This window comes from Kogia breviceps, chromosome 1, assembly GCF_026419965.1.
Source record: "Kogia breviceps isolate mKogBre1 chromosome 1, mKogBre1 haplotype 1, whole genome shotgun sequence".
Taxonomy (NCBI): Eukaryota; Metazoa; Chordata; class Mammalia; order Artiodactyla; family Physeteridae; genus Kogia; species Kogia breviceps.
In genome coordinates, this window is record NC_081310.1 from 114,741,380 (window position 1) to 114,882,987 (window position 141,608).

Below are 141,608 nucleotides of genomic sequence, written 5' to 3' on the forward strand. Positions count from 1 at the left end.
TAAATGAAGCACTTCTTACGTTTTCTTACTGGTTGTTGTAGATCTGAAGGCTATAGATATCTTACATGTTAATTTTGCAAACAATCACTTACTGAATTACATTAAGTTTTTTAGTTCTGAGTTATTTTTTAAATGAAGTTTTCAGCTTTTAAGGAAAGAAAGCACCTTATATTTTAAAACTTCCAGGGTAAATGGCTATTTAATCATGCAATGAGTTAATAGGTGTAAGATGCTTAGAGTAGCATTGGGCACATCTTAAGAGCTAATAGCAACAGTGGGAATATGCCTTGAGTTTACACAGGGTTTTATCTCATTTAATCCTTACAACGACCCCATGAGGTTAGAGAACACATTATTTCTATTTTCCAGATAAAGAATCTGAAGGTCAGAGATATTCAGTGATTTGTCAAAGGTCACCTGGCAAGGCAGTGTTGGATTGGAACCTGAGTTTATCTAACTGTATACATAACACTGTCTCAGAGAAAGAGAACAAGGCAAGTCCTTTTGTCATGTGAAGGGTCCTTTAGAATCGCTCATCCCACAGGTGGGTTTTGATTTGTGTTTTGGATGTTTACGAAGGGGTGTGTTTAGTCGGGGCACCCACCGTGCTTGATAAGGGCCCTATGGAGTCAGATGCCCCGGGGCCAGCATTCTAGGCCACCGAGTCCCAATAAGCAGAAGGTCCGGCTTCCTTTGGAGTTGGGCAGTGGGGCCTGGTCTGCCTTTGCATGGCTCCTCTTGTTCCTGTGAAGAGCTGTCCATTCCTCTTCTCCAGCACTGCACATGACCACCTCGCGATGCTGATGCGGGGGGCGGGGTGGGGGTGGGGCGGACGTGAGGAACCAAGTGGTTCACAGGCTCACCTGAGTCACACGTGGGGAAAATGAGGTGGAGGTGCAGGAAAAAATCTGGAGGTCCCCTCGGTCCTCCTGGGCCTCTGACCTCTCCCTGCCTCTCTCTCTCCTCATATTTCCCCAACCCTGCTCACCTCTGGGGTTCTCTCAGGCCCAGAAGTGAGGCTTCCACTTTACAGCCTGGGGAGTTAAGGTCAAGAACGAAGAGACTCTCAGAGCTGCTGTGAGGTGGGACCTGGGAATAGAAATTGCAGTCTCCTTTCAGGGAGCAGTGATGCTTCTGAAGGGCTCTGGGGTTGCCACCTCCCATTTAAGTCTAGATAGGAAGTCATCCCTATAATGTCACTATCATGCTGTAAAACTTTCAGTGTCTCCCTATTACCTCTGAAGTAAGTAGAGGCTTTTTTATCCTGGCATGTCATGCCTCCACATTAGCAAATCCAACTTGCCTTCTGGCTTTATATCTCACTTGTCCCCTAAGCCCACAGCTTCTAAATGGCCTGGCTGGATCCAGACCTAGGTCTGTGAGGCTGGGGACATGGTAAATTCCTTCACAAGCTGAGGAGGAATGGTTGCTCTCTATTTCTTTAGAGTTGTCCTCTAGCTCCAGAGAGGAAGCTAGATAGACTGGTTATATCCATCCTTTCATCTGAAAATGATAATTCTACTAGCCCAGCTCAAACTTAACATTAGCTGCTTTAGCAGCATTTCACATGGCTGCTTCATATTCATAGCTTAAAATAAAATAAAACTCCAGTTATTTTTCATATAAACTCTGATGGAACTGAGAGGGATGGATTTTAAGAAGAAACATGAAACAGAAATGCAAAAGGGAATAAAATCATCTGTGCTGTTTCTACAAAGATTCTTACATGAATCATATATATATTGCCCATGCCCAAGCAGAGACAGAGAGGGTTGGGGGAGAAGAGATAGAGTCCTGTTCCCTTTTCCAAACAACATAATACTCAGAGCAAAATCTGAACTCAACACAAACCCCTAGGTGCTAACAAAGTCCCTTTTTCACTGCTTCAGGAAACATTTGCTTCCTCTTACGGACATAAGATGAATTTCATAGTTGTCTTCTCCCATCTGGGGCTGCTTTGGGGCTTTCGTTAGGCTCTGGCCTAGGCAGAGGAAAGTTGTTTAGCTCCTAATACCTTCCAGGTTGTCCTTGACTGGCTGTATAAAACCTGCCTCTGAATTCAGCCACGAGCTACTGAGTTTAGTACAGTGCCCAACATGGACTAGCTCTCCCCACATATGATGTCGTTGGATTTGAAGACCAGATCACTGCCTGTAGACAGGAGCAGGTGTGCTCAGAGCTATATGAAGGGCTGCCGTCCTCCAAGGTTGGCACCAGGTGAGGCAGGAGAGGAGAGACAGCTGCCTGCATGTCCTGACTTTGCCCAGGGAAATCCCTTCCCCATTCAGGTTCTCGCTGCTCCCTCAACACATGACTCGTTTGGACAGGTGACCTCCTGGATGGCCTGGTTTGCAAGGCAGAGCTCCAGGCACTACTGCATCTGCATGGGGGCCCAGGACAAAGAGATCTGGCCTGAAGCCCCCCTTCCAAGCCCCTGGCTCAGCTCCTCACTGTGTATCTTCACACCATCATCACCATCATCATCATCATCATCAACACAGCAGCAGGTACATGTACTGAGTCCTCCTATGGTCCAGGCTGCTCTTAGAAATGTGTTACTAGGAAAAAAATCTCATTTAACACTCAATATCCTATGAAGGGGTACTATTATTCTCCCCATTTCACAGATGAGGAGGCTCGACCCTGAGAGTCCCCAAGCTAGTCATAATGGGGCGAACTATGAATGCTGGCACCTCGACTGCAGGGACCAAGTTTTTAGGCTCAAATGTCTTTCTTCTGTGATAGACGTTGTCCTCTAACCTCTTGACTCCTCCTCTCTGTCTTCTCTCTTGACTCTTCTTGCTTCTCCTGCCCCTTAGAAGTGAGCACTGCCCTGCATCCCCAAAATTCTATCTACTTGACCGTCTTCTATGTACTTCCTCTACCATCTTTTCCTCCGCTTAACGACCCCTTTTATGCTTAAGACTCCCCAGTCTGGGGCTTCCCTGGTGGCGCAGTGGTTGAGAGTCCGCCTGCCGATGCAGGAGACACGGGTTCGTGCCCCGGTCCGGAAAGATCCCACATGCCGCGGAGCAACTAAGCACATGAGCCATGGCTGCTGGGCCTGCGCGTCCGGAGCCTGCACTCCGCAACGGGAGAGGCCACAACAGTGAGAGGCCCGCGTACCTCAAAAAAAAAAGACTCCCCAGTCTGCATCTCTACCCTCTTTCCTGGACTTTATGCCCATATTTCTAACCACACTTTATTTTTTCAGCAAATTTTTATGGAGTGTCTGCTCTGTGTTGAAGACGGTCTCTGCCCCGTGAAGCTTACACCCCAGCCAAGGAGGCTGTCACTCAACCCCCAGTCACACCATTAAGTCCTCAGTTACAATCATGATGAGGGCCACAAAGGAGAAGCCATGTCTACCTGGGAAGTGGACTGAATTCTTCTCCAGGTCAGGGGAGGCATGAAGAAGTAGGATTTGAGGTGAACTCTGTGGGGGAGTGGATGGGGAACGGGGGAAGAGGAGTGGGACGTAGCAGCTTGGGGCAGAGAGGACACAGGGACTGAAGGCTGAGTCAGGAAGGAGTGGGTGAGCAGGAGAGCTGAGAAGGTCGTGTAGGTAGCAGGCTGCAGGGAAGGCTGAGGGGAGACGGGTGTGAAATGAGGCTGGAGATGACGAGGGGCCTTGAAGGACATGTTGAAGATGTGGGCAAGAGTCTGCAAGCTGGAGAAGGGTGTGAGCATATCTGTGCTTCTAAAAGATCACGCTCACTGCTACGTGGAGAAAAGGTGACGGGACTGAAGTCTGAGTCAGGAGGCGATTGTGACAGTTCGCGCGGGTGGTGATTATTGCCTGGACTAGGGTTGTGGCAGCAGAATTAAACAGAACTGGCCAGATTCTAGAGCTACTTAGGAGATAAAATCTCCAGGATTTAGTGATAGATTTTGTGAGGGAGTAAGAGAGCGTTAGGGTTAGAAAGAGCACGGTGGGTGTTCGAGGACTGTGAAGAGGGTTGGAGTGACCTCCATCAGAGTAGGGAAGTAAGTCGACCAGGGAGTCATATGAAGGTCATCAGGCAGCAGAAGCAGCCCACCTGAGGGTGGAAACCATGAAGTCAGAGGGAGACCCATGTACCCCCATAGTGTGTTTTTCTCTAGAGAACTTGGTCTAGAGAAATCAGGTATTTAGTTCACTCAAGGTTGAGTTTTTACTGGGTAGATGTGATACAAAGGCAGAGAGGCAAGGACACCTACTTATGTCTTGATATCCCCGGATGCTTCATTCTCAATATTCCTCAAATCCATTATCTCATTACTTTCTTCTCCAATGCTCCCCAAATCTGCTCCTCTTTGTAGATTCCTTACCTTGGTTAACAACAATAAAATTACCCAATAATATCAGTAATAACAGTAATTTATTAAGCAGGTGATCTCAGATGTGATACCAGATGTTTTAAAAGAATCATCTCCTCTGATCACCGTAATAACTTTATGGAGTATGTGTTACCCATTTTACAGATGTGGAAACTGAGGCTCAGAGAGGTTACATATCTTCCTCAAGGTTTCTAGTACATGGCAGTCAGGATGAAAAGTTAGGTCTATATGAGTCCAAAGTCCTTTCCCTTTCTCCTCACTGCACCACCTTCAAGTTCCCCGCCTTATAACCACCTATCTTGGATTCTTTCCTTTTTCTGCCTCCTACACAGGGTCAGTCATCATGTTCCATTTGGTTTACATCTGTCAAGCCTCCTGTATCACTTGCTACTGCCTGCCATGCCCCTCCACCCAGCTCTGCATCGCTGGCTGGATCCACCAGAGTAGAAGCTCCACAAGGGCAGGGATCATTATCCATCTTGTTTTCTGCCATATCCTGAGGGCCTAAAACAGTGTAGGCAAACACTAGGCTGACACTAAGTAGTGGTTGAGTCAAGAGATAAATGTCTAACAGAAGATGATTCTCCGTGGGTGACTCAAGTTTCCACAGGTCTCATGGGTAGAGGCATTGATGGCTTTTTGTCCCAGACTTTTTTTTTTTTTTGCAGTACACGGGCCTCTCATTCTTGTGGCCTCTCCTGCCGCGGAGCACAGGTTCCGGACGCGCAGGCTCAGCAGCCATGGCTCACGGGCCCAGCCTCTCCGCGGCATGTGGGATCTTCCCGGAACGGGGCACGAACCCATGTCCCCTGCATCGGCAGGCGGACTCTCAACCACTGCGCCACCAGGGAAGCCCCAGACTATCTTTTTGAGGAGGTTTGCATGGCAAACAGCCTTGAAAGACAGAGATAGTGTCTCCCCCATTGGAGGCCAGGTATATTTGCCGTCCAGTATAATAAAGATAATGTCTCCCTCAGGAGCAAAGGTTGGCAGGTTTGCTTACGTTATAAAAAGACTGGGGTTTCCTAAGCTTGGAGCTCCTCAGCATGTGCGGTACCACCTGGGCCCAGCCGCACATCCCTCGCATGGGACTTGGGGGTTAGAGAAATTGATTTGAATGCTAAGCTCATGCTACCTGATGTGCTATGAGTACGAAAGTCCTTTGTCTCTGGACCAGGAGTTAGATGCAAGGGTAAAATCTCGGAGCCCTCAGAATTCATGACAATGGTCCTACTGCCTTTCAGTGGAGCAACTGATACAGCCTCCATCTCCCATCCCTCCCAGACACCTGCCTCTAATGCGGAGGTCTCCTGAGTGTCCTCTAGAGCCGAGAAAATTCATCCAGACTCCCCACACAGCCCTCCCAGGCCCTGAGGGATGGCTCCTACCTCCCTAACTGCACCTCCGCTCAGCCCACCCCTGCTCCAGCTCAGGCAGTCATCCCAACTGCACGCCTCCTCCACTCTCTTCCACCTTTGCCCTTATCATGCTGTTCCCTCCACAGGGTCATCCTTCACCCTTCCCATTGAAATCCTTTCCACCCTTTGCGGCCAGGATCCTGTCTCACCTCCTCCATAATGCCTGCCCAGAGCTCAGTCACTCTCCGAGCTTCACTCACTTTACTCATCTTGTAGGGTCCTCCCATCCTTCTGTCTTGAATTGTGGCCTCCCGGGTAAACCCCACTCTGCCTCTCCCCGAGGTTCCATGCCTTCATCTCCCAGAGCGGTGATCTTCGCAACTCCTGCAGCCCCTGGCATACAGTAGGAGCTCAATAGATGAGCGACGTATTGAGGAGTTGAACAGCACAGGGAAGGGTCTTGCAGAATGGTAGGAGGGAAGGACAGTGGAGTGGAAAAGTGTGGAGAAGAGAGTGAACAAAGGCATGGAGGTGGAAGTGGCTAGGGCAGGGGAATAACCACTTTGGCGGGGGTTGAGTTCATCCCAGGAGGCCGAAAGAGATGCGCCTGTAAAGATGAAGGAAGTGAGGCCCAGGGCTCAGGAGGGCTTCGGCCATGGGGCCCCCATTCCTCTTTGAGGGCAGAACCTGGTAATGCTCCAGAATCTGGGTCCCTTGGCCAGGGGCTTCCAGAGGCTGCTCCCGGGGCAGCCCCCTGCCCCCCCCCCCCCCCGTCGTCCATCAGAGCCTCGCTCACGGCCCCAGAGCCTCGTATTGACGCGGGCCCGTGCGTGAGTCAAGCCTGCGTCACGGCGCCCCGCCGCCAGGGTGGCCTTTCGCAAAGCGAGGGAACAGTGAGCGCTGCGCTCCGCCCCGCTCCGTTCCGCTCCGCAGAGCCGGCGCGGCCAGGGCGCAGGGAGGGTGGCCCTCGGCCCCGGTGCCTGTATCCTCACGCGCTACCTCCGCCGCGGGACCTGGGTTCCCGGACCGCTCCCCCGAGGCCCGAGCGCTCCGCGAGTGGGAGACGGGCAGGGACAAGCGGCGAGGAGAGGGAGAGAGGAGCTAGCAGAGTCTCGTGCGCCGGCGCGCGGCCCCGGGTCCCCTCCCAGCCCTGGCCGGGGCCCGTCGCCGCCACACTCGGACTGCCCGTGGGAGGGGCTGTGTGCCCGCGACCCGTCGGGGACCGCAGCTGCTCGGTCGGAGTGCAGCGGCCGAGACCGCGCGACGGCCACGCGGGACAGGTGAGTCACCGGCCGCGCCCCGTCTGGCTTTATGGAACCAGCCACCGCAACTTCAGCTATTCAGGCCCCGCCCCAGCCAGGGAGGCCTAAGGACCGAGGTGCGAGGCGACGCTGCCGGGGTATCGACCCAGCCTTGCGAGGGCCCCGGGCTCCTCCCGCCGCTCCAGCCGCCGTTGCCTGGCGACGGAGCCCCGGGGCCCGCGCTTCTCGGGCGCTCCGGGGGTGCCCTGCGCTCACGGTTGGACACCGGACTCCAGCTTCCGGGGCTAAGAGGGCCCAAGAACTCCGGAGGTAATCGGGCAGAGCTGCAGAGGCAAGCGCCCGCGGAGGACCGGGGAGGAGGCCCGGCCAGAATCGCCGCCTGGAGCTGCGCGCCCAGGGCGCAGTTCCCTCGGGGAGGCTCCTGCGCGGCAGGAGACCCCAGCCCCAGCCGCTCGGCTTCAGGCCCGTGACCTTGACGGTAACATTGGCAAGAGAAGCAGAGCGCTCACGCGCGAGATGAATATTTAATTCCCAGTCTTGGGGTTAGTCCTCGCTGAATTCGGAGCTAGCGGGGAGCCCATCCTCCCTCGAGGAAAGCGCATCTGGGAACCGAATGGCGGAGATGGGGGGCGTGCGTGGGGTGCAGGTCTGGAGGGGGCACCGCCTCGGGAGATAGGCCTCTGCCACGTTTATACCTGTGCGCACCGTGCTCTCTAGCGATGCTAGTGTGTCTGGCGCACAGTGCTCTGGGGAGGGCCGCTCCCCCAGGGGCGCGGTCTCCTGCGGTATCCTTTTAAAGCTCCAACAGCCCTGTCAGGGCTGCAAGTGTTAAGAAATCCCGAGGCCACTCACCTTACAGGACCCAGTCGCTATGACGCGGAGTAAAAAAAAATAATTGTTCCCACCCCTCTTTCGTTCTTTGAGAAAAAATTTAACGGACCCTTTAGATTAGGAAATTTCTAACCAGAGCTACCTTTGGGGCAATTCCTCTGTGAGTATGAGGCAGGTGGGGTTGGGTTGGGGAGAGACGTCAGGGGTGTAGAGAAGGAAGACTATTCTGAGGGCACTGCCCCAGCCTGTTAACAGGAACTTACAGGAACTAAGAAAATCCTGTAATGGCTCACCCCCAAATTCAACCAAAACTTTAGTTATGCTGTGCTGGACCTACCGACTGATGTCTGAAGAGCAAGGCCAGAGTGTGTGGAGGTTAACAGAGGGCTTCTTTCGTCTCATGCTGTGCTTGCATTATCCCATGGTCTGGTGAGGTGGACCCATCACCCGGTCAAGAAGAGCTTTGAGGTCACACCTGCTTGTCCTTGGCCATGGCCCATCCATGGGACCATGAGAAGCTCAGCTCCTCTGCTGGCTTTTTGTCGAATAGAACAGCTGTGGCTAAGTAGGTGGTGAATTTCAGCAAATCCCTGCATCTCAGCCTGGAGGGTGACTCAGTGTAGAAGCCAGATTGTGCCCACCAGATCTGATTGGAGTGAGTGTGTTTGGCCTGAGTCACGCACAGAGTCATGTGTTAGCTGTTTGTGAGTTGAATGGAGTTTACCAGGACTTGTGAGTGTCAATGACCCAAGCTCTCAGTGTTTTGGAGTCACTGACCAAAGGTGAGCAAGTCTCCAGAATGAGCCAAGCAGAGCTCAGGCTGCCTGGCTGCTGGGCAAGGGTCCTGGAGCTCTGACCCCAAGGGGAAAGTGAGCAGGGCCGGGTTGGGGGGTTGTTGGAGGAGAGGCTTGGCGGGGGTCGCCCTGTGATTTCAGTGAGAACTTGGCCCAGTGCTCTGCCATGTGCCAGCATGGGGTGACCTTGGGCAAGTCCCTTTACCTCCCAAGCCTTGGTTTCCTCAGCTGTGAAGCAGGGATGCCAGTGGTACCTTTTCTGCAGGCTTATTTTTGAGACCAGTGCTAGACATGTAGCAGATGCTCATTAAATGTTAGTTCCCCACCCCTTTCCTTTTGGGCCTTAATCAGAAGTGATTCTTTCTCTTCCTGTCCTTGTTTCTTGGTGTGAGAGGGGGAGTGGAAACAAATGAAAGTGGCAGGGCTTTCCATGTGGTTAAGAAGGACGCATAACTCAGCTTCAAACTGACCTATTTCCAACCCTCAGGTCTCCCCTGGGAGACCCTGAATGGGGAAGCCTGAATAAGAGCAGTGCTATGGTGGGTGGAGTGGAAGGTGGGGGGTGAGAGGGGCAGTGCTGGGTCTGCTCAGTGCCCTTGGTTGCCTGCAGTTGCTTCAGGGTGAGACTCTAGCACAGACTTTGACTCCTGAGGATTGTTCATGGCTGTGGCCTACACCCAAGTTGCAGCACTCGCTAAACTTCAGGGGTCCCTGCTCTTTGATCAGGCCCTCCCCACCTGTCCTGTCCATAATGGAGTTGGGAGCTGCAGAAGAACAGTCCAGGAGAGGCTAGGCTGGCCTTCCTGGAGAGGAAAGGAGTATATCTCCTGCCTTTCGTGAAAGATCCTGGGCCACTGGCTCCCTCCTGTAACGTGTCTAGACCTGGTGCTGAGCTAAGATGTGTGCACCTTAAGAGCAAAGGAAATATGAGGATCCCCAGGGCAGCAAAAAAGCAGCCATGCTGACCCAGGGGACTCCAGTCTGCTTCTGGAAATGTGCGTGTGTGTGTGGGGGGGCGATACATGAACCCTGGAATCACTGCCCTCCCAATTGGATCTGGGAGCAAATTCCAAGGATGATAAATACAGAGATGGGAGGATTCCTAAGAAGCAAGTTCCTTCTGCCTGTGTAGCATCCCTTCTCTGTGCTCCTTCCTGTCCAGGTTTGCTGCAGCAGGACAATTCATCATTAATCCCTTCAAAGCTGCTAAGATAAGCAGCAGAACAGTGTAAAAGGAAGATGGATTTCGTTTTTGTTTTTGTTTTTGTTTTTCTGAAAACCAGGTCTGAGTTATTGCTTGCTCTCAGGCTGGGCTGCAAGAATTCCTCACAACAAAATATCTGGAGCACCAGAATGGAAAAACTCTGTTAGCCCATACAAAGTCCTTTCATAGCAGCCCTCTCCTGACTGATATCCCAGGCTTCCAGAGGTCAGAAGCACAGTACCACAGGTAAATCTGTGTTAGTGCACTGCCCTGAACGCAGGTGGGATGGTGATCTGTGGGGAAATGCCTACTTGGCCTGCTTTTAGGAGGGGCAGGTGCTGGGTTCCAGCAGCTCGCTTGGTGCTTGGCGCACAGTAATAATATCCAGGTTTTTATTGAGGCTTGTGCTAACTGCTTTATTCATACACTATCTCATTTAACCTTGGTTACAGTCCCAGGAGGCATATTATTGCTCTCAGCAGTTTACAGATGTGGGACTTGAGGTTCAGAGAGGTTAAATAATTTGCTTAAGGTCACACAGTAGCGAATGGCAACCTGAGAATTTGAACTCAGGTCTGTCAGATTTCAGACTTGATGCTCTTGATGTCTATGTGATGTGTCTCTGTAATAAGTTCTTAATAAATATTGCTGACAACCTAGGCCTTTTCCCAAATGAGCTTATCTAAACCTGTGAGTTTGGTTCTTTAAGCTGGTGCCCTGAGAAGGGGGTATGAGCCTCTACTAATGGGAATTGGTAGAGAATGAACATATCTCAGTTTCTAAGTTTGGGGGAATACAGTATGTGGTTCCAGGTCGATTGGAATCCAGAAGAACATCCCAGGCTCCATCTTGGTGCTTCACTGTCCTGTCCATCTTTCTCTTCCTGACCTCTACCACCCTGACCTCATTCCCTTAAAGTTTGTCCAAGTCTGGGGTTGGTTCTGGGAGCAGTGAGGGAAGAGTCAGAGCAGATTGGAGGTTGCCCTGAGGATTTCTGTGTCTGCAGAATCAAGGACAGCCAGTCTCTGGTGGGAGCTCTTGATGTGTCAGGTTTCTCTGCTGGACAGGGTGTGCTAGGGACCTGCAGCAGTTTCTGGTGAGGTCCCAGACCCCAGAGCAAAACTGCTAACACTCCAAGGTTATTTACAGCAGCTGCGGCATGGGCTGCCCAGAGGGACGTTGCTTGCTTCCTGCGCCTGTCCTATGGAGCCCACTCTCTTTATCCTTGGGGCTCCACCACTTGCATCCTTGGCTGTTCTGGGAAACTTGGCATCCTCCTGGCTCTCCAACTCTTCTCTCTCTCTGAGAAATCACCTGGAGGAATAGGCCCATAATATCCTGGCCTGCCTGGCATCATCAAACCACCTTTGATCACCGTGGGGAAGTTTCTGAAAGTGAGGGTGGATAGTTACAATGTAAGCATCTCCTCCACCCCCAGCAGACAAAGAGGTCCTCCCAGGAACCCTTGCTCCACAGGCAGCCATTTTGAGGAGATACAGCCTTTGGGTAATTCTCTCCCCCCATCTCCCATCCCCCATGAGTAATTTTAAAAATTAAAACATGGTTCATCTCTGGATAAATCCAGTTATTTAAGAAAAATATAATTAGATATTCACTGTGTACAGAAAACTCACATGTGAGAACATAAACTCAGATGCAAGATGGATTACTGTACCAAATTATTCTCACAATTAAAACCAGGTATATATTGTTAGAGAATAATTTTGGGTCAGGTGAGGCCTGGGCAGCCTGAGTCCCCAACTTGGGAGTTGAGACCGAAAGCGCTTTTGCTCTGAGGCCTCCTGTGGAGTGAGGGTGGGTCGAGCAGGGCCAGAGGAAGTAACACCCCAGCTCCCAGGCCCCAGGGTTATCTCATCAGCTGCATTTGACCCACTGAGCTGCCACTCTGTCTTCTGGGGCCCGCTTACAGTTCATTTGAAGATAACAAGTTACCTCTCGAGGTGTTCCATCATTTCTAATTTAATTACTGATTTAATTAGAACTTCCATTGGATTCTTTGCACCACTGCTTTGCCACCTATTATTTCACTTGCAAATAGAATCTGTTGGTCCCCACCCCAAATTCCTGCTGGTTGCATTTTCTCTTTAATTATAAGACTTCTGGGCTCTGTGGTTTTCAATGCAACTCCAGGTCAGGAGTGCTGTTTGAGAAAGCTACCGTTCAGGAGATGTGAACAGTCACCTGGTGGAATGGCTCCGGCAGGTGCTGCCAGGTGAGTATTCAGGGAGGACGTGGACCTCTTCTCCCTGGGGGTCTCTACAGGGCGGAGAGCAAGCATGCTCCTGTGCTGGGCAACCCAGCACTGGCTCCCAGAATGGCCTGGTGGGTGCTGTCCACGGTCCTGGCACACCTCTGAGATAACCTGCCTGCTGGTAATTCAGGGACTCCTTTAGAACCGCTGGAAGGAATCTCCTTGACCAGTCCCCAAATTGTATTATGCCTTTAGCGTTGGGAAAGGGCCCAGCCAAGTGAGGAAGCTTCTGGCCTCAGGGAGGAGTGATGGTAGATGGACTTGTTCCATTATTGACTTGCTGAATGAGATTCACATATGTCACTTTGCAATGTGGCATGGTGCTTTGGAGAACTTCCTAACCAGGGCCCCAGAGGGGTGGCATGAGGCCCAGAGATAATGACGCCTTCATTCCTTGGAATAGCCTTGAGTGGCCTAGGGTGGTGAAGCCTCCTCCATTCATCCCAGTGTGCCATAGCCGTATTCTCTTCTCTGTGTGTCATCACATGTGGAAGGATGTAAAGCACCACTGTATTGGAAAGAGTATGGGCTGTCGAGTGAGGTAGACCACAGTTTGGATTCCCTCTCCTCCGCTTCATGGTTGGGTAATCTTGTACGTGGTAGTTAGCTTCCCTTAGCTTAGGCTTCTTCGTCTGTGAAATGAGAATTCCATTTTATCCCAAGTTTTTTTGGAGGGGGGGGTAAATAACATATGTAAGCACAGTAGGTCCTCAAACATGTGTGCTCCCTCTGCTGTGATCTCAGGTGTGCTGCTGAGAGTGCTTTTCTGCCCACCCCTCCACAAAGCCGCACTGAAGTCTGGTGAGGAAAGAGACACAAACATTTCTGGTTCTCAGGAAAGAGACATCATGTTGGGACTGTAATTAAGGGTTTCTGATCACTATTCCTTCAAGTGCTCTTCACAGTCTGGTGGGTAACTCAGGTAATTGGACACCCTTGATTCCTTCTGTCTCCCTCTGAGACAAGAGAAAATAGTGGCTTTAAGAAAATCCAGGTCAGAGGATTTGGGCAGTAGCTCTGAGGACCCATCTGTCACCACCATGGGCCTCTCATGAATAAGAAAAGGAGGGAGTGAGGTCTTCACTCGTTGCTCCTGGACTTTTTATTTTCACAACTGATTTAAAAAAAATTTTTTTTCCAAATCAGGACAGTCTCATGGATCTTCTGTTTGGGGCCTGTGTGCACTTCAGCACCCTGGGGTCCTCTGTTTCCCTCTCTCTTTAAAACCTAAACCTTATCCAACAGCCAACCCAGGTCACCACCATCTCTAACCTACCATACCCCCTTTTTCTTTTTTTTTTTAAATTTATTTTATTGACGTATAGCTGATTTACAACATTGTGTTAATTTCTGCTGTACAGCAAAGTGCTTCGATTATACATATATATATACATTCTTTTTCGTATTCTTTTCTATTATGGTTAATCACAGGATATTGAATATAGCTCCTGTGCTATACAGTAGGACCTTGTTGTTTATTCATTCTATATATAATAGTTTGCACCTGCTAATCTCACACTCCCAATCCATGTGCTTTTAAATTTGTACTATACTGATCTATTTAAAAACAGTCAGGTGACATCACTCCCCTGCTCGAAAACTGCCAACAGCTTTCTGTTATCCTTGAGAGGAAACCCAAACTCCTTTCTATGGCCCACGGGTCCTACCTGCTCAGGATGCCAGTTATCCTCCTGTCTCAGCACCTCGCACTCTTCCCTGGCTCAGGATGCACTAGACGCAGGGCCCTTCCTTCTAGTCCTTGAACTCACCAAGTGCTGCTCCCGCCTCGGGCCTTTGCACCTTCTGTTCGCCCTGCCCTGAATGCTTTCCCAGGATATCCACATGGCTTATTCTCTCACACTATCAGGTCTTTATCAGAGTTGCTTTCCTAACTCCCCTGCATATTGTAACATCCCTCCTTCACTCCATCCCTGCTGTATTATATATTTATTTGTTATCACTATGGATACAGTCTATGCCTATACATACAATATTAATTACACATTTGTCTGGTTTTTATTTGTCCTCTGCACTGGAATGTACGTCCCCCAGGGCAGGGACATTATTTGCTCTGTTCTCTGCTGTACTAGGACAGGACGTGGTGCATAGTTAGTGTTCAGTAAATATCTGTTGAAGGAAGTAAAGGACAGGAGGGAGAGAGAGAGGGAGGGAAAATATAAAGAGGAATTTTTAAAGTCCCATATTTCAGCAGTATCCCGAGTTCGTGGGAGTTTCTGGGCGTTTCTCCGTTCTCCTTCAGCCCAAGAGGGGCGTGGGAAATCAGTCGGAGCTCCAAGCACCTGCATCCCCCACCAGCCCCACATGTCCTCAGGTACCTGCGTGCTTGTTCCACACCAGTTCCTGGCCGTTTCGGGACTGTGGGTGGATGGACCTCTGTTCCTGGTTGGACCCATTTCCCCCATGTTCTCACGAGGAGGGGCAGCTGGTGTGGGTTTATGGTGTGGCCCCTGCGTTATATCATTTTATCCTCATAACGACCCTGCGAAGTCAGAGCCTCATCCCCATCTTTTCAGGTCCAGAAACTGCAACCAAAAGAGGAGGTGTACTTCCCCAAAGACTCACAACTTGTAAGTGGCAGCAGAACTCAGACCCAAGTTTCCCTGGCTCCAAAACCCATGATCTTTCTGGGACAGTGTGGTGGTTGAGAGATTCTGGAGTCATCCTGTGTTGGTTGGGACTCCGGGCCTCCATTGTTGGACTGTGTGTCGTATTTCATCACTTCCAAGGTGTGTAATCTTGCACAGTGTCACATCTTAAAATCAGGATGTGCAATCAACCACGTCTCAGATTGGCTGTTGGTCAGGTGGAGTGGTGACCTAGTTGGGTGAAAACCTTCCATGGACACTTTCTGGTAAGTTCAAGAAAGTACCAGCACCAAAGGATCTTAAGTTCAATGAAATATAGGTGATTAATCCCTCTGAGCCTCTACTTCTTCATTTGTAAAATGGGGATAAGAGTGGCACCAGCCTCATACAGTTGTTGGTGGGGTTAAAGGAGATGATGTCTGCTCTACACAGTGGCTGCTATGGAGTTGACCCTCAAGAAGTATCATCACCTACGTGCTGCTGTTGTCATTGTCATTATTACCACCCCACTCTGCCCTCAGCAACCTAAATTCTAGTGCAAGGCTCAGGCATCTGTGGGGCAGCCGTGGTACTGCTCTTGCTTGTACAGCCACTGGGCGTGCATTTCCCCCCTCACATGATATGGTAGAACTGAACCAAAAGATTGTTGGCACTGGCCCCGCCCACATTTTCCAGTGCCAGTCCCTCCCCCTGTGGACCATCTGCTCCTTTTCCTGCTTTCTTTCCCCCTTGACTAAGAAAACAAAATACCAGCTGCAGAGAACACGCTCAGCAAATGCAACAGGAAGGTGAGACGGGCTGCAGAAGATTCCACTGGCTCCTTTGCCTGTTTGTTGTTTGGAATGGTTCACCAGCCTCAGGAATGCTCCATGCCAAGACTGTGCCCATCCAGTGTTTGTTTCTCTCTGGTGAGGGTGGATCCTGTCCGCAAAGTGGAGAAGAGGAGGCACAAATCATGGCTCCTTTATAAAAGGCAAAAAGTCATTGAGCGACGGTCAGGCTTCTTAGTTTACCTTAGCTTTAAACTGCCGCTTGGGGCATCAGATGCTCTTGGGATCAGGATGTCCTGTCAGAAAATGGGGAAAATTTGAAGCTGGAAATTTACATCAGACCCTAGAAAATTTGGGGAGTTCAAAATACTTTAATTCATTGATTCACGCACTCACTTCATTCATATCATATTTGTTGAGCACGTGTGGTAGTAAGTCACCAGGATTTGGCCTTGTAGAAGCAAAGATGCTGTCAATCTGGATAAGGACAGGAGACCACAGCACAAACCCAGCAAATCTGTGAAATGGAGTCAGAAGTAACCATCCTATTGATATGACTTCTCAGTAAGCTTTTCTTTCTCTTTCTCTTTCTATCCATATGGTAACCAGATGCAGTTGGTAGGTAAGTGCTGTTCCCTATTTTCCAGATGAATAAGGAACAGAAAGCTGTCTTCCAAGGCCTGGGGTCCCCCTACCATGTGCTGCAGGGCTGTGCCGGATTAGAGCCCCCGGCTGGGCAGGCGACTTCTGGGAGGTTTACCGCCTCTCCTCTAGTCAGAGCTATTAGCTCTTCGCCCCGGCCTCTTTATTTCAAAGGCAAAGGCAGTGGTTCAGATTTCAACATAGGAAGCGGGTTGTTCTTGGAGGGTAGGCAGGCAGAGACCCTGGAGCATCTGTAAATACCACATTCTGTCTGGTGTGCCAGGCCCTGCCGGGCCCGGGGAAGGCAGGAGGGACACAAAGCTGAATACACCTTGGGTCCTGCCCTCAGTGAGCCTTGTGGTTAGAAAAGGAATCAGGCCTGTAAACAACTAGCTATACTAGAAAACCAAATGGTAAAAGTGTAAAATAGTCTTATAAAGAGCATGCTGAGGAGAGAGAAAGGGATACTCATTCTTACTTAGAGAACTGCGGAACGTGTCACAGGTGAGACGGTGGGCCTCGAGCTGGGCCTTCAAAGACTAGAACGTCCAGGAGGCTAGAGGATGGGGAATGGTGGGTGGACAGGGGAGGAAAGGGGGAGCCAGGGCTGGGGAGGTGGAAGGGGGCCCAGAGGAGGAGCTGCACATGTCTTGGCCAGGGCAGTGCGTTGGCAGTGGGTGCAGAGGACGTGGTACCCAAGAAACCGCCTCCGAAGGCCTGGAGGAGAAGTGAGCTGGGAGCTTGTCTCCGGCCTCTAGTGGAGAGAAGTTCTGAGCTAGAGCATGAGGGGCGGGAAAGGACAGATCTGAACCCACTGACAGGAATTTGCGACGTGGGCATGAAGGGTGAAGGAGGGAGAGGCCAGGAATGGTGCTGGGTCCTTGCCTGTGCGTCCCGGGCGAGAAAACTCAAGGCGGGTGGCCACCACGTCCATCAGGAGCAGTTTGCTCCAGGTGACTGCCAGAGGTTCCAATAAGACAATTAAAAATAATTTGGAGGATAATTTGGGTCTCTGATAACAGTCTGACCTGTTTCGGGCTCAGTGGAAGCCCAGAGGCTCTGAGGTAATTAGGACAAATGTGTGGGCCACCACCGCTTGTCACCTGGAAATCAGGAAGCTGTCAAGTTCCGTGAGAGAAAGGGGCTCAACCTTGCTTCCTTCTCACCACCGCTTAGTCCTGAGTTGGACCTTGGCAATATGGTGCGGAGAGCTGGGTGTTCTCCACAGCTTTCCTCTGCTGGGGGCTCTCACGGCTTCCCTGTGGTGGAGGTTTGCATTTATGAATGTGCAGCACTCTCTCCAGAGCCCCCCGACCCAAGAGCAGCAAAACTGGGCACGCCCCCTGGGGCTCAGCGAAGCCAGCACTCGAGGTCTGTGGTCCCGTTGGCTCCTTTTTCCCCAAGATGGCAGCTTATCCACTCAGCTCCCCGGGGTTCTCCCTTCGAAAATAAGTAACTCCCTTGAGTTTGTCCCTTGAGGTATCTGATACAAACTTACTGACCCCAGGAGGCAGGTGCTCAGAGGGTCCCCCGCCCCCTATCTGGCTGCTGTCGAGTGGAGGGGGCCTCTGGCTTGGCTTTGGTTTCAGGGTGAGCAGCCACCCCCTTGGGGTAATTGCTGAGCGCTGTGCTTGAAAAGTTGTGGAGCCATCAGCCCTCTGGCAGGAGATATTTTTACCTGTCTGCCTCCTAGTGGCACTATTTTTTTCTCATTTTAAGAAAATTCACAGTTCACTCACTGGTCCTGCTTCTCTCACATGTGCTATTCTGAGCCATAAGCTGCATCTGTTGCTAAGTGACAGATCTGGCACCAAGGGCTTTCTTGGCATTTGAGCCCCTCTGCATTGTGCTTTAAGTAATTGAGGCATTCCTTTTGGAGAGTACCATGGACTGATGCGCTGCTTGGGAAAGCAACTTTACAACCCACCCCCAACTACTACAGGGCGATGATCTGAGTACGACTGGGTTGGCTGTCAAAGCATCCCCACAGTGCACCAGTGAGCTCTCAGCTGGCAGAGGGTGGCCTGACAGACCAGCCCAAGGACCTGCAGTGTCTAGTGCCTGGGGCTGGTCACAGCTTGCTCACACGCACGTGCAGGAGGGGCACTCCCTGGATAGATGCAGAGCTGAAAGAGCCTCAGAGATCATCCAGAGCAACTCATTTCACACACAGGGAAGCTGAGGTCCAAAGAGGTCAGGGTGACGGTGCTGATTTGCACGGTTGGCTGGTGGTTGCTCAAGACCAGCACCGAGCCAGCCTCCCGCTGCTTGCATCTCGGCTGGCTCCACGGTCCGCAAAGGCAGGGGCAGAGAGGAATCTGCCCCCCCCCCCGGGTTTTCTCTGACCCTGGTGCTTGTCCCCAGCAGTGCTTCGGGGTCCCCGGCTGGTACACGTTGGATTCCTGGGCCCTGGTCTGAAAGCTCACCTTTCGCCACAGACGGCCTCCAGGCTTCAGGGAACTAGTGCGTGCAGGGAGGGAGGGTTGTTCTGAGTCGCTGCTGCCACCTTCCCTTTAAAGGCACGGAGAGAGCACAGGAGTGAGGAGACCTGGGTGCTGACAGCTGTGTGATGTGAGCCATGCCCTATCCCACCCTGGGGCATAGCTGTCCAAGCTCACTTCCCGGGCCGCGCTGTGAATCCAAGATGATAAGAAGAGGTGACATTTGTGAGTGCTTGGTGGGGACCGGTCCCCTTCTGAGACCTGTACAGCCTGTCCTCCCCATGACATTGCAGAGTGAGCACTGCTGTCCTCACTGACGCTGAGGAAACGAGCTCAGTAAGGTGAAGAGGCTTCCCAGGCCGGCAGTTGGTAAAGAGCGAAGCTGAGATTCAAACGCAGGCAGTTTGGCTTCGGAGCAGAATCACCCCATGTTGTGCCCATAGACTGTGTAAAACATGTTTTTAAATGGTTTCAAACTATTCCAAATACGAGCTATAGTTTGAGTAATAATACTGCTAGACTTTACTATGAGGCCATGTTTTCATCAGTAATAACCTTACTGCTCTTTGGGCCCAGGATCTGGCGCCGCATGGCCTTTACCTGCTTCCCTTTGACCCTGGGGCAGGTGAGTGGGCCTGGGCTTCGCAGGGTGCCGCGCCACCAGCCTCAAGGTGCTGTCACTTCTCTCTAACAGAAAAAGACATCTCTGAGCTGGTGGTGTTGCAAAATGCTCTCCACCCTCCACCCCACTCCCCCCCCGCCGCAAACTCATTTTGGCTTCTCCTGAGGAGAAACAGGGCATTTATGTAACAAAATATAAATAGGGGGACTTACATATTTTTAAATGAATAAAGACAAACAACACCAGGCTTCCGGGTAGCAGCCTCTGTCATTTGGGTCCTTCCTGGTGCCAGGCCCTGCACTAGGCACTTTGTATGCATCTGCCCATGGAATCCTCACGCAGCCCTGCCTGGGAGGCAGGAACTGTCATCAGATAGAAGAACATTTTCACCCGAGAAAGGGAGCCTGACACTCGCATAATTCAAGTGAGGTGGCTGCCCCCTCACTCGGCACCAGCTGACTGACGTCTTTACAGTTGGTGGGGTGGAGGCGTCCGGGGTGGAAGGCAGGGGCTTTGAAGTCAGACGGACACTTCACTCATTCACTCCCACACTTAACATACATGTCATGATGTATACGCCTCTGCTCAGATGTCCCCTCCTCAGAGACGCCTTTCCAGACTATAAAATAGCAGCCCTCCAGCTCGCAAGCCACCCCACTCTCTACCCCATGTTATTATCTTTATAGCAAAAATCACCACTGGCTATTTTATCTGTTTATTTCTTTCTCTAGTATCTGGCCTTTCCACTAGAAATATAACCTCCACGAGAGGAAACCCTTGGCTTATTTTGTTTGCTGCTGTATCCCTCACACCTGGAACAGAGCCTGCTACAGAGAAGGCACTCAGTTAATGTATGTCAAGTCAATGAATGAGTGAGTGAATGAATGAATGAATGAATGAAATGGGCTCTCAAACCCAGGCCTCTCTGACTTCAAAGCCCCTGCCCTTTACCATGAGAGATGACTGTCATCTTCCAGTGTCCCACCCCCCTTGCTGAGTCTGACCCAGTGGCTTTGGGCACTTCACTTCCTCTCTCTGGGCCTCAGTTTCCTCATATATAAAAGCTAGGATCCCTCAAACTTTAATATTCCAAATGTTGGACTCTGCTCTCACATGAGCATATTCACTGGGCACAGATGGTTCTAGTCATGATTGAAACCCAGCCCAGTGTCTCAGCTTGCAAGTTTGCACCAGCACTTTGCTTCCTGCAAACCCAATGGCCTAGGAGGACCCCGGGCCCCCATCCTGCAGTGCAGGATGTTCGTGCACACCAGTGATGGCTTGGGAAGGAGGAAGAAGCTCATATTGAGCTGATGCCTATGGTTTCCGTGATGCTGCTGTGGGCATCCTTCTCTGGATTTACCGGAAGGTGTTCATTTTGTCCTTGAGCCCACTTAGTTTAAAATAATGCCTTCCTCCCCTCCCCACTGCTTCTCATGCTGGTGACCAGAGCTGCCACTCACTAATCTGTTTATGGGGAAGCATGTTCTCTAATTGGTCAGCCTCAAGATAAATTCTTCAGACTTGCAGGAATCCCCCTCGGTTTTCTCCATTTGTGGCAAGATGAACAGGACGTCATATCTAACTCACAGCAGATTGTTCTGATCAAGTCCTGCTGCAGGCTGAGTACCTGCAGAGAGGCTCCGGGCTAAGATACCTGGTGATTGTGGTTGCAGGAGGGACCCACCCTCACCCTTCTCCCCAACTCTGGATTTTAATAAAACTCTTGACATAAGCTGGGGAGAGGTGGGGTAGCTGGACAAGCAACCACTGCATGTGCCTTAGGTTTTGTTCTCCATCTGAGAGCCTGGGGACAGGGACCTACTGACTGGGGAGGGGGAGGGGCCTGTCCTGGCAGCCCAGGCAAGAACACAGACCTCCCCCTTGCACAACTCCTGGGGACACCATTGGCTTCTGTAGCACAGTCACCGTAGCAGCCCGGGGGGAGGCTGAGGGCTGGAGGGGCCACAGACACAGAGTCCCACCTTGGAGCACCCTCCAGGACATGATGGAGTGTTCAGCTGACCCACTGTAAAGTTGAGTCCCAACAGAGAGCTACATTTCTTGTAGGGAATTCTGAGGTCTTTCAGGCAGGCTGGCTCTGTCCCAGTCACTCCAAAGCCCAAGACCCTGGCTGTGCCTGAGGTGGAAGGGGACAGTCCCTAAAGAATCACTGTCCCCCTTAGATGAGGAGGGCAGGGAAGTGTCACCTACTTGTGTGGTCCAAGGCCTGGCCTGGGGAGGGCTGGCTAACCCCACAGACCAGGGAGGACCGTTGTCCCCATCTGCCAGGCCTCCTAGCTTCATTACATGTGTCATGGGATCTGGCCAGCCAGGTCTCCTTGAAGGTCCTTGTGGCTGGAGTCAGCCAAGAGGTCTGGGTCAAGCCCAGCAGGAAGGGCACCCCTGCACGCTTCCGCTACACAGGGACCTTGCCCAAGAATTCAGGTGGCACGTGCGAGGAGAACAGAGGCAGCTCCTTCCCTTAGTAATGGCGGAGCCGGATAATTTACATCCCTAGAAAGATGCAGGGCAACTGCAGGCCGGGGTGTACGTGGTTTAATTTTAAATCCTCCAACCTTCCCTTAATGAGGAGGTACTTCAAAACAAGCAGAATGTTGGGATCCTTCAAAGGACTCATTTCCTTGGTGCTTTATTTGTTTAAGGGAAAGCATGATACACGATGGAGAATTGCAGGAGTAGGGAAGGTTTTGCCTCCCCTGCCCGCATTGTGCAGACATTATCTGCTGTAAAACTGTCACTGAAGGATGGAGAACTGGCTCTTGGCTGTGGTGGCCTTCAGATAATGTCACTGCTGAGTGATGACCCAGGATTTGTTGGCACTGAGCAAACATCTCTAGGGCTCTGCTGCCAGAATCCTTAGCTGAGCCTGGCCGGTGCTCCTGCCTGGGATGCTGGTGTCCTGGGACTCCATGGTAAGAGCTCTAGCCTTTTTTCCCCCAAGCATTAATGTCCCTCTGAATCACCAAAGGTTTTGTAGCAATACAGAGAATGATTCAGTAGGTCTGGGGTGGGCCTGAGAGTCTGTGTTTCTGACAAGTTCCCATGATGCCACTGGCCCCCAAACTGCATTTTGAATGCAGGTGCTGGCTTCCTGGGTCCCACCAGGTGGCTTGACTAAATAGAACACAAGAGGGCTAGGACTTGGCTATACCCTGTGCTGCCCTGGGCGCGGAAGGCCGTGGAGCCCTCCAGATGTTCTTGAACATTCTAGGATCTGTGGTTATGAAAGGGGTCAATGTTGCCGTGGACGACCCTTTATTTGGGTTTGGTGTATGGTCTTGCTTCTTCCGTCCCATTAGGCTTGCCTTTCTGATGATGCTCAGGTAAGAAGGCCAGTGGGGAAACTGAGTGTGCAGACCTTGAGCTCCTCAGCGGGCACCTCAGTGGGGAGGAAAGCAAGCTGGATGTTTGAGGCCACTACAGCCTCTGAGTGAATGACGGGGAGTTGACGAATTGATTGGGCCATGTCCACTTGGGCTCCCCACCTCTCTGGCGTGGTCAGCTCAGCCTCTCCTGCTCATCTGGTTTCAGAGGTCCCTGGATGAGAAGGAGCTGACAGCAGCCGAGTCCCACCTTCTCTGCGTGCTGGGGAGCAGGGCTGCATCGCCCAGGTGGCCCAATGCCGAAGAACAGCAAGGTGACCCAGCGCGAGCACAGTAGTGAGCATGTCACAGAGTCGGTGGCCGACCTGCTGGCCCTTGAGGAGCCTGTGGACTATAAGCGGAGCATCCTGAATGTGGCCGGAGAAGCAGGCGGCAAGCAGAAGGTGGCAGAGGAGGAGTTGGATGTGGAGGACCGGCCGGCCTGGAACAGCAAGCTGCAGTACATCTTGGCCCAGATCGGCTTCTCTGTGGGCCTTGGCAACATCTGGAGGTTCCCCTACCTGTGCCAGAAAAATGGAGGAGGTAAGAGGCAGCCCTGCTTGCCCTGGGGGTGCCCTGCAAATGGGCTGGGCTGAGGGGAGAAAAGAAACACCCCTTTGTGAGGCAGAACCAGAGCCCTCGTAGGTTGGAACTCAGAACCCCAGAGTGAGACTCCCCAGGAATAGCTAACAGCTAACAGCTCTCAAGAGGCTGCAGGCATGATGATAAGAATGTGGGCTCTGGCCCTGGACAGCCTGGGTTCAAATCCCACTGCAGCCGCTGGGACCCTGTGCAAGTTGCTTAATTGCTCTGTGCCTTGCCGTTCTGCATTTGTAAAATGGGAATAATGGTAGTTCCTGCCTCACAAGATAGTTGGGAGAATTCAATGAGCTTTACATGTAGAATGCTTACCACTGTATCTGACACAGTAACTATTGGCCATTGTTACTAAATGCATACAACTGCTGGGCACTGTTGTCAGCACTTCCTGGATATTAGGCTGAAATACATGAAACTGCTGATATGTGAGTGTCTTGGAACAGCCAAAGCACCAATTTCATATGGTTCAACCATCATGTCCTCCCAAAAAGCCTCTGTGAGGAAGAACTATTCTCATCCTTACTTTAGAAACTGCAAAACAGGCACAGAGAGGTTAGGTCACTTGCTCAAGTCACACAGCTAGTGATAAAGTCAGGATTCAAACCTGGACAGCTTGGCCCCAGAGCCTGAGCACTTAAGCACTATACCCGCAGCCTCCCAGGTAGGAAGGGTCCTCAGCGCTGCCCCCTGAGTTTCAGTTCCCCCAGAGGATCCTGCCCGTGGTATCAAACCCCTTCTACTCACTACTTCTAGCTCCCAGGGAGGGTAGAAGCCCCCAGGCCTTATCCCCCAGCACCTGAATGCAGGCTAGAAAGTTCCAAAGGCAACTTGCTTTGAAACCAGGGGGAAAGTAACCAAAAATAAGCAAGGCAAAACCCAATGGACTGAAAACAATGACGCTTCCAAGCTCAGACCTCTGGTCCTGGGAAAGTGATTTGAGTCAGAAGAGAGCTTTCATGCCCCTGAGTCCCTGTGCTCTGGGACTGCCACACTCCAGCCTGAAGGTGTGGCTGCAGCTTTGCAGGCATTTTAACCCTGCTGCCTCCCTCGCTGCCCCGTGGGACTCTCCTCCCAGTGATGGAACCCTATTCAAAGACCCTCCCTCCTCTCTGGGACACTCTCCCTGGTCCAGAAGGCAGAGTCTGGCTGGAGGCTTCCCCTCCTTTGCAGTTTCTAGTGAAGGGCAGGGAGTGAGAATGCCCACCTGACTTAGGCCAGAAACTTCCATCTTGCCACCAGGGCACAGTCTGTTCCCCCCCATGCTCCCCTTGCTTTGAAGGATCTTTTTTTTTCTCCCGCAATAAATAACTGCCAATCAGAGCTTTCAGTCTGTACGGCATGGCCAGTCCCAGGTCGCTGAGTTGATATAAGACCAGCCCAAAGCAAAGATACAAATGGAAGTGTGTGGTTCTCTTAAGTGCTGTGAGATGTTAAGAGCTCAGAGTAACCGAAACAACTTTGGAGGACACATTGCATTTGGGGACTCCGGCTGGCAACCTCCAACCTTGTCCTTTGTGGCCGAGATAATCAGTCTGCCTGAGCACTGATGCTGAATCACGGAGTCCTTCTCCGGAGCCAACAGACATTCTGCCCGTGCCCCCCGCTCCCCCGGGCAGTGTTCTTGCCAAAGTCTGTTAGTTTCCAGTGTCACCAGACAGTTGCCACGGCACCAGACATCACGAACAACCCCCGGAAGAAAAGCGTTGTTGGGTCTCAGGACCCTGAGCTCCCCATCCCATGTTCCTACCTTCATTTTCCCATCCTATCTGACTCCTGGAATCCCTCTGTATCTCTACCTTTAACTCTCCAATATTTTACCATTTTTATAGTATCTTAAATGTTTTTTGGAAGGAGGCAAATTATCACAGGAAGGAGATGGTTGGTCTGAGAGTCAAAACTCTGGTTTTGAGCCCTGGGTGATCCAGTCAAAATTACTTAATTTTGGATGGAAACTCTGGAACTCTGCCTACCTCTGCCAGATGTTGACAGTTTATTCTGCATCCTCTCAGTTTGCTTTTTTTTTTCCTCTTTATTTTTATGAGAAGGAGGCAAATGGTCATCAGGTGCTTTACTATGGGTAAGTCACTCATTTAATCCTCACAACAGCCCTGTGCAGTAGGTATACAGTTGAAGCATATGAAATGGCCATTTTCATAAGTCAAAAATGATCAAATATCAGCAATTTCATATGGTTCTACTTAATATTTTCATCCTCTTTACATAGATGGCAGAACAGTGGCACAGAGAGATCAAGCAATTTGCCCAAAGTCACACAGCTAGTAAGTGGCAGAGCCAGGATTCAGGCCCAGGAGGTCTGGCTCTGTGGTCTGGATCTTAACCCCCACTCAGTGTGCATCTCAACAGGCTGAGATCGAGATGGTCTTTCAAGGCCCAGGAATAACCTTGGGGTTTGCAAGAAGCGAGACATGTATAGACATGTCACACAGCCTCCCGGGTTTTGTATTTCACCCGCAAGTCCTCAGGTCGGGCAAGATGTGCAGGGAGATGTGTCCCTGTCCTTTCCTGCAGATCACTTCTCTCCTCTTCTGCGTCCCTGAGCCGGAGACCAAGAGACAGAACTAGGTTAAAAGACAGAGCCAGGGGCCCTTCAGGCCCTCCTCCTTTTAGGATCGTGATACAACAGGTTGTTAGTAACAAGTGGAATTTATGTGTGCATGTGACCCTGTGCACCTGTGTGTTTAACGTATTAGGTGCTGTTATACGAGGTGTGAGAGGCTGCTCACCGGGAAGCCTCTCCTGATTAGCTCCATGGGACTCACACCCCTCCCTCAGGACACGTGCTCAGTTTGCCGTGTGTGATGTGTGTGCATACACTGACATTGCTCGTGTGAACCTGAGGGTCCCACAGCTCTCTTGGGATAGTGTCTGTGCCTTCTGTTGCCCTGATATCCCCCATGCGCACACCTGGTACAGAGTAGATAACAGCTGACTGTTGCCAAGTGCCGGGTCATGCTCCCCGGAGATGCCCGACCCCCTGGACTCATTGGCAGTTTGGGCACATGTTGCGGGGACAGGTGTCCACAGAGTATGTCAGCAGGTGGCTGTGTCTGTCTCTGAGTCTAGCCTTGTGAGTGGGAGGCATTGACATACATCCAGATCCTCCTTTAGTGTTTCGGGTCAGGGGAGCCAAGGGCTAGAAGGAGGTCTGGGCGGCCAGTGTTGGGTAGGCCGCACGTGTGAGCCAGACCGTTCCTGGAGGAGCACAGGGACTGGTGACGGTTTGAGGATGATTGGAGATGTGGCCGATGCTGTAGGACCTGGCTGCCACCCCTCCCTTACCCTGCTGCTGTGCTTCAGACACCCTCCGACATCCCTCCCTCCTCCCCAGGTGCCTACCTGGTGCCCTACCTGGTGCTGCTGATCATCATTGGGATCCCGCTCTTCTTCCTGGAACTGGCTGTGGGCCAGAGGATCCGCCGCGGCAGCATCGGCGTGTGGCACTATGTGTGCCCCCGCCTGGGCGGCATCGGCTTCTCCAGCTGCATAGTGAGTCGGGGGCTGGTGGCGGGCACTAGCCAGGAGGCAGAGGGGCTGCTCTTGGGCACAGGGTTTACAGACCAGAGTCCTGGGCGGGGGTGAGGGCAGGGAGGGAGACGCTCATCGTGAGAATTGCATCTAGCTGGTGTCTCAGGGCCACATATTTCCTAAACCGAAAGTTGGCATCACTCTGTGATGGTCTAATATTTGGGATTATTATGAAGGAGGAAAGGACTGGGACATCTCCGCCAGAGTTCTCTGGGGACATGTGGACCATCCCAGATTCCCCTCTCTGCCTACCAGCCCATCAGCTCTCTGTGAGGGAGGCCCGTCCTTTTTCCTGGGTTAAAGAGTATTTTATTTGGGTGAGTGGGTGGCACGAGAAAAGGCAGCCCTGGGGTATGGCGTCTCCTTGCCAGTTTGCTGTGCGCGTGAGCAGACAGGGAGAAGGACTCAGGAGCCTGGGGCTGACCCAGGAGGGGTGAAGCTTTGGAACAATGGGAGACAGGGAGACCCCACTGGCCTGGATGGGGAACTCCATGAGAGCTCCAGGCTGATCCACAGGGCAGCAGACGAGGCCCTGCTTAGCTCTCTAGGTGAGGAAACTGAGCCTCCCTTAAGGGCAAAGCCCACAGCTGCCCACGCTCACACCTGGGATAAAAACTGGAATCTGCTTCTGCAAGGGACTGAGGATCCGTCAGCCCCGGCAGCAGGGCCAGCCCAAACCTGCCTCACTCAGCGACTGGGAGAGATCACCTCTACACAGGTTGACATGGCTGAATACAGCACCCTCTGCTGGGGCTGGCCGGGTGTATATGCATGCGTGTGAGTGGTCTCTGCCCCTTGGACTTAAAGCATCCAAGTAAAGGTTAAGTGGGTGTCTCTCCTTCTGTATTCCACATAAGGTGTGCTGTAGGAGTGTCTGCTTGTGCATATACCCGGGCTTAGGTGAAATTCATAAAGCAAGGGGCTCTCAGCTCTCACACTGCCCATATAGCCGGACCCCTGGAGATAGAAGGGATCTCTTGACATCCAAAGTGGATGCAGCAGATCTCTGCATGTAAAAGCATTGCTTTCAAAGAAACCCCTTGAACCCTCAGTCAGAATCCATGTGCTCTTATTTTAAATACAATTCTACCAAGATTAGTTATTATCTTTCCAAGAGCGAGAAGTGATGTCTTTCTAGAGGCAGACTGCTGACAGTACCAAACAGAAAGTAGCATCTCGAGAGAAGGAAAGACATGGGAAGCCAATAAGAAGCATTTACAAAACCTCAAAAAGCGCAGCAGTCTGGGGCCATTTACTGTAGCGGCAGTAGCTGTACATGCCTCCATAGCCCTGGAGGGCAGCTCTGGAATTGTAATCCTGAGTCATCAGGAAATGATGGGGAAGTGCTTCAAGCATCTTAGAAGAATTTCAAACTGGAGAGGATTAACATTTTAAGAGTTTACTGCATAAAGGAGAGAACTTTAATATCTGAAACATTCCTCTGTGGATTCCCCAAATAGCAGATGAGTGGAGGATTAGGAGCAGGCCCTCAGCTGGCAGTGTCCCATTATCCCATCCAAGGCTGTGTGTGGGGAGGGGGGTGGGGGTGGAGTTGCCTGTAGCCTCTGTGACCCCCATGGACCCCCGTCTGCAGGTCTGCCTCTTTGTTGGTCTGTACTATAATGTGATCATCGGGTGGAGCATCTTCTATTTCTTCAAGTCTTTCCAGTACCCACTGCCCTGGAGTGAGTGCCCTGTTGCCAGGAATGGGACCATGGCAGGCAAGTATGGTTCTTCTGAGGAACCCACCTGGGGATTCCAGCGAGCTCTGTCCCAGGAAGGAGTTGAAGGAGCCTAAGAGGCTAAGGCACAGATTTGGGATTTCATTGACTTGCTGTGTCACGTTGGATAAGCCACCCACCCTCTCTGATCCTCGTTTCCCCTTCTGATGATCTCTTGGCAGCCTGTCCCACAGAGTTCTTACAGGGATTGAATGAAATAGTGAGTGTAGGTATAACTCTGGAGATGGTGACTTTTGTTTAGTTATTATTAACTACCCTATGTTACTCTAATACCATCCTATCTGGAAACAACCTTAATTTGCATGCCAGTCCCCTAAAGGGCTGGCTGACTTATCCCACCCACAGATGGGTAAACTGAGGCCCAGAAACAACTTTCCCATGGTCACACCACTGATTTAACCAAGGATCAAGGATGAGAATGCAGGTCTCCAGCTCCTTGCTCAGAACCATTCCCAGGGAACTTGAGGCCAGTTCTGCCTAATCCTTCCTGCCCTCCGTGGATGGATGTGGGCAGGGGGGGGTGACATGAGTGGGAATTCAGTCAGATCAGCATATTCTGAAGCCTCCCAGGCCCCTTGGGAGCCCGGGAGTCCTCAGGGTCTGCCAGATCCTGGCTAACCTAGAACAATAGCATTCTTCCCTGCTGCTCAGCTGCCCTGGGTGGGGGTCAAGTGGAGGAGGTGGTCCCACGGGCCCCTCCACTGAGGCCCTGTGGCCTTTGCTGCCGTTTCAGTGGTGGAACCAGAGTGTGAGAAGAGCTCGGCCACTACCTACTTCTGGTACCGAGAGGCATTGGACATCTCCAACTCCATCTCAGAGAGTGGGGGCCTCAACTGGAAGATGACCCTGTGCCTCCTCGTGGCCTGGAGCATCGTGGGCATGGCTGTTGTCAAGGGCATCCAGTCTTCGGGGAAGGTGAGCGGTGGGGGGGGGGCATCCACACCTACATGGGGGAGGGGGTGCCACAGAAAAGTGTGGAAGGCAGGGGTGGTGAACTCTGGGTCGCCCCTGCAGGGTTCTTTGGGTGGTCTTGCCCTCTGGATAGCTCAGGATGAGGACACAGGTCTCTGAGGAGATGATGGGAGCATCATAGCCACAGTACTGTTCCCTGTGGACAGCCCGCCAGGGATGGGCTTGTGGAAAATCACTGCCTTGACCCCAGCTGCCTCCGCGCCCACATAACTCCGGGTTGCTCCCACAGACTTTAAAGAGAAGGAAAACCAGGAGTACTGAGCTAGGACATTCCGTTAGACCCTAGCCCTTCAGCTTCCCTAGCAAGAGCCCTAGAAGAGCCTGCTCAGCAATTTTTGGTGAAAACCAACAGCTCAATGTATCTACAACTAATGGGCTCTGTGAACGGGTGGATGCTGTGAGTGAAGGGGGCTTTGGGGGCCTCTGAGGGTGCAGACCAGCCAAGCCCCACACACACCTTCTCCCAGTAGGTCAGATTCCCTTCAAATAAGGGCACTTTCTTCTTTGTCATGTGTCAGTATTTGTGGACTGCCAGGGCTGGAAAAGATGTTAGAGATCCTATAGCCCAATCCATCCATTTTACAGATGAAGAAACTGAGGTTCCAGAGGTGGGGGGAAATATCTCACCTGAGATCAGGCAGCCAGTCAGCCCCAGGGCTGGAACTAGAATCCTGGCTGCCTGTCTGTCTGAGGCTCCAGGCTCTTTGGTGGATTTGATGAGCAGGGAAGCTAAGCCCTGGAAAGGTAGCGTGGTCTCAGCCACCACCTCCTCCATCTCCAAAGGCCAAAATCATAGCTGGCACTTTGTGGCACTGATCAGGCATTGCCACATGTATGAGTGCATTTGGGCCACAACAATATTAGGAATTAGGAGTTATTTTACCCACTTTATAGATGAGGAAATGGAGGCACCCCGAGGTTAAATAAATAGCTCAAGGTCATGTGGTTGGAAAATGGTAGTCAGGATCAGAACTCAGGTGGTCTAGCTCTGGACATGCGTGCTTTTAACCTTTACACCACCCTCCCTGAGCAGCCTTCTTGGTTTGTTTCAGTGCAGCAAACGTTTTGTAAGCATCTCCTTTGTGGGACGCTCTGTGCCAGGCCCATGGAGATATAGAAATGTTCAAGAAATGCATGTGCTAGAAAGTAGCATTTAATTTATAATCACAAGAGGCAGGACCTTCTTCTGATGCTTTTGCTTGGGAGCCATGCCTATAACCTCCTGGATGCTTTCTGTCAAAGGAGCTCTAAGGACAGGGGAGATCCTTAGGGGGTCCACTGGAGTCAGGGACAGAGAAGCAGGCACGAGCTACGGAAAACTGAAGAGGGGAGAGCAAAGGGTTCCTCACCCCCTTGGCGGCCCTTGGGGGCGCAGAGGCTACGAGCCCAGCCCCCCAGCCCTTGAAAGGAGAAAACAAGCCTCAGGCACAGCCATGCTGACTCCAGCTTTTCTATGTGGCTGCTTCTGCCTTGGCTTGATGCCAGACGTGCAGTGGGTTTGGCCCCGTGCCCAGGGGTCCCGGGGCTCTGTTTTCTGCTGCCATCAGAGGAGGCGCGTGTACCCCAGCTGCGAGCAGGGAGGCGGATGCCAGCTGCAGGAGGGGCTCTGGCCCACAGTGGGTCCCTGTCCTCTCTGCAGGTGATGTATTTCAGCTCCCTCTTTCCCTACGTGGTGCTGGCCTGCTTCCTGGTCCGGGGGCTGCTGCTGCGGGGGGCCGTCGACGGCATCCTACACATGTTCACTCCCAAGGTAAGGGTCTCGGGCTCCGCAGGAACATGGACAGCTCTTCTGGGCCTCGTCTGCTTCACACAGTTTAACACTGCCTGAGGACGTGCCGTGTGGCGTGCACTGTGGTGGGTGCTGGAGGGAGGCACCAGGGAAGCGGGCGTGGGCCCTGCCCGCGTGGTTCCAAGGAGAGGGACAGGGCAGGGACACCACATCAGTATGGGTGAAATCAGAAGAAGCTTCAAGGAGGAGATGATATCTGAAACGAGCCTCAGGGAGCAGATAGGATTTCAGTGGGTGGCAGTAGGACGTTTCAGTCAAAGGAACTGTATGAGCAAGAGTGTGGAAAAGCACTGGGTGTGCTTGGGGCCATGGTGTGAAGTCAGTTTTAGCTCGGGTGTGGGGGGCAGGGCATGGTTTCATTGAGTGGATCTGTGACAGCAGGAACCAAGGAGATGCCTAAGAGAAGAAAGCTCCCTGGGAATCCCAACTTGTACCCCAATCAGGGGAATGAGGTTACTATCTTATTAAAGACAAAAGACCGCGTGGATAGAGATTTTACCCTTACCAAAGCTATCGACATCTCTCATTAGATCTTCCCAGTAGCCCAGTGAGGGATGAGCCGGACCATGGATGCATGGTGTCCTGAAGGTGGACACCTATACTCCTTAGGAAACTGGAAACAGCCAGTTTCCTAAGCATGGTCTCTGCCCACCAGGTGGCCCTGCCTCTCTGTTGCCCTCTAGACCACTGGGCACAGCCGGCATGAGCCAGTCCACTGAGGAATAAGAGAATTTCAGATGCAGAAACGGCATGCCCTTCAATGTAACCCTAAGCAAAGTACATTAGTCGCCCCAGCAGGCAGGCTGGGAAGTCCACCTCCAAATGCCAGCTGATCAGTAAGCAACATCAGGGGCCTGGTGAGGCTCCAGTCCACAGGCATAGGGTCAAAACCCTGCCAGGCCAGCTTAAGGCCCTCAAAACTGTCCCTCAGTAGTGCCATCTCACTCATGTGTGCGCACACACACACACACACCCATACACACGCACATTAATGCTTACACAGAAAGTTCATACAAATGGCACAGGGAGAAGAATCCAGATCTAGTGGGGTTTGAAATTCCCGTTCCCTCCCAATTCCCCTGCTCTGCAGCCGCAAACATCTCCTGATGTTTGGGGGTGGGGGAGGTGGGTAGCAATGGGCAGGGCACAGACCCCTCCATATCCAACGGACAGAGCATAATGGGCCCTCAGCGTTCTTGGATGTAACATCTGAGGTTTCTATGTGAACAAGCACGGAGGTCCGCTCTATGGAGCACTTAGTGAATCTCCCGAGGCATGAGTGACTATCGAGCCACTTGGCTGGGGTAGGGTTGTTGTGAACATGTGATGTCTGACAAAGAAGAGAAAAATGCAAACCTGGTTTCTTTGGGGGAAAACAGCTGTGGGACGAAAGCCGATGGTTTTTATGAATGAATTCAACTGTATTTCTAGAACCATGATCAGTCTAATATGTTCACTTGAGTCTTTCTGTTATACTTTATTGAGCTTTATGAGAAAATTATATACTCTGGAGATGTTAATAAACATGGAGATTCACACAGGTCTCCAAATAGTCCCCTGGGTGGTGCTAAGAGAGCCTGGTACTTAACTCAGAAGCCAGTGGAACCGATTCATAAGATCAATTGCCAGTCCCAGCACACATAATACTGCTCCCCTTCTGATTCAGACACTCTTTAAAACATTTTTTTAAGTGAAACATCTCAGACATATAAACACACATATAATAATATAATAAACATTCTTAAGAAATAAAATATTACAGGTGTCATAAAAGTGCCTGTGTAGCCTGCCCTCATCCCATTCTCTTCCCTTCCCTAAAATAACCACTATCTTGAATTTGGGGTTTAACCTGCTAATACATTTTTAAAATTTTGTAATACATATATGTGTATACTTAAACAAGATATAGCATTATGTGCATACTTTTAATCTTTTTTGTATTATATGCAACCTTCTGCAACTTGTTTTTATTTTTGCTAAACACTCTTTTTTGAGATTTTAGCTATATTGATACATGGAGCTCTAGTGCATCCATTTTCATGGCTGTATTGTATTCCACTGTGGCACTAAACTAAAATTTATTTATTCATTCTCTAGTTGATGGTCATTTAAGTTGTGTCCAGTTCTCACCATTGCTAATAATGCTAATAAACATTACGACACAGGTCTTCATGTGCACACGTTTCTCTCGGGCATATATGTTTTGGAGTGGAATTGCCATCTTAAAGGGTATGTGTCTTCAGTTTTACTAGGTGTTGGCCGAGTTGCTCTCCAAAGTGGTTGCGTCTATCTATATTAACACTCCCACCAGTTGTGTATGAGAGTCCCAGTTGCTCCACATATATTACACTGCAATTTTTGCCAATCAGGTGGCTGCAAAAAGGTTGATGTACACTTTGAATAATAGGGGTGCTCCTTTCCCAAAGCTTTTCCTGGATGTTCAGGAAACAACGTGGTTCCACTTTAGCATTTGCAGAGGCCCCGAGTCTTCATGAGGTGAAACTTAGAAAAAATCCAGAAGACCCTAGAGGAGCCAGGTCACCAAGAACCAGCAGGTTTGGTCCCTGGTCCATCTAGCTCTTGTGACCTCCAGGTATGGATAGACCCTATGGGGCCCATCTTGAGACCTTGTCCACTGAGCAGTGCCATGGAGCAGCCCCTGCCCTTGACCCTGGAGGGATGTGTTGAGCAGGGAAGGGGAGGCTTGAGGGCTTCAGAGGCCAAACCCTTCCGTCAGGGATCTCTTTCACAGCCTGTGTCACCATTTGTTTTAGGCAGGTGAGGCCCAGTGGTGATGGCTGGGGTGAAGTTCCTGTTTACAAATCCTTCCAAGTCATCTGCAAAAAATGTGGACCCACCTTCAGACACAAATGTCTGACTGTCCATACATGGCAAGCTACTGTTGCAGAGCTGGGACTGTTTCAGCATGGGATTGGTGAGATATGAGGAACCCGGGAGCCATTTCAAGTCCTGGCTCTAGTATAGTGCTGTAGAGTGCCAGGGTCACTCCACACAGCTGCCCAGCCTGTGCACTGCTCCATTCATATCGACCACAATGTAAATGACGTCACCAGGGGTCTGGCCATTTGGCAGCCATGGGACAGTCCAAGCAGATTTTTGGCCAGGGCATCTCAGAATCCACCTGAAAGAAGCATAGGCCCTCCATGGGTATGCTGAATAACCAGGAAGATGCCCCCTGCTCTAAAGTCTTCCAACATCAGAAATAATCCAAGCTAGAGGACCTGGGCTCTCAGTCCATGCCTTCAAACAGTTATTAAGTGTGATGAATGCAGTGTGGCCAGGATACCATGATGACCCACTAGCACTTTTGGTGGGACAGTAGCTCATGTTAATGGCTAACGAACTTCTTGAATTCCTTGGGCTACTTCTTTCTGGATTATTCTTTCCATCCAGTTAAAAACCCGAGTCACTATGGGGTACCATACAACTAACCATGCGATTTGCTCAATATAAAATGGATTATGGTAGATTTTGTAACCGCCAAAACCTCCAGGGAATATTTGTCAAAATTACAACTGTTCACGTCCCTTGGCCCAGCAATTCCACTTCTAGGTATTTGTCCTACAGATGTACTCACCCACAAACAAAATGATCTGTGTGTAATATTTGTCATTGCAGCATTTGTTTTAGTAGCAAAAGTGTGAAAGCAACCTGAATGACCATCATTTATTTATTTCTTCATTCAATAAAGGTTCATTGAATTCCTGTTATGTTCTGGCACCGTTGTGGGTTCTGGGATCTAGCAGTGAACAAAGCAGATAAACTTCCTGGCCCTGTTGGAGCTTATATTTTACTCAAAGGAGACAGATCGTGTAAGACAAAGGAGTTGTTGGACGGTGTTGCTAAGGAGAAAAATAAAGCAGAGAAAGAAGGATTCGGGGCACTGGGGAGAGTGTTGCTTAGCTAGTGTGCTCAAGGAAGGCCTCCCCGAGAAAGTGATATTTGAGTGGAGACTCGATGGAGGTGAGAGGGCAGGCCATGTGGATATTTGGAAGTAGCACATCCCATTCTAAACAGAGAGAACAATAAATGAAGAGCCCTTAAGTTTGTACGTGTCTGTCATTCTCAAAGAGGCTGTTGTGGCTGGAGTGGGAGGGGAGAAAGATAGGACCTGTGGCCACGGGGCCAACGGGGAGCCAGACCAGGAGGGTCCTGTAGGCCAGGTAAGGACTCTAGTGTTTCCTTGGGGTGAAATGGAGGCCATTGGACAGTTCTGAGCAGAGGATTGACATGATCTGACTTCCGTCTTCCGAGGATCTCTCTGGTTGCCATTGAGAATCTGAGGGAGCAAGGGTAGACTAGGGAGAAGCCTCCCTCCAGGTGCTAGAATTCATTCCAGGTGGGAGGTGACTGGCTGGAGCCCAGGTGATGTCAATGGAAGTGATGAGAAGTGGTCAGATTGAGGCTATATTCAGAAAGAAGAGTCAACAGGATTTGCTGCTGGATTGGATGTGAGATGTGAGAGAGAGGATGGCAAGGATGACTGCAAGGCCTTTTGCCTGAGCAACCAGGAGGATGTGGTTGGGGGGAGCAGATTTGGTGAGGAATCCCAAGAGCACTGTTTTGAACTTGGCGGGTCTAAAACATCTAAGAGATATCCAAGTGGAGATGCTGAGTAGGTGGTTGTGGGGTCCCAGCGGTTAGAGGTTGGGGGAGAGATCGTCAATGAGGGCGGAGGAGAAATGAGAGAGATAGAGAGAGATAGAGAGGCCCATCCCAGAGGCCAAGAGGAGAAAGTGCTCTAAGAAGGAGGGAGTGGTCAGCCAGTCCAAAGCTGCCGAGAAGTCAGGTGATGAGGACTGAGAAATGGCCAATGTGCTTGGCATCAGGGGGGTCACTGGCACCTCAACAAGAGCTGTTTTGGTGGCATGCTGGGGACAAAGTCTAGTAACAGTGGGTTCAAGGGAAAATGGGAGGGGAGGAACTGGAGGCAAGTCATAAAGACCACTGATTTTCAGGAGTTTTGCTGTAAGGGGAGCAGAGGAACCAGAAATGGGGTAGTAACCAGAGAGGACCATGGGATCAAAGGTGTTATTTAAGAATTTTATATGATGATTAAAAATAATCCATCATACATTGCTGATGGGAATGTAAAATGGTGCAGCCACTTTGGAACAGTCTCGCAGTCGCTCAAAAGGTTACACAAAGTTAGTGTATGACCCAGCGACTCCAATCCTAGGCTCATATCCAAGAGAACTGAAAGCATAGGTTCAAAAATTTGTGCGCAAGTGTTCATAGCAGCATTGTTCATAATAGCCAAAAGTAGATACAACTCAAATGTCCATCGACTGATGAATGGAAAAATAAAAGGTACTATGTTCATACGATGGAATATTAGCTGGCCATACAAAGGAATGAAGTACGTGCTACAATATGGATGAATTTGTCCTTGAAGACATTATGCTGAGGGAAAGAAGCCGGTCACAAAAGACCATATATTGTGTGATTCTGTTTATATAAAATGTCCAGAATAGGTGATTCTGTAGAGACAGAAAACAGATTAGTGGTCACTTGTGGGGAGGTTGGGGGAGAAAAGGGGAGTAACTGTTAACGGTATGGGCTTTCGTTTTGGGGTGATAAAGATGTTCCAAAATTGATTGTGGGAATGCTCTGTGATATACTAAAAACCATTGAACTGTACACTTTTTTAAAAAATCCAAAAAAGAGAGGGAAATTGATGCTATAGGAGAGGAGGGAAGCAAAGTCCTTGAATAAGCAGGAGAGGTGGGACCCAGTGCCCAGGTGGGAGAGTTGGTCTTAGCTTGGAGCACACACTGTCCCGTAGGAGCAGGAGGGATGGGCCAGCCTGTGACGCAGATGTTGGCAGCTGAGAAGCGGTGGCAAGGATATTCTCACTGTGGGAGCTCTCTTCTCATTGGGTCATTTTTCTCTGTGAAGTAGGCAGCAAGGTCATCAGCTGAGAGTAGGGATGGTGGGGGAGGGGTTGGAGGCCTAAGGAGGGGTGAGTGTGACATAACTGTGTACGAGATGGGGATGCCTGCACACGGGGGTGGAGGGGGCAAGAGCTGGAGGTTAGGGGTGGGGGGAGCCAGCGTGGTTCCAGTTCCATGGTGGACAGTTCTTCGTATTTTACCATCTCTGAAGGCAGGCTGTTCTCACGATCAGTGAGACACTTAGAACAATCACATGTTTTCCAGCAGTCAGTGCTTACTATGTGAGGCACCTTACGTATATTAACTCATTTAAACTCATGACAATTCTAGAAGTATTATTATTATTTTCACCGTTTTCCACATGGGGAAACTGAAGCACAGAGAAGTTAAATAATTAGTTCAAGGTCCCCTGTGTCCTGGGCTCAAGGTGTGTGTTGTGTCCAGCTACGCTTGCTGCTTGGGGGCAGGCCCAGAGTAGATGGGGGATTGGTCATTGCCAGGGTCAGGAGCTTATCAAGCGGTGACAATGGAGAGATGGCAGGGGAGATGAGAGTATAAGCAAGGAGTGACGAGAAGGATGGACATTGACTAAGCCAGTGACGAAGGAAAGTTAGGATACAGACAGGGTGAGGGGCAGTAAAATGGAGGTAGGCCAAAGAATTGGAGGTCCCAGCAGGGCTGAAGAATTTTTAGAGTTTAGATACTAGAGGTGAGCTGGAAAGATGGGGTGCTTTGGAGTATGGGACCCTTAAAAACTGAGGTTTAATTGGAGCACAGCTAGTAGTCATGACAAAGGCTGTGGCATGACCACAGGAGTGGGGGAAGACAGTACTGGAAGTGTTGTAGGAAAATGGGGCCTGAGAGGATGGTTGTGGCCCAGGTCTCGGGTGAGTCCCGGGGATGGGCTGCCAAGGGAGGGTCCTTGACTTCACCCGGGAAAGAATTCAAGAGCGATCGTCATCATCGTTGTAAAGTGAAAGCAGGTTTACTGAGATACACAATGGGTCTCAGGAGGCCCCGAGGGGTGGGGTGGGTAGTTTTTATGGGCTGGGTAATTTCATAGGCTAACATGTGGGAGGATTATTCCAACTATTTTGGGAAAGGGGTGGGGATTTCCAGGAACTGGGCCATCACCCACCTTTTGGCCTTTTATGCTTGGCCTGGGAACTGTCCTGGCACCTGTGGGTGTGTCATGTAGCTCATCTATTACGTGAACATAGCATGAGGCTCAAAGTCCACTGGAAGTCGAATCTTCCTCCATCTTGGGCCTAATCCGTTCTAACCAGTTTTTGTTGTATCCTCAACAGCTCTGTCATTCTTCTAAAGGTTGTGCCCTGCCCCCTTTGCTCCGGTCTCAGAAGGGAGGAGGAAAAGGGACCCAGAGGCAGATTGTTGGAGGGGACCTTGACAGAGATATTGAAATCACTCAGTAGTGTTGGGAGGAGTAACAGTGCGCTGTGGAATGTGGGGAGCAGCCGGGAGAGCTGACAGCACCCTGTCTACCCAGGCCCGGCGCTCCTAAGTGTGCAAGAAAACAGCCTTCCCCATGAGAGGCTGCAGGGTCCGCCTCGGCCTCAGGGCCCCTTGCTCAGCCCTTCCCTGCACATCAGTCTCCCTTGGGAGCTGTAACGACCAGGAAAAACTACCAGTGCTCAGGCCCGCCCTCGGCTAATCAGAATCCAGCAATCGGACTTCTTCATCAGGATCGCTGGATGTGGTGTCCAGATGGCAGTAGAGCTCCCCAGGTGATTCTAATGTGTCGCCAGGATGGAGAGCTGCTGAGTCACAGCAAGAAGGTGAAGAGAGCATCCAGAGATGCGTTGTAGTAATGGGGGATTGTGCTGATAACAGGGCCCAGTGGTAGGGTGCAGGCAGTTGTGGGCGGTGGCGCAGAGGCTTGAGTCAGAGCAGGGGACAGACCTGGCCCTCCCGGGATGAAGGCCAGATGAAGGATGACCCTGGAGTCGTGGACATCTTGAGGCAGCGGAGCTAAACTGGGCCCTGCAACCGAGGACCTGGCCTGGTGGTCCCTTAAGCCAACTGTGGGGACGAGGCTATGAGTGGGCAGGGGCAGGATGGGCAGCTTACCAGGAGCCCCAGAACCCTGCGGGTTCCCAACTCAGCAGGATGAGGAAGTGTTAAGGCTGGGGGCGACATCTCTGGTGGACAGTAGGGAAGAAACAGGGAGGAATACACACACACGTAAATATGCATGTGTGTGAAGTGTGTGTGTGTGTGTGTGTGTGTGTGTGTGCGCATGCATATATCTATATTGCTGGTATACCATAAAATATCACTGGAAGGGTAGGCAAGAGACTGGTACTGTGGTTACATCTAGGGAAGAGGAACTGAGTATCTGGAATACAGGGGTGAGAAAAAGGAGACCATTTTATGCCTTTTGAGTTTTAAACCACGTAACCGCGTTACCTATAATCAGTAAGATGGAAGCCACACCAGCTTTTCGGGGGCGGGGCCTGGCACAACCTGAGCCACGTGGGAGCTGCGGGCATCTTCTTTGCGGCCTCTGGGGTCTAGACGAGCAAGTGGTCCTGCCCGGTGAGGACAGGTTGCAGGGTCAGGGGTGTGCGTTCACCCTCAGAGAGGAGAAGTGGGGTCCCTGCAAAGGCCCAGGTGTAGCGGTTAGTGGAAGAACTCTGTGACCCCCGCAACTAGCGTAAGGCTTCTGAGCAAGGTGGTGAGGGCAGCCCAGCCTTGTTCCCAGAGGTAGGCTCTGGAGCTGGACAGTCTGGCTCGGATCCCAGCTCATCACTCAGTCGTGGGAGGACAAGTTCCTTGGCCTCTCGGGGCCTCAGTTTCCTCAGCTGCAAGATGGGGTGAACCACGGCAGCTCCCTCACCGCATCATCAGGAGAGCATATAGGACTGTCTCGGGGTGCAGGGAGTGCATGGTGAGCATTAGCTATTTTTCTTCTCTGTCGTGAAGGTGACACTGCTCTTGGGCAGTAGGAACCAGGTGCCCCAGTGCCATCTGGTGTCTGCGGGCCTCTCTGTGCTGAGAAGCAAGGGCAGCGTGCGCTCCCGTCAGGCACCAGCCCGGGCTAGAGCTCAGCAGCTGCTTGCCGATTCAAAAAGCATCTTCATGCTGCTGAGTCAAATGCCGTGGAACACCTTGCTCCCCGCGTGAGGAAGTGACTCAGCCGTGTGCCAAGGGAATGGCAGGAAGCCATTGTTCTGTTTCAGGGTGGGCACCCTGAGGCAGGTTGGAGCCTTGTTTTCAGTGGGGAAAGCCCGTTTCCCACCTCTCTTCTTGTGGTCACATCCTGATGTCCAGAAAGGACACTGGGTTTCCTGAAGTCTGGTCTTGGGTTCATCCTCTGTTGACACTATAATCAGGACCTTGTTGAGATCAGGCACTATCATCCATGAAATCCTCAAAGAACTCCTTCAAATTCAAGGAACACAGGCATACAGTTCTGAAGGTGCCTGACTCTCTTTACCCCCAGATGTGCACTGGGCTTCTGGTCCTCTCCACTGGCAAGAGTGCCCCTCTACACTGCAGGCTGGAAGGGGGGATGCCCAGGGACCACTCACACAAAGGCCAAGCTTTGGCCCTCTCAGCTGCTTTCCTGGGGGCTTATTAATGTCAGATTTGGATCCACCAACTTACTTCAAAATAATCTAGACGTGGGCGAGAGGGAAGGGTGGGGATAGAGAGGAAGCAAGATGAGCCATGTGTTGATAATTGTTGAAGCTGGGGAATGGTACATGGGGGTTCATAACACTGTCCTCTCCACTTTTGTACATTTTGTAATCAATGTTCTACAATTCTTAAAAATAACAGCAATTAAATACTATCTTAACATACAAACAAAAAACAGGTTTTGGGCTTCCCTGGTGGCGCAGTGGTTGAGAATCCGCCTGCCGATGCAGGAGACACGGGTTCGTGCCCTGGTCCGGGAAGATCCCACATGCCGCGGAGCAACTGGGCCCGTGAGCCATGGCCGCTGAGCCTGTGCGTCCGGAGCTTGTGCTCCGCAACGGGAGAGGCCACAACAGTGAGAGGCCCACATACCGAAAAAAAAAAAAAAAAAAAAAAAAAAAAGTTTTGTTTCCGTCCAAAATCATTGCATGTAAGACAATCCTACCCTGTCCTCTGAGAAATCCCTCATGCTATAGAGTCAGCTCTGATGGCACAGTTTGGGTTTATGGTGTCCTCCCTGAAGTGGCCGCATCTATTTATGAAATTGGCCCTGATGGTGCCTGGGCTTAGGAATTTATCTACATCTTAGTTTTAGGCTTAGGAAGTAGTGAAAATCCTAATGATGACATGTCTTTGAGTCTCATAAACGGCCCAGACCTTTTTGTAAAAACTTTGGTAATGACTGACATAGATCAAAAAGGAAATAATTACTTCAAGATGAGAGAGAGAGAGAGAGAAAGAGAAGAGAAGGAAAGGAGATGGAAAGGAAGCCAGCATTAAAATAGGTTTTAGAAAGTAGAAGTTTAAAGTCCTAAGGATCTTCCTGTCCGAGAAGACTGCATCTTAGCACAAAAAGGCTTATACAACTTCATAGCCCCTGGTCTGCTCCTTCCTGCTCAGCTCACCTCGAGGACACAGGTCAGCCTTTGTCTGTCTCTGTCTTGCCCCCCACTCTTTCCTTCTCTCCTATGTGCCAGGCACTGCTCACACAAAGATGAACAGGAGATGCATTCCATGCCTAACAAGCACCAAGTGTGGAAAGGAAGACAGACACATAAACCTCAAATGCGGGTATTGACGAGAACTGTGAAAGTCCAGGGACCACGAGTAGCTCTGCCAGAGGCAGTCAGGAAAAGCTTCAAAGAGCAGGTGATATTTGTGCTGGGTTTTGAGACATAAATAGGAGTTCACCAGAAAGTGAGTAGGTGGAAGGGAATTCCAGGCAGAGGGAACAGCCTGGGCAAAGGCCAGAAGTATAAGACCATGGTGCTTTTGAAGAGTGGTTAGGATGTTCAGAACACAGAATGGAAAAAGATTTTCCAGCAGGCAGTGGGGAACCATTGAAGATGTTTCAACATGCAAACGACGTTGCCAGAGCTATGTCCGTTTCAACCGGCCCTCTTTTACAAAATCTTATGCTTCCTCCTAGTTGGAACTCTCCAAACTACCCAGAGCCCTCCCACTAGGTCCAGGTTTCTAGCCTGAGGTTCCAGCAGATTGGTAGGACTCTCATGACTGACATCCATGAACTTCAGTGAATACCAGCACGCCTTCCAGACATAAGTAATCCACCCATTTCTGGAACCTTCTGAGAGGATCATTTTAAAAAACACAAAAACCCACCCAGGAGAAGGGAGGTACAGAAGTCCTTTCCCAGTAGAACTATAATTATTTTGTTCTCCCTTTTAAAATAATCTCCAGATTTCTATTAGGAGCATGTATAGGCCCCTATTTCTTTATGCACAATATGCCAAAATCCAAATATCCCTGAAAAACAACAAAAAAAAATGTTTTTCTTTCTCCCAGAACTCATTTGGTGGCAAAACGACCTGAACAGATGTGAGACTACTTATAGTCTTTATCGATTCACTTGGTGTGAATATTCATATTCTGCTGCAGAAATACTAATGTGTCTGATTACAGGGTGCTGCCCCAGACCCCATGGGGGTGTTATGTAATTATGTGGCATATGTACCATGTTACCTTTCTAAAATAAAATTGGAAACAAAGCCTGGTTTCCAAAACCAGTCTGGTCCCAAGGCTTTTAGATGAGGAGATGCAGGTCTGTACCACTTTTGTAAAGAAGATGACACTGCAAGAGCAGTGGGCCCTCAACAGTGTGGGATTACCCTGAGCCATTTCTCTAGCCGTCTTTCTCTCCTGTGTTCCACGGTGAACATTTTAAACCCCTTCCACTGTCTGAACCTTCTGACCTCTCCTCCCAGTGCACCTTACCCCCAACAGATGATATTGCCTCCTGCTTTATGGGGAAGACAGAAGCCACCAAGATGAAAACTCCCTTAGATGGCGGAGACAGAAACAGAATATGTATACAGCCCCGCCCACAGCTGCCCCATCCTGTCCTCCTTCTCTCATCTCCCAGGTGAGCAGCTCAAGGGTCCCCTATGGAAGACAGCTCCTCTTCCCTCCTCTAGGTCTCCTGCCCTCCATCAGCTTTAGGTATCGTCAAGTCACTGCATTAAAAACAAAAACGAGACAACAAATCAAAAAGCATCCCTCCAGATTTTGTAGCCTCCCCTCGATCCTGCCCTGTCTTTCATTCCAAGCCTAGCTTCTCCAGAGTGTCCACCATTTCTTCCCCTCTGCTTCTCAACTCTCCTCATCCCTCTCTGTCTTCGGGCCCCATTGCTCCCTGTACAGCTCCAACCAAGCTCACCCATGACCTCGTGGCTGTAGCATCTTCCACTCCGTAGCAGGGGTCCCCGCTCCTCCCCAGCGGGCTTTCTTCCCATGGCCTCCGTGACCCAGCCCTCTCCTGCTTTTCCTCCGGCCTCCACTGCTGCTTGCTCCTCTCCGTCCCTGTAAGACCCTCTTCCCTGCTTTAAACTTGCAGATGTTGACTTGGCCCCAGGCTCTTGCCTCTTCTCACTCTACCCACAGCCTCAGGGCAATCACTGCCTGTACACCTGCTACGCACACATTATACCTCCAGCTCAGCGCTCTCCTCGAAAATCCAAACTCATTTGTCGAACAACCGGCTTGACATCTCCTTGTAGATATCTTCAGGACGCATTAAACTCAGCATTTCTAGAAGGGATATTTTGATCTTCCCTGTTCTAACCCCGTCGACACCAGCCCCTCTTCCGCTGTTTCCACATCCACCCTCTCAGGTCTGCAGGCCAGAACTGTGGCCGTCACCCTGGCATCTCCCCTTCCAGCGCCCCCCATCTCCAGTCCGTCACTAAGATAGACTTGTTTTTTCCTGCTATACCCTCTCTGTCTTCACCACCCTGACTCTAGGCAACGCCACCATGACCTCCCACCTGAATCCCAGGATGTGTTTCCTCGCAGATCTGCTGCATCCACTGGTTTCTTTAAGAAATGCCCATCCGCCCAGATCCTACAGAAATGGGCCTGGGAAGAATTAGGGAGGTTATCAAGGCCCCAGGGAGACAGCTTATGCTCAGAAAGATTTCAGTAAAAGAAGAGAAAAAAAAAAAAAAAAAAGAAATGCCCATCCGATTGTTTCCCTCCTCCTACGCACCCCTTAGTGCTTTCCCTGGTTAAGTGCTTTTTTAGGATCAAGACAAGGATCCTTTTGGGCCTTTGCTGTGACTCCTTTGAGTCTCCCAGACTCGCGTGTGCCGCGCCTGCCTTGTCCTCACTGCTTCCCTACACACATAGCTCCCCGTGTGAGGAGGGTGTCCTCCTCCGTCCCCCCTCAGGGCCTCTGCACACACTGTTCCCTCTACCTGAATGCTCTTCCCTCCCTTTAGCGAGGGCAGCTCAAAGATCCCTTCCTCTGGAAGCCTTCCCTGACCTCCTGACTCACTCAAATACCCCTATCACAGGCTCTCCCAGCATTAGGTACCTGGCTTTCCCAGCCCTTGTCACTTTTGCAACTTAGCATCTATTTATGGGGTCATTTGACAAATGTCCATCTCTCCAACTAGAATGTCGGCTCCACGAGAGCTGGGACCTTGCCTGCTATTTGCTCCCCGTGGTTCCCCACAACCCAGTACCAGGCCAGGCCCACAGTGGGTGTTCAGGGTTTGATGGATGAATGGCTGCATGTCGTATCCTCAGGGATCCCACACATGTTACAGCTGTTGAGTGTACAGCAAGGGGGAGGGGATGGGAGGGTGTCACCTCCTCATGAATGACAAGGGGCTCTTGGCTCCTTAAGGTCTGGGCTTGGGGCTTTCTTGGTGGGCCAAAGATGGCTTTACCTATTTTGTGTGGACTGAGGAACTGTCATCTCCCCTGGAATGCACATACTAGCGACCAGGCAGTCCTCCTGGTCCTCCATTTGTGTCCAAAGCCCAAGGGCTCGACTACCATCTCCCTCCTCCTCCTCCCCTAGCCCATCTCTCTGCCAGCCTCCAAGCTTGCCAACTCCTTCTCAGCTGGGCAGTGACTTCTGGTGCTCAGACATGCCTGGGAAGCTGCTGAGATGGTGGGCCTCTGTCCTAGATGTTAGGACTGAAATATTAGAGCTGGATGGACGCTAAGCCCATCACTTTACTGTAACACACAAGGAACAGACTCTCTTATAGGCATGCAGCAAGGGGCAACCGGGCCAGGACCACTTGGGGCTTGTGCCCACAGGGGGAGTAGATTCTCTAGTTTGCTCCTTTTGCCTCCCTCATCTGTTTGGAGTGAAGTCACTTGGGTCCACCTCAGCAGCAAAGGTCCAAAGGGAAAGTGGTCTGAGGAGTATAGCGGCAGACCAGCTGAGTCAGGAGATGGTACTAGGAGGGCGCCATGGCCCGATGTCAGACGATCTGTGTTTCAGTAACTCCTCTGCCCCAGCTGGCTGGCTCCGGTACTTTGAGTGAGTTATTTCACCTTTAGTTTACTAAAGTCTTAGTTTACTCTTTCTAAATGTGAATAACAATTCCTTCCCCCACCAAAAAAAACAAACAGAAAAAACCAAAAAAACCCAAAACCCACGTCTGTCCTGACCAGGTCAGGGACATTTTGTCAGGATTAAATACTCCTATGCGCCAGGCATTACTTGAGACTGTACATTTGGTCCTCACAATCATTTTTGGAGGGAAACTCTATTATTATTCCCATTTTTCAGATGAGAAAACAGAGGCTCATAAAACAGGCACTATCACTTGCCTAAGCCTTCTCAGCCAATTAAAGAGGGAGTCAGACTTAGACCTGGGTCTTTCTGACTCTAAAACCCTATGCTGGGCCCAAGCCCTAGTCCCTGCATTGAGGAACGAACAGTAAAAGGAAAACAGATATGAAAAGCGTTCAGAAATTGCCCCGAGCCATCTAGATATTGTGGAGGTCCTGGCTCCTGTTGGATCTGAGGGCAGATGGACAGGTCAGGTAGGGGGTCCCCTCTGCAGGAGGTGTCTGGGTTCTGTGCTTCAAGCTGGGTGGGTTGGGGGTGATTCTTCTGTGATCTGGGGCCTGTATATGTATATGAATGAACTGAGGTTTTTTTTCTTTTTTGGAAAAGGGAGTTTGGGTGGGCAGGAGGGAGAGGTTGGTATCTTTTTTCATGGTTTGAGGTGGAGGAGGGAGATGTTTGTGTTCTTAGTTGTCTCGTACAGTTGTGCAGGCTGTATACTGCACGACTCCAGGAGGCACCATTCACACTATAGTCTAAGTGAATGTCACTCCCTAGAGTTTGCCCTGCACATCATTCCTGATGGCCTTGAAGATGTTCCTTGGTATGATAGCTCCGTGGTAAGCAACATAGCAGTTAAAATTAACCAAGAACTTACTATGTAAGCATGTAGCATTTATTTTATCTTACCTGGCCTCACAACAATCATCTGAAGCTGATACTCTTTTTTTAAATTGAAGTATAGTTGATGTATGATATTATATGTTACAGATGTACAATACAGTGATTCACAATTTTTAAAGGTTATACTCCATTTATAGTTATTATAAAATTTTGGCTATATTCCCTGTGATGTACAATATATCCCTGTCACTTATTTGATAAACAATAGTTTGTACCTCGTAATCCCCTCCCCCTATTTGCCCCTCCCCCTTCCCTCTCCCCACTGATTACCTCTAGTTTGTTCTCCATATACCTGTGAGTCTGTTTCTTTTTTGTTATATTCACTAGTTTGTTGTATTTTTTAGATTCCTGATACTCTTGCTATCTGTGTTTTACACATAGGAGACCTGAGGCTCAGGGTGGGGTTAGGGGAATTGCCTAGGCCACACGTAGCTCTTTACCACTGTGCCATGCTGCCTCTGGACTCCGTGAGGCTGAGGAAGGGGGGTGTGGTGGGAATTCCACTGCACGAGAATTAAAGCCGTTATCTTTTTTTTTTTTTTTTGGCTGTACCGCCTGCTTGTAGGATCCTTAGTTACCCGGCCAGGGTTTGTGCCTGGGCCACGGCAGTGAAAACGCCGAGTCCTGACCACTGGACCGCCAGGGAATTCCCTAAGCCATGATCTCTGTGTCTCTTTTCTTGCCCTGCCATGGTCGCCCCTCCCCCACCACAGCTGGACAAGATGCTGGACCCTCAGGTGTGGCGGGAGGCAGCCACACAGGTCTTCTTTGCCCTGGGGCTGGGCTTTGGGGGTGTCATCGCCTTCTCCAGCTACAACAAACAGGACAACAACTGCCACTTCGACGCCGCCCTGGTGTCCTTCATCAACTTCTTCACCTCGGTGCTGGCCACCCTCGTGGTGTTCGCTGTGCTGGGCTTCAAGGCCAACATCATGAACGAGAAGTGTGTGGTCGAGTAGGTGGCCCCTATCTCCTCCTGTCCTTTTTTCTCGCTGTCCACCTTCCCCTGGGAGAGTCCCCCTCCACCCGCGCTGGGTGATGGAGATCAGAGGAGCTGTCTGTCCCCAGCCCTGGACCACAGGGACAGCTTCAGAGATGTCTCCGTTGATGCCCATGGCATCCTGCCTGAGTGTCTAGGAGGTGCACCCAGGATGGTGCCCAGTCCTGCCTTTTCACCTGAACTTTTTTTTTTTTACCTTTTTTTTTTCGACTTTTTTTGTTTTAAACCTTTTGAATTTACCCTTCCCTTTGTGCTGCAGGAATGCTGAGAAGATCCTGGGGTACCTCAACACCGACGTCCTGAGCCGGGCCCTCATCCCTCCTCACGTCAACTTCTCTCACCTGACCACTAAGGACTACGCGGAGATGTACAAGGTCATCAAGACCGTGAAGGAGGACCATTTCTCAGCCCTGGGCCTTGATCCCTGCCTTCTGGAGGATGAGCTGGACAAGGTATGGGGCAGGCTGTCCTTCCAGGATGGGCAGAAAGGCAGGTGTGGGAGTGCAAGACCCGGAGACAGGCCATGGGTGGCTGGAGCTTGGGTGCAGAAAGCCTCCAGGGACTCTTTTTTTTTTACTTGGTAAGTGAGGACCTACTATGTGCCCAGAGAAGGACAGAGGGAGGGTGTCGGCCAAAACCCCTGCGCCTGAGGTAGGCTGAGTCTCTCTGAGAAGACGAGGCAGGCACACAAGTCCCAGAAATCACCGGGAACGGGGACGGCTTTCACGTGTCTTGAATGGGTTTCCTGCGCACCCGTCTCTGCCATGTGTAATGCGTTTGGAACAGTGCCTTGGACACAGCATGCAAAAAATAAGTGTTTACATTAGCGTCTGCCCTTCGCTGTCTATACCCTGGGCCCTCGTGACAGAGCCGTGAGCCGAGTATTAATGTTGTCTCCTGTTTTACAGGCGAGCAGCCTGTAAGCTGGGAGCCTGCTTGAGGTCTTACAGCTAAGAAGTAGGGGAGCCAGGGTTCAAAGCTTGATGCTTCTGCCCCTCCCCGAGCTGCCCCACTCCCACTAAGGGCTAATGACCCTTAGCCCCTGGGGAGGGCAGGGCAATGCTGCCCCTCATTAACATGCAGGCCCAAGTTTGGACACCTTGCTTCTATCCCCGTTTGCACAGCTGGAAACTTTCAAAGTGACTGTTCTGTTAGGAGGGGTAACAGGAGAGAGACATACTCACGGGGCCCTGGGATCCAGCTGGTGCCAGGGCTCACATGGGACTGAACCCGCTCCCCTCAGTCAGCCTCGACGAACCCTCCCCTTCTCCGTGGAGCCAGGGAAGCTGACGCTTTCCCTGCGCTCGTGAAAAAGTCAGCTGCATTCTACTGGCACCAGCCTGATGCTGAGGGACTGTGTCACCTGTGAGCTCTTCCCGTGTGATCAAGAGTGAAAGGGCCATGTCTGGGCACCCCTGCCCTGGTTTCTTCCCCAGGTAACTGGCAGCATAAAGAACGGCGCCCTTCCTTGAGACCCTGCCCCATTCTCACAGGCGTGGCCTGGTCCTCTGAATAGAAGTAGGATGGTAGCAGTCTTTTTTAAAAAATACTTACTTATTTATTTGGCTGTGCAGGGTCTTAGTTGTGGCATGCGGGATCTTCGTTGCCATGTGTGGGATCTTCGTTGCCACGTGTGGGATCTTCGTTGCCACGTGCGGGATCTTTAGTTGCGGCATGCGGGATCTAGTTCCCTGACCAGGGATGGAACCCGGGCCCCCTGCATTGGGAGCACAGAGTCTTAACTGCTGGACCACCAGGGAAGTCCCCGTAGCAGTTTTTTTTACATAATACAATCTTGATAACATCTAAATGACAAGAACTACACTCTCACAGTGTGGGGAGGTGTTCCCTCACAGTCCGCAGACACTACAAGATAGCACAGAAGTGATGTCAGCTGACAGTGTGTGGTCAGTTCCCTGTGAGCAGGGACCTGGGCATTAAAGCAGTGGTTCTCTACCTTGGCTGCCCATCAGAGTCACCTGGGGGCTTTATAAAACCCTGATACCCAGCTTTACCCCCAGGCCAAACAAATCATTGTCCTTGGGGAGAGACCCAGGCATCAGTGTTTTTTAAAGGCTCCAACGTGAGTCCATGGGGCAGCTGAGGCTGAGACCACTTCGGGTAAAGTCTGACGTTCAGAGCTGGGGGCAGCTGCATTGCTTAGAGGAGGAGAGTCTTGAGCTGGATGTGTCTCTAAAAGTGAGCATCTTCATCTGAATCACCTGGGGTCCTTGGACAACTCGTAGATTCCAGGCCCCACAGGTGAAGTCCTGAATTAATGTTTTACTCCCTGGGGGGTATTCTGATGCCCACTCAAATCTGAGACCCACTGGCTGAAAGCAAGAGGATTTCGGGGGGGCGGGGATCTCTGTGAAGGAGGGAACAGCTATATTCCTAAAGCTCTGAGGGCAGAGATAAGGAAGCAGGGGGCTCCCAGGTGGGCGTGGACCCTCGCTCAGCCCCGCACCCCGCACCCACCCTCAGTCTGTGCAGGGCACAGGCCTGGCCTTCATCGCCTTCACCGAGGCCATGACGCACTTCCCGGCCTCCCCGTTCTGGTCCGTCATGTTCTTCTTGATGCTCATCAACCTGGGCCTGGGCAGTATGATTGGCACCATGGCGGGCATCACCACACCCATCATCGACACCTTCAAGGTGCCCAAGGAGATGTTCACAGGTACCTCCTCCCGGCAGCCCCCACTGGGCTTATGGGCTGTCCAGGGGAACAGTGAACAGGCTGTGGCTCTGACTGTAGAAAGATTGGGTTCCCACTGGGTTATTCATGACTCCATACTTAGAAAGCTCCACCCCCCCACCCCCCACCCAACCCAGCACACAGCTGGAGCCTGGCTGCACCACCCAGAGAAGAGCACTTAAGAGCCGCAAGGGAGAAGGCTGTTGGGAATCTGTGCCAAACCTGGGCTGGGAGATAGGCCTCTTTCTTGGTTCGTTTGCCCTTCTCCCCAAGGGCCTGCTGAGGTGTCTTAGCAGGGGTGGCCTCCTCTGTGCAGGCCCTGCACCCTGTTCCATCCCTGTCACTCCCAGCCCTGTCACTCCCAGCCCCAGGGTGCCCCCTGCCTAGTAGAGTAGGAGCTCAGAACCTCAGCACCTGGACCCCCTCCCCACCTCCATGCAGGGCTGGGCCTACCAGAGGGGGGCGCTGCAGGCCTGCTGCGAGGAGGGGTGAGATGGGAGGGACCTGGGTGCCCCTAAGACCCCTGGGGCACCACCCACCCTGTACCTTTGCCCCCATACCGGCCTCCCGGCTCTCTGTAGTGGGCTGCTGTGTCTTCGCCTTCTTCGTGGGGCTGTTGTTCGTCCAGCGCTCAGGAAACTACTTTGTCACCATGTTTGATGACTACTCGGCCACCCTGCCACTCACCGTCATTGTCATCCTTGAGAACGTCGCTGTGGCCTGGATCTATGGAACCAAGAAGTAAGGGGGACGTGGGGGAGAGCTGGGGACAGTAGGAGGGGTCTGTCCCATCATGACTCCCTGGAGAGTGCTGTGTTCCCAGGGCTGCTCATGAGTGGGGCAGGAGATCACAGAGTCAGAATGTCAGCCAGAAAGTGCCCTTACAGATCACTTAGGGAAACTGAGTCTCAGAGAGAGGACACGACTGTCCAAGGCCACTGGGCTGGTGAGAGAGAGAGAGAGCCAGGCTGAGGACACAGGTCTTCTGGATTCAGGTGCTGGCATCCTCCTGAATGGGCTTAAATTACCATAGCACCTTTCCTGGGTACCAACTCTTCAGAATTCTGTCAAGCTCATTAAGCGCTTGGTGGGTACCCAAGAGGGCCTTGCCCTCAAAGAACCCATTGACTTCAGCAGCCTGACTCATAATTCTAGAGTGAGCTACGAAGGAGTGTGAAACAAGGTGTGGTTTGGGCCCTAAGTTTGGGGTTGGGTGGGGTAAGAGAATTCAGCAATATGAAAGGATTGGGTCTCGTAGCCTGAGCCTCAGGGAAACCTATACACACTGTCAGCCCCTGGCCTCATTCCTCATTTCAGGACAAATCTGTGTCCCCAGGAAGACCTTTCACTGACTCAGCAACACCCGGGGCTCCTCTAACCCACTCAGCCTGACCCACCCCGATGTCTAGACCTGGTCTCAGAATCAGACTCTCACAGGCCCTGCTACAGCCATCTACTTCCTAGGAGAGTGCAGGAGGGAATGGGCTGATAAGACAGAGCAACCTGTGAGCCGGGGTTAAAACACGCTGCTGGAAAGGCTCTCACTCTTCTGCAGTCTGGTGAAGCCCCGTACCCCTTCTCAGACTGTTATTTTTTAATGCACAAGATAAACTATATAAGATTATATAGGAAACTAGTTATATTGAAAATTAGCAAAATGATGTTTAAAATCTGTGATACAGTAATATACGTGTACTTTATTTTTACTGCATTAAGTTACAAGATCTAGCTGTGGCTCTGATAACAATGGTAATTTCAGCGCAGTGATGAGCTTAAATGATGTTTGTCGGTATCTCAATTGTAATGTGATAGGGAAATATCTGTGATTTAATCAATTGCTTACAGTGTCTTGGGTACTGTGAATACTACTGTCGTTGCTTGCACTTATAACAGAAAGAAATGCAAGATTTCAGCTAGGTGTAGCTGAGGTAAAGATGATTTTTTTTTTTTTTTTTTTTTGCGGTATGCGGGCCTCTCACTGTTGTGGCCTCTCCCGTTGTGGAGCACAGGCTCCGGACGCACAGGCTCAGCGGCCATGGCTCACGGGCTCAGTTGCTCCGCGGCATGTGGGATCTTCCCGGACCAGGGCACGAACCCGTGTCTCCTGCATCGGCAGGCGGACTCTCAACCACTGCGCCACCAGGGAAGCCCAAAGATGATTTTTTTAAATGCCATTCATGTACACAGCCTGCCAACCTCCCAGAATGTCACCCACATGCCCAGTGGTTAGGCATCCCTGAGTCAGGACGGCCTTCTGCCTTTGGACACTAGGAATGTGCACTTCTACCTCTCTTCCAGCAGGGGGAGTCTAGAGCCAGGCCAGCACCAGGTGGACTGGGTGCCCAGCAAAGCCCTCTGGAGCCTGTCCACCTGCCCAGGGCGTGTCCTGTGGGCTGTATCATATCCCTGGGTGAGGTGTGACGTGACACAGTCAGAGGAAGTTAGGGGAGGACAACAGAGCCTTTTCAGAGGCCAGCGGGGCCACAGAATAATGTATTGAATGTGAAGAGTGTAAGAGCCTGGGAGGGAGGGACTGGTCAGTGAAGGCTTCCTGGAGGAGGTGGCTGGGGGGGGCACGTGCCAGCATAGTGGGGGTGCCAACTTCTGGACCCTACGCTGTGCTTGGCAGGTTCATGCAGGAGCTGACGGAGATGTTGGGCTTCCAGCCCTACCGCTTCTATTTCTACATGTGGAAGTTCGTGTCTCCACTGTGCATGGCTGTGCTCACCACGGCCAGCGTCATCCAGCTGGGGGTCACGCCCCCGGGCTACAGCGCCTGGATCAAGGAGGAGGTGAGAGGCGGGGGCCTGAAACCCCAGGGACATTGGCATCTTCCCAGGCCTTTAATGCCACAGGTGGTAGAGATAACCCCTTATAGGGCAACTACTCGGTGCCAGACCCTGCCAGGGGCTTTGCACAGCTGATCCGTAACCTTTACAACCACCCAAAGAGAGAGGTGATGTTATCGCTGTCACACAAATGGGGAGACCAAGGGTCAGAAAGGTGAGCGCACTTGTCCAGTCTTTCTAACCCATGTTTTCTCTCCCTGTGGAGTCCATGGAGTGGAACCACCCCAACTTTTTACAAGTGCAGAAACTGAGACCCAGGGAGGCTCAGGCCCTTAGCCAAGGGGACCAGCTAACCCAAGGAGCAGCCCCTGATGAGCGCCATCTCTGCCAGAGCCTGGCCAGGATGGGTGCGGCGGGGAAGTTGTCCTGGAGCCTGAGAGGGTGAGGCTGCGGCAGGGCGGGCAACAGCCCTCACCCGTGTCCACCCCTAGGCTGCCGAGCGCTACCTGTATTTCCCTAACTGGGCCATGGCTCTCCTGATCACGCTCATCGTCGTGGCTGTCCTGCCCATCCCTGTGGTGTTCGTTCTGCGACACTTCCACCTGCTCTCCGACGGCTCCAACACCCTCTCCGTGTCCTACAAGAAGGGCCGCATGATGAAGGACATCTCCAACCTGGAGGAGAATGACAAGACCCGCTTCATCCTCAGCAAGGTGCCCAGCGAGGCGCCCTCCCCCATGCCCACTCACCGCTCCTACCTGGGTCCCGGCAGCACATCGCCCCTGGAGACCAGTGGCAACCCCAACGGACGCTATGGGAGTGGCTACCTCCTGGCCAGCACCCCTGAGTCGGAGCTGTGACCACCGCCCCGCCCTGCCCGCCTCGCCTCCCACACCCAGCCAGCCCACGTGTCCCAGCCTGGCTTTTCCTTCCAGGCCAGGCCCTCTGCCCAAGGGGAGGGGGTCTGCCCTGCCTCATCCTCCACCCCAGTCCCAGCCGACTTCTGCTTCCTAGATCTGAGTGGGGGCTGGGAGAAGCTCTGTCCCCCAATCTAGGCCCCCAACCCAGCTAACCTTCAGAGATCCTCTTACCAAACTACAGCTGAGTAACTGGAACCACCCAGACGTCCCGATTCCCAGCACAGGGGAGACTCCAAGTGGCCACTCCAGGGGTCACTCCACACTCCCTCTCTCCTGCAGTTCTTAGGTCTCGGAGTCCCTTAGGTCTGTGCTGCCAGGTAGTGGTGGTGGCACGGGGATGGGTTGGGTGGGGTGTCCCTTTCCAGAGGTGCCCAATTTAAGGTTGGGGATGGGGCAGAGGTGCCAGGACTCAGGGCTCAGACTTTGGGATGGAGCCTGCAGAAATCCCCAAGTTCTGTTTGGTGAGGCAGACGGTGCCCTCTGGTTTAGAGCATGAGCCTTGGCAGTGCGGGTGGTGGGATGAGGGGGCTCCTTGGCCCCGGGCTCAAGGTGGACCCTCCAGTGTTCTTGGCCCTGCCTGGGGTGGGGGTGGGGGTGCTCCCGCATCCTGCCTGGTAGGGCAGTGACTGGCCCCAGAGCCCTTCCCACCTCCATTAGGGCTAAGCCTGCTCTCTCCCCACACCCACATCCGAGAGCCCAGAGTCGTGGCCTCTGCCTCTGTCCTCGAGAGAGGAGAGGTCTCCAGAGCACACCTGATGGCTCACAGCACAAGTCAGGTGGTTTGGAGCACAGCTGTGAAGCACACCCCCTCCCCTCTCGCTAGTGGCAGCTTCTTCCCTGGAATGGCAGTCCCTAGAGTTCAGGGGCTCACACCTGGGGAAGGAGATGATTTCACTGCCCCTTTGGGCCGCCGCCCCTCTCCTCGTACAAGAACAGCCACCCGGTGTGCACGTCGTGTGTGGAAACCTCGGAAACCTTTCCCAAGCTTCCTGGCCCGTGGCGGGGTGTGGGGGGCACAGGCCGTGCTGTGGCCACTGGAAGCTGCCCAGGGGGAGGGCCAGGCCTCTGTCCTGGGGCCCAGCCCTGCGGCACCCCACCCACGCTTACCTTCACCTCCCTGGGAAGAGGGCTGCCCTCGGAGCGCAGGCTAAGAGGATTGGAACCTGATTAGAGGTCAGAAGTCTGCAGAGAGATGAATGGACTGATGAGAGGATGCAAGGATGGGTGGATGGAAGGAAGGAGTGGGGGGAGGAAGGAAGACTGGCTGGGACAGCAAACCTCCATCTTTGAGAGCTGCAGTGGGCAGGGCAGGAGCAGGTCTGGCTCCTTCACAAAGGGTCCTGAGTCACTCTTGTGCCTCTGGCTGCTCTCAGCACTGGGAGGGACACAGTAGGCCCAGGGGTCCCTCCTCCACCCCTTAGTCCCTTGGTTTTCCCCGCCCCCCCCCTTGGGGTCCACTCGCCATCTCCCTTCCTCATCCTCCTCCCACACGTGTTCCCATTTCCAGCCCTCTCAGCCCCACCCATCCTTCCTGAGCGTGTGAGGGGAGGGGGGACCCACATCTCCACAAAGACATGAGCTTTGGGGACACAACATCACGCCTTAGGCCCCCTCACCTGACAACACCTCCTACCTGGCCCTGTGCCTAATCCCAAGCAGAAATAGCAACAGGAAAAGCAAGGCCCCAGGAGAGACACTACTATATATACACTTCTATATATTCCATTTCTATTGTATATTCAATCTGTACATGTGGGTGTAAATGCTGTTAAATGACAAACCCAATATTATACTGTGGCTGGTGGACTATTTTCATCCTCAGTGCTGTAAAGATCTATTTTCATTGTATATTTGATATATTTTTAATTTCATAGCGTGTGGTGGACCAGGCCCCATCACGCCAGCCTGTGACAGAGCCTGTGACAGGGCGGCTGAGCTGGGGCCGTCAGCTTGGTCCTCGTGGGCTGGGTAGTGCTTGTAGCCGGCTGCCGTAGGCCGGGCCCTGTCCTGCTGCGTCTCTGCCATTAGACGTAGGGCCCCGAGCTTGGTGCGTGTGCGTGTGCGTGTGTGCACGCACATATGTGGGTGTGGGTGTGCATAGGGTGCTGACCTGTGATCCCCGTGTTTACCACGTTCCTGAAGGCCACGCTGCCCTCCTGCCACCTCCTCCTCCTCTCAGCTCCGTCAGGCGAGGCATCAGGGCAGGGTTCCTTGGGAAACCCCTGTCCTGGGAAAGGCATATGCCTCTCACTGGTGACTCATTGCCTTCACCCCACTGGGCTTGCCAGAAACAGGGGATGAGGCATCTTAGGGGAGTGGGAGAAGTCCCCACATTTATTTTATTTTCTTGCTGTGCCCACTGGAGACACAGTGTCTTCAGCTCCAGGGAAAGTGCTGGGTTTCTTAGGATGGTGAGACCCCAAGAGGGCATCAGCTCACAGTGCCTCTGTCCTGCGTTTATCCTTGAGACGTCCCTGACAGTGTTCAGAGGGAACAGCCGCCCCTCAGTGCCTCAGCTCACTCCTCAGGGGGGCTGGGAGTGGATGGGGCCGATGGGGTCAAGAGCAGGTAGGACATCTGACGGAGAGAGATCCAGCGCCAGATTCCCTGGAGGAGCAGGAGGTGGCCAGAGAGGGGCAGGCCCTACGTTCCAGCACAGGGTCTCCACCCCACTAACTTTGGTGCTGTCCATGCAGTGCCCACAGGGGACAGAGCAGACTCCAGGGCAGAGCAGGGCAGGGCAGGGGTGTACCTGAAAGAGTCCCTGGTGCCTGGTCCTGCCTCTGCCCGCCCTCCAGCCCCAGTCACCAGCTTCTTGCTCAGGGAGCCCTCTCCACTGAGGCAACGTGAAGCCTGAGGCCCAGATGGGTGGACGGGTGGGCACAGAGGTTGATGCCAGCCAGGATGGCTTTTGCCCTCGAGCAATAAGTCTGTGGGGACTAGTGCTAGGAGAGGCCCTCCTGACTCAGCCTACAGGCCGTGAGGCTAGGGGTCAGAAGCTGTGTGGTCCCAGGCCCAAGCAGGCCTGCACTAGTATGGGGAGGGGGCTGGCCTCTGCCTTCTTCACAGCTGCACCTCCCCCCGCCCACCGGAGTACATGTTGGGACGCACCCGACTCCCTGCGCGCCCATCAGGCCCCCAAACTGGGGGCCTGCTGCCCCTTCACTGGATCCTAATGACTGGGGATGGGGGAGAAGGGCCCAGCGTCCCTTCTCATCCTAAGCACACATGCCAGGTGTCACTTTCGGTTCTGGCGCAAGTTCAGAAAAGTTCTAGTCCACGTGCCCCATGCTGCTCAGAGCCCTGGGTCGAGACCACTCAGCCCAGGGGAGGGGATGAGGCTTTGTCACCCCTGGAGCCCCTCCTTCCTCTCTACACCCCCCACGGTGTACAATAAAGTGTCTGTTCTTACCAAACCCCTCTTGCCTTTCTGACCTGCTCTGGGATCAGGGAGAGGGGATGGGAGAGGCCACGGATTCCGAGGGCAGCTTTGGGTTGAAAGCCTGGATGGGATGGGTTGGTGAGGTCCACTGTGGGACTTTGGGGGCTGCCTGGCTGTCTGGTTGTCTGGCTGAGGAGTCTGAGGAGGATGAAGAGGGGCATGTGTTTATTTTCCTAGGAATTGTCCAGGATAGGTAACCGCATACACTGGTAGCAAGCCTTACAGATTCCAAGTACTTCACACATCTAAGCTCATGTGATCACAGCAACAGCCCTCTGAGGGAGATATGCTGTTGTCCAAGTTTTTCCAGGTGAGGTAAATGAGGCTTCATCTGATGTGAGGATGGTGTTTTGTGTCTGTGTACGGGACCTCGTAGGGAAAATTCCGACCCTGCCTTACTGCCAGGAAGACAGCCATCTAGGCCTGTCAGTTCTGCAAGGGGGGAGGTGGGAGGGGCTGAGGGTGGGAAGATGCCAGTGTCCAGAGGCCTGAGATTGAGGGATTGAGGTGGGGGATGGCCGGGGATTTGAGGGTTTGCCAGGAGCAGGCCACTTAAGTTCTGAGAGAATGGTCCCTCTCTTCAAGGTAGCTGTCTTTTTTGCAAGCTTCAGTAGAAGGTAAAGGTGAAATACGAGATTGTTCATTGCCTATTTTCACAAATTTCAGTCTCAAGTATTTATTGAGCACCTACTGAATGCTTAGCTCTGGAGAACAGAATGAGCTGGGGGTAGGGGAAGCACTACTTCTTTGCTTACCCTCAAGGAGCACAGACACTGGAAGAGACAGGAAGTCTGGATCCCGGGGGAGGCCCCACCACACGGCACTCTACTCCAGTCTAGAATGATGCAACCTGATACCTGACACAGCCAAAGTCCCCCAAGGAACGTTCCATTTCCTTCTCCTGCCACAGAGAACAAAGTGTTGTTCCAGGAATAGCCACCAGATGGCAGGAAAACCTTTCTCTCCAGGTCTTGGTCCACTTACCTGTCTCTCCAACTCCATCACTTATTCTTTTGTGGGCTAATTTATTCTTGAACAAACATTTATTAAGTATCCACCATGAAGAAGCTCTGTGCCAGCTATGGATACACAAGGATAAATCAATCAGCAGCGCTCACTGTCCTGAGTTTGGGGAAGGGAACCCCTCCTCCCCCACCCCCCATTTTCAAATCTCCCCATATATCTCTCAAACAGGGGAATGTCTTGGTGCTAAAAATATCACTCCTTGAAAATTAGTTCAATTATTTGTTTAAAGTTAATGTTTTGGGTTGAAATGCCAACGCTTCTGCCAGGAGGGACACATAGATCCACTAAAAAATGGTATCACAAATGCTTGGGTTTGAGGGAGTTATGGAGTCAGACTTCCCAAGTTCAAGTTCCAATGCTAGCTAGGCTTCCTGCTTCCTGAAAGACCTAGGGCAAGTTATTTAACCCCTCTGAGCTTAAATTTCCTAGTCTGTAAGATAGGTATAACGAATGGATTGAATGAGATAATGCATGTTGCTGTGTGTCGAGTTACTCCAAAGCTTAGTGGCTTGAAACAACCGTTCTATTATATCTCATGATTTTGGGGGTGAGGAATTCAGGTATGGCTTGTCTGAGTGGCTCTTCTAGTGGCAACTGAGGTCACTCAGTGGTATTCAACCGGCAGATGAGCTGATCTGGAGGGTCCAAGGCAGCCTCGCTCACATTCATTCAAATGGCTGGCACCTCAGTTTGAACAGCTGGCAGCCTGGGTTCAGACTGTCCCCAGAGGAGCATCTACAACTGGATTCCACAGCACAGTTCATCTCTGGGTGGCCAGACTTGTATGTGATGGCTCAAGGTGCCCGGAGAGATCAATTCAAGAGATAGGAGATGGAAGCTGTCAATTTCTTAAGGCCTGGGCCTGGAAAATGGCATAGTGACACTTATGCCATATTCTGTGGGTCACAGCATCTTCCCAGAGTTAATGGGAGGACATACAGATCCCGCTTGTTGATGGGAAGGGGGCCAAAGAATTTGTGGCTGCCCACGAAACAGGCCTATTCCAGGGTGCCAGAGACCTTTAGTCACTGGTGCCTGAGTGGGGCACAAACAGCTAAGTTCTGATGGGGAAGTGAATGGCTGAGCTTGGGCCCTGGGTATAGCGAGCAGACAGGGAGGAAGAGGAGAGCGTGAGGGGGGCATGGGAGACAACTTCTTCTGACTTATGCTTGCCCAGGGCAGGTAGCATGAAGTAGGTTTGAATCATGACTCTATCACCAACCCTATGACCTGGGGCAGGTCCCTGAACCCTCTGAACCTCCACTTTCTATAGGGAGAATGACAATAAAAACGCTTCCTTGCAGAGATGTTGGGAGGAAAAAATGAACTCCTTCTGGAAAACCTACTGGAATCCAGTATAGAATTCTTTCCAAACTGGAATATAATAGGTGCTCATTTAAATATTAGCTTCCTTCCTCCTTGCAACTGGAGTAAGTCCATGGGGCCTGCTTCATTCTGGGGGCCCCATCACCCTTGCAGTGAGTCATTCTCCCAGAGCTATTTTGAAAGCCTAAAACTCAAAGAAGCCAAGGAAGGAGGGGAGAGAAGTCACTGTTTTAAGGAAAGGGAGTATCAGAAGTGTGGGTGTCTCCCCAATCCCTCACACCATCATGTTCCCCCCCGACAAACAGCCATAAACAGCTACACAGCTTCAGCCAGCTCCAGCCACAGGGCCTTGGGCTAAAGGAGAAGGATTCTACAGACCATAGGGATATGGCGGCTTTTTAAAAAAAGGCCCCAAATTCTTTAACACTTCAAGGGAATGGAGTCCATGCTCCTCCCCTGGAATCTGGGTGAGCAAAATCTTCCTCTGACCAACAGAGTATGGCAGAAATAATGCTATGTGACTTCTGAGGCTAGATTAGAATTGGTCATGCCACTTCCGTTGGGAGTTCTGGGGAAACCCAGACATCATCTAAGAAGTACAACTACCCTGAGACTAGCCTGTGCCAGAGAGGCCGTGTGTTTGCAGGTGTACCGTTGACAGCTTCAGCCAAGCTCTCAGCCAACAGCCAGCATTAACTGCCAGCCACACGCACACACCACGGTGAACATTCAGCCCAGCTGAGCTTCAGATGTCTGCAGCCCCGGCTGACATCTGCCTGCAGCTGCGTGAAGAACTCTAAGCAAGGACTGTCTAACAGCCCTTCCTAACTTCTGACCCATAAAATCATGAGCAAAATACAGCACTTGTTGGATCTATACCACGAAGTTTGGGTAATTTGTTTCACAGCGACAGTAACCAGAATATAAACCTTAGTGCTTATCTGTCCCAGCCTCCTCGTAGAATAGTTGGAGAAACTGGCCCAGAGATGGGAAACTCAGAGCCTCATAAACCACGGAGTTGGAGTCAAAGGGCTGGAAGCGATCTGAGTGTCAACCAAGTGGGGGCAAAAATTGGGATCAAAGACTGGGTTTCTCCCAATCCAGTGCACTCTCCAGTATAGCAAGCTGCTGACAGGGAGGGCTCCCACCTTCTCCTACCCTCACCCCACTGCCTCATTAATTCCATGCATCAAGTATAAACCAAGTGTTCTGAGTGCCTAAGCACTGGGAATATACAAAGAAGGATCAGGCAGGGGTCCCTTGCCTTGTACTTCTACTGCCTTGTAGAAGCAGTAATAATCTGACTTGGCACGTCCTGTCACTGTCATACTCACCGGTGCCAGGCACACTGCTGCGTTTACTTACATGGTCTTAAAATGGGAAGAAACCCTGGGAGATGGGGAGAAGGCCATGTGTGTTACTCAACAACCCCCCAACCATTATTAGGATTACTCCAAGCGAGCCACGGTGCCAGCTGCAGAGCAAAGCTCCACCCTGGGGCTCCCTGGGTCAGAGCTGGCTGGCTTCTGGGTCTGTCTGTTCTTCCCAGGGCTGACCCAAGCAGGGAAGAATCCCTGGGTTTCATGAGTGTCCCAGAGGAGCCCAAGTTTGGTCTCCCTCTCCAGATAACTGCTTTCCTTTCCCTGGGACACCACTGGAGGGGACCGGGCCCATCAGGACTAATTAACCACTCTAATGGAATAAGCCAGTTTTGCTAGAATTTAGCCCAGGTGGGAGGAAGCTGTACTTTTCTAGATGGAGAAGCACTGAGTGCCAAGGAGTCTTGCCAGCTGGGCCCTGAACTACCGTGTGTGCATGCGTGCTCTCATTCTCTGCACCTGGCCTGGGCCTCTATCTCAGCAGCCGTGAGCCAGGAGGGCCCGGGGAGTCCCCTTAGCTGCCCTGATCCTGTGATCCCATGAACACTGTTCTACATGCAGAGGCCATGGGGGCCCAATATCATTCTTGACCCTTGGCCCAAGCCCAGGCCAAGCTCAGTCTCCCAGCACTCACTGCTGCTCCACAGGCCTGGAATCTGTCAAGGAGAATGTGCCTGTGAGCTGACAATCAGGTCCCTTCTAGCCCTTTGACTCCAAGTCCATGGTTTATGAGGCTCTGAGTCCTGGCCAGGCCTGAGCTTGTAGCCTGTACCCTTCTGGTCTTTTCCCTTGAGCTGGGTCATCAAAGGCCATCTCTGGTGTTCCCCCAGAGCCCCAAATACACCTTCACCAGGATTTTCACAGCAACTCATCCCTGCCTTCGTCCCTTGTGCCGAGCCCTTCTAGCTGACCTCTGCAAGGCCCGGTGGGCTGTCCTCTGTGTCTGGGTTCTTCCCAGACCCCTCCTGGGAAGGCTCTCAGCATTTGATTTGGAGCCTGCAAGTCTCTGCAGGCCGCCTGGGGGTGGGGGTGGAAGGCAGGATAAAGTGAAGTGATAAGCACATGGGAGGTTTCAGCCTCCTCTCACCCTCCCTTCTCTCCCTCCATGAGGGGAAAAGCTCTATCATCCTCTGCCCCAATGATGATGACTGATAAAGCAATTCAATTAACCAGTCTGGGAAGCAGGGAAGGCTGGGAAAGGATGCTGGCTCCTTGACCTGGACCTGAGGGAAGAGGGTTTGGTTCTTGGCAGGAGCTGGAATACCAAAAGAAGGAGGTGTGACTATCAATGGCTAGGACTTTGCCTTGGCAGCCATTGGGCCTGCTCCTAGGCCTGGAGACCCTCAAAGCAAGCAGAGTCCACAGAAAAAAACAAAAATGGAGAGGAAATTGGCTAGCTTCTGTCACCTCAAAGTGGCTGAGCCCCACACCAAGCTCCCAGTGGGCAAACAGGAAGGGTAAATGGCTTTGCTGTCAGGCTCTCAAGCCTCCTAGTGGCCAGATCAGGCTCAGCTCTCAGAGAGCAAGGGCCTCATATGAGGGGGCTCTAGAAAGGCTACAGGTGCTTGACAGCGCCCCCATCCGTTCCACTCTGGGATCAAACATTGCTCTGGTTTCCTTTTCTTTGCTATACCTTTATTCCTGTTGAGGAAAACCCACTGTGGCTGACATTTTAGCATGAACTGGCTCCCAGATGGATGTTCTTTCCAGACAGCTGGAAGAAACCTGGGCATCCAGAGGAGGAAAGTGGAGAAAAGGGAAAAGAGCTTGTGGAATTTGGAATTTCTAGCTGTGATTGCTTCGTGGTCTTGCTTAAGCCTGTTGGTCATCAAGATCTTGGAGGAAAGGAAAAGGGAGAGATCAGGCCAAGTCCCAGATGGGAGAGATACCTGAGGTCCCGGAATTGACCAGAAGCCTATCAGCCCCATTTTCTCCCATGACCACAGCCCAAACAGTGAGGTCTGGAGCAGGGTCTCCTAGCACCACCAGGGGGCAGCACCCACCCATCCACAGTAGGCTGTCACATGGCAGTCTGGTGGGGGGTGCTCTCTCCTTCCTGGGTTCTGAGCTTTTCGGAAATAGCAAGACCTCATACATACAGAATTGATGGAGACAAGCCCTATGAGGCCAGCTGCGGCATGCTGAATCCTCCAGAAAATTCCAGAGAGGCCCGGGTAACAGGTTAGCCCAGAGCTCTAGGATAAAACCTTCAGCAAGTGGTGAGGTCTTCTCTGGAGGCCTCTGGCCTGCCTAAGTTCCCTTCTCCAGGAGCTGGGCAGTGTGCTGAGTCAGGGGCCCTCCCACCCAGTGCACTTTCACCCCGCTGCCTCTCCAAGGCTGGGCCCTCTGTTTTCAGTGACTCTTCCTGGGTTCCCCTACCCCGACCCCAGCTTTCTGACCTCCTGTCCAGGCCTCCTTTTTCTCTGGCAGTTTTCTCCCTCCATTTATCTCCCCACATGCTTCTCACCATCTACAAACACCACAGAGTGAAAGCACCAAGAGGGTGGAGATTTACAAGGGCAAGGTTGGAGGGGCTCTGTTTTGTTTAGTGCCTGGAACAGCTTCTGGCACATAGTAGGTACTCAAGAAATATTTACTGAATGAACAAATGACTTAGGAGTGGGATGCTGGGATGGTATTCTTCACTTCTCCCACCCACCCCCACCAACCGCTCCCTTTTCTGGGAATGACTGAGTTCTGCCAGCCTGAAGAATGGAAAGTGGGGGAGAAACCCCTAGGGAGTTTGCCAGGACACAACCAGATAGGGCTTTAAAGCTATTCATTACAGTCAATTCTTTAATAACCATGCTGTTGTTCTTCCTTCCTCATTCCAGCTTCTGGCCAGTCCTGGGTCTTCTCTCCCCAGTCACAACTGGGAGATTTCTTTTCCACTGCAGCAAACTCAAAGCCAGCTAAACTCTGAAATGGAGACATCAGATCCAAGGGGTAGGGAGACTGGACACAAAATGGGTGCCAGCAAATGAGTGTTTCTGCCTACAGTTCAGGATGCTATTTACCTCTTCTGCATGTTAGTACAGATCACAGACCATCATCATTATTTTGGTTTTCTGACTTCATTAATGACAAGATTTTGCTTGTAAGAATTCCCCATATTTGTACTGGGCTACTATTCTAACCTTTCCTCAGAGCACCCCCAAGCCCCTGTCTTGTTTCTCCCAGTATAGCCAGGTACTGCCTGATCTGGAAAACAGATGATGCACAGGTGTCCAGGGAAGGTGTGTTAATCACCTTGCATTTCTGCTTTAAAATCCTTCTTACGGTGATCTGGACAGACATGGAGGCTTGCCTAAAACTGTAAAAAAAAAAAAAAATTTTTTTTTAATTAAAAAAAAGAGGATTAATTTAAAGATGTGGAAGCAGTCTGGACTTAAAAACAAACAAAAAAATGAATCTGGACATTGCTCTTGGGATGAGGCCAGTCAAGTTGGGCTAGTGCCTAATGTTTTGGGTACAGCAGCTTCTCAATCACTTAGCAAACAGGTTCTCAGAGGCTGGCACTGTGGGAGCTATTAAGGTGAAAAAGCAGTCCGGTCTGGAAGAGCTCAGGGTCAGAGAGGGGAGAGGAGACAAGAAAAGGGCAAAGTCAACTTGCAATGAGTGAAACAGTAGAACCAGGAGGTTGCTCCCTAGGATAATGATAAGCCACGGCTTTAACCTAATGATCTTTCAGGGCCACCTGCCCCACACCCATAATAGCGCCAAGGCTACGGTTTCCTTCCGCCCGCCTAAACCAGGAGCTGCTTCTCTGCCCAGGGCCGCCGGGTCCCTTATTCCACCGCGGGGGCTTCGGTGACTGTGACAGAGGCCGCAAGCATAGAGACCACGGGGATCTTGGGCCCAGTTGGGCGTGGAGTCGTCAGGAGGCCCTAACACAGTGTCTGGGGCAGGAGGGGGCAGCCTCCTCCTAGCGACACTGTCTCTCCGCTCTTCCTTCTCCGGCCTCCAGTCAGCCACAATTAACCGGCAACAAAGCGATCAGCATGGTGGGGATGAGGCAACAGGAGCTGCCAGAAAGGGCGGGAGGGGGTCAGAGGTCAGGGGTCGAGAGCGCTTGGGTGGCAGCCGGACTGCAGTGGGAGGAGCTCTGGGCTCGGGGGAGGCGGGGAGCCGGGCCGAAGGGGGCGGGAGGGGACGGCGGCGGAGGCGCGCAAGGCGTGCAGGCGGCGAGGGGGTTACACTCCTGGCTTGGCTCCGCGGAAGAAGGTAAAGCTCGGCCGCCGGGGCCCTGCAGCGAGCCGGGTCGGCCCCACGCCGCGCCCCGCCCACTCCGCTCCGCGGAGGGCGCAGCCGGGCGAGGCGGCGCCGGGAGGAAAAGGCGCCAGCAGAGAGCGGCGTCCGCTGCCAACGCCGGAGGGAGACGGAGAGCGCCGAGAGCCACAGCCCACCGGCGTGGAGGCAACCCCCGCCCCTAGGCCACCTCTCGCCCGCCCCCTGCTGCGGGCCAAGGCCAGCGCCCCGCCCGGAGATGGGTAGACGCGTGGATGGCGTGGCTCTCAGCCCAGCCAGATCGCAGGAGCCAGGCGCCGGGGCGCTGCGCTGAGGCTCCCGCTTGTCGCAGCCCAGGAAGCCTGCAGGTGTCCTTGGCCGCTCGGCCGCCGCCCGGGAGACTCCTTCGCAGTGCCCAGAGCCCTGCTCCCGGGAGCTGCCCCGCCCCCAAGCTCGGCGCCGCGCAGGACGCCCCGTCCGAGGCCCCCCCGCCCCGGCACGGCCCCCGCAGCGCAGCGCCCAGCGCAGCGCAGCTCCCCGCCGCTATCGAGCCGCGGACGCAGGATCGGAGGCTCGCTCCTGCGGGCGCGCTTGTTTTCCTTGTGCAGCCTCGCTCTACGCAGCACCCGCCCGCCCGAACGCTGCGTTCCGCTCCGCCCCGCCCGCCATCCGTGCCCTGCGCTGGATTTATGAATGGGGGGAAGAGGCCACATGCCGCCGCCGCCGCCTTGTGTTGACCGCACGCAGCCCGGGCCCGCGGAGCTCCGGCTGCCGTGAGAGCGGCGGCCCGGCCCCTGCAGCCGCTTGGAGGACTTGTTGCTGCTGCGCTGCTTCCGCCGCCGCCGCCGCCGCAGCTCCCGGGTCTCGGCGCAGACTGGGAGCCGGAGGGTGGCCCGTGTGAGTGTGAGCGCGCGCAGTGCGCCTGGACAGTGCGCTTCCCCGTCTGTTGGGGGGTGCAGGGGGGCGTGTCCCGGGCCCCGAGCGTCTGGGTGTCCAGTGCTGGCCGGGGAAGTGTGTGTGTGCTAGCCCTGCCTCTCCGGCGCCTCGCTTGGGTCCTCGGTTCTCCTTTTCCCCTCCTGCCTCCCTCCCCGGCGCTGCCAGCCCAAACCCCAACCACCTGTGACCCCGAGAAATCCAACTCCTCCCGCTCCGCGCCCCGGGGGGGGAGGCAGGGGCAGGGCCACGCCGCAGAGGGGACCGCCGCGGCCTCCTGCCTCCTCCTGGTCTCCCCCTCCCCCGTCTGACGCTGCCTCCTCTGGAAGGGTGTTTGGAGGGCAGCGGCCGCCCCAAGCCGAAGCCCCGCAGCGCTTCTTATGATCAGCTCGGTGTGTGTCTCCTCCTACCGCGGGCGCAAGTCGGGGAACAAGCCTCCGTCCAAAACATGTCTGAAGGAGGAGATGGCCAAGGGCGAGGCGTCGGAGAAGATCATCATCAACGTGGGCGGCACGCGACATGAGACCTACCGCAGCACCCTGCGCACCCTACCGGGCACCCGCCTCGCCTGGCTGGCCGATCCTGACGGCGGGGGCCGGCCCGTGTCCGATGGCGGTGGTGCAGGCAGCAGCGGCGGCGGTGGCTGCGAGTTCTTCTTCGACCGGCACCCGGGCGTCTTTGCTTACGTGCTCAACTACTACCGCACGGGCAAGCTGCACTGCCCCGCCGACGTGTGTGGGCCTCTGTTTGAGGAGGAGCTCACCTTCTGGGGCATCGACGAGACCGACGTGGAGCCCTGCTGCTGGATGACCTACCGGCAGCACCGCGACGCCGAGGAGGCGCTCGACATCTTCGAGAGCCCAGACGGAGGCGGCGGGGGCGCGGGGCCCGGCGATGAGGCCGGCGACGATGAGCGGGAGCTGGCCCTGCAGCGCCTGGGGCCCCACGAGGGAGGCGCGGGCCCCGGCGCCGGGTCCGGGGGCTGCCGCGGCTGGCAGCCCCGCATGTGGGCGCTCTTCGAGGATCCCTACTCCTCCCGGGCGGCCAGGGTGAGTGGCAGGAGCCTGGGTCTTCTCTCCGACCGAGACTGACCGACTTTACCACCGCTTCCCTCCCAAATTTCCCTGCTTTCCATGGGCCCCCAGGGGAATCATCCTCGCCCCCAACGCTTCATCAGGAGATTGCACACTTTTGCACTCCTGACTTACTACTTGGACCTAATCCCAGCTCCTGCTTTAAGGCATCCCCCTCCCAGCGAGTGGGGTGCTCTTAGCTGAGCTCTTCCACCCCCTTCTTCCTGCACAGGTGGCCTCTCTACATCTACCACCAATTTCTCTGAAGGACAGAGTCCTGGAGAACTGGAATGAGGCCTTGTGCTGGGTTCAGGCAGGATTTGGGGGAAAAAACTAGAGCGTAAGTGCCTACTCTGGCAGTCCCTTGTGTCCCGTCTCATCGAAATCCTCCCAGCAGCTCAGTGTGCTAGGAACTGTGAGTTCTAGAGAGGGGGACGCGGGTTTCAGCCTCTTCAGCCATAACACGCAGAACTGGGACCAGAACCCAGACCTCTCATCCAGGTTTGGGAGAGCCCTTCTTTTTCCCAGGAAGATAAGTCAAGATGCCTGCCCCATGCCACACCCCTGAGGCTTCCTGGACACCTGGGTTGTCCTGGCCTCTGCTGGGATGAGGGGAGAGTCAGACAGGAAGAGCCTAATATGTTGCGGGCCCTTCGGGGCTCCCGCAGCCAGTGGCCAGCTGCAGGCTGCCTGGTGATGATCCCAGATTTGTTGCCGCTTCTTTCTTCCCACTGCAGCACAAATTGGCTTCCCAGAAAGCCCTGGTTCAGGTTACTGCTTGAAATAGGTGATGGCGATGGGGGCATGGGGGAGAAGTATAGGTTGATTTAGGCAAGATCTATTCCCTTCCCACCATCCCCTCCCCAAGTCAATCCAGTTTCCCCTAACCCGCTTAGCTGGAAGGGGGTAGTGGGGAAGGTAGGCTTGGGCATCTAGAAAGAAAAAAACACCCATGAAGGATGGCTTTAGATTCTTTAAAAAAAAGAGACCCCTGGGGGTTGGTGTCTGATCTCATGGATGGCAGCCTGAAGCCCGGCTGGGGTCTGTCTGGGAGACAGGAAAGAGCGGTGTGATGTGTTGGGTCTGGGGACTGCCCCCTGCTGTGGAAGCTGGTAGTTTCCTCTGGCATCCCAAGTCATCATGTTAGTGAGTCTCAGAGCCCTGCCGCACTCCCCAGCACCTCCTGTGCTGGGCCTCAACCCAGTCATGGGAGAAAAAGTTGCACTCCCCTCACCGCACCCCCCAGGGGAGGGCAGGAGATTGGGAAACGGGGCTGCAGGGAGGGGCTAGGCTGGCATAAATGCTGTACCAGGGCACATGCATCTCCTGCGTGGAAGAGGAGGGAGGAGCAGAGAGCTCAGTGGCTGAGGCGTACCATCCCAGGGCAGCCACTGGAGGGTAGGGACCTTTTTCTGGGACTGAGAGCAGAGCTAGGGTGCTGCTTCTGTTTGCCCTGGCCCTGGCTGGCTGTGAGTCCCATGGGCTTCTCATGCAGTCCTCTAACCCTGCTAGTGTTCGCTGTTGGCTGTGTGCACAAGGGCAGAGACAAGTGCAGATCCTTCAGGCTCTTTCGAAGTTGGGGGTGGGGGAGGAGAAGGCAGATTTAGCTTGATGGAGTTGGGCAAAGGGGGCAAGCCAGGGAGGCAGGAATGAGATGAGGTGGTTAGGGGCCCGATTTCTGAGCATTCTGGGGCCTCTGAGGACTTTTCATCTGCTCAGGTTCCTCCCCCTTTGATTCCAAGGGGCTGTACCATCAGTGAGTTTATTTTCTCCTCAACTCACTGCAGTGTGGTCCAGCCGGGGCTCTCTGAGTAAGCTCAGAGCCTGGTTAGCCCCTGGAAATCCTCCAGGAGCCCAAGATACTTGGCCCTTTTGATGTAGAATCACAGCAGCCAGGGCAATCCAGTTGAGGTCAGAAGTTTGGGACTGGGTTGGGTAAATTCTTCCCACTTAATGAAGAAACCAGGATTCAGGGGTGTTAAGTGTCATCACAGATCCTTAACGAATAAATAATAGAGCTGGCAAATCACCCCAAGTACCCTGCCTTCTGGTTGTTAATACTGATATGCACAGCTATATAGAGCTTTGGTGGCACTCCTACCAGAAGGGGCTTGCCTCCTGCTGAGAGGCAGAGGCAAAGGCAAGCCTTCAGCTGTTCCTGGGACATACAAGTGAGAATACAAAAGTTTAAAAAATTAATTGATAAACAACTGCCATTTGTTGAGCACACCATGCAGGTACTTTGCGTTAATCTCTAATCCTCCGAGTAAACTTACAGCGGAGGTATTATCCCCATTTAATAGACTGAGGCTGTGAGAGGGTAAACAGCTTGCCTGAGGTCACACAGCTAGAGAGTGGTGGGCTGTGACTCAAAGCCAGGGCTCCCTCACTACCCAGCCCTTGCTCCTCGGATGATAACATGTTCTTGCCACTGAAGGTGGCTGTTTTCGAGGTGCATCGTTTGTTACTCTGGTCTGGGAGGTGGCCTGAGGTTCTGTACCTCCTGTGGATGACATCAGAAAACCAGGGGCAGTTGGGGACATCAGAAGGGACACTTACTCGGTTATGCCTCCAGGCCTGAGGGTCTGAGGTGCAGGGGTTCTGGGACTATGCCATCCCTGCTCTGTTTACCCCAGGCCAATAATACCCCCTGCCCCTGTGCTGTCCCCTGGGTCTGTGCACATACCTTCCCTCCCTCGGCCTCCTCCCTCAGCCTCCCTGGAGGAAAAGGGGGAGGGGCCTGCAGCACTGCGGTGGGCCTGGGGCGCTCACCGAGGGCCAGTAAGGGCAGAGGAGCAGAGCGCTGCCCCGGGCATCTCTTCACATACAGCAGCTGGTCATTTGAGTAGTGGTGTATGACAGGAACAAAACAGATACAAACGGAAAGTGAACTGAGCTGATTATGGGAGCCTGTTGCCTAGCTACTGGCCTGGCCCGCAGAGCCATTCCTGTTTAGGCAGGCTCCAGCCTGGGTGCTCACCCTGCTCCCTTCACAGCGGCTGGGTCCATGGACGGCCGCTGCTGTGGTTCTGTTCCCATGGCCTGACCTGGGAGCAAGCACAAGAGGCAGGCTGGTCCTGTCCCCCTCTGCCCATTGCCCATGGTCCCAGGAGGGGGGGCAGGGGGGGGCTCAACAATGGCGAGGGTGGCTTCCCAGACTGAGGCGGACCAGTCAGGGTTTGGGCAGCAACCGGAGCACTAGAATCAGGCCTTCCTCCATTTATGAGGGCAGACAGGAGGCCTGATGAATGGGACCCTGGGACACTCACCTCCCTCATTCCCAGTCTCCAGAGGTCCCAGGGGCTGAGCTGGCTTTAGTCCAGTTATCGGCCCTGTTAAGGATGATAGTTCTCCTTTGGCTAAATCAGTACCTAGATTGAGTTTTCTCATGGCGTTTCCCCTCTGAGTAGAGGAGGTAACCCCACAGGATCACACTGCCCCAGGAGGCAGCGGCAGCTGGGGTTTCACACTGCTTGGGCATCCACTGTGCCAGCTGTCAGGTGCTGACACACCTGCACTTTTTTCTAATAGCTGACCCATGTGAGGCAGGGATTATTAACCTCAGCTTACGGAGAAGGAAACGGAGACCCAGAGGGGCTTGTTCAAGGTCGCATAGCTGGTGGTAGAACTAGGATCCAAGCCCAGATCTTGTGCATCCACGTCTGTGCTTGTCCCCTGCTTCGGCCGCCTCCTGGGGCTTCTGCCTGGAGAGGGCCTCTGACTTCAGGAGGGCCCTTCGGGAGGGGAAGGCCCTTCTGCTCTCCTCCCATCCCTTCCTTCACTTCTCCCTCCAAACTAAATCCCCCGTCTCCTTGCTCCCTAGATTTGCTCACACCTGAGCTTGCCTTCTCTTTCTTTCCCTCGCTGTGGGGCTTTTTATAGGACAAAAAGAAAGGGGGCTTGGGTAAGAGAAGAGACGAGGTGTTCCGTGGCCCAGGCAGAGGAATGAAACTGAGGCCTTCTAGGAAGGAAACGCAGAGCTTGCTTCCTGCTCACCCCATCTGAAGGCCCCATCTTCTCCGGCCTGGGTGTTGCCTGGGACCAGCCCGTCGGTGGGCATGACGGGCTTCCGAGTGAGGGCCAGGACTCGCAGTCCCATGCCCTCTGGGTGAGGAAGGGCCAGGAACCTGAGCCCAGGAGACTGGGTGCCCCAGCTTCCGCAGCACCCTTAGAAGGGCAGTGCCAGCATGCCCCAGGGCAGCCCCTCTACCGCCTTCCCAGGAGCGGGAGTGATGTTAGGCCAAGGGCTGCAGGCCATCCCCCACCCCTGCCCTGAGGCAGCCTCCCAGTCTCCTCCTGGGTTTGTTTTCTGTTTTCCTCTCTTGTTCTGAACAGACCAACATTTGTCTCTGAACCTCTTGTCTCTGGATGATGAGGTGTTTCTGTTTGTCACTGTTGGGGGTGGGGTGTAAAGTGGGGGAAGGGATAAAATAAACTTGGGCTATTTTGGAGAGTTGGGGGAAGAGCAGGCAGGAACAGAGTTAGGCAGCTGGGCCTTGGGAACCGGGAGCCCCCAGGCCCTTCACCTCCACCTGTGGTCAGTGTCAGCCTGGGACGCTGGGCACAAGGGTACTCAAGCCAACTTTGTTCCTTGGCAGCCAGCCTGCCACGACCTGGCCCAGCTCCCTGCTGGGGATTTCTCTGGGCTGGGTGAAGGTTACTGGTCCCTGGCAGGGGTCCCCATCAGGCAAATGGCTTGACCCACCCCTGAGAGCCGCAGAGTCCTGAGAGCCCAGATGCCTGGAGGGATTCCTAGGCATCCCTTTGTCACCTCTAATCCCAGTTAGTGAGGTTGATGATCTCTCCTCGTGACAGGCTCCCTAGGACCAGGAGAGGAAGCAGGCAGTCACCTTGGCTTCAGTCATTCAGAAAACATTTATTGAGCACTTACTACCTGCCAGACACTGGGCTGGCCTCTGTAAATATAAAGACGAGTTAGAGGTGGTCCCTGTTCCTAAAGAGAACCAGATCAGGTGGCGTAAGTGGCAGTTGGGGGAAATTGAGTGACAAGAAATGGTAATAATAATACAAGATAGATCAGGAGAGGGGCCACATTAGTCTTAAAAAATGAAGTTCGGTAGGAGGTGAGAGGGGCAAGTGATAAATCCCACCTCTGTGTGAGATGAGGGTTTGTTTGTTTGGAGGGGGGTTGGTATGCAGGGAAGCTTCAACATGGAAATAGAAGTTAAACTGGGTAGGCCCTGCATGATAGTGACTTAGCTTCCTTAAATAATTTTTAGAAGGAAGCCAGTTATAAATATATATATAAATAAATATTTAATGTGGGTAGTGCTTAACTATGCAGAGTTAGGGAAGAAGGGAATTTACTGGCCAGGGGACCAGCCAGAGCAGAGATAGGACAGCATGGGACAGAAAGTCTAAGGGACAGGGGTGTTTTGACGGATAGGCAAGAACCTGGAATTGGCATTTGTCTGGGTAAGTTCTTGGCCAGTGATATGGACTGGACTGAATTCCTTCTGGGACTTATCGGTTCTAGGCAGCCAAGTGGCCCTGAGAGGCCCCAGGTGCTAGCTTGGCAGGGGCTGGGCATGGTAGAGGCTGGCTCTGACACCGGAACCAGAGGGTCCTGGCTCAGGATGGGAAGGCCCAGGGCCAGCCAGGTTCTGCTCTTGGGCAGCCCATGAAGGGAGAGGAGCTGGGGTCCCTCGGCTGGGACCTGGGCATCATAGTACAGGTCCTCACCCAGGAGCCCAGGGACAGCTCAGAGATGCCTTGCCTGGCAGACTTCCTCTTCTTCCCTGCTTCTCAGCCCGCAAGGCTGCCCACTCCCTTTCCAGCACCACCTGGGCACTAGGATCTCACTTCCCCAGAAGGCTCAGCTCCTCATCCTATCCCCTCAGATCTTCCTCTGCAAGTGTCTTTGGCTGTGTTCTCAAATTTCTCTTCTCCTACACTTCATCCTTAATATAGGTTTTTGGGCATGAGTCTTCTTATGTTTATCTGTCCATCTGTCTCCTTGGCCCTTCCTCCTTGGGCTCCCCTCCCCTGCTCCTGCTGATTGTATTCAGTTCCCAATGACTGGTGTCTGTCACCTCCTCCCCACCCCCCCCAACCCAGCCTCTGCCAGATTTCTGAGCCACTCTAGGCTCGGTGCTAAGTTTTACAAATATCATTTCTTTTGATCCTCAAAATAACCCTATAAGATAGGTACTCTTATCCCATCAATACATGAAGTATGCTGGTAGCCTCAGGGCCTTTGCACTGCCTTTTCCGGCTGCCTCTGGAGTTCTGCTGGATCTTCACATAACTCATTCCCTCACTCCTTCAGGTCTCTGCTTCGATGTCACCTTGGCACTGAGGCCTTGCCTGACCACCCTATTTGAAATAGCTCCCCCACCCTCACACTTCTTAACCTTCTTTCTCTTTATTTTTCTCCCTCTTTTACCATCTGACATACTATATTTATTTGTTGACAGTCTCCTTCCACTGGAATGGAAGGTCTAAGGGGCAGGGGTGTTTTATTTCTTGCTGTTCCATAACACCCAGAAGAGTGTCTGGCACATAGTAGGTATTCAATTTTCCATTTTATGAACAAAGATCCTAAGGCTAAGAGAGGGTAAGTAACTTGCCCAAGGTCTGGGCAGTAAGTAGCGGAGCCAGACTTGCGTCCAGAAGTGTGTGACTTTACATTTCCGCCAAGGACAGTTGTGGGGTGAGCTCAGTGAAGGAGGCTGGTCACGGGGCTGGCCCACCAGCTGAAACACCTGGGTCTCTGGAGACAGATGGGTCCCCAACAGGATACAGCCAGCCAGTGTGAGGGGCCCAAGGGAGCAGGAAGCTCGAAGGAGCAACATTGTTCTTCACAGAGGCTAGGACCCTCCTGTCCAGGGTGGCGAGACCCTCCTGTATCCTCCCAGCTGGCGGGAGAGGGGCTGCTGCTGGCCGAACTAGTTCACACAAGCGGTTTTCTGCTTGGGCAGTTTTGGTTTTTGTTTTCTTTGGCTGCACCGTGCTGCATGAGGGATGCCAGTTCCCCCTCAAGGGATAGAACCCATGCCCACTGCAGTGGAAGTGGAGAGTCTTAACTACTGGACCGCCAGGGAAGTCCCTGCTTGGGCAGTGTTGACTTCCAGCAGAATCCATGCCTTCTGTCCCCACACGGTGGAAAGAACAGACAGCTTCGGGCATGGGAACCAGGCAGGTCACTTCTCCCCAGGCCTCAGTTTCATCACCTGTAAAACAGCAGAAAGGGAACTGAATTCAATGACCTTCCGAGTCCCTTTCTCTTCTGTGAAGCAAAGGCTTTGTGATATTTTGGGCTTCAGATCCAACTCGTCCTCAGAAGTTGCGCGTGGGTGTTCACGGAGGCCCCCTCACCTCCTCAGCTCTGTCACCATTTATTGAGCACTTACTGTATGCCAGGCACTTGCTGTGTAGAAGCTTATTTAATCCTACAGTAACACTACTGGGGGCACTAGTAGTGTCTCATTTTATATAGTGAGGAAACAGGCACAGAGTGCACCGTTTCCCTGACTGAGTAGCAGTGCGGTGATGAGGCACCCAGGCAGCTGACCCCAGGGCTCCTTAGCTCTCTTTTGCCCTCAGTCTCAGCTCCCCGAGGCTGCACAGCCCCATGTGTGGCAGGGGCTGATGGGGAGCGCTCTGAGGGGCCCTGCCAGCCTCGCAGGATGGGCCGGGGTTGCGGGGGGGCGGGGGCGCTGGATAGGAGGCCCAGGTGTGAGGCCTTGACCTCTAAGCTGGGTGATGCTGCTGCAGCCACCGCCTCCTCGCTGGTCCCTTTCAGGTCCCAGTCAAGGGTTGAAAGCAGTATCCCCGTCACCAAAGGGAAAAGCCCTGGTGAAAGGCACCGATTGCAAACAGGGCCCCCACTTACAAAATAACTTGGCTTGGGGAATAATTTAGGGCCCTGAAGGGGTCCTTGTAACTTCGGGACCCACCTGGGGCAGCCTGCCAGAGCACAGGCCACTGCATCTATCACCGCTCAGCCTTAGGTCTACCTGCCTGCTCAGGGAGTGAGGACTTCCTGGGACCAGCCTGGAGGGGCCACAGGGGAGACCGAGGCCCCATGTAGGTTTCATCAGGGAGGAGTGGATTGTCCCCATCTGTTTGGTCAGAGAGGCCAAGAGGAAAGAGCTCTGATCTGTGAGTCAAGAGACCTGGCCTCAGTTTAATCCTCAACAAGTCATTTGCCCTGTGTTGTGCCTCTGTTGCCCCTGAGAAATGGACACATGTGGCTCCCCTTTCCCTGTCCGCATCCTCTGAGAGGGTGGCAGTGAGGGGTAGAAGTAAGTAGATGGGATGGTTCTGTGTTTACAAAAAAAAAAAAAAAAAAAGAGTGAACACTGCAGGAATTCAGGGGGTTGTTCCCTAATGCAGGAGGGAGGAGTGGTTTGCACCCACTGGGCCTGCTGCAGAAGGAGTCCTTGGGGGTGGAGTTGAGGAAGGCACCTTGGCCCTGCTGGTGAGAGAGTGGCCCTGGGCACAGCACCCGCCCTGCCCTCCCCTCCCCTTCCCTCCCTGCTCCCTCTACTCAGCTCCTTGGCAGCTCTTCCTGAACTTGTTTTTCCAAATCACCAATTAACTTCAGGCTGGGCTCCCAGGTAGGCCAACTCTCCTGGCTAACTTTTCCTCAGAAGAGCACAAGCGTCTGCTTCCCAGGCTTCCTGGCAGATCTGGGATGTGCTGACCCCACCCCGTACCCCAATCCCCTCTGCTTGGGAGGGCGGTGCCAGGACTCGGGGTTCCCAGCATCACCATGGCCACTGGACAGGTGCCTCCACCAGCTCATCTCTGGATGGCCCTCGAGAGCCCATAGCCTGGAGCCTAATGCCCATGTCAGTCCATATTGTCTTGACAGGCCATTTCTCCGGGGAAGAAAACTGAAACCAGCAAGGGAACTTGAAATTCACCTTCACGGGGTTGGGGGAGAAGCAGGCAAGAGAAGCTCCAGGCAGAGTTGTCAAGTGGAAAAGTGTGTCTGTGGTCTGCTACCCTGCTTCTCCTAACTTGCCATATCTGATCAACCTGTCCATGTTCAAGTATAAATAAGATAAGTCTTACTGTGTGGCAGATGTCTGTTCCAAGCCAAAGGTACACATCCCTAAGAGTGAAATAGTCATCGGGGAGCTGGCTGGGAGCAGTATTGACAATTCAGAGAAGACTTTCCTGGGTCTATGAATTGACCCTGCCTGGGAGGTGTGAAGAGAAGGTATGGCCCCTGAGTTAAACAGTGCTGAGTTGAAGTCTGATTTCCATCCCATCCAGGCTGTGTGACCTTAGGCAAGTATATAACCTCTCTGATCTTCAGTTCCTCCTTTGGAAAATGGGATGATGAGGCCTACCTCACAGGGAGGAATGAAGGTGATAACACATATAGAGTGCCCAAGTATGCCAGGCACCGAATAGACGGCTAATGAATGTTCATTCCCAAAGTTCCCTCCTCAGACTCACTCCTGTTCCAGAAGCCCTTGGAGGTGCTACTTCTTGCTTCATTTTCCCAGATCCCCCTGTATTCTCCATTGGTGTTTTGCAGTACTAAGAACAAGTTGTGCCCACCCACCTCACCCGTCTCGGTGCAGACTCCCAGGGAGGAAGGCACCTCTGAGAGGCATCATTAGACGGGGCAATGCCATGGCCAGGTGGAAATCAGAGTGGGGCAGGCAGTGGGGGTTGCCAAGGGGTCGTGGGGCCACAGTGCTCCCTCATCTATCAGCTCAGCCCGCTGCTCAGGGAGGAAGCCCATCCCCACCCACCAAGCAGGACAGACAACAGCAGGGGGCATGGACTCCAGCAAGGAGCACCCTGACAGTGGTGAATGGCATCACATGAATAACAGATGAAGGCTCCGTAATTGGTGTTATTACACATGCATTTCATCTCCATTCATAATGATTGGACACTTAAACCCAGCCGGTCCTCTGCTGAGTGTTGCTGTCATCATTCTAGCCGAGATCCTAGCAGCTGTCCAGATCAGCTGCTGCCACACTGGTCCCAATGGGTGCAGTTTATTTTTTGTTGGCGCTCAGTGCCCCAGGAAATATCAGTTCTCGGGAAGGGGAGGGTGGCTATTCTGGGCAGACTACCCTGTCTCCTGCCCTGGAGCAGGCTGTCTTTCTTCAGACGCTTCTCACTGTCTGGGCAGTCGGCTCAGACATCCTAGGGTGAGAGGTAGGCAGGAGGGGCTGGGACTTGGGGCTCGAGGAGGTGGGTCATGGCCGGAGCTTAATCGGTAGAATGCCAGCCCCCTGCCTCTAGGCATTATCCCTTAATGTAGTGGCCCTTGCAATTTAGTCCGTATCAGAATTACTTGGAAGGATTGTTGAAACATTACTGGACCCTCCGCCCAGCATTTGTCATTCAGTAGGTTTGGGTGGGGCCTGAGACTTTGCATTTCTAACTAGTTCCCAGGTGATGCTAATGCTGCTGGTCCAGGTCCTCACTTTGAGGAATACCGCCTTAAAGCCTAGTTACTTGAGGTGTGGTCTGTGGACAAGCAGCCTCACCTGAAAGCTTGTTAGAAATGCAGAATCACAGGCCCTGCCCCAGACCTCCTGAATCAGAATGGCGTTTTAACAAGGTTCCCGGAGGATTTATACAACCATTACAGTTTGAGAAGCCTCAAAGCACGATCAGGTTAGAGGTGGGCAGAGCTAGGCAGTAGGCAGGGCCAGGCAGCTATAGTCCTCTGTTCAGTTCCTTCCAGCCAAAGGCAGCTTCTAACTTCTGTGCACCATGACAAGGATTGGGACGTATTGCCTTAAAGCACGCAAGCAGAGGGATAAAGACCCTTTGGGGAGGGAATTCCAGCCCCTGACTGTGTACCTTAATTCCACCTCTCACCACCTAACAGACTGCCTGGTGACCCACGGCCCCTCCCTCTACAGGCCGAGGGGCCTGTCCCTGCTGGGAGCATCTGTCCCTGACAGCTGCCTTCACTCTCCTCCCCGCCCATAGGTGGTGGCCTTTGCCTCTCTCTTCTTCATCCTGGTGTCCATCACCACCTTCTGCCTGGAGACCCACGAGGCCTTCAACATCGACCGCAACGTGACGGAGATCCACAGAGTGGGGAATACTACCAGCGTGCGCTTCCGGCGGGAGGTGGAAACGGAGCCCATCCTGACCTACATCGAGGGAGTGTGCGTGCTGTGGTTCACGCTGGAGTTCCTGGTGCGCATCGTGTGCTGCCCCGACACACTGGACTTCGTTAAGAACCTGCTCAACATCATCGACTTCGTGGCCATCCTGCCCTTCTACCTGGAGGTGGGGCTGAGCGGCCTGTCGTCCAAGGCAGCTCGCGACGTTCTGGGCTTCCTGCGCGTCGTGCGCTTCGTGCGCATCCTGCGTATCTTCAAGCTGACGCGCCACTTCGTGGGGCTGCGCGTGCTGGGCCACACCCTGCGCGCCAGCACCAATGAGTTCCTGCTGCTCATCATCTTCCTGGCCCTGGGCGTGCTTATCTTCGCCACCATGATCTACTACGCAGAGCGCATCGGTGCCAGGCCTTCCGACCCGCGGGGCAATGATCACACCGACTTTAAGAACATCCCCATCGGCTTCTGGTGGGCCGTGGTCACCATGACGACGCTGGGCTACGGGGACATGTACCCCAAGACGTGGTCAGGCATGCTGGTGGGGGCGCTGTGTGCACTGGCCGGCGTGCTCACCATTGCCATGCCCGTGCCTGTCATTGTCAACAACTTCGGTATGTACTACTCTCTGGCCATGGCCAAGCAGAAGCTGCCCAAGAAACGGAAGAAGCACGTACCTCGGCCGCCCCAGCTGGAGTCGCCCATTTACTGCAAGTCGCAGGAGACCTCGCCCAGGGACAGTACCTACAGTGATGCCAGCCCCCCTGCCCCAGAAGAGGGTGTGATTGAGAGGAAACGGGCAGGTGAGATTGGGGACTGGGAAGGAAAGCCACCTCTCCCCCAGTGGCCAGGGGAGTTCCCAGGTGAAACTCAGCCCTTGGAACTTGGGATTGTGCTTTTATTGCTCTGGGCTTCCCTAAATACAAGGCATGCCTTTATGAGGGCACAGTATTGAGGCTGAATATCTATTCTCTGATAGCTTCCTGAACATCAGGCTCTGTGGAGCAAGTATCCCACTAAATTTAGGCTGCTATGGGCAGTGCATGGGGCTGTAAATTAGAAGCCTGGGTTTCTAATCCCATCTTGGCCATTGCGCTGTGTGCCCACAGGCCAGTTACTCACCCTCTCTGGGCATAGACTCCTCACCTGTAAAACGGGAATGCTGTCAATGTCTTACCCGGACTTTGATGAGACCCAAACGAATGATGGATCTGGAAGTCCTTTAAGAAGTTAAAACCACTTTACAAATATCAGGCGCTGTCATTATTAGCTGGAGAGTAGGGCAGCTGTTCTTCTGAGGAGAATCAACACATGAATCATTTCTTTCCAAACGTTCCAGTCTAGTGTCTCTTGGCCTGATAAATGTGATAACGTAATGGCAGTGGGAGGCTGCCTTCTGTTTGGCACAGGCTAGATTGAGCCCTGGGCTCGGAGTTTAACATGGGACGGAAGGGAACCAAGAGGGAGCAGCCCAGACAGTGTTGGGAGAGGGGAAAGGAAAGGTGGAAGAAACTGGTAGCTGCATCCTGGAACGGGAGGACGTGAGGGTCTGAATCATGCTCTTCAAGGATGAGAAAGGCCACCCCAGGAAAGCTTGCTTCTGCCTGAGTCAAGAGTGAAAGGAAATTGGCTTCACCCACAGCAACATGAAGTTAGGTTGGAGACTGGGAACCCAACTGTTAGGTACGGGATGGGCTCCCGAGGGAGGTACGGGATTCCTAGCATGGTGGGGGGGGGGGCCATTGGGGAGCCAATGGGTGGGGGGGTGCCAGGAGAATAAGGTAGCAGCTCCTGTCTCGGCTCTGGGGGCAAAGTGGGACTCGTCCTTGTGGGGAGGTGCCTGACTTGGGATTCACCTGTGGCCTGTTGGTGGGTGCCCATCCTATGTGCTTGAGCCGCTCACTCCCTGGAGTCATTCAAGGGCCCGGGTCTTTCAAAGACCTTGATGGAACAGCACCCATTAGGCCCCCCTCTTCTCCCCCACCAAAATGGTACCCTCTTCCCCAATCCCTGAACATAAATCTCCCAGCCAGTACCCCAGGGAATTTCAGCTCTACCCTGAGGTCCATTCAGGGCTCAGAGGGTAACAATATCAAAATATACAAGTCCCTAGGCTGGATCTGCAATACCTATGGCTCTATGAGCCGTTTCTTAGCCTGACCCTAACTGCTCCGTCACAGAAAGGGCATTCCTGGCCACTGCCTTCCGACCAAGGAGCCCCCCTTCTCCAGATCCCAGGGCTCACCTTCATCTGTGCTGCTGCGTGCCTGGCAGAGCAGGGTTTGGACGAAGAGCCCACAGCAGTAGGAGCTGAATTGGAGCCTCTTCCCCTCGGGGTCCTCCCCAGACACAGGGGAGCCCCGAGAGCAGAGAACTCAATCCTTCAGGCACTGACTCTGGCTTGGATGCCTGGTGAACAAGAATAAGTGCCTTCGGGTGGTCCAGGAAGACAGCTGCAGAAGCCACACTAACAGTTTAACCCTGGCAGTGCTACCCCTCACCCCAACAAGCCAGGCATTCTCCTAGGGAATGCAAACTCATCCGAGTGTCAGCCTGAGCCAGAGCCAAGGAAGAAGCCGACTCTGCTGCCTGCCTTGGACTGATCTCAAAGGGCCAGCTTGGGGAATCCCTGCTTTTAGGGTATCTGTGGCCCTGGCCAAGGCTGGGAGGGAAGCCTGCATCCTGTCCCCTGCCCCCCAGGACCAGACCCACTCCCTGGCTCTGGCAACACTCTCCCCTCGGGTTGGGTAAGTGATGCTTTAGGTCTGGGATCAGCCCTCATGCAGCCTTCTTTCTGTCTGCCCCTTTAGACTCCAAGCAGAACGGCGATGCCAGCGCGGTGCTGTCAGACGAGGAGGGAGCCGGCCTCACCCAGCCCCTGGCCGCCGCCCGCACCCCGGAGGAGCGCCGGGCCCTGCGACGCTCCGGCACCCGAGACAGAAACAAGAAGGCAGCTGCCTGCTTCCTGCTCAGCGCTGGGGACTTTGCCTGCGCCGATGGTAGTGTCCGGAAAGGTATGGCTCCCCAGGCTGGGCAGGGGGGTAGCCCCCACGGAGCTGAGTCTCCCCAGTGTGCCCCATGGAGCTTGAGGTCCCCTCCTCCTCTGAGGCCATGGACACCATCTCCTCTGCCTCGGATGTGCCCTCCCTTTTAGGATGGGTCCCCTGATATTCCAGTTCCCGGATTAGAAAGGCCTGCAGCATCCCCAGAAGATACACAGAGCCCCCTGGATGCCCACGGGGAAGACAAGTGCTAGAGGGTGAGGGGACCCCAGATCAAGGCTCCTGCCACCCTTCTATTTTATCGCCTCTCTTCCTCTGGTTCCTGCAGTGGTCTTCAGGCCTGGCTCTACATGGTCATTGCTAGCCTTCCCCTAGGCCTCCCTTAAACACAGCTCAGGCTTCCCCAAGTAAGTAGTCCTGGGAGATGCCAACACCATTCAGGAGTCAGAGTAAGAATGGGGTGCTGGTGTGAGGTCTTCAGAGAGCCTGGCTCAGGTCCCACCTCCTCTGTCCTGCACTGGGGGTTCTGCCACCCAAATCTGCAAGCCCCTGAGATGGGACTGTTCACTCCGGGTAGAGCCAGAAGGTGACCAGGGGGAGGGGTGGACAGGGAGAGTGGGTCCCCTCTGAAGTGCGTTCTGAAGGATTTGGCGAGTTCAAGGGAAGGCTGAAATTCCATCAGCAGACCCCATGCAGAAGCTGGTCAGTGGAGCTAGGGATTCCTGGCCTGAAAAAGTGGGACTGAAATGATTAGGGATGGTTGAGAGCCAGTGGTGGCTGAGAGCCAGGGCTCTCAAGGCCAAGTGTCCCTTCTGCCCAGCTCCTCATCACTTTTTTGTTCTTCCTGCCTTGTCCCTGTGACCTAATCTCTCTAAATAGCCTGCCTAGTTTCAGGATAAACCCCAACTCTCCCTGCAAAAAGCTCTGCCCTGGGTTTGCAGGCCACTTCTTAACTAACCTTCTTTCAGCCCAACAACCCGCCGCCACTTCCCACCGTCCCCAAACCCCAGACCAAAGGCAGGTTGAGTGAGGCAGGGGCAGTGGCTGCTGTAGGAATAGCCTGTGATGTCTCTGTCCCCCCAAGGATGTCCCTTGGCCTGCCCAGCCCAGGCAGCCGCCAGGGACACCTTCCCAGGCCCTTTTCCTGGCTTGCTCAGCACCACTGTCCCCAAGGGATCCCCAGGGCACCCTGACCCTAGCCAAGACCTGAGAGGCATGCATCCTGCTTTGCTGGGCATGTTTTCTATTGGGTGGCAGAAGCAGGAGCAGCAGCCTGGAACCTGGAGATGGCCCGGAGGCTCAGCTAAAGGGCTGCAGGTGGACAGTGCTCAGACTCCTCACACCCTCTTCTGTGTTCTTCTGGTCACCCCTGGCCTCTGTGTAGCCCACTCCTTGGGCTCTGGATGTGCCTCTCCCTCCTGCCCCCACCCCAAACATGCTGTGGCTTCCACTGTGTCCTGGTTCGCACCCAGAGTCTTGCTCTGGCTGGAGCATGCTAAGTGGATGGTGTAGAAGGTGGGGTGAAGGGGACCCCACTCCCCATGTAGAACTTGAGCAAACAGAACTGAGTCCTGATCACCCCTGTTTTCATCCAGAGTGGTGAGGGGCTCAGTGGAAGTAGTGGTGCGCAGGAGGCTGTGAGGTTGCAAGTCAGAGCAGGGACCACGAGGGCCTGGGGAACAGGTCCCATCTGAGGAGGAGACTGTGTGTGTGCATGCATGGGGCTGGGGAACCTGCGTCCCACCACGTTGTATCTCTCTGGCTGCTTGTGGGGCCCGGCTGCTCTATTTTCAAGATGCCTCCACACTGCTTCTTGGCAACAAGCATGTAGCTCAGCCAATTAGAGTGACCTTCGAGAGGGAACAGGTGGGTTGCTGGGAAACAGGCCCTGCTAAGCAAGCGTGGCAGTTAGCATCGCCAAACTCCCAGTGCGCGCTCGGCAACTTTCCCTGTGCCGGACCACGCCACACTTCTCTGCGCTTGGGCTACATTCAGGCCCAGGAGTGAGTGGGCCCAGGCCTCCTCCGGCCACCAGCACAGACCCCATGTGACCCTGTAGGTGCATGTGACTAAAGGTGAACTGCCTGGAAGGAAAGTGGTGAATGCTAATTAGGGCGTCTTAGGGTTGAGCAAGGAGGGTACTGAGGGCTGTAGGGGCTTCATGCAGCTGGAGGGAAACCTACCTGGGGACAATGATAGGGCAAAGGTCAGCTGAGTGTGGGGCCCAGGGGTCCATCCAGAGACCAGAGAAAGTCAGGGAGCCTTTCCCAGGTGGACCAGACCCTTCCACCCAGTCCCAGGGCTGCCCGCCCTGCAGGGTCCCCAGAACGTGGATCCGATGGAGCATCTCAGGCAAGGAGCTGTGCCCCTCTGACCCAAGTGCCTTTTCTTCACCAAGGCTGTGAAAAGTCCCGGAGTCTAAACAACACAGCAGGAGCTGCTGGAACCAGTCTGGGGCTATCTCAACTGGCATTGCGGTACAGCTCACCCTACCCTCCAAGAAAGCTGCTCGCCCACCCCTTCCACCCCCTCACCAGCCCACCCCCTGGACACTCAGCCCCGTAGCCGCACCCTCGGCTCACCCCACCCCTAGGCACATGCGTGCAAACAGGCTCACTCACATGCCTCCAGCCCTCGTTCCTCCTGGGGCCTGCAGAAGCCAGGCAGGATGCAGGAGAATTCAGGCCCCCAGGCCTCTCCTCCACAGCACCCAGCTCCCCAAAATGTTCAGCTCTGGGACCTGAGAGTGAGGGAGAGACTACTTGCAGGCCTTCTATCCCGCTCGCTCTCGTTCTGAGCTGAGGGTGCCGTCACCCCCAGGACTGTGTCTCTGAGCCCTGCGTCCCGCTCAGGGTCCCACCTAGATCACAGCAAATGCATTTCCATCCCTCGGGGCCTTCAGCCAGTAACCAAGCAGCCTGCAATTGAACATCTCTGTCTGTCTGTCTGTCAATCCCACACCCAGACCAGCCAGGAATAAGGCTGTCCCCCTGGGGCATCTCTGCCGGTGTGTGAGGGCTTGACCCTTTGGGGGAGCAGTGCCACCTGATGTTCTCCAGCCCTGCCATGGGGTGCAGGTGGGAGTTCCTAGAGTCAGAGCCCCAGGATTGGCTGCGTAGGCGCGGGGATGTCCTCCTTTCGGGGTGGCGCCCAGCAGCGGAGCCCAGCATCCCATCTGCACCCCGAGCTGCAGTATCGCTTGCCACGCTGCTTCCTCTGCTTCCCCGACAATTCTCCTTCCTCTCCCGCTCCCTCCAACTCCCAGCCCTGCTTCTGAGTCACCTGCCGCTCCCACCCAGCCTCTGTGCTCTGTATCCATGCCAGAACCGGAGACTCATCTAATTTCTATAATTAAGTGTATTCATTTACCTAACGAGCCAGGGAGCACAACAGGTCTGTGAGTCATTGAGTGAGCAGGGGTGCACCCTGGTCAGGGGCAGCTGAGGGGAAGTGTAAGGACTGAAGCCATCCTGCCCCCACCAGTTCCCTGCGGGCAGCCTGCAGCACCCAGGGTGAGCCGAGCCGCAGGGCCCCCCCCCCCCCCCCCCCCCCAGCGCACCAGCCAGGCTCTCCAGGACCTCCTCAGCCCAGGAACTCGGAACACCTCAGCCAAGACATTGCCTGTTTCACCTGATGGGAATTAGACCTGACAGCAGAGCCGTGTGCCTGGCAATTTTTAGAGTCAGATTATGCAACTTTGTCGAGGGAATGACTAAGTAAGGTCCATGTCTGCTCCTTCCAGAGTGGGCAGAGATAGGTACCGCCAGACAGCATTTTGGGACTTGGCAGGAGGCTGGGGACTCTGGGGGCCACCCCAAAAGGTGAGCTGGGCAGAAAGGTCAGACCGTTTCATGGGGTTGGAGGGGTGATGAAGAGCCTGTTCCAGGAACATCCCCATTTCAGTGCCTTCTTCAGCCTTGGGCAGACACAGGAATGTCCCTTCCAGAAAAGTCTGTTCAAGGTGGGTCCTGGGCTCCCCCAGCCCTGCTGTGGTCTGTGGGGCCTGCCTCCTGCTTGCTCTCAGAATGACGAGAAGAAGAGCTGAGAAGATACAGGGGCATCCATGCCACTGCCCCTCAGAAGGGGACACGGACAGGGAAGCCCTGTGGAGCAGGTCGGGGAGCAGGGCACCTTCTACCCTTTCAGCCCAGTCTGAGAACCCGGCTTCTCTTCCGGGAGGATGGGTTCGGTCCTGCTCCTGCCGGGCTCCCTGGTGCAGGGGTCCTGGCTCTGAGACGGACACGATGAGCTGGGTGTCCGGTGTAGCATGGGCACCACAGCTATTTTCTCCTCTCACTTGCCTTTCTGGTTCAGGGAACTGAGGCGGCTATTTCTGTGGCAGCCCTCAAGTTGTCAGGAGCCCAAGTTTCCACGGCACCCACCGCCTCCTTCCCTCTCTTCCCTCCCACAGGAACGGGCATGCTCATGGCACCCCCATGGTGGGCACAGATGTCTCTGGGCGACATGATGCAGGAGTGCCAGGCTGGAGCCCCTAGTGCCTTGGGAGGTGGGCTCCCACACAGCCCTCCTGTCTCTTTGGCTTCTGTAGGGTTGACACAGGATTGAGCATGAGCTGATGGGAGAGCTGAGTAGGCTGCCTGCCCCAGCTCCTCTCAGGGCCCTCGGAAAGGGCAAAGTGAGCCCTGGAGTTTACAGAGCCTCACTGTACACCAGGCCCTGCCTGGGGAGGCGGCTGCCTACATGGGCCTCAGGCTTGCCCAGGCCTTGGGCCTCCCTCCTCGGGAGAGGGCTCTCCCTCCCACCCACAATCTGAGAGTGCAGTTTGCTTTACCTTGGATCTGGACTTGGACCTCCACCCATTACTTTGGCTTCTAACAGCCTTTCCCCTGCAGCTGGGGCCCAGCCGCTCCCCACAGAGCAGGGAAGCAGCCCGGTTAGGAGTTGTTACCCCTCCAGTTTGTACCAGGGCTGCTGACAACTCTAGAGGCCACTTCTCAGCCCCACAGGTCTTCTGAGAGGGGTGCCTGGGAGCTGGAGCCAGAGGGGAAAGTACCTGTTCAGCCCAGAGCCCAGACTGCATGGGAGTCAGAGGGGTGGCTGCCTAACAGCTCCGGCTGCCCTTTCACAGAGCTTCCTGGAAGACGAGGGCCTCCTTTGCCCTGGCCAGAGAACATCGCCTTCTCTGGCATAATACCTGCCCCCACAGCAGCCTCCTGCCTGCCCTACCTGTGGCCCAGTTGAGAAGGCAGGGGAAGGGAAGGCCCAGACCACTGCCGTCCCGGGCTGAGGAGATGCCGAGAAGGGCTCACTGAGGGGTTGGGTTTCCTGCCGTCTCTCCTGAGATGGGCACAGTTGTCCTCCCTGACCTTCCCCTTCAGCATTCATCCTCCAGCTGCTGGGACTTTGTTCCTGCCAGATTGAGGAAGGGGACTGGGCATGACACGGCAGCACACTCAGGAGCCTTCCTCACCAGCCCCCTGGGACAGTGGACTAGCCCCAGGTGGTGGTAGCAGATGGAGCTATGTCAGGGGGGAGAACAGGCTGGGCAGGCAGCAGCCTAGGCGATTGCCTGTGGGCTGTGAGCCACCACCCTTCCAGGAACCTCTCCCATGGCCTCCATGCCAGGCTGCAGAGCTGTGGTCCCACTTCCCACTGCACTGCAGCTTTGAGGACCTGAGGTCTCCTGGTTCCTGGAGCTCATTACCTAACAGGCATGGAGATAAGCTGTAACATCACCTATGGGTCACCGTGGCCCAGTGCTGGGTTGGCAGAGGGGTGATGAAGGGCTCACCCCCTTTCCTCCCTATCCCCACTCTTCCTGGACTCTTAGCTTTGGGCCCCATACCTTCCAGCTCCACTCCTGGCCTACTCCTCGACCCGCCGCCTATAGGTCAGCAGCTGCCTTCCTTCTAACGTCTCATTCTTTGTTTCTCCCTTTCTTTTGCTGAACTCCTTACCACCCCCACACACAAGAAGGCAATGTTGAGCCGAAAGTGTGTGTCCAAGCGTCTCACACCTGTGCTCTTTAAACACAGAGACCTGCCAAGATGCCCTCTCGTCCAACTATGCCCAGGCTGAAGTCCTCACCCTCTCTTAAAGCGGCACCAACGTGAGAGAGACAGGCAGACAGACAGAAAGCCAGAGGCTTAGGGCAACTCTGGAACCCAGGCAAGCATCTTTCGCTGGGAAAGACTCAGATATCCTTGATTGCACAAGACTGATGGGAAACCTCCCATGTGACCCTTGGGGCCCAGAGCCATTGGGTCTGATGTTCTTGTTCTGTTGTACATTGAAGAGATATATATGCACATATAGTATCTATATTCATACATACTATACTATTGTGTGTAGTGCATGTGCTCTTGGTGGTCTGTCTTCTTCGTTAGGCTGTGTCTCCCCAGGCCCTCGCCCCACCCCCACCCTCACTCCCTTCCCCTTCACTGATTCCTTGTTTCTGCTGAATATGTGTGTGGAATATCCCAGGAAAAGTGTACCTGGGAACTGCCAGTCCAGCTGGGTGGTCCCCGACTAGACTCTCCCTCTTGGGAGTGTTTCCCCTGTGGGCCAGAGGCCTGTGGAAGGCCAGATTGCCCCCTGGGCTCACTGCTCCACTAGCCTCACCCCACCCCAGATTGGGGCTCTACCTCCCACCCCACGCCCCAGTTGTTGGGGGACTTCCCGGGGCTCCTCTGCACCTTCTTCCACTCCTTTCTCCACCTTCCCTGTGTCCTTGACTGAGGGGGTGTTTTGTCTTTTTTTATTTCTGGTTTTATGTTCTGTCGCCTTCGTCCGTTTGTTTCCAAAGATGCTGCTGGGCAGACGGGCACGGAAGGGGTCTGTCTGCCCATCTGGCTCAGGGGTCTGAGAAGGGAATGCTGCGGGTGAGCGGAGACCAGTTGCAATACAGTACTTCCTGGCTGGTGGCCAGAGTATGCGTGCAATAGCCGAGGCCAGGTGCCCCCTTCGACCTTGGCCTCTGCCCCTGCGTCGGCCCTCCCTCCCCACTCCCAGCCCGCCCTGCCCCTCCCTGGTGTTGGTCGTCCTTTTCTAAAGCTGTCCCCTCGTGTGTCTGAGGCATGCCTAGGCTGGGCCCTGCCGCCCTGTCTGCATGCCTTTGACTGTCATGCTGTGCTCAAGCCCCAATAAAGACATCTGGAGCGTCCTGCCGTGCTCGCTGTGTGAGTGACTGCCTCCGCCTCTCCTTTCTATATCTGTGGGGACCTCCCCGGGCTTCCCCTCCAACACCCGAGAAATGCAACACACTCCTAACCCCCCCCCAGCAGGAATCACCAGTGCAGCCCAACCCCTGCATTTAGAGCCAGACGTGAATGCTCAAGATGAAAAGCGATCTGGCCAAGGTCACGCCAAGAGCACTAACCTGGGACCCCGGGCTTCTGGGCAGTGATCTCCACTGCTGCCACCGCCCCACCACCACCCCCAGCAGTAACATGGAAGAAGAGACTGTTGTTTGTTTAGGGGGTTCCACTGTATTCCTGCTTGTTTTGCAGGGGGCATCTTCTCTTCCCTGAAATTGCACCAGTTCTATGTTGGCCAAGGCCCTGGGGATGCCGAAGTCGTTGTGATGACAGGATGGATGGCTGATGAACTGAGGCCGACAAGGGGCTGGGAGCACAGCTGGGACCACTTAGGGCTGGGGAGTGAATGTCCTGGGCCTAGATAGGATGGGGGTGGTGGTGGGTGATGCTCAGACGTCATCCCTCGCTGTTGTCCCTCTCATACTCACACAGGGGAATGAGCAGGGCTGGCTTCAGGGCCGTGCCACCTGTGCAGTCACTCAGAAGGGCCCACAACTGACTTAATGCTCAGCTGTTGCCGTCTTGAAGTTACTGATAATTATTGAAGAAGGGCCCTGTGTTTTCATTTTGCACTGGGCTCCGCAGACTATGCAGCCAGGCCTGGGCACATGTGTGCTCTCTTTGCTGTTTATCCCAGGTGTAAACTTAGCGTCAAAGGGGCCTCAGTTCAGGGTCTTGATCTGCCACTTCCTATCTGGGTAACTTGGGGCAACTTGCCAAACCTCAGTTTCCCTGCCTGTAGGATGGGGATAATGATATCCCCTGTCTCAGAGCCAGTGAGTGAAAAGGCCTAGTCCAGTGTCATCTGTCTGCATATGGCATGCAGTAGATGCACGGTAAGTGTTAGCTCCCTCCTCACCCATTTCCTGTTACTCTCAGCTTTTCTCCCCAGGTTTCTGAGATAGCCTGGTCCAGTCACACCAGGAAAGGACAAGAGCACACCAGGGAGCAGGGGGTGAGGACAGCAGGGCTGAGGGGAGGGGAGAAGTAAGAGGAAGCCTGTCCCTGAAGCAAAGAGAAAATCGCGCTTGGGGCCTGGGCCAGAAGAGGCAAGGCGATGGCAGGCAGCCAGTTGTCAAATAAAGATAAAATCTCTCCTCCAGCAGTGGAGGGCAAGTAGAGGCTACGGCCCCCCCAGACAGGAGAAAGCCATTTGCAGCCAGGCTCGCCTCAGAGAAGCTTGGCCGGGCAATAAGGGGATGGGATGCACTGCTGGCTCCATAATGATATTATGCATCAGGGCCCATGTCCAAAATGGTGTTTGGGTATTTTGGGGTTTTTTTCTTTCTTTTTTTTTTTTTTTTTTTGTTGTTGATCAATGTGGAACCATTTCATGGTCAGAGGCTGAGAGCCCAGCAGGCAGCCCAAGGGTACCCAATGCCAGGGGGGCTTGAGGGGACCCAAGGAGATGCAGTTGGCATCCCCGGTGACAACCTCAGACCCCTGGAGGGGAAGGGGGAGGGGGCAGTGTGCAGGAGGGCAGAGTTCAGTGAGAGAAGCAGGGGACTGCCCCTCCTCCCCACCTCACAAAAACAGCAGGCAATGCTGTCAAGGAAGCAAAGGCTCTGGCTCCCTCTGGTCCCTGAAGCTGGAGTGGAACCCAAACTAGGGAGCTGGTTAAAAGAGCAGGATGCTATAGTGATGGAGACTGACTCTGGGAGTCTGACTCATGGCTCCTTCACTTCCTGATTATGTGACTTTGGGTAAGTTAATTAATCTGTGTGAACTTCTATTTCCTCATCTGTAAAATAGGAGCAGTAATGGTATCTACCTCATGAAGCTGTTGGGAGAGTTCAGTGAGGCAGGGCCTGTGACACCCTTAGCACAGTGCCTATAGCACAAAACATTGTTTACAAACATTTGGGTGGGAGAGCGACTCTCTCCAGTGACAAATGACCGGGTTTGGTTTGATGGCCTCAACGTTTCAAATAGGTGCCATGAATTCACCTCGTTTCGGTGAGCCCCTTATCTCCCTGTGAAGGAGTAAGAGTTGGGCGATAATACCAATGTTTGTTGAGTGAATGAAGGGGCAGAGGTGGGCCTGGCATGAGTAAGTGCTCAACTGTGTCCTCCCTTATCCTTCCCAAATGTCTCTGACTGGCACCTCACTTCTAGGGCATTCCTGGGAGTCCTTGGGGAATAACCTGAAAGCTCTTCTCTTTACATTATGCATTTCCTGCCTGAGAAACTGTTAGAATAATGAGGAGGGCTAGAAGAGAGGGACTGAGAGGAGAGTTCCCATAGCTCTTCCTTTCAGCACTTAACCATCCCTTCCTGGTGTTTTGGATGCTTGTCGAATTCCCCTCCCCTGACTGTGAGCTATACCCCAGGGAGCTGATTCATCCCGGGGGGCAGGGGGAGGGGGCGCCCCTCAGGGCTTAGCCCAGCGCTCCATGCATAGTAGGTGCTCAGGGAAATGTTTAAGTGAGTGAAGAAAGTGATGGAAAAGGAAGAGGAGAAGGCAAGGGGAGCAAGAGGCAGGAAGGGGTGATGAAGAGAGGAAAGACCGATGGGGGTAGTGAGGTTGGGTTGGAGGGAAAGAAGGAAAACCTTGAGCCAGGAGTTGCTGGCCCAGCTTGGCCTTCATGTCAGTGCCCCCCTCACCTCCCATGGGCTCCTTCCTGAACTCTGAGCCTCTGGATCCTTTCAGGCCTCCTGGGGGTGACCAGCCTCGAGGGGACCTCTGCAGGGACCAGAGGCTGGGATTCCTTAACCTGTGGCACGACTCCATTCCTAATGTCCCCAGAGATTCCCCCTTAAATCTCCCCCCAGTTCCTCATCTTTAGGCCCCAGGTCCAAGGCCAGCTACTTCCAATGCAGTATCAGTGATCAAAAGTTCAGAGCAAACAAAGGGAAACAAACAAAACCAGACTTGCCTCCATGCCCTCAGCCCTCTGCCCCAGAGGGGTTCAGAGAGTAGGTGGCCTGCCTCTCCCTCATGGCCCAGGCTGGTCCAGCTGCCCCTTGGGAGGACCTGGGCTAGCCCAGGAGGCAGGGAGACCCAGAGGACCTGTTCCCACACTAGCTGTTGCCACGGTGGCCCTCCCTGGGGTGGTGGTTCCCAAGGTGCTGTGGAGAGCAGAGTTGTGCCACCGCCACCACCAGCATGGTGTAGAAGCTGCCTGGGATCCTTAACCCTTCCTAGGCTGCTGGCTGGTTGGCCTGGTGGCCGGCCTGTGCCCTCCTCTCAGTCCACCAGGCAGACACAGGACCAAGGAACAGGATGGAACCAGCGTCCTTCCCAATGCCCCAGCTGCATCCAGCCTCATGCCTTGGGACCGCCTTCTCCTCTGAAGGGACAATGCCGTACTCCTGGCAGGTCAATTAGGGACCTCCTTTCTCTCAGGACCCCACTGGAGGTAGCAGTCATTTGCCAGGGAGTCTGGGGGTGGGATTGTGAGAGTAGGGGGTAAGTAAGAAGGCTCCAGAGGGTACCACTCTCCTTCTGGGTCTCAGTGTGCTGGACTGTGACTGTTAATCTAGTACTCTCCATCTCTCTTCCCGGGTTCTTCTCCAGCCTTGTCAGGGGCTCTCACTACTGTTTCCCCTTTAATGACACACGCATACTTCCAGGGTCCTTCTGTTCTCTTCACTCTCTCTTTGTGTTCTAATCTATGCATAGGTAAGTATCTTGTGTCAGTCATCCACACTCTAGAGTCCATGTATACTTTATTTCTCCATTCCTAGGATATAGGATTACTAGAGCTCATCTCAACTTATGGAATGAGAGCCTTGTTCTCTGTTATAGGCAACCCTAGCACCAGAGTGCACCAAACAGGGTAGATAATTTTTTTGGTCAGAGGAGAAAGAAAGCAGGAGCTTCTTGTGTGAGGTAGATTAGAGGCCATGGCTCTATGAGGAATTCTGCTTTGGCTCTGATTAACAAAAGAGAAAATGGAACACAAAAGGGAAATCTGAAGTGATAAGCAATAGGTGTTGCTTCTAGACAGAAGATCCTCTCTCTCTTTTTTGCCCCCTTCCACATTCCCATATTGAGTCCTCTTCCTGGCAAACTCTTACTCATCCCTCAAGGTCCACACAGCTGTCACCTCCTCTGAGAACCCTTCTTGGATTCTTCCTTTATGCTCTCACTGCTCCTTGTTTGCCCCTCCATTATAGTACTTATCACAGTATAGCTTGTTGCTTGTTTACTCAGTTATGAATGCTTCACCTTTTTAACACTTTTATCTCCAGCCCCTGCTCAGGGCTTAGGAGCTCAATGCTGAAGGAAGGAAGGAAGGGAGGATGAGAGGAAGGAGTAGGAAGCAAATGAATTACCTGCTCACTGCTGACTCTTGTCTTTCACACCTGTCATTGTAGCCCATGTCTGGTTTCAGAATTTGTCCAGAACAATTCCCTGGAATGTTGAGCTCCTTGGTAGTGCCAGCCAAGTCTCCCCACCTCCTCCCCTGCCACCAGGGCTCCCATCCACTGCCCTCCACTCCTTTCGGCTTCCCTGGTTGTGACCAGCTGGGTTTTTCCTTCCTTGACATTAATGGCTTAGATTGGCAGTGGAGTCCACTTGGAAGGGCCAGGGGCTCATGTCCTGGTTTCTTCTCCATCTTTCTTCTTCTCAGCCTTCATCAGGGTGTTCTTTTATGAGCCTCATGCCCTCCCCAATTCTCTGAGTGCCAGTCTGGTTGCTCAGGTGTGCACTCTTGGGCACAAGTCCTGCCACATCAGAAGCCATATAGAGAGAGGCTGGTAGGAGTTGTTTCCGTAGGGGCCCAGTCATGTCCCGTGATATTGCTGGGCTTCAAGCTCACATCTGTGACATGGGAATTAAACCAACCCCGCCCTTACCCAAGGGAGTTATAGAGATTAAACGAGAAAGTCGGTGGATGGGGCCTCTGGATCCACTAAAGCACTACCTGAAGTGAAAGTTACCATTCCTCCATCCTTCTCTCAGAGGCTGGCATATTCCTCCAGAATCAAAGTGCTGGTGCCTCTGGAAGTAGTGAAAGCTAACACCCAGTGCTTCTGCGGGCCAAGCACTGCTCTAAGCCCTATATGTGGATTAATCCTCAGAACAAACCCAGGAGGAAAGGGCTCTTTTAAACACTCCCATTTGTGGATGAAGAAATCAAGGCACAGAGGTCCCACAGATAGTGGATTTCACAGCCTGAGTCTGACCTGAACTCATTCAGCCTGGCCCTGTCGCCATGCTCCTGACCACTGGCTCTGTGGCCTCACACAGTCGCAGGTGGGAGCTGGCCACTCGGCACCAAGACTGCCACTGCCATCGATTTACTACCCACACTCAGAATGCTGATTCTGGCTGCCACTGGCTTTGCCACTTATGAGCTGTGCAACCTTGGGCAAATGACAACCTCTCTGAGCATGGTCTCTCATCCAGGAAATGGGAATAATCCTACATCTCCTGCAAATTTTACCAGGAGGAATCACTGGAGGATGAATGCATGAAACAGCTAGCCCGACTCAGGCAGGTGAATGGTACTCAACGAGTGTCCTTCCCCATTTACATGTAGGGAAACTGGGTAGCGTGGGGGCCGGGGGGCAGGGGCGGGAGTTGGGTGGCAGGGCTGACTTCCACAACAGAAAACACCAGAAACCCTTTTCCAGAAATGCCTTGCTAGGGCCACTCACTGTGGGATGATGGGATGGAGGCAGTGTCCTGTTTGATGCAGGCGCTGGGGATATGGATGCTCGTGAGATGACTCACTGGCATGGCCATTTCCCTCTTGGTGACACAGGGATACCTGCGTGCTTGTTCCCCAAAGCAGAGAGAAATCAGAGAGCAGTCTGCTGCCAAGGCTACGCCTGTGCTGCCGGCGCCTCTTGCCCCTTTCCCTTCCTCGTCTCTCCTTCAAGGCCCAGGATCAGGAACTGCCCCCAGGGCGTTTCCACACACACCTGTGGGCCCCTGGGAATGGCGGCCAAGGAGGCGGTGAGGTGAGAGGCAGCCTGGAAGGGAGGCCAATCGGGGATCTCAGAGCAGGAGGAGAGGGGGGAGGAAGAGGGAGAAAGGAGGGGGGAGAGAAAAAGCGGGAAGGGGAAGATGAGGGGGCGGGGAGAAGGAGGGACCAAGCCCGGCGGTGGGACCTGACATGACCTGGACAGGCTGGAAATGGAACAGCTGGGCAAACCCAAAACGCTCTGTTTGGGGGGTCTGCTGAGCAAGCATGTGAATGCGCAGAACTGGGGGAGCAATTCAAGGAAGAAATAAATCATCACCTTGGGGGGGTAGGTCAGAACAGGAGATGTTTATTCTAGCCCAGCCCAGATTAGTCGGGGTTCTTTTCTGAGGATGTTTTCTTTACACAACCATTATTTTTAACAGACTGGCTTGGTGGCTGCATTAGCCTGACGCCACCCTGTCCTTGGCAGGTGGAAGGTTTGGTTACTTTGAGACCAAGACTTTAGTCTAACTGTGGACGCTGCTGGCTTCAGGCGAAGGGATCTGAATTCACTTTCCAAATGGAGATTTCGGAATCTGAGCTGTGTCACAGAATGCCACTTCCCTTATTAGAACAAAACCCAGCTCTGGGATGGGTCAGGACTGGCCTGGGGGCCCATCTCCCTCAGCCCTCCCGGAGCACCACCACGTCCTTCGATGAGCTCACTCCATGGTAGCAAACTTCACCCTGGGAGGTGCCCAGGCCTCCTGAACTTCTGCTGTGGGCGCCTCCTTCCCTGACCATTCTCCACCCCACCTCTTTGCTCCTTCACCTCCCCCCACCCCACAGAGCACACTGTTTCAATCTTCCTCTGCGCTTCCAAACCCTCTCCCTCTTTCCCCACCTTGGCCCCTATGGGGACTCCCGGGTTTCGGAGAGAATTGCTGACTTCTGGGGCCCAGGAACCCGCTGAAATTGCAGCCAAAACTGTATGTGTGTGAGGGTGAATGTACGTTTTCTAGAGACAGGATCCGGAGCTTCCATCAGATTCTCGGAGGAGTTTGCACCCACCTCCCACCCCACCTCCTGCCAATCCCCCTGCCCATACGAAGAACTCTTAGTCTAGCAGTTGGAGGTTGGGCCAGCACAGGCCGTGAAGACAGCTGGTGCCAGGTGGCCCCTGGCACGGCTTTTTAGCCTGGCCCAAGGAGTCCCTCTCACTTTGGGACTTTTGCTCCATCGCCATTTTCTCTCGCGCTCAGATCAGCTCTACTTGGGACTGAATGTGGACAGGAATGGGGGGGCCAGAGCTCCAGCCTCGCATCCACCACTGGCTGTGCAATCCTTGGCAACTTGCTTAACTTGGCTGAGCGGCAGTTCTCCATTTGTAAACCTGGGGATAATACTGCCCACCTTAGTAGGTTCTCACAAGGCTCAAGTGAGATCCCATGTCTCTACAACTTACGTTAGCAACTAACATTTCACGAAGCTTAATGTCCTTGCTTCCTCTCTTCCTTCTTTCCTGGATGAACTCTAAGGCTCTTTCCACATTTAATAGGTAGGCTCCACCATAGGACCTTTGAGGAGAACTAAACTGGGGAGAGAGAGAACACAGGAGATCACAGCTCACGAGGAGCTAGAGCTGGAGGGTTAGGCCTGGTGGAGGATTGGGAGAGGGAGGTCTGAGTAAGCAGAAGGTCCCCATTGTGGCAGGGAGGCAACCGAACCCCTATCTGATATTTGGAACACAGCTGGTCATCAGACTGGATTTTGGCTTTAACCAAATATTTGACATTTTGTCCAGCTCATTTCTAAATAGGAGGCTGGGGGCTGGGTCTATTTCCTAAGTTCCAGTTCAGTTCTCTCTGCTGCTCTGGGCTTCAGTTTTCATCAGAAGACATTCACACGAAGCCCCAGCTGGTGATCAATTCATGGCAAAAAGCCAGGGGAAGTCTTATCTCCAAGGGGATTATATTAGAATTTTCCTGTGACTGGGTGGTTAGTCCTGCACATGGTGATTATATAACCCCCAGTGGAAATAGGACCCTAGAGTTGTCTGCCTTCTCAGACTGGTCACTTGGAAACTCATCAGCTGTAAAAAAAAAAAAAAAAAAAAAAGCTGATTTAAGACCCCTCGGCCCCTGTATACACCACCAAGAGAGATGACTTGATTGCAGAGCTATCCCCAAATCTCTCCTTTCCCACACTGCCTCTCCTTTTCCTGTAGGCCACAGGCTCTCAGCCTAAAGTAGCTTATTCTGTGCATTTCACGTAGAACTAGAAGTCAAGGAAGTCAGGTCGCTCTTCTCTGACATTGATGAGGTGGTGGACCAGGAAGGAAGTTTCAGAAAATTCAAGAGTTCTTCTTTGTTCTTTGTACTATCCGTGCCTGTTCCAGCTTTCCCTACCCTTGTTTGACCTGCTTCTTGCAGGACTGAGAGACAGCATCTTAGAGCATGCCTATGAAGTACTCTGAGCTTCTCAAGATGTAAAGGGAAAGAGAAATCAAAGCCAGCTCTTATCTCCATCCAGATCATGGGAATCAAAACAGCCAAACCCGTGCCCTCTCTTGCCTCATTTGGCCAGTGGCTGAGTTAATTCCAGGCTGAGAGCTCTCTTAGCTTGTACTAAGTTCGCACTAAAGGCTGCTAGGTTATCAGCGACTAAATCATCAATCCATAAAAGTCATCTTGCAGCCTTCCTCAGACCCAGGAGTCTTACTCCATCCTTGCCTCCTTCACCAATGCTTTCTTCACCCTGGATTTGGCATCATATCTGGAACTTGAGCCTAGGAAATATTTTTAGCTACCAACCATGACTTCTTCCCTATTCACAACTGGGGCAATGAGAGGGTAGGGAATTGGAGAAGATTCTGCCAGCCGCAGAGCCAACAGCTCTTTGAGGTGTCTTCCTAAAAGCTGAGTCTGGGCACGTCCCTCCTTTTCGGAAAACCCTTCTATGGCTCCCTGTTGGATAGAGGTGAGATCCCCAAGACCCTTGACCATCTGGTCCCAGCCTAACTTTGAGGCTCAGTCCCTGCCCTCCCTGCCTACACACCTGAGCAAGAGTGTTCTTTGACCTGTGCACTGTCCTGCTTTTGGTTACACTCTTCCCCTTGCTTGGAGAGAAAGCCACTTATCCTTTGTGAAGTCTTTTCTGATCCATCCCATCCCACCAGCAAAACTTTGGGCCCTCACAGCCCCCATACATCTGTCCAAGACCATTTGTTACACTGGATGGTTATATGGCTGTCTTTTAAGGGCCACTGTTTGGACTCACCTTTCCCGTACCCCTGCCAACTAGGTCACAGGGACCTAAGTAGGTATGTTGGGAAAAATTATCTGAAATTTAGATAAGGCCAAGAGGATGACTGTATATTCCTTCAATGTCATATTGAAGCTTTGTATAACAGATCTATAGGAAGATTATTTAATTATCTAGAACTGTGCTATCAACACGTGGCTATCAAGCCCTTGAAATGTGGCTAATACCACATGTCAAACTGACAATATCTTGGACATATTGGATTAAATAAAACATAGTTTTAAAATTAGTTTCACCTATTTACTTCTAATTTTTAATGTGGCTACTAGAAAAACTTAAATTACACACCTGACCCACATTACATACTGTCAGATAGCACTGCTCTAGAAGACAAGTTCATTGTTTGACTTTGTCATTTGCTATTATTAATGAAGGGCTCAGATTGTGAAATACATGTTAACTTGTTGATTTTTGCTGGTAGAGATTCAAATGATTTCTGTCCAATAAGAGAGATAATCTCTATTTTATTACCCTGTAGGATATTTACCAGATTTGTCTCTAACTTAAAAAAAATTATTTTGGTGTGTCTTTCCTTTAAATCTCAGTCCCTTAAATGCTCTTTGAACCAGCTTTGTCATCTTATTGGTTCCCTCGTTAGTTAGTGAGTTCAGTAAAGTCTTTGACACATGTTCATTCTATATCTGTACGAGACTTGTGCTTTTAACTTTTTGGAAATTATACTTATATCTCTTATCTTTTGTACAGCTTAAGTATAGAGACTGAATTATTAACATGCCGGGTATTAAGTAAGGGCTCAATAAATGTTTGTTGAATTAATAAAAAGCACTTGCATAGAATTGGGACCTTATGTTTAAACTGCCAACGACACTTTGCAGTAGGGTCTTCATCTGCCATATGCCAGGAAGTTGGGGTTTTAGGAAAGATGAGATCTTTCCAGGACCTTGAACTATTTAGGGGATCTCTACGAAGATTTTCGATTCTTGGGGCCTGTGATCCCAAGGGGATGCTGGCCAAAGCAAGTTCCTTCAAACAGCTCAAGGGGAGGTCTTCCCAGCCCCACCCACCCAGAGTGCTGCAGAAAGCAGAGCGCCCAGGTAGGTTTCCCTTCCCTTGCTGCCCCATGGCCTGGGCTCCTGCCAGACTCAGCACTGTGAAGATCCCCCCAGACAACTCTGACTACTCCTTAGGGTCTGGACCCAGAGGGCTTCTAGACTCAGAAGCCAGGTCTTCAGGGGACCCTGGTTAAATCTCTGGGCCCTGAGTCCCGGTAGACAATTGCAAAACGGTGTCTCTTCCCCTTTACCCTCCTGGCCATCTCCACAGTGGGGAAGTCCAGCTGGCAGGTAAAGGTGGAAGTTGACTGCGAATTCCTTGAGGGAAGAAGCTTGTCATTTGCATGGCTAGCACCTGCTGAGCGCTCTGCCCAGTGCACAGTGGACACTCCGTGAATGTTCATCCACCTCCCCTCCCTCTGCCTTACTCCAGCCTGCAGCCAGCTTCCTTCCAGTGAGCCTGATCTCTAGACTCCTCAGCCTCGACAGAACATTGATTCATCAATCCCCTCTGGGAGTCTGGGCAGGATCCCTTGAGAATTAGGCATCAAGCTCAGGTTGGTGACCTTCTAGAAGTGTCACGCCAAGCCTGTCCTAGTCCACTTTCCTTACAAAGAAAGGAGAAGTTGGTAGAGGTTCTGCTGCTGGAGAAGAAGAATAAAAGCAACATTGCTCTTTTTAAAATTGTAATAAAATATACACAACAAAATTTATTATTTTAAGTGTATAGTTCAGTGGCACTAAGTATAATACATTCACATCGTTGTACAACCGTCACCACTCTCCATCTCCAGAAATTTTCCATCACCCCAAACTGAAACTCTGTACCCATTAAACAACAACTTCCCATTCCACACACCCCCAGCCCTGGCAACCAGCATCCTACTTTCTGTTTCTATGAACTTGACTACTCAGTGTACCTCATTTAAGTGGAATCATGCGGTATTTGTCCTTTTGTGATTATTTTAACGTAATGTCCTCAAAGTTCATCCATATTGTAGCATGTGTCAGAATTTCCTTCCTTTTTAAGGCTGAAAAAAACTCCATTGTGTGTGTGTGTGTGAGAGAGAGAGAGAGAGAGAGAGAGATCTCACATTTTGTTTCATTTTGTTTATCCCTTCATCCACTGATGAACACTTGGGTTGCTTCCACCCTTCTGGCTCTTGTGAATAATAAGTGTGCGAATATCTCTTCAACTTTCAGTTCTTCTGGGTATGTGCCCAGAAGCAGAATTGCTGGATCATATGGTAATTCTGTATTTAATTTTTTGAGGTAAAAGCAAGATTTCTGAGCACCTGTGTTGTACTAGCTGTGAGCTAGGTTCCATATGACATCTCATTTAACCCACAAAACCACCCTATGGGGTGAAGATTATTGTCTCCACTTTGTAGAAAGTGAAGGGTCCAGAAACTAAATGACGTGCTCAAGGTTATAGGTAGTGACTGCAATCAAATTCGAACCCAGGTCGGCTTGATTCCAAGGCCACATTCTTCCCAGGCAGCAGGTGATGAAAACAAATACAGTCCTCAAAAGGAGGCCACACCTTAAAGCTTAATTCACAATTACACCTTTAATTAACGTTTAACACTTTCCTTAATGAGCAGTTAACACCTTAGCAGGAATCAGTTGCTGACAGAAGAATGGGTCATCACTCCCCCTTTTGTCCTGTCAAATGAAACACTGTCTTCCAGATGGCTCCCAGACACAGCTCCTCTCTCCCTGGTCTCCCAACCCTTTCCCCTCCCACATCACCAGACCTCCCTCATTCATTGGCTAGGCCCACATGACCGCCTCCCCCCAAAGCCTCTTCTCCACCCAGAAGTCTTGCCAGCCACACCCCCAAGAGGGGTCCCTCCTCCTTGCTTCCCTGGGCTTCTGGGCCTCCCTGGAGTAGGCAGCCCTGAACTTTGTTCTATCGGTTTACAGACAAACTCCCTCCCGACTGCACAGCTTCCGTCGTCCCTTTGTATAACCTATACCTACCGGTGCCTGGGGCTCTGTAACTAAATCAATGATTCAATGAGTGACTCACTCAATCAATGACAGTACGGAAGACAGGAACGAAGAAAGAGAAAGCCAGAATCATCCTCCTCTACTTCACTATTTGTGTAAGACCAGGCTGTGAGTTGCTCAGAATAATTTTTGTGCTACATTTGGCATCACTGCGCAAGCCTGAGCCATTTTGGGGTTGGAAACTCCCAGGAAAAGCAATGGAATTATCTTCTTGGAGAAATATGCCCACGTGGCTGGCCCAAGGAAGGGGAGGAGGGGCTTTCAGCGTTGGTAGGGATTTCATGTCTGAGAAAAACCAAATCCCAAGGAGGGGGGAATTCTTTGTGAGGCCTTCAGCACAATTATTCATTCACCCAGTCATCCCACAGACACACACTTCCTCTGAGGGAGGCACGCACCTGGGCACCCTGCTGGAACCTGAGGGAAAAGAGGAGAGTAGGACCCTCTCCTGAGGCGCTCGGCCAGGGGAAGCCGCGTCCTCTGGGAGGGGCACGGGGCTTCTCTAGGAGGAGGAAGGGGAGGCTCAGCTCAGCCCAGCCCATGGGCAGGGAGGCAAGTGGCTGCTCCTGAGGCCAAGTCCCTGGATTGTCAGGATGCGCTGGCCTCACCTGCAGGCTTGGCCAACACTCCAATCTTTGATGTCAGGACAAGTGGATGAGGACCACACAGCAGGAAGGGAGAGAGCTGGAGCAGTGGGCAAGGAGAGAGAAAGAGCCGGGTGTCTGGGGTGGCAGCTGCCCGCAGCCAGAGGGTAGGGGGAAGTGCCAGCAGGTAGGGGAGCCCAGGCCAGAGTCGCGGCAGGACCTCCCCGTGAAGCCATCCGCCACCCCACCCCGAACCGTGCACTAGTCCAGCCTGGCTTAGAGGACTGTCTGTTTAGAGGGCTTCAAGCTCCACAGGCCACAAACAGGAAAATGTTTTGCAGGAAGAGAGACAGGATTCAAATTTGATTGGAGGGCAAGGATTTGGGATTATTCGCCCACGAGAGAAGGAAGCACTTAAGTGACTTGGTCATTCGTGATTATTTGTAAGGTGATAGGATGACAGACAGCATTAACCCAAATGGTCCCCATATCAACCCCATGAGACGAGCAGGGCGGGACAAGGCATCCCGTCGTGCAGGCAAAGAAAACGGGGCATGGAAAGGTTAAGGCTCTCGCTGGCCATTCCGTACTTCATCAGTAAAGGAGATTTGACATCAGTGTTTCTGGGTCCAGGGTCCTTGTTCACCTCGGGCTGCCTCTCCTGACCCAGTGAGGGAAAGGGGGGAACCCCCATCAGGGGGGACTTTGAGACCAAGCCCACTCTGGGTGGTTCTCTGAGGAGTGGTCACAGGAAAGGGAGGGGGAGGGGGACAGGCTCTGCATCAACCTGGGGCCTGTGCAACCCACTGCCCCCACCTCCTCTCTTGGTCCGGGTACCCAGAGTCCAGTGGCCCCGAGAGCTTGAGTGCATCGCTTTTCCCAGGTCTAGGTAGGGGCACTCGGGGAACTCAGAGGCTTCATGGCTGGGAAAGGCTGTCCAGGTTCTGTGATTCAGTGTGCCGGCAGGAGAATAAATCCCCCAGAATGATTTCTTTTTTCTTCCAACAAAGAAATGAGGCTCGTAATCCAACAGTGACTTCCAGAGGACAGCCTGCTCTGAATTCCTTTCCTGCCTTGGTTACAGTCATTAAATTGGTCACTTGTGTTCAGGGGATGAGAGTGCGCCCTGCAGGACTGCGGTTGGCCTGGTTAACTTGCTGGCTTCCGCCTGGGACGGGGTGGGCAGAAGCTCTGTTCCCCACTGGGCTCTCCCTCCTGGATACTCAGAAATGCTCTTCCTGGGTCATAGCGGGGAGGGCGGAGGGCTCGACTCAAACCCTTCCTCTCTGATCAAAAACTTTTCAACAACCCACCTCCCTGGAGTGAATCTGGCGTATCATCACATTCACTGGACATTTATTCTGCCAAATATTTCATGACATTAGCTCCTTTAGTCCTAACATCACCCTCTGGAGGAGGTGTGATCCCCTCTCTAAAGACGAGGAGTCTGAGGTTCAGAGAAGTGATCTTGTGTGGGTCAGGCAGCTAGTGAGCCCCAGAACTGGGGCCTGGATCTAACATACTCCTCACACTGGTCATTTCAGGCAGGTATTGTTAGCAACTTTTTCCTCAGTCAAGAAACTGAGACTAAGCCTAATTAAGCTCATCCAAGGCAAACAACTACTGACGGAGAGACCTGAAGTCAGAGCCAAAGCCCAGCCTTTACAGTCTTGTCTCTCTGCTGGGCAGGCTGTCTTCCCGCAGAGCACCCTTACCTGTGCTCACTAGGTCTCTCCACCCTCACACCCTTCTCCCACCCGCATCCTCTCAGCCAACTCGCTGAAGCCAACACTGAGTATCTTCACAGACCAGCTTCAAACAGGCTTCTCCACCAAGACTTCCCTGACATTTTGGGCCATGTCCATCTCTTCCTTTCTCTCCTTCCCAATCTCCCATTGTTTTTATTAAACATAAGGGCACTTCATTATGGCTTTGGCTTACTTCACATGTGTAGGCCTTGTTCCTGCCCCCTCTTGCCTTCCCTAACTGATAGGGATAGAGTAGGATAATGAAATAGTCAGTTTAGAAATCCCAGTAGGGGATTAAGGACAGAAAGGGAGTTTTAAGGGAGTTTCGGAGACTTGTAAGCTAATGACCACTCAAGAAAAGAATCCAGTAACCTAGCAACAATCTACACTGCCTTGAACGGAGACCAGGTGCATCCAAGCACCAGGCACACTCAAGCCACAAACCCTGATAGTTAAAACACAAGACAATAGATATGGGGTATGAATCTTGTTACGTGAAGTCAGGGAGTTAATAGTCCTTGAAGAGCAGCATTTCTGCATGTAGCCAAGACAGAAATATAGGTGAAGGGGGAATAAAAGGGGGAAAGGGGACATTATACCAAAACCTGAGATGAATTACCATATTTTAGTATATATCACCACTCTTTTGCTAATATACATATGATTTAAATAGCGCCATGACAGTCCTGTTCAAACCATGTAGGGTCAAAGGAGGAACTAATGTAAGCTTTGATGTCTGTCCAAGAATGAGGAAGAAGGTGGTCTTCCCCCATTCCCACTTTTCTTTTGTTTATAAAATCCTCTCTCGCCTGCCTGCTTGTATTTCTCACGAGCATCCTATGGTAATAAACTCACTCTCTGCCTGCCACTTGGCCTCTTGCTGAATTCTTTCTGCACCAAGACAAGAACCTGAGCTTCGGTAAGTCCTGACACAGGTGCGTGGTTTCAATTTAAAGAACCATGGGTTCTGCAAATATGGTCACCTTACCTTTGATAAAGGAGGCAAGAATATACAATGGAGAAAGACAGCCTCTTCAATAAGTGGTGCTGGGAAAACTGGACAGCTACATGTAAAAGAATGAAGTGAGAACACTTCCTAACACCATATACAAAAATAAACTCAAAATGGATTAAAAACCTAAATGTAGGGCCAGACACTATAAAACTCTTAGAGGAAAACATAGGCAGAACACTCTATGACATACATCACAGCAAGATCCTTTCTGACCCACCTCCTAGAGAAATGGAAATAAAAACAAAAGTAAACAAATGGGACCTAATGAAACTCAAAAGCTTTTGCACAACAAAGGAAACCATAAACAAGACCAAAAGACAACCCTCAGAATGGGAGAAAATATTTGCAAATGAAGCAACTGAAAAAGGATTAATCTCCAAAATATACAAGCAGCTCATGCAGCTCAATATCAAAAAAACAAACAACCCAATCAAAAAATGGGCAGAAGACCTAAATAGACATTTATCCAAAGAAGATATACAGATTGCCAACAAACACATGAAAGAATGCTCAACATCACTAATCATCAGAGAAATGCAAATCAAAACTACAATGAGATATCACCTCACACCAGTCAGAATGGTCATCATCAAAAAATCTAGAAACAATAAATGCTGGAGAGGGTGTGGAGAAAAGGGAACACTTTTGCACTGTTGGTGGGAATGTAAATTGATACAGCCACTATGGAGAACAGTATGGAGGTTCCTCAAAAAACTAAAAATAGAACTACTGTATGACCCAGCAATCCCACTACTGGGCATATACCCTGAGAAAACCGTAATTCAAAAAGAGTCATGTACCACAATGTTCATTGCAGCTTTATTTACAGTAGCCAGGACATGGAAGTAACCTAAGGGTCCATCGACAGATGAATGGATAAAGAAGATGTGGCACATAGATACAATGGAATATTACTCAGCCATAAAAAGAAATGAAATTGAGTTATTTGTAGTGAGGTGGATGGACCCAGAGTCTGTCATATGGAGTGAAGTAAGTCAGAAAGAGAAAAACAAATACCATATGCTAACACATATATATGGAATCTAAAAAAAAAAAAATGGTTCTAATGAACCTAGGGCCAGGACAGGAATAAAGATGCAGATGTAGAGAATGGACTTGAGGACACGGGAGGGGGAAGGGTAAGCTGGGACGAAGTGAGAGAGTGGCATGGACATATATACACTACCAAATGTGAAATAGATAGCTAGTGGGAAGCAGCTGCATCACACAGGGAGATCAGCTCGGTGCTTTGTGACCACCTAGGGGGGTGGGATAGGGAGGGTGGGAGGGAGACGCAAGAGGGAGGGGATATGAGGGTATATGTATACGTATAGCTGATTCACTTTGTTATACAGCAGAAACTAACACAACATTGTAAAGCAATTATACTCCAATAAAGATGTTAACAAAAAAACAAACAACACAGTGGGTTCAAGTCTCCTCCGAAGTCAGGGATTGTGGGTTCAAGTCCCACTGCAGAAGGAGTGTGGTTTCATAAAGAGCAACAGCCAATCATCTGAGATGTCATGTTGCTTACAGCCCCGAGAGGTCAGCTCTAGATATTACAAGTATCTACCATATCATCCAGCACAGTGCCAACCACAAAACAGGTATTGAATAAATTCCACACATTTGTGTGTTATTGGTCAAAGCATTTGGATATCCATTGTCTTGATGAATTTTCCTGAGAACCTTGTGAGGTTGGTGTACAGGTTCTGAGGGAATAACTGTAGCTAAGGTGACTAGCTGGTTAGTTGAAGAGTAGGACTAGGACTCAGATTTTCTGTTCCCATGTGGAGGGCTCTTTCCTCTGCCGGGCCACAGATATAGGATCATCTGTTTCCTGAAATGGTATCCCTGGTCAGCTGAGTTTTCTCTACTGTTTCTTCCTCCACCCCAGGACCCCAGCCATGAGAAGGGTCCTGCTGGTGTCTTATTGAGGGTGTCATCAGACTGGCTCTGAGGGCAGCTTGAGGCAGAGTGGGGGATGGTAAGAGACATCTCAGGTGAAGCCCCCAATGAGTCCAGCAAGTGGCAGGGCTGAGGTCCTGGTCCAAGTGAGGACCCTCCCAGTAACCCCCAAAGGTTCATGCTGGGTCTTGGTCTGCAGGGTCCCTGTCCCACCCCATGGCCCTGCAGGGAGCCACAAGTAAGCACAGGTGATCAGTTCCAGACCAATCCCCAGGGAGCCACAGGATACTTCCTCCAGTGGCGGGCAGGGGGGGGGGAGGAAAACCATCCAGGACCTGCTATCACCTCACACACAAGAGGAAATAAGCTGGAAGGAGACGCAACTGCGGCTTTGCCCACAGAGTTGCAGGAGGGAACCAGAAGCAGAGCTGCTCCCTCGGGCAGTGGATGCTCCCATTGGGCATATCCAGAACTACTTTGCCAAAAAAGAGAATTAGGTTACATGGTTACATTCTCAGCCAGACAGCCCAAAGGATCTGGGGGGCATCCAGGAGCCCAGCCCCTTCTCTCTGCTCCAAGCCAACCAGTCAGCTGCAAGATCTGACCCCCTAAGGCTCAGGAAGGCAGTAAGGGTCATGGCGGCATCCTCACATGATCTGGTGCATCATTTGTGGGCTCTTCATATGCCTGCTTAGCCCCTACTGTGTATCCAAGGACAGCCCCAAAGAGTTGTGATCACTTTCCATTTCTCTGTCTGTGGCTTATCTGCCTTGTGGAGGAGGCCAGTGTTGGAGCGGGGACCGGGGCTGGGTATATGACACCTGCTTTTTGAGAGCAGCCCTGGCATAAACTGCTTGCTCGAAACTCTGCACAGCTTCCTGCTCTGGGAAATGCAGGATTAACTGAATGACATGTGCAGTGATTACAGGAAAGCAATGGGGTGAGGGGAGGACTGTCCGTAGACCCTGCCAAGGAGACCAGGAATTACTTCAACCTGTCACACTGAGCTCCCTTAGCAGGTGACTGGTGCAGTCACCTCATCTATCCCCATTACAGTACATCATAGCCATAGCCCGAGCGCATACTGCAGAGCAGGCCAGAGCCTCGGGGAGGCCCGCAAAGAGGGATGCTGCACTGGGGTAAACAGGCCACAGCCACGGCAGCAACGCCTTTAGATTCCATCCTATGACATTCGATCCAGTATTCGCTCACCACCTGCTGTATGCTGGGAACACTGCCAAGGTTATATGTATTGATAAAATAATCTTCAAGTTGAAGAAGTTCACTCCAGGTGTACGTGTAGTACGTCTGCACTTTCCAGGATAATCTCAAAACATTCTGTAAATTCTGCTAAAGACAGGGAGCATATGCATTCTTTTTCACACCTGTAAGCCCTGTGCCTGACACAGAATCTGGAACAGAGTATGATTTAACGTACGTTTGCTGAATGAACAAATGAACAAAAGCCTGGATCATCTGAGTTGGGCCAGCTAGTTCACGGGCGCTCTGCAGAGAGTCAGGATTCAATGTGCTCTGCTGGCTGTCCCTCCACAACCCCTTGGTTTCCTCTCAGGAGAGCCTCCTCACTCCTCCACCTTTTTCTCTCTAACATACCACGCACCCCCCAGACCTGTGCTCTGCAATTTTGCATCCAGCTCTCCACTCCCTGTCCCCCAAGCCCAAGTTACCAAAAATAACTAATGTTAGCAGGTCAGAGTCAACACAGATGCACTCTAAGATGCTTAGCCTGGCTGGAGAAGCCTAGACAGAGAGAGCTGGACGTATTTTTAGCTCTTCGGATATCTGGAAAGGTATTGAGATGCAGTCGTTGTTACAGACACCCTGGCAAATCAGTATTCTGCTACTGGCCTCCCCACACCAGCAGTTTCCATTCAGTGTCTCAAAAGCAAGGGTTGCCATGGAGACTGAGCTGCAGGGCAACTGAACTTCCTGTTGGGAAACAGCAGCACAGGTAAAGCTCTGGGCCAATGGGAATCAAGGAACTCCATGGATGGCCACAGCTTCTTCTCCTGAAGGCAAATGATTGCAGAGTCCCTGGTATCCTCAGAAGGGGTTAGCCGCGAGACGGAGGATGCTGTGTTTGGAACTTCATTCAGGGAGGGATTGATACTGATTCTATTTCTCCCTCACACCTGTCATAGGATTGATTTAGTTCTCTCTGTGTTCCATTGACCAAGGACTTTGACCATCCAAAAAGAAGTCTGGAAGCTGCTTGGGGAGGAAGGTGGCAGGGCCATTTTGTAGTAGAGGCCAGTCCTGGCAAATACCTAGACACAAGCTCTGTGTGGGGCTTGGGGAGGCCAGGTCAACCCAGTCCTGGAGCCAGCTGAATCATAGTAACCCACTCTTCCAGTGGCACTGTGTAGGATTATCTTATTTTATCCTTGATATCATGCAGGGAGGCAGCCAAGACAGGTAGCATGATCCCCAATTTTCCCATTCATTCAACAAATATTTCCTATGTACCAGATATGCTAGGCAACCGAGATTTAAAAATCTGAGGCTACAAGAGGCTAAGTGACCCACAGACAGTTACAAAACTGGTTAAGAGGTAGAACCAGAAGAACCCCCAGTTCTGTCCAGTCCATAGATTCAGAGGGATAAGAGCCCAAAGAAGTTCTTAGAGAGCATTTAGCCTGATCCTTGAACTTCACAGAAAATAAACTGAGGCCCAGAGAGAGCGTGAAACTTGGTCACTCAGAGAGTTGGTGACAGAGCAAGGGCCAGGGTTCTTTGCCAACTCTGCTTCTCATCACCAAAAACTCTTTCTAGGGAAAAGTGCTGTCCCAAGTTTTTACAGGATGCTCGCTCTGTGTCAGGCACTGGATCAGCTAAGAATTTCTTTTAGTTGTTGTTAACAGAGACATGATCACAGTGACTTAAAAAAACTAAGCGTTTATCCTCTTTCATACGAGAAGTCCAGAAGCAGGTATTCCAGGGCTGTATGATAGGTCAACAAGGTCATCAGTCATGCAGGTTCCTTCTAGCTTTCTGCATCACTTTTGCTAGCACACAGTTCAATCCTAAAACACCCAAGATGGCTGCTGGAGTGCTAGCCATTATATCCACATTCCAGGCAGGAAAAGGGAGATAAGAAAGGAACAAAAGGGCATGCATGCAAGCCCTGTCTGCCCCCTTCTCTCCTTTAGGGGTCTTCCTGAAAGCCCATCTAAGATCCATTTATAACCCATTAGCACTTGCCAATTGTAAGGGAGGGAGGTTAAGAAATGTCATCTTTTACCTGGGTACGTTGCACCCTAAATAACGCTGGAGTTATGGTAGGAATGAAGAATGGGAGAATGATATTGGTAGCAGAATTTTTCTAGGCACTGTATGGGAATACAACACACACACACAAACACACACACACACAAACAGTATATATATATGTATATATACACACACACATACATAGATATACGTATACATATATGTGTGTGTATACATGCTACATATTGGTCCTAAGATTTATAAAGGGTTTTTGTTTCCTGCTTCTTAAAACTTTTCTGTACTTTCTAAATTTTCAGCAGTGTGTGTATATATTTATTTGACAATGAGGAAAAAAAACACTACCCATCATCCCTCTTTTAATTATCCACACGGGTGATTATTAGCCAGGCTCAGAGTCATTTATGTTATGCTACTTTCATGAAGATAGAGCAAAAATTCTTAAAACAGTGTTTGAACAGACTTAATGTCAATTCAGTTCCGTTACAGCAAACTCTACAGATTTTGCAGATATCACCCTTGGAAGGGGCTTGGAGTAGAAGCGGCAATCCACCAAGGAGCTGGAGAAAATCATAGCATTATGCAACGCTAGCCCCTCAGCCCTGAGCCTCCACTGCTGTCAGTCCCCAGCTCATCTTGTCTGGGAGCACCTCCCACACAGTCTCCTGGACTCTGAAACCTAATGCCCTCTGGGGCTGCTGGGCTGCTGGGCTGCATGCCCGCCTGGAGCCTGCTGAACACCAGGGGTGGGCCCTGTGGGTCTGCCAGCAAGGCTCAGCCTTTGACCAGCCTCTCGCAGGTGGCTCCGGTTATTTGTGAACTGGAGCTGTCCTCCTCAAAGAATTGCAAGGTAGGTCAGGAACACGGAGGAGGCCCACAGTAAACCAAAGCCTAGGTCCAGGCATCCCATCTCCTGCTACGGCCCCGGAAATATTTCAGGAGTGATTCACGGGCCAACACAGGGGCATGACTGGGCTCACAGGGAGCCCCCTGCAAGACTTTCTCCCCAAGTGGTGCTTCTTGACAAGACTTTTAAGTAATATGTTGTCCAAGGCATGGGGAAAAGGTTTTTGAGAGGGGACTGTGGAAAAGCAAGGGTTGGTCTATTCAGTATGGAATTGAAGTATGGGTGGTTCACTCACAAGATAGCCCAGACCCTCCTAGTGTATCTAGAATCCATTCTCCCCTTAATCTTTGCTAAATGAACACCAGTTTTATTTGTGGGCAATAATGTGCTCAGTTGAAATATCTGATCTCTCAGGCTCATTTGCAGATTTATGCAGGGACAGATAATAAAATACAAGTAAATGTCCCTGGGAAGGCTGTCCATCCCTTAATAAAACACAAGGGCCCAAGAGAAGAAGACTGCATTTGGGCCTCAGCCCCCGCCCCCTTCTTCCTGCCTGTAATGAGGAGATGAGTGGGAATGGAGCAGCTGGCTCATGACTCTGGGAAGAAGAGCCTCACGCTAGGATGGCAGAGCAGGAAGCTGGAATGCTCTGAGGTCCTTCGGGAATTTCTTGACATCATCCCTGGACTCCCTACCTCCTGACTTCTTGTTATATGACGAAAATAAAAGCCCAATTTGGGGAAGCCAACATGGGTTTCTGTTACACAGGAAGGCAAATATAATCCTAACTGATGCCTGAAGATTGCCAGAGGGCTGTGCCTTTTTGTGTGTTCGAAGCCTCGCCAACAAATATGCAGTTCCCGTCTTGGTTCTGTCCCTAGGCTCACTTCCTCTGGGGTTAGAACCGGGTCAGCTCGGATCAGATCACCCCATTTATCAGGGAGGGAAACTGCGGCTGAATTCTCCCCGCAGAACTCACAGCTGGCCTGGGCGTGCATCTCAGCCTCGGCCGAGCTCTTCCTCCATTGTTCATCTGTATATATCACTCGGGGAGAAAGTGAAGAATTAAGTCTCATGAACTGCTTTTACACCTCCCGAGGGGGAATATAGCATCCAGGAAAATGCTTCTTGGCTGAAAAGTCTCTGAGAATTAAAAACTTGATCTTCCCAAACCCAGGGATAGAATCTTCTCTCTCCCTGTTTCAAACCATTGATGGTATGAGACGGCTCCCCACTGATGGCTCCGTGGAGCATGAATCTCAACCCTTTGGGATATGTAAGGACTTAAGGCTTTTTTAGGAGGAAATGATGACTTGATGACTGTATCATCTGTCAGATTTTTCTCAGTTCAACCACCATCTCTTTGAGTGCCTACTATGTATTTATATAATCTTCACAAAATGAGCAAATGCTTTAAAAGATATCTGCAAAGGAACCTGATTAGAGATATTATCAATAATGCAAACATAAGAAACAATAAGAAAATGTTTGGAATGGGCTTTCTCCTCTTGGTTAAGCTCTTTCTTAGTTATATTATAAGGCAAAAGCAATGACAACTAATTGGATATGAAGCAATAAATCCCTGAAATATGTTTGACATTTATTATTGTTAATAAAGGTTATTGACCTAAGAGTTTTTACCTTGAGATATTCGCTAATGATAGTAGAAAGCTATCCAATTAGTAAGCTATTTAAAAACTAAGCATCTAGACTATGAACATAAACTTCCTTAATTATTTCATTGATGCTCAAAGTTATTACAATACTTACCCCAGTACTTCAGATTTCATTAAATGTAATGATAAACATATATGAGTCTTTTGGTCTTTCTTAGTAATTGCAAAACACAAAAATCCCACATGCCCTTAGGAAAACTCTTGCTTTTTCTACCATGAAAAAAGACTGAAATAATGCACAAAAAAAATATGGTTATTGAAAGATGCATAGAAAACATTGCTAAAAATTTTAAGAAATAAATATTAATTGTAAAGCAACTATAAAAATTAATTTTAAAATAAATTTTAAAAGAAATAAATATTAAGGCAAAATATGCCTTATAGGAACTTGGCTTTATGTTTGATTAAAAGTATAGCGATTTCTAACATTTCAGTTAATAGAATTTGCTAGATTTTGTTTAAATACTAGAAACACAGGAGAAAGGACTATTTTTGAACCACTAAAGGAAAAACGTGTGAGAGAAGAGTAAATGATTTCCTTAAAAAGTGCTTTATTACTTAATTGTTAGTAATAATAACTATTAACTAGAATAAAAAGTGGAACCTGGGGGGATGTTAACAAAGATAGAAACACACCTGATAGACAGTCACTCAACAGCAAAGAAGTTAAAACCAGACATGCACAAAAGGTGAAGTGTTATCACTGATGTTGTTAATTTTGTAAAAATAAGGCCTTTAAAGTGTACTAGAGTCTTTACATTACTTTGGAATGGGATATGGAGTGACCAGGAAGATCTTACATATCACATAGAAGTTCTCCAGTTTTCTCAAAACAGTTGCTTAAGAGAGTTACCAGGCTTATAGATGGATCACATGTTTTTCTCATGTAGACAAATCTTTGATTTTTATTACCCTTCTCTGGGATGACAAATGGCTGTCAGATTTTTTTTAATAAGCACTCTTGATCTGTCCCTTCAAGATAAAGGTGACGCTTTATCCTCTCAAACAATAAACTCACGCTAAGGAAAGAGCACTTGAAAACACATTTGGATGTTTCCATCGTTACACCATTTTGACTAAAGCCCTGCTTGCAATACCTTTAAATCTCTCGTATCTGTACACTTAAAAAAGAACTGGAGGGCTTCCCTGGTGGCGCAGTGGTTGAGAATCCGCCTGCCGATGCAGGGGACACGGGTTCGTGCCCCGGTCCGGGAAGATCCCACATACTGCAGAGCAGCTGGGCCCGTGAGCCATGGCCGCTGAGCCTGCGCGTCCGGAGCCTGCGCTCCACAATGGGAGAGGCCACAGCAGTGAGAGGCCCGCGTACCACCAAAAAAAAAAAAAAAAAAGAACTGGAAACAGAATTTTCTAACTTGTTTTAAAATTGTTTAAATAAGAAAGTTCCATAAGTTTTGACTCCATGCTATTAAAATTATAAAAGTATAATAATTATATAATATATAATAAATTATTTAAAAAGTGTTTCTGCTTGCTTAAAAGAACAGACTTTGGGGACTATAGCAATTATGTGATGCTTATTGTATACTGCCTTATACTGTTGGTTGTCTTACCCCATGGAAGTGCTCTTTGTCTTCTGGCCTAACTGGAAGCTTGCTGTTTCTTATATACATGTTCCCCTTTCCTGGCCTCTCCTCTCCCCTTTCTCCTTCAGCCTTGCCCCGGTGCCTACCATTGTTCTGCAGGTGCCTCATCCGTTAATGCAAATGTCAAATTCAGGCCAGCAGGGACTGCCTGAGTCTTGTAGCCTACATTCTGAGACCTGTCTCTTGAACCTACTCTGACCTCCTGTTGTCCACAGGATAAAGTCTAGCTTCCATGTATCACCTTAGGGAAAAAAACCGAACAAACTTTTGGGCCAACCCAATAGTAGCGCTGTGCTTCTTTCTGCCTTACCTGGTTTCTATCAGACTCATCAAAACTGCCTCTCCTGATTCTGCTCTAGGCACCCTCTTCCTCCCTACTTACTTGAGGTCCAGGTTTGCACTACGACCCCACTCAGATCCCATTTCTTTCTTGCACCTCATTGGCCCTGGCCTCCGCAGTCCTCCCTGGGCTGCCCCTCCTCTGAGAGCTCTTCTCCAGCACTTATGTGCACAGTCAGGCACTATCAGCCTCTTATCACGATGAGGATGTCCTGCTGCTCCAACTGGACTGTCAGACCTGTGAGCACTGAGCTGTGAGCCTCTACAGAGCCTCAGTGCTGACAATAGAGCCCTGTGAACAATGGCACATGCTGCACCCAGGCCTCATGACTCACTGTGCATGACTGCTGTTGTATGCAGTCAGTGTTCATTGGTGACAGCGTGCCATCTGGGATCCTCACAGTGACCTGTCTTCATCTGTCACTTGTACACTTTTCTACGATGGAGGGAGAGGCCATGTGCCATGACCCTAGAATTGCTGCCCCCTGCCCCCCACCAGCAGAGGGGACATGTGGGTTCAGAAGACGTGAGCTGCTCAACCTGTTCTGGGGACAGCTGCCTGCCCTGAGCCCCAGGAACCGAGGGCTGGATGCTGGCTCATCCCTTGGATAAGAGTTACTGTTGTTTGGGCCAAAATACATTTAGTGACATCATGGGAGGTTTGGGTGCAGGAGGCATGCTTTAAAAAAATACATGAGAATTTAAGGGTTTCTTTTTTCCACCCCTGCTGGGGAAACATGTCCACATGTCTGGGATAATATTAGGGCTGTTTATTTTCCAAGGATGATGTTTCCTTAGCCATCTAAGATTGCTGCTGGAGATAGAATGAGTGATATTTACTTTGGCACTCTGTCCAGAAAGGATTACCAAGGGTAAGTAGGAGCACGTCTGGGTGACACAGACAGACAGACGCCCAGAAATATGTGGGCCACGCCAAACCAGGCCATCATCTGACCCACGGTTGTTTCTGGGGTTCCTAGTGGCCCTTACACAGAGGAGACCAGTCAGAGGGGGACATTTCATGTGGGGGACTGATAGGTTCAAAATCTAATTTTAGGCATAGAACAAGAAACAGCTCTTCTAGTGGGGAGGTCTACTTTGGGGGAAGAAAGAAGGTCTGTAAGGGAACAGTCTTCCTTCCTAAAACAAAACCAAGCTCTTTGGAGCTTTGAGTGAGGGAAGGTGATCACGAAGGGGAGGCGTGGAAGAGGCCGCTTTGCAAGCATCTCTTTACCTCTGGGCTTTGCCTCCCCTTTGAGTACAAAACTACCCCATCTTCCTGGTCAAATGAATTGAACTCAGTACAATGAGGCAGGTTGAAATTCTAAAAGGGATTCGACCGAAAAAATTTTTTAAAAAGTAGAGGAGGAAAAGAAAATAAGTACACAAACGGTTGCAATATCCAAATATAATTTATTGATGCTATACTAGAACTTGTGTTACCCTGTGCCTTCCCCCCAACCCCTTTGAAAATCCCTAGAAAGATCTCTCCTTTGTAGTGTTTAGGCTCTTCCTAAGCTGGAAGCCTTGGAAAACAGGTTTGTAAATGGCCGGTGGGTAAACAGAAGAATGATCAGTCTTGATGGATCTCCAGCAGCAGGAAAAAAAAAAAGCCACCCCACCCGGAGGATAGCCCCTAGCCATTGGGACCGAAGGCTGCTGGAAAAGCCCAAAGGAGCTTTTAGACAGTGCTGCCCAAGAGGCTCATCCGGTCCCCTCTCCCCAGACAGCACTGGGCATGCTCACCCCGCACTGTTCTGGCTGCTCGAAGCTCCTTGGATTTCGACATGCTATGTCAAAATGTTAACCTTCACTGGTTTGGGGAGAGAGCCCAAGGTAACATCATTTTCCATTCGGCACCAGGGATCCTGTTCTGGGCCCCAAAGAAGAACACAGAGAGGCCCTGGGAGGTGGTTAGGACAGGTTGAGTCCTGCCCAGAACTAGACCCTCTCCTCCTGAAAACATAGTGATGCCAGGCTGGGGTGCAGGGGTATTAGCTAGGGACAGAATGGGGACTGGCTCCCCAGCTCTGCGTGAGGACAGAAGGAGCGCCATGGAGCAGGCAGGAAGTCATATGCTTAAGTGCAATTCACTCGATTGGTTCTAGCCTGTGGAACAGCGGGGAGAAACAACGAGCTAAGGAATTTAAGTAGCCGATCAGGCTTTGTGTCATCCAGATTCCCACACTGCTGCAGGCTGAACTGAACTGAACAGACCTTGAAATATTCATAGCCTGGGGGAGGGGTGGGGGGGCCACAGTGCAGAACAAATCTGGTCCCACAAATAAATCCAACCCCTGAATGTGCTTGGAACTCCTCCGCCAGCATCATCCTTCATTGTGGATAACCCTCCTTGGGTCCTTCTTGTTGGCTGGGTTTGCTCTAAGCACTTTCCACAGGATAACTCATTTGTCTCCCCAGCCGCTCTGGGTGGTAGGTACTATGACTGTCCTCATGTTGCCAGTGAGGAAAACGGAGACTCAGAAACGTTAAACAACTTGCCTCCGGGCATTAGGGGCAAAAACCGCATAGGGGACAGGGCTGGGGTTTGAACTCAAGCAGCCTAGCTCCAGTCTACTCTCAGCTATTGTTGAGACTTTCACAGCTGTTTGTTGCTATTCCTGGCCCTGATTGGCCCCTTTGCTAAAATTCACTCTTGGTGATGGGCCCCGATTCTCCCCCTGAAGTCCTTGGCATTTGTACCCCAAAGGACCTCACTACTGGGACATATCTGAAATCTTGGCTTCCCTCACCCCTGAGGGCCCCAGGCCTTGATGCACTGTTGTCATGGGGGCATTTGATCCTTTTGAGGTGCCCTCACCATCGCCTGGTTACTTCCCCCAGGGCACCCCACTTTCTTTCCTTGGCTCGCTGGGCAAGTCAAGCAAACAGCATCCGCCAAGGGGCCTGTAGCAAAACAAACGGCGGCAGCCCCAGAGGCCTCTGAAGCTTCCATTTAGCAAGCAGCCTGCAAGCCTCCGCAGGCAGCGCCCCTGGGGAGGGCTGCCGTTCATCACTTGTTTGGCTGCAGGTGGCTTGGGAGCCCATGTGGGGTGGGGTCTGCTGGGATGAGGGGCGCTAGCTTTTTGGGAGCTGAGGGGGCAACTAGGAGGGGTTGGGCATGAGTGGGGCTGCTCTTGGGCCCCTTCAGGCTGCTTCAGTGCCAACATCTTTGCTCCATTCTGATGTGGAAGAATGTTGTGTTTGCTTGTTTGCTATTTATACTGCAGGTGCTGTCTAGGGGTTTTCTTGGAAGCAGCGGTAAACTCTGAGGCACGTAAGTAGATTTCTGGCTCATTGCTGTGTTCACGCACATGGGTTCAGCTGATCCAAGGCCCATCCTTACCCCCCACCCCTCACTGCTTATGGACATGGGTCCTTCCTAAATCTGTACATTCCAGATACTACCACTCTCCCCACGACCCCCAGGAACACACTCCTAAATACATGTAGAATCTGGCTCCTGCTTCCTTCCCTGAATAGGGAAATTCCATTTCAGCCTCTCTTAGGATTGGCCATGCCGTTAGCCACGATCTTGTTCTCTTCCTGTTAGCAGGATGTGACTCTCTAAACTCAGTGGCCGTTTTTAATCCTCCCTGACACACTTCCCATCTACCTCACGTCCAGGACAGGGCCACCCACCTTCTGAGGAAGCAAACACCCCGTAGGCCTTCCTATAGCATAGTATCTAAACCATATCGTATTTTTTTTCTAGTCAGTTTTATTGGGGTGCAATTTACACAGAGTAAAATATACCCTTTTTTAGTGTACTGTTGTATGATTTTTGACAAACACAAATGATTGTGTAGCTATCACCACAATCAAGATACAGAACAGTTCCATCACCCCAAAAGGTTCTCTCGTACACCTTTGTAGTCAACCCCACCTCCCACCCCCAGCCTCTCACAACCGCCAATCTGGGTGGGCTTTATTTTTTCCCTTCTAGTTTACCTTTTCCAGAATGTCCCATGAATGGAATCTGGAGCCTGGCTTCTTTCATTCAGCATAATCCTTTTGAGATTCATCCAAGTTGTTGCATGTATCTGAAATCCATTCCTTTTTAATGCTAGGTAGTATTCCAAAGTATGGATGTACCACAGTTTGTGTATCCATTTGTCAGTTGAAGGACATTTGGGTTGTTGCCAGTTTTAGACAGTTATGAATAAAGCTGCTATAAACATTCATGTAGAGATTTTTATGTGGACATGTTTTCATTTTTCTTGGGTAAATACCTAGGAATGGGATTTCTGAGTTGTAAGGTAAGCATATATTTAACTTTTAAGAAACTGCCAAACTGTCTTCCAAAGTGACTGTATTATTTTGCATTTCTACCAGTGTTGTGTGAAAGACCCAGTTGCTCCACACTCTTACCAGTATCAGGTATTGCCAGTTTCCCCAGCCCACCCTCCTCCATGCTAAAGATGTGCTACATGGTACTTTAATCATCTATTTCTGCGTTTCTTGACCTCAAGTGGCAGCCTAGAAGGCAGGAGATGGGATCTGTTTATTTCTACATTACCTACACAAACTACGTCAGGGCAGGAGCTCAGTAAATCTTGAATGGATGAATGAATGAATGAACACTTTCCAGGTTGCTTGGAAGTTTCTAGAGGACAGAGCTATTGATGCTCCATCACTCTCACTGGAAAACTGTGATTTGACCACCTCCCCTCCAGTAATGGGGCCATACCTGGTCCACCTCTTCCTCACCCCTTCTTGAAGTCATGCCACCCACACAGTCTCCTCCTGGTCCCTTTCTCTTAGGGTGCTGCCCATGCATTAACCTCATTCCTTTGAGAATAAACTGAATGTCGAGAGACCCTCCAGTACCAGAGTTGGCCAGTGGGTCCCCCAGAGGACGAGCTACTGGGGAGATATGCGGACTGTGGGATTAAGAGGGAACTATAATGAAAGACAGATGCTTCTGCCTGGAAAGTTCAAACCAAAGCCAAGGAGCTGGGTGAGGATATACTGATACCTCAGGGTGGACTGAGAGAGAGGCAGCCCAGCAGCCTGATGACCCTGAATCCACACATTCACCATGAGTCCCGTGGGTCGTCCCACAGTGTGGCCACTGGGCTTTGTCAGTGAGATAAACTGCTCATTGGAGGGTCTGAGCACAAACTGGGAATGTGAGCAAATGAGCTCCCAGAGAAACAAGGAAGACAAACAGAAGCACGATGTGATGGGGGACCAGGGCTGCGAGCAGGGGAGGGATTGCCTGCTAGAGCAGGCCTGGGTCCTCTGATCTGCCCACACAACACCAGAGGGCAGCGGCCAATCAGGGCCCTGAGGGCCTGACTGCGGGGTGCGGTGCCTAGCCTGGCAGATGCAGTGCATCCTTCATCCTCTGCAGACTGGCTCTGTGGTCACCTCAGTTCAGAGTTACACATTCTGGGACAGTGGAGGAGTCTGCTGATATGGAAGATCAGCCCTTCAGTCGGTGTAGACACCGGGGAGCTGAATGGAATTCTCCTGAAGGATCTTTTCAGGAGGGCATGGGGGCACAGCAGAGGGAGGCTGAGGACTGCAGTCCTGCAGGAGGGTACAAATGGCAGAAAAACAAAACAAAGAGTAACTCTCCAGAGTCAAGGGCATTCCGATCCCCTTGTGCAGGCTCCAAGGGTCAGAGGCCACCCGGGTGCCAGAGAAATTAAGCAGAGAAGAGATCAGTTAAACCTTCAGAGGTGGGGCGGCTGTGAGTTCAGGGTGACCTGCTGAGGTAAGGAGGCTGAGTATTGATGTGTGGTCCCAGTAAAGGCTGGGCAACTGATGGTCAAGAAGAAAAGAGACGTAGAGATCATCTACTCCAAATTCCCTCTCCTAGAGATGAAGAATCTCATGTCTAAGATGGGGAAGGGACTTGGCCCTGGTCCCATGACTAACGTAATAGCGATAAAACTGGAACCTAGGTCTCTGGACTCTTAGAAGAGAGTTTTGAATCCAGAAACCTGCCTGTTCATCAGGAAAATCCGGTATAGAAAACCTCTCTTAAAGAGCAAAAAGCTAAAAATAGGAAGCAAAACGCGTTTGAGCTCAGATCTGTTTGGACTGGTTCATTCCTACCCCAAATACCTGCCATTGTGTAGCCTCTGGCTACAGGGGTTTAAGCCTGAGAGTGTGGTGCAAGGGGACAGTTTCTCCTTCTTTAGAGGACGTTGCAACGAAAAGAGGGCTAGGTGTTCCTGGAAATATTTAGGCCCAGATTTGCCAGAAAGCAGACAACCAGGTGGGGTTGTTTCTAGTTTAGGGCATGGCAGAAGGGGGGTGGGTTATGGGATGGGGGAGGAGACTATCCCTGCCACATGCTTCAGGAATCTTCCCTCTCACTGACAGTTGTACAGTGACTCAGGGAGGCAGCTGGTGGTGGAGGAGGAGGCTCTGCTCACACATAAAAGGCTAAGAGTGACCTGAAGCCAAACCACACAATCGCTCACAATTACCTTACGTTTCTTTAAATTATCAACACCATGACCTGGACATGTCCCCTCTTCTGCCACGATTTTCCCTAAAGTTGTGGACCTTTAATGACCTCAAGATGGATCTAACATAGTTATTTTTTTTCTGGAGAACTCCCCCCCTCCCCCCTGCCCCATGCCAAGCTCTTTCTTGTTCTATAAACCCTACAGAAGGGACAGGATCAAGCTGCCATATTTGTCTCATGTGACTCCACCTCCCACCACCCCCCATCCCCCCAGCTACAGCTGATTGGACCAGAATCAGATCCTGTCTCAATGTTGAACTATCTATTGGCTGGCGTAGGGGAGGAAAACTTTTCCCCTTTTCCCTTCTTGGTTCTCTGGCTGGTCTATTAATTAAATTGACCCAAGACAGATTAACAGCAGAAAAAACACACTGTAATTTTGTATGTACAGGAGCTCATAGAAATATGAGACACAAAGAAGGCACCAAAGCAGGCAGCTTTTATACCTTTTAGACAAAGAAACAATAAATTTGTGAGGAATTGACAAGACAAAGAAGTTTGGGATTGGGGTAGTAAATTGATGAAGAAATAACAAAGTTTGTTCATACAGGTTCCCCTGCTGTCCCAAAGTAGAGCATTCCTATGAAACCTTTCATAAATGGAAATGGTATAAAGCAAAGAAGCCACTACCTTAGGACATATCTTGCTAACGAATACACAAAATAAATGGAGATAAAGCACAGATGCTTACAGACACAGTTCAAAGCTACGGAAGCTTGATGCCAAGATGCTGAGTGTATTTCTTGGGGGAGGAGCTTGGCAGTACCACTCTTGCCATTCGGGGTGCACGCTGCCTCTATAACAGCCCACTGCAAAACAATTGTTGAATGCTGTTTTTGCTTTTCACACATTTTTATAAAAGCGAAAATCTTCATATTTCTTCCAGTTAGCAAAAACAGATGCAAATGTAGGTCTTTCGTAAAAGTGAAGTGGAGTAAAGCAAACTTTCCAAAAGTAGAGGATACCTGTATAGCCTTCTCAGCTCTAAATTCCCTATGTCTGGTGATAAGGGTGCCTTCTATTCCTGGAACAGGGAAGGGACCTTTCATATGGGAGATTTATTTCTCCTTTCAGGGAGCAAAGGAGGGTCAGAGTGTCCTTCTTGCACTGGCTGCTGAAGTAATTTTAATTCAAAATAATCAATATGTCAAAGTGGCATATGGTGGCCAGCTTGCCCTGAACCCCATCTCTGGTCAATAACCAATTAGATTCACCCTCTCAAGAATTTAAAGTACAGAGCCAGAACTCAATCGCAATTCAAAGATTATTGTGGGAACATCACCCACAAACCACAGGCTGAAGGTATCGGGAAGCAGAGAAGCTTCTTGAATAAGCTGCAGAGAGGAAAATGGCACCCACTGTAAATAGACAAGATGCCGTGGAGGCCTCAGAGAAAGAGAATCAAAGAGAGTGTCTACCTTGAGCTCTAGGAGTTCGGATTTCCCAGATCCAATTTCCAAGAGACTGGGCTTTATTTCTATGAGTTGCACTGTAACCTTATAATAATTACCTCCTTTATTTTGGCTTGTACGAGTGCTTTTCCATTCTTTGCATCCAGTAAACCCATCCTAAGATGCCTTTATCTTCATGTCATCTGACTTCACATATTATAAAAATGATCATTCCCAAATCTCCAAGGGATGGCCCTGGAGTTGGTTGTGGTGTCTAAGTCTCTACAGCTCCCATGACAATTGCCTTGGCAGAATGAAAGACCATTAAGAAGCTGAGTGAGGAGAAAAAGGAGGAAAGTTCCACTTCTATAACTGCATGAAAAGTTTCCTAGAGAAAATGAGCCCGGAAGCCGAAAGAGGGCATCTATTTAGTGATGGAAAGTGTCTTCCATTGACTTGGCTTGGTCCCTTCATTCATTCTTCATTCATTCTGTCCCTTCATTCATTCTGTAAACAATTATTGTGCACAAATGTGGGCCTGACCCTGGGTCTGGTGCTGAGGAAACAGAGAAATAAAGACACAGTTTCTTCTCAGAGTTTAGTGAGGGAGGCAAACATGCTAGCACTTTGTTGGTTGGTTCTGCAACTAAGCCTTTGTTAGGGTCTGTCTTCTGTGAGAGTTATTTATCTCTGTGTCTGTCTTGCCTGTGAGATGAAGAGTCTAGAAAGAACAGGGACCCTTGATTATCAACTCTCTCCCCTACCAAGACTTGTGCAGAGCCTGGCACCCATGAAGTGACTGGAGAATTGACTACAGGCTCTGGGCTGTGGGTTGAACTGTATTGCTCCTCTATGTCCACTGACGGTGACCCTGGCCCTGACCTGCTCATCTTGGAAATCTGTGCTCCTGGGTCACAAAAGGACACCTCAGAGGGGTGAGGAAGGTGGTTAAAACCACTCAAATCCATGTTGGGGAAAGAACTCAAAAAATACATGCCTTCTGGGTGTGGGTGAGTGGTATTGTAGAGAGAGGTCCCCCGGGACATACAGATAAAGCCACTCATCTGGGAGATAAAGCCAGTAGCAAAACCAGTTGTTCCAAAGCTCATTGGATGCTTTAAGTTTTCTAAGGGAGTCACCAGACTTAAGAATCTAATGGGTTGTAGTGAGGATCAGAGATACTCCCAGGACTAAAATGTCATTAAGAACTGAATGTATGCTTTATGACCTGTATACATGAGGAATGAGTTAGCAGAAATGGGGTAGCTTTCATGGTGTCCAGGCAAACAAAAGCCAGTGAACATGAGTGTTTCTAACTCTGGCAGGAGGTGAGGGAGCCCTGACCAACCCCCATGGGTCCCCGGACTCGTTGGCAGGAATTCTTCTAGAGCGGAGATGTAGGTACCTAGATCCTGTGGCATGTATGTTAGCCTTTAAAAACATACACCAACCTCCTGCCCCCACATTCTGCCTCAATACCACCCAAACAACTAATTCCAGGCTGCTTGGGAGCAACGTTTCTCAAGACAGTTCCGATTTACCATCAATCTCTTAGGAGGTTAGTTGGCATGAGTTAGTCCTCTAGTGCATCTAAATGTGACAGCATCATCTCCAGGCAGAGAGAGCAGGACATTTTGTATTCAACACAGCATGAAATCAAGTGTCCTAACAGCCCCAGCAGCCTAATATCTCATGCAGAAATGGTGCATCATGTCACCAAGCCACAAACAAGCTCAAGATTGACAAACGCGGAACTGCAGGGGGAAAGCTGCAAAAGTGAGTTGATAACAGTCAGTTCCCCCAATAAGCTCTCAAGGTGCTGAGACTGGGTCCCATGTATTTACCAATACAGCTCACATATTTTTAATTCGTTAGAGATTCAAGTTTAACTAAATTGCTAAGGACCTGTAAACTGTCCTTTTCTTCTGAAGCTTCTGCTTTCAGCATCACCTACCACCCCACATGTTGGCAAAATCTAAATTTAGCCATCTCCTTCAACTATGTCAGTAATCACAGGGGCTAGACTCACTTTATAGGGGTGATATTATAAGTGAAGTCAAGAAAGAACACATCATTAAAAATGTTCAGGGCCAGCAAAATGCCTTTGAAATGGCTTGCTTTTTAGCTGGAAATGTGAAATAGCATAGCGGCATGATGCCTGCATTAGGAAGATAATAGAAATGTAATGCTATTCCCTATGCCACTTTTAAAGTCGTGGGCAACTCTGGGCTCCAACAAATTAACAGACGGATGTTCTTTTCTTTAAGAAAATAAGATTTATTGGCGAAATGGAAAGCACGTCACGTTTCCTAGTCAGTCACCTCATCCACCCCTTTAACAGCTCATCGACTACTAACCTTGGGGTTCTTTCCTTCCGATGAAACCTAGGTCCTTCATTCCCCTTTAAGTCTGACAATCAAGCCGTCAGCACTGCCATGGGAGCTGAGAGTGACAGTGTTTCCATCTCTAAAACCTGATACATTTTGTTCTAAACCAGATTCCGCGAAGGTCTGAGTAGGAAGCTATACTGTGAAGAGCCCCAGCTCCAGCATTCCCGGGAGAGGGTACAGGAGAAGGGCCCACCTCTGATCAAATGTAGGCTGGCCCTAAAAATTTTTATATGGTTGTATTATAGTTATAGGATCACACTAGGTGCATATTTACAAGGCCCTTTCTTTGTGTGAGAGATATTATAAAGAATTCTCCAGGGAGACTCATCAAAGAGCAAACCAAAGTTTCCTTAGGAAGGACAGCCCTTCACAACAAAAAAAAATTTGGCTAAAATGTCAATAAGTATCAAGGTCGAGAAACCCCAGAGTAGATGATCTCTAAGTGAAGGGAAGGAAGGAGGAAAGGTGATTTAGTGAGCAATAGTCTCTGGTAAAAAAGGGGACTGTGGGAATGATGGTTTCCATTATTTCCAAAAGAGGGATAATAGGTGTAAGTGAGAGCTTGGAAAGAATCTGGTACTTGTGTAACTTCCCCACATATATTATTTTTTATTATCCCTTTCCTGTGGTGATTAGAGAGCTTTAGGTATTTTAAGCTATCATTTAGTGAGTGCTATGTTCTAACAGCTTTATAAACATTAACCCACTAGACAATCACAAAAGGTCGGTTCTCTTTTCACCCCCTTTTCTCAGAAACCAAGGCTCAGAGTGATTAATTACATGCCCAGATGCACTGCTAGTGGGGGACTCAGCTCAGATTCATACCTAGGCCAGTGTGCTTACAAAGCCAATACCACAAATCCTTCAAACAGAAAGAGTCCGAGTGCTTGTGTTTGGTGGTTGCAGGGTGGGAGAAAAGGGTGTTCTGGCTCTCTGCCAAGTTTGAGGAGAGAGAAGCCCCAAGGGAGGGAGTGGCAGGGGAGCAGCTGAGGGCCTGAGACCTTAGGGAAGGCAGAAAACAGTCCCATGGAGTTGGCCTGGATAGGAAATAGATCCTTAGCACCCAAGTCTGGGAAACTCCTGGGGGCGGAGGGACGACTTAGAGGTCCAGAGTGGTCTATTATATTTCTGGTCTACTGCCCCATCAAATCCATCATGCCCTGCTTACTGCCCCACCATCCCCCATCCTACTATCTATCATCCTCTGGTGCACTCTCCCACCATGTCCTGATTGTCTCCCCCACCATCAGTGCTGCCTGATTTAATAAATAAAACTACAGGATGGGGGCTTCCCTGGTGGCGTAGTGGTTAAGAATCCGCCTGCCAACGCAGGGAACACTGGTTCAAGCCCTGGTCCGGGAAGATCCCACATACTGTGGAGCAACTAAGCCCGTGCGCCACAACTACTGAGCCTGTGCTCTAGAGCCCGTGAGCCACAACTACTGAGCTCACGTGCCACAAGTACTGAAGCCCATGCACCTAGAGCCTGTGCTCCGCAACAAGAGAACACCGCAATGAGAAGCCCACGCACCGCAACGAGGAGTAGCCACTGCTCGCCGCAACTAGAGAAAGCCCCCCACGCACAGCAAAGAAGACCCAACGCGGCCAAAAATAAAAAAATTAAAAATACAGGATGGCCTGTATTTTTACAGTTAACTCAGATTCAAATCACAACAAATAATTTTTCAGTATAAGTATGACCCATTGAATATTTGGGATATAATTATACTAGGAAATTATTCATTGTTTATCTGAAATTCAAATTTAATTGGCCATCCTATATTTTATGTAGCAATTCTATCCACTAGATAGCATCGTTACTGGCTGGCTGCCTCAACATCCCTCGTTCTACTGCCCCACCATTTCCCAGTTTACTGGTCCACCATCCCCTGTTCCACTGCCCTACCATCCCCAGCGGAAGCTCCTGAGTAACTGTCACGCAGCCTGCCCAGAGCTGCCTGGTAATCTTTCCCCATTTTAGCCTCTCCTGGAGCCCTCCTTGAAGCAGTCAGCTGCAGCCCTGAGGACAGGACCCTAAGCATCCTTTCCCAGATCCCTCAGATCCTCCCAGGGGCATGAGACTCGGAGGTGGCAGACTCAGGCTTCCCGTGGGGGTGATGAGGGAGCTTCTGGCCGGCAAAGTAATCAACCTGATGAGCCAAGAAACATTGCCTTACGGTTTGGAAAACTTCATCACTTCCCTGGCTCTGGACCAGAACAATCATTTTAAGGTGTTTCGAGGATCCGGGTGGGGGATTGAGAGGACAGTGGATTGTTGTTTCTCCCCCAGGCTTGCCAACTGCAGACAGGATAGGTTAATGAGCCGTGGAAGTAGAATTCGCCCAGGAAATGATGTGCGGCCACCCCCTTGAGCATGTGCCTGAAGGCTGTAAATCTCGGGGCTTGGAGCGGGCAGAAACTAGAAGCTCACTGCCTGTGGGGTGCTCCGACCCCTCCCTTCAGACATTACTGTAGAGACAGGAAAGGACTCGTCCTTCAGGCAGGAATCCCATGAATTGAAGAAGACAGGGAGCAGGGCAGGAGAAGGAATTGGAGAAGCTGCGTTTTCTGTATTCCACAATCCTTGGTGTTTTATCACCCAACACAGGCACGCATGCACATGCGCACATGTGCGTGCACGCTCGTGCAGCCATGAGCCTGCGCATGCTCACAGCACGGGAGCTGGGAGCTGCTTCTTACGCCTCTTAGCGCTGCTCACTGTCAGCCAGTTGCTTTCCCAGTCTAGGCCTCCGTGTGTTCATTTGTCAAATTTAGGAGAAGGACTAGAATCTCTCAGCCTTGCCGGTAAAGGTACCGGAGTTTGGAATCCCCACCCGACTATAAACTCCCCGAGGGCAGGAACTTGGCTTCAGTCCGGACTTGGCTTCAATCCCTGGGTGCCTGAGCGCCCAGAAACCTCAAGAGAAGCCTCTGGAGGGTCCACCAATGCCAGCTTCTGTTTGCGGCCGCTGTCACTAGACCTGGAGGCTGCCCACAGAGCCAGAGGCCTTTTTCAAACGTGAGCTGGGACCCATTCAGGCTACTCTGGCAGCGGCTGAAGGAGGAACCTGCTTCCGAAGTCAGGATCCTGAATTCCCAAGCGGGTCACCCGTGGCACCCTGCGCTCCAGTGCCTTGGGACCAAGCAGGAGACCCAGCAGAGGGTGAGAACACATCTGGCAGGTCCCACCCGGAGTCATTCACACTCTCACAGCCACTGCAGATGCCTTTTGATTTAGCTTAATTACACCATCTGTCCACATTAAATGGTAAAATATCTCAATCACTCCCCTAATCCCAGAGGGAAGAAAGAGATAAAAGGAAACTGTCATCCCTGGAGTGGAGCTGAAGGACCTTGCCCCACCTGTGTGACTTCTCTCCCTTCATGAGAGACAGCCTCCAGTATTTACAAATTCTTCTTTGTCTCCAAAACTCTAACTCCATCTGTTGCCTCACTGCTTGCTTTATTTTTATTTTTTGGTGGTGGGGGGAAGGGGAGGAGCAGGGCTTACGCATGTCTGACCATGAATAGGAAAAAGATCAGAGCTTTTCTTTGGTTTCCCTCTGCCTTCGGGTACTTAAGTGCCTGTGACACTGTTCTCTTCCAATAAGTCTGTGTTCTTTTGGCCCTCCCTTAGCTCTTGATTCTGCTGAAGGAGCCCTGTGCAGCCACAGGTGGGGGGACTCTGGCAGAGCATCACTGAAGTGACCTGTGACCCTCACTCAACTCTGCAGGTATGTGGCCAAAGGCTGAAGGATGAGGGATAGGGTTTGTGTGCAAGTTGGGTGGGAGAGTCTTCCAGGGCAGAGGCACCTTAGCAGGGTTGCTGTGGACCAGGGGATGGCCGTTGCTTTGCTTTGCAGTTCCAGATAATAAATTTATAAGCATGCTTGTAATTGTTCAAGCTCTAGAGGCATTGACTTACTATCACTAAATTCCTAAGACACTGATGAACTTGAGGCCAGTATAAAACCAGGGAACAGAGAGCTCAATAGGTATTGACTCTCAATCATTAAATTCCTAAGAGACTGAGAAACTCAAGGCAAATGTAAAACAGGGTGACATTCCTACCAGGTATCCCCTTTCTAGTATCAAGCTAACCCAAAAAACTATATACACTACTATGTATAAAATAGATAACTAATGAGAACCTGCTGTATAGCACAGGGAGCTCTAAGACAAATAAGTACTAGGATATAACAACGTGATAATATAATTGACACTGCTGTATGTTCTGTATGTAAATTAAGAGAGTGGATCCTAAGAGTTCTCATCACAAGGGAAAATATTTTTTTTCTTTTCTTTTGTATCTGTATATGATGATGGATGTTCACTAGATTTATTGTGGTAATCATTTCATGATGTATGTAAGTCAAATCATCATCCAGTGCACCTTGAACTTATACAGTGCTATATGTCGATTATATCTCAATAAAAATGGAAGGGGGGAAAAAAATAAGAAGGTTGCTTAGTAAGTGCAGAGCAAAGGGACATTTTGTCAAGGAATTAGAAAATTGTAATGAATGCCGGGCCCACAGCAGTCTCTATCCAGAGTCAGTGTCTCTTTAAGGTGCAACTGGAGCCACAGGGCTCTAGGCAGATCACAGACCTTCAGTTAGCATACCCCTTTTTCAGTCAGCTCCAGCACTAATGATTGGGCTGCAAGTCTCTTTAGCTACATTTCAGTCCTGGTAACCTTTTGGGTCTTGAGTATTTCCCAATCTCTTCAAAGCATCATTTAGAGTGGATTTTTTCTATAAATGGCTAAATGTATCCCCTTTTTTGTGAATTTTAGCTGATTTACTTTCTTGAAAATGACTTAAGCTCCAGGTTCTGGGAATATCTTTCTATAGCACCTAGGTACAAAGAGTCCTTGCCACCCTCTCTCAGACAGAATTTTTATGTTGTTTCAGGGTGCTCTTTGGTGTCTGTTTGAGGCTTAGCTCAGCCATTTGCTAGCTGTGTTACTTTGGGCAACTAAACCTCCATGAGGCTTGGTTTCCTTGGGACGAAATGGGCATATTAATGATCTCACAAGGTATGAGGATCAAGGGAGACCATAAAGTGTTGTATCTCAATCATGTATTCGAATGGACTGTGTCCTTATGATTCTGACACCAATTCCAATGTGTGGGGTTGGGGGCTGGAGTTTCCCACACCTCCAAGCAATTCTCAGACACTAGCTTGGTTTCCCACAGTTTAACTCAATTCTGACCGTATTTACCTGGAGATGGGATCAGATCCCACACAAACAAGGGCTCAGTCCCACAAGACTGCCCCTGAGCTCCCACTTCAGATGCCAATCACAAGTCTGGGTTGTCACCTGTATTTGTGACCGCACTGCTATAGATTGGAGGCTCCAACAACCCCCTCCTTGAGTTCAATTAATTTGCTTGAGTGGCTCACAGAACTCAGAGAACCATTTTACTTACTAGATGACTGGTTTATTTTTTGTAAAATGATACAACTCAGGAAGAGCCAAATGGAAGAGATTCATAGCACCAGGTGTGCGGAAAGGCTCGGAGCTTCCATGCGCTCTGAGGGGGCCACCCTCCAAAACCCGTCCTTTGGAATTTTTATGGAGGTTTCATTACATAGGCATGCTTGATTAAATCATTGGCCATTGGTGATTGAACTCAATCTCCAGCCCCTCTCCTCCCCTTCCAGCAGATGAGGGGGGCAAGGGGACTGAAGGTTTCAACTCTCTAATCACAAGCGTGGTTGACTTCCCTGGCAGTCAGCCTCCTTTCCTTGGGTGCTTTCCAAAAATCACCCCATTAACATAACAAAAGACACCTTTATTGCTCTTGTCACAGGAAATTCCAAGAGTAGCTTTGTGCCAGGTAATGGGACAAAGACCAAACATGTATTTCTCATTATAGATCACAATATCACAGTTCTCCTTATGGTGACTGTCATCAGTCAGGAGCCTGAAGGGATGCTTTCCCAAACCGAATATGCTTACCTCATTTATTCAAAAAGCATTTATCAAGCATCTACTATGTGACAAGCATCATACTCACCCTGATAGAAACAATTTTCTTAAATGTTGAAAATAACTACTTTGCTGTGAGAGGTGAGGATAGCATATTGATAACTAATATTGGGAATTTACTGTGTGCCAGAGTACTGGTTACAAGCATCATTCTGTTTAATCCATATAACAATCCAGTGAGGTAGGTATTTTTATTATCCCCATTTTGCAGATTAGCACACTGAGGCTCAGAGAAATTAACCAAATTCCTTAAGGTCATACAGCTCGACTGTGGTGTATTTGGAGCCCAGATCTTTGTGGCTGCAAAGATCATGCTCTTAACCATTGCTTCAGAGAGGTATAGATTACAAATGCAAAATCAAGATTGGTACAGATTAGGTCTCCTTGCACTGTATGTGTGATTCTCTTGCTTGGTTATTAAATTTAATGTGTTGTATTCAAACATGATTGTGGGTTGGGTGGGTGGGTAAAGAGAGGATCTCCCCCAGTAGGGTGAAAGTCATGAAAGAATCCGTCAGGAGGACAAAGAAGATTCTCAGACCAGAGCTCAGGAGGTAGACCCTAGGTCTACCTAGGGTAGAATTCCCAGAGGGAATTCCCCATCTGGGGAGTGAGGCAGTGGGTGTGGGTGTGGGCTCCAGGAAGGTAGGTTTGAAGATGGCATCCACCATTTTGGAGCATCTGGGAACCAGGAAGGGGGGCAGGGCCAGTGAACCAGGAAAACTTGCCATCTCCCTTAATAAAATTCCAGACCTCCAAAACTAGTAGTAAGCGGGCCAGGCCTCACCGCATCTGACTCAGAGATTCATACCTAACCCCGGGGTTGTTTGGATAACGACTGCTGCCTCTACTGTGGGCTTTCACTTCCAAAGGTCCAGCCAGAGAGAAGGCACAAGACTGTCTTTGAAGGCCATCCCTGAGTGGGCAGGGTATCTTGAAATCATGTTGCAGGGTCCTGTTTCACCGTCTGCATTTATTTTTCATTTGTTATTCCTTTAGTCAAGTCTTTTCTAACTGGCCCAGCCTAGTTTCTGCCAGGCAAAGGGAAAGGTCTTCTGTTCAGGCTCCAGCATTAAAGAGATTGCAGGTTCCCTGAAGCTCCGCCAGGCAGAGTATACTCTGCATTCTCTTCAGGAGATATACTGAGAATATATAAAGTGATAATTCACTGAATCACTTAAGGCCCTGACCCCACCCCCCCACCCTCAGGCCCAGAGCAACTGATGTTTCTGCTCTCAAATTCCTGATAATGGTTCTGGGTGGTAACCATCATCTAGCACCTCATACCCAGACTGTGTCCCTGTCCTGGGGAACCATTAGCCTAGCATGGCAGGACATTGTAAAGAATGCAGAGCCTCAGGCCCACCCCAGACCTACCGAATCAGAATCTACATTTTAACAAGATCCCCAGGTGATTCATATGCACAAGAAAGTTTGAGAAGCACAGACCTAGGGCAGGGGATCTTAACCTGGGTTCCATGAACTTGAATGGGAAAAAAATATTACATCTTTATTTTCACTAACCACTAACCAAAATTTAGCATTTACTTCAAAGTTCATGGGTTCCATGAACTTGAATGGGAAAAAAATATTACATCTTTATTTTCACTAACCACTAACCAAAATTTAGCATTTACTTCAATGGTGGATATAGGCAACAAGTTACAGAAGTATTAGCAATACGTGTGACTTTGTCACCAATAGAAATCATGAGAGCATTTTCAATATTACAGTTGTTTTAGATATTTTGAAATAGCATATATTTCACCACTATTGCAAAATTACATTAATTATTAGATCTGAGGCTAGATCATGCTGTTTGATAGTAATGAAGTATATGTATTATATGATAAAAATTTAAAGTATTTTTGATAACTATCTCAAAAGAATTGACTTCCTATATAATCCTATGTACTTTTTTAATACACTAGAAACTTTATTCTAGAAGGGTCCATAGGCCTTGATGGAAGAAATTTTCACATATTGAGGTTAAAGGGAAGTCATTCTGGCTTATACATGATTGGACTTGAACTTTATGCTAACTAAAACAGCCTGTCCTATGGCCTGTCAAAGATGTATTATATATCTGCTTTAACCATGAAGAAAATAATGCATTTAAGAATCAGAATGGAGTAACTGTGGTTCAGGCATCCAAAATGAAGCCAAGTAGCCATTGCGGATGTGGATTCAGACTCGTTCCTGCATCACTGAGAACTTGAATTTTCTGAACTGTATCAGACTCAAGGATACCACCAACAGTTGTCAAAACAATATCTGCTAGCAGCTGCCAGCTGCAACCTTATGGTCTCAAGGTGTCCCCTTGTAACTATGCATCATTTCAGACCCCAGCCAAGCCTTGCTTAACAAGCACTGTTACTTCTTGCCAGCTCCAATCCTAATTTCTGACAATTTATGTAAATCTTGCAGTTTGGGGCTGTATAAGCCTCCTCCATTTTGTAGTCTGGTAGAACACAATTCAAGTGCATCTTGAATCTGTCTCTGGGCTATAGTCCTCAGTTTGGCTTGAATAAAAGACTTAAAATGGCATGGTTAAAGATCTGATTATAATGAAGTTGACAAAGAAATTTGGTTATCTCTGATATGCAACATTTTAAGATAACAACTAGAATTACGACTGATAGCATTAAACTAGGACATAAGAATTTTAGAAATTTCATATAATTTCTAGAACATTTATGTTGATAAAATTTACCCATACAATATAATCGAAGATGGTTTATTATCATTCATTTGACAATGCTTCCCATGTAATTTAACATATCAAATAAGCCTAATTAGTTTATATCTCTTTAATAAGGAGAGAAAACAGATCTCTTGAGGTGTTCCAGGGACCCTCTATAAAAACTCAAAATTATTTCCAGGTCAATAACACTTCATTTACAATTTGATTTCTTCAAAGTTTGTCAAACATATCAAAAATGTTTTAAAATACTTGGTCAAGTAGGATCATAGGTCACCGTTAAACAATACTTAGCTATCTATTCAACCAAGTGACAAAAGATTTCAAAGGCAAGTACAGAAAGTTACCGCAGATTACTTAAAAGGTAAAGAAGCTTTTACAATCTGTTATCAAAGGCACATCAATAGTTCAAGAAAACTTTGTCCTCTCAACAGAGAAAATAAAATTCCAGCTTTGCACAAGCTTACTTTTGATATTAAAATTCACTCACTTGGGAATTCCCTGGCAGTCCAGTGGTTATAGCTCTGCACTTCCACAGCAGGGGGCACAGGTCAGGGAACTAAGATCCCATGCACTGTGCAGCATGGCCAAAAATAAAAAAGTAAAAAAAAAAAAAAAAAAAAAAAAAATTCACTCACTCAATTAAATTCATTCTAATCTTAACCAGCTTGACTTTTTCCTCAGGGTTCCTTTTTCACAAACCTTCTATAATTTCCTTTTTTACCTTCTGATTTTGTCCTGTGCTTTCCCTTTCTTTCTTTTTTTAATTACTCTCTCTGTAGGACAAACTTTCTTTTCCCTTAACAAAATGCATTTCCATTCCTTATACCTTTTTTTCCCTTGTATATGAATGTTTTCTTATTAATTAGTACTTTTAATTACATACACTAATTAGAATTTTTAATCCTTAGAAACATTAATTTCTAGTGAAAACTAAGAAGTAAGCAATTGTAAAGTGCTATACCTGCAGTTTTCTTGATTAACAATATGAATATGTCTCATAATTTCTAAAAACATACATCCCTCAATAGCATATTTTTTCCAGTGTGGTACAAGACATGTTTCTAATAAACCCAAACATCTTTAGTTTTTCTATAATAAGGCAAAAATAGGTAAACTTAGACTTATTTAGCAATTAATGTTTCAGTATTTTATCTTATTTGGAAATGATCTAGACATGACTCAACAAATTTCCATCATTTAACTTAGCAAACTCTAAAGTTTTAAGTTACCAAAAAGAGAAGAAACTATTTTTAAGTAGACATACCATAAAACATAATTATTCTTAAAGAATTCACCTAAAAACTCTTAACCCATTTACATTTATTTATTTTATTGCTTCCCAACAATTATGTTTAGATTACCCATGGAAACTTCATGAGACATTAGACAAAGGCAACCATCATCCCAAGCTATTTTTCTTCCTGACAAATTTTGTAACAGAGGTAACATCATCTTATCTGACTTCCAGTAAACCTAGGTACAATAAAAGTATTATACTTAATGTTGATGACTCTAAAGACATGTCTGCAATGAACCAAGAAACTTAAACTAGCTTTAATATTTTCCCAGATCACATGAAGCTGGAATTCATTTGGGTTAGTTTCTCTTACATTTCTGAGAATTTATATAGGCACTTAATTTTTTTTAAGCCAACAAAATAGAGCTCTTTTACAAATTATTTTTGGCAATACCATCTACAGGTATAAATTACCACACATCTATAGCACATGTATATAGGCATGTATATAGACACATACAAACACACAAACAGATGCAAAGAAACCACACAGTCCCATTCCAAAATTTCAGCCATGAATCAGATACAATAATAATACAAAACCCATCAGTTACAATAGAGGTTGAATTCAAATTGGATTTCTGGAAGATGGAACAAATCAAGGTCATCTGTTTAGATTTTTAAATCCTCTGTACTAACATGTATGGAGAAGACACTTAAGATTTATATTTGTCCTTGACAAGTCAAGTTTCAATAACGCATCCCCCTTTTGTTGTTTCTTTTGATAAGAATTACCTTCCTGAAATTTGCATTTTAAAGAGCTGGCCTAAATAAGAGTTCCTGGAGAAGACCAGGTAGAACATTTACATCTCATAGGTACAGGGAGAGAAATAGAAGTTCCTCCTAGGAGGTCTTTTGTTCCCTTAAGGCCAGAATTTTTTTTTTTTTTTCTTCAATACTTACAAGCCTCTTAAGATAAATAGGGGAGGTTTGGGGAGTGGTAAAAGGGATACGTGGGCTTTGAATTGTTTCTGGAGCCACACCTCTTGTCCTGTAAAGACTAGATTTGTAAAATCAAGGACAGCTGTTTTTAATTCCTCAAAGAATTGGGTGGCCACCTAAATGATAGACCAGTGGCCTCTCATCTTGGTAATCCATTTACAGAAATTTTTGAGGATCTTCCCTAGGTTTAAGACTTTAACTGTGGTCCTCAGTTTGGTCTTTGACCTGAAGAGAATCACCTACAGCCTCAGGTGATCCCGTTTCTAAAGGTACCTTTTCAATAGTCTTCAAAGCGGAAAGGCAGTTCAGACAGAGACTTACTAGAATGAGTATGCAAAGGAGGATGGAGGGGAGCAGTTGTTACATCAGTCTTATAGTTTTTTTGTTTTAGGTACCTATTATATCTTTAATCTTTCATTAGCTTTCTACAACAAATCCTTCAATGAAGCTGTTTTGAAAATTTGAAGCCTTTGGGGGCTTTTGCCTAACAATTAAAATAGGTACAATTGTTAAGATGAGCATTCTCTAGAATTTTGACAATTTAGAAGTCTTTCCAATTCAAAGAATCCATTGTCTGGCCACTGACAAGTAGTATCTTAATAGCTACTCAAACCACTAAGCCTTTTTATGGCTTAACCAAGGACATAAGAAGCATCCCACAAGAGAGTACAAAGGATGCAGCCCTCGTAAGATCCAGAAAGTTCATTCCCAAGGATAGTCTAAGACAGTAAAGACCTTCCATGTACAAGTGGAAACAACAAAGGTTGAGACCACAAAGGCCCCTTATGGACTGAGGTCCCTTGTGACAAACTCCCCTGAGAGCTGACATGGTTGGACAAAGAACAGTCAGCTCAGAATCCCAGTCTATTCAACTGACTGCCAAATACACACCAGTACGTACACCTGCCAGATGGCAGAGACCAGAGAGAATAATATCCTCACTGGTCAACAAGTCAAGTTCCCAGGACATATAACAAGATGAAAGGAAAACCTAATCAGACCTATGGTTTTCCTCTTTATGACAAAGGACACAAAAAGACAGTGACCATCTCTGGGAGGAGGAGAATCAACAAACCAAGGGTACTCTATTAGATTTCAAACCAAGAGTCCAAGGAACTGGCCCTACTAATATTTTCTTCCACTAATCTAATTTAAAAAGAGAAGAACTCTTACCACTGTTTTTTTCAGCAGACTCTGCAGGCAGAGATCCGGGAGACTGATTGACATGGTAAGAATTCTTACCTTCTGCCGGCTTTTGTTAGGTGTCCTAGGATTTCTTAACTGCAGCAGCTTTGGGACGAGTAGTGTCCGACTGAGATAGGAAGGGGCAGGGCACAACCTTTAAAAGAATGACATAGCCATTGAAGACACGACATAAACTGGTTAAAACCAACTAGGTCCAAGGTGGCAGATGAGTCGACTTCCACTAGACCTTGAGCCTCAGTACTGTAACACATCAGGAAGCTAAATGACACACCCACAGGTGCTATGACAGTTCCAAGGCTGATTGTAAAAGGTCAAAAAGTGGGCCGTGGCCCAATTCCTGGAAATCCCCACCCCTTCCCCAAAATAGCTGGAATACTCCTCCCATTCATTAGCCTATGAAATTACCCACCCCTATAAAAACTAACAACCCCTGTCGCAGCTTGCCTTCTGAGATGGCCCACATTCTGTTTATGGAATGTGTATCTCCCTGAATAAACCTTCTTTTACTTTATCATGGCTCGCTCTTGAATTCTTTCCTGCGCAAAGCCAAGAACCCACACTCGGTGGCCGTTCCAAGGACTTGCCTGAGACCTGGGATGTGACCATCCTCTCTGGCCCCACTTTCTTTCCTGCAACACAGCCTGTAAAATTGCATTCCACCTTCGTTGCCGATTGTCAGGGAAATTGGAAGAGATTTTCTTCTTCCCTTCTAGGTTCTTCTGGCTGGCCTAAGAATTCAATTGACATGAGACAGAGTGACAGGAAGAAATCAAACAAAGTTTAATAACATATACATGAAAGAGACCCAGGAAAGCTGAGTTAACTCACCAAAATGGCCAAAGCCCTCACCTTAAATATCATCCTCAGCTAACGATAAAAGAGGATGTTGAGGGTGGTGAGAGTCAGTTATGGGAGGTTACCAGGAGAAGCACAATAAACAAGGGAAAGGTTGTTATGCAGATTTAAGTCATAGCTTTCTCCACTGATGAGAGTTTCTAGAGATTTGGTCATCCTCTTCTAAGTATAGAGAAGGAGACATCCTTACAAATGGAGATTTCCCTTATACACATAAATGTTTCTTACAAAAGGCCAATTCCTACTTGGTTTTCAGAGCCCTTCCCGTGTCTGCTGTTTCTCAGAAAAATCAACAGCTTAAAACAATATGCCAAAGAGACATGTTTTTTTTTATCTCGTTTTTGTTTGTTTGCTTGTTTGTTTTTGTGGTACGCGGGCCTCTCACTGCTGTGGTCTCTCCCGTTGCGGAGCACAGGCTCCAGACGCGCAGGCCCAGCGGCCACGGCTCACGGGCCCAGCCGCTCCGCGGCATGTGGGATCCTCCCGGACCGGGGCACGAACCTATGTCCCCTGCATCTGCAGGCGGACTCTCAGCCACTGCGCCACCAGGGAAGCCCGAGACATGTTTTATGGTGGCAAATTCTGCTCCCCTACAGCCCCATCTTGAAAGCCTCAGAAATCACATTCCTCCACAGACAGGTGACCATTGGAGTAGCCCTGGCTGGCAGCTAGCAGTCTACCTTGATGGCATCTTCCTTCTCTCCTGCATGCCAAGGAATAAAACCAAGATTCCAAGTACTGTTTGCTGTTATCAGTCCAGCAAGAAAATCAGAGGTCCAGATGGGTGTCAGGAAAATTTTTTAAAGCTTTGGAACATCCCCATGGTTGTTACTTTAATCATTCACCCTCTATTTCCGTGCAGTAAAAGAGGAAAATGGCTTGTGTGCCTGTCTTTAGGGACGGAAAGTGAAACCCAGTCCCCCTAAAACCGAGTTCCCCTGCGGAGTTTATGATGAACCTCTCTATCCAAAGCTTTATTTTCTTTCTTATCCCACCCCTCTTCCCCACAGCATTGAGGAGCATCAAAGAAAAGGGGGGACTGAAACTGAGCAGGACCCTGTGGGGCCTTCCTGGATATAAGCCCCTCCATGTCTGTCTCCTGCTTCTTATTTGACCTTCCCCAAGTTCCAAAGAGCAGGCTCAAGCAGTTAAGAATTAGAACAATAGAGTCATAGGACTCCTAGTTCCATCTCAAAGAATGTACATAACAATCTGGTGCATATCTTTGAGTTGTCCTGCAGAAACTAAGACCCCTAGCTGGTGGAGGATGGTGACTACATGCTAACCACCAGCACGTAGACCCCAGACTAGTTGGAACCAAAAGGTTGATGATTAAGATTCCCAAAGCATTACTCTGTTACCTCACCACCCCAAATCAGAAAAATGTCGAGGAGCTGATCCTGTGTCCTGCAACCCTCACCACTAATGCTGCCTTTAAAAACTCTTGCCGGAAAGTCACTGGGGTGCTCGGGTCTTTTGAGCACTAGCTGCCTGTTCCCCTTGCTTGGTGCCCTACAATGAATAAACGCTGTACTTTCCTTCACCACAACTGCGGGGTCAGTAGATTGGCTTTCCTACACTGGGGCGAGTGGACCGGAGTCCAGTTCGGTAACAAGAGGAAGGAGTCACTGGGGACCCTGGCTCCCTTGAAGCCACGGTGGAGTGAGTAGGAGAGTCTTGGGCATGAGAGTGGGTGATGGCAGCTTTAAGAAGGAAATCCCTTCTTAAAGGGGAGGGTCACTGGGCCTAAGAGAATGGTTGGGGGGTGTCTGGGTGAGATGTGACCCTGAGGTATAAGAGCAGGCCTGGGCTGGTCTCCAGAACTCCTTCTTCAGAAGAGAGAAATGGCCACTCTTTGGGGAAGCTCCTCTGGCCAGGGTGGGGAGAGCAAGAATAGCCTGGGTGAATGCCTTCCCCGGGTCCTCAGCTTGGGGCAGGGTGGGCACACAGTGGTTCTAGGAGCTCGGATGGCTCAACAGTCCCTTGCTCTTGGGGGCCTTGAAAGAGGTCCTACAGGACCTATGGAGCTGTTTTGTGAGTAGAACAGGCTTTAGCCTTGAAGGCCGGGCTCTCCTGGAGAAGACTAACCGCATGTTGTTATTCATGAATAACGATAATAGCTTCACAAGTCACATAATATTTTGGACATTTCAAAGCTGCCTTAAGGCAGCCTGATGTAGTAGTAGAAAGAGACCAGAACTGAAGTCTGTTTCTGCCCATTAAAAAAAAAAAAAAACCCAAGGAAAACTGTAAACCAAATGGCTTTGCCCCTCTTGAGCCTCAGTTTTTTTCATCTGAAGGTGGGGAGAGTAATAACCAAGGACACCACCTCACAGGTTTATGGGGGGTCAAATGGCACATGGGTATGAAAGATGAAGGGCTGTGCTATGGAAATCAAAGGGAGTGTTTTCTCTGAGCACTTTTATCTCCTGTGTTAGACTCCTAGGTCTGGAGTAACAAAATGCCATAAACAGAGTGGCTTAAACAGTAGAAATTTATCTTCTCACAGTTCTGGAGGCTAGAAGTCCTAGATCAGGGCCACCTCAGGGTTGGTTCTGAGGCATGGAATAGGGAGGGTCTGTTCCATGCCTTTCCCCAGCTTTTGGTGGTTTGCTGGCTATCTTTGGTGTTGTATGGCATATGCCAGCATCACCTTCGACTCCACAAGGCATTCTCCCTGTGTGTGTGTTTATGTCCAAATGTTTCCTTATTGTAGAGTCACCTGTCATATTGGATTAGGGGCCCACCCTACTCCAGTATGACCTCATCTTAACTGATACATCTGCAAAGACTATTTCTAAATAAAGTCATATTCTAGATACTGAGAGTTAGGACTTCAACATATGAATTTGGGGGGACACAATTCAACCCCATTAACCCATTGGACCCCCCTTGGCTGTGGGAAGCCAAGGAGAATGCACAGTGGGTTCAGGTGCAGGGGATGGGGTGAGATGGGGAGGGTCTAACTCTTTTACGCAGATTTAGCACTCAGCTGAAATGAGACTCCCACCATGTCTTTTATGAAAAACTTAAACATTTATTAAAACATATTCCAGATACAGAGGGTATAAAAATGAATAAAATATTGTTCTGGACTCCAAGGGAAAAGAGAGAGACATGTCTCTCAAATCATCAAAAGGCAGTATGATTCATGCAGTAAGAGTTTTATGTGGCAGAAAATAGGGGGTCCAGGACAGGACTGTCCAGGAAGGCTCTTGGGAGGTGGTAACATTAGCACAGAATCTTTGGAGATGACTAGTTTTCTAGGCAGACAGGAGGCAGAGGCATTTCAATCAGAGGAAAAGCACCGTGGTGTGCAAGTATAAGAGCACAGCTTGGCCTGGCTAGATGTGTGATCTATGGGAGACAGAGGTCAAGGGTAGGTGGGGTCACATATTAAGGGCATTATCCACAACCTAAGAAAGTGTACTTTATCCTATGGCAAAGCCATGGAAAGCTCTTTCTGGCAATGATTTCGTTGGTTGCAGCAAATGAGGCCAGAGTGGTGGCAAGAGCTAACATAGTGGCTGGCAGATAGTAGGTGCTTAACAAATAAGTGAATGAATGAATGAATGAATGAATGGCTTTTAAGCAGCAGAGTGGAATGAGAGGAGAGATAAGAGTGAGATGAATGTGGAAGCAGAAAAATATAGTCAGGATAATTTCCCGTAGACCAGGCAAGTGTTGTAAAGATCTGAATGAACCTCCAAGTAGAGGAGGGATGCCTAGAGCCTTAAATGTGTGGAAGGAAGGTGGGAAAGGTGAAAAGATGGATAATTTTTAGGGCCCTAGGGCTGAAGGTCGAGGGAGTTCCTGCTCACTGAACTCCATTATCTCTCTGAAGTCTGGTTCCTGAGGAAAAGGAGAGAAGAGGCTGTGGAAGCCAGCAGTGAAGAGTGGGAGGAGCTAAGAGCTGGGCTCAGCAGCCCCAAGGTTAAGGGAGATCCTAACTGTGGTCATGAGCCAAGCATGGGGATTTGGAAGGCAGGTGCAGTAGAAGGAAAAAGGGAGTCTGTAGTGGGTCTAATACTGTCCTCCCCAAATTCATGTCCACCCAGAACCTCAGAATGTGACCTGGTTTGGATATAGGGTCTTTGCAGATGCAATTAGGTAAGAATTGAGATGAGGTCATAGTAGATTAGAGTGGGCCCTAAATCCAATGACTGGTGTCATTATAAGAGACAGAAAAGGATGCACACGGAAGAAGGCCATGTGAAGATGAGGCAGAAACTGGAGTTATGCTGCTACAAGCCAAAATACACCAGGAACCACCAGGAGCTGGAGGAGGCAAGGAAAGATTTTCCCCTAGAGCTTTCAGAGGGAGCGTGGCACTGCCAACACCTTGATTTTGGACTTCTGGCCTCTAGAACTGTGAGACGATAGGTTTCCCATTGTTTTAAGACACCTCCCCCGCCATCCCCCCCAGCTTATGGTACTTTGTTACAGCAGCCCTAGGACACTAACACAGGGCCAGATTACAAGAGGCTAGGTCATAGCCACGGCAATCAGAGAAGAAAAAGAAATAAAAGGAATACGAAT

The 141,608-nt window shown here is 50.7% G+C and overlaps 2 protein-coding genes across 8 annotated transcripts; both read left to right on the forward strand.

Annotated features, from left to right (window-relative positions):
• Positions 1-6,539: 6,539 nt before the first annotated feature.
• On the forward strand, positions 6,540-57,283 carry SLC6A17 (solute carrier family 6 member 17). 6 transcript variants are annotated; one of them, XM_067041628.1, is made up of 13 exons: positions 6,540-6,958; positions 9,849-10,015; positions 22,678-23,051; positions 26,458-26,615; positions 28,249-28,375; positions 29,130-29,311; positions 31,008-31,118; positions 47,177-47,418; positions 47,723-47,915; positions 49,948-50,140; positions 50,740-50,899; positions 52,788-52,950; positions 53,439-57,283. In XM_067041628.1, the coding sequence occupies exons 3-13, from the start codon at positions 22,766-22,768 to the stop codon at positions 53,805-53,807; spliced, it is 2,184 nt and encodes a 727-aa protein (XP_066897729.1). In that variant the 5' UTR covers positions 6,540-6,958; positions 9,849-10,015; positions 22,678-22,765; the 3' UTR covers positions 53,808-57,283. The 6 variants fall into 6 exon arrangements, with proteins under 6 accessions (XP_066897729.1, XP_058913533.1, XP_066897731.1 ...); XM_067041630.1 differs by lacking the exon at positions 6,540-6,958 and adding an exon at positions 7,017-7,418 and having other exon boundaries at positions 9,728-10,015; XM_067041629.1 differs by lacking the exon at positions 6,540-6,958 and adding an exon at positions 7,237-7,418.
• Positions 57,284-65,257: 7,974 nt separating this feature from the next.
• KCNC4 (potassium voltage-gated channel subfamily C member 4) lies at positions 65,258-88,467 on the forward strand. Of its 2 annotated transcripts, none has more exons than XM_059068617.2 (4): positions 65,258-67,249; positions 78,209-79,145; positions 81,153-81,356; positions 87,279-87,334. In XM_059068617.2, the coding sequence occupies exons 1-4, from the start codon at positions 66,581-66,583 to the stop codon at positions 87,332-87,334; spliced, it is 1,866 nt and encodes a 621-aa protein (XP_058924600.1). In that variant the 5' UTR covers positions 65,258-66,580. The 2 variants fall into 2 exon arrangements, with proteins under 2 accessions (XP_058924600.1, XP_058924591.1); XM_059068608.2 differs by lacking the exon at positions 87,279-87,334 and adding an exon at positions 87,341-88,467 and having other exon boundaries at positions 65,264-67,249.
• The last annotated feature ends 53,141 nt before the right edge of the window (positions 88,468-141,608 follow it).

What these genes read in the sequence shown, in the direction of transcription:
- KCNC4 (XM_059068608.2), top strand. Translation starts at nt 66,581, where the DNA reads ATGATCAGCTCGGTGTGTGTCTCCTCCTACCGCGGGCGCAAGTCGGGG. An exon ending in GATTGAGAGGAAACGGGCAG is followed by an intron (nt 79,146 to 81,152) that starts GTGAGATTGGGG and finishes CTGCCCCTTTAG; the next exon opens with ACTCCAAGCAGAACGGCGAT. An exon ending in CGATGGTAGTGTCCGGAAAG is followed by an intron (nt 81,357 to 87,340) that starts GTATGGCTCCCC and finishes CTTTAAACACAG; the next exon opens with AGACCTGCCAAGATGCCCTC.
- SLC6A17 (XM_067041628.1), top strand. Translation starts at nt 22,766, where the DNA reads ATGCCGAAGAACAGCAAGGTGACCCAGCGCGAGCACAGTAGTGAGCAT. An exon ending in TCGGCTTCTCCAGCTGCATA is followed by an intron (nt 26,616 to 28,248) that starts GTGAGTCGGGGG and finishes CCCCGTCTGCAG; the next exon opens with GTCTGCCTCTTTGTTGGTCT. An exon ending in TGGAGGATGAGCTGGACAAG is followed by an intron (nt 47,916 to 49,947) that starts GTATGGGGCAGG and finishes ACCCACCCTCAG; the next exon opens with TCTGTGCAGGGCACAGGCCT.